Genomic DNA, 144,179 nt, shown 5'->3' on the forward strand with positions numbered 1-144,179 from the left:
TCTAACTATCTATTTCTTGATCAGTTTAATGCGATAATTTCCATTGACTACAAAGTGGTTCTTCACGTCATAACCGACCCTGGTCTCAGCACTAATAGCACTAAACGCTGCAACGAGCCGCTGTGACGAATCACTATTATCTCTCATCGAGTCTGATAATAACGGTGCAGCCAGCCTCAATAATAAAACCATAATTTTTCTCTGACTTTCGCACTATTTGCTCAAAACGCGCAAAACGCACTCCTTCCAATCTTGTGCGAGATAACAAATTACTCGCTGCGGTGAACTTCTGAAATGTATGGATTGCTGGACTTTTTGTCCATTATTTTTCTTTGTTCCCTGTTCCAGGACATATTGCCATAGAAACCCTCAAGCAAACACACAATTTATACACCCACACAAACACACAATAGACATCATACCCTTTGAGTTCAACCTCGACAAAGCAAACATCATCTTGAAAAGGCTCACATCTCGTTAGCCATTATGTTTACGTTTAGATAGACAACGACATCTCAGTATTCATACACTATAGTTGTATTATAACCTTGACATGTCGAGCAACAACCAGGACCCTATATCCCAAACCCAGTCTCGGTGTCACATTAAACGCCGATTACGTTCATTTCCCATTTCGTGATCATGGTAAGATTCAACGTAAAATTTCTGGGAACATCAAAATCATATCTGTTCCGGCTGTCATTAAACGTTTGCCATGCTCATCTGAGTTTAATACGAAGCCATACTTCCGGGAAGTCGACCAATGATTAAAGCCAAGTGAATTTGTACATTTGGGAGGGGGTGGGTGAATAAAGACAACAGTCTCTGCTTTGAACTTTTCCTTTTAACCCTCTGTGTGCAACATTGATTATCTGTCCATAGGTTTGTGTGTAAAATTTGTGCATATTTGACTGATTGACACAGACATACCTGTGCTTTCTAGTTTTGTTTTAATTGTAATCGTTGTTTGTGTGTGATTCATGCAGTGATCTTCATTTCACTTCCCTTCAAGTCACGGAATAACACAACAATAAATTGAAATTATTTCCACAACACAACAAATTCTGTACCTTATACAGTATTGATTAAAACAAATAGTTAATGTGAAATTCGTCTACAGTATCTTTAAGGAAAAAATATTCATTTAAAACATTATTTCCTTCTTGCCAACAAACTGCCGAAATGAGTACATTGCTGTATATACGTTCTGTGACTGACGTAATTTCAATGAAACTCTCATTTAAAGCGCCGCATTTTTTTTTTGTGTAACACTCAGCGTTACACTCAGTAACACTCAGCGTCACAATTGTTTGTGTAAATGTTTACGAGAGAAATATCAAGAAAAAAAAGAGATTATGGTTGAATACTTTGAGTTGTACTATGTTGACATGGAGATGATAAAATAGTCCATGGAGGGCTAAAAAGTTTGGGCAAAAAAAAAACACTCAGCGTTTAATCTCCCTTTATTTTTTATTTATCTCTTTAAAGATAGAGGGAAGGATATCCTGAAAGTGTGCAAATCTAAAGTTGCACAGATGAGATGCATTCAGTCATAAATTATTTGATACATGTTGATACATGAGCAGACATGTCTTCAATTAAGGTCACACATAATACTGTACCATGCATGAACGTGAAATTCCCATGCTGTCGGTATACTATATGCAGTGATACACTGTAGATGTATATCAATGATTTCATTGCGACTGCATGCAGCAAAGTTACAGCACGGAGAAGACAATAAATGCAGCTTTGAAGCACCAAATATCCATTCTATTTCCCCCTTTTTTCACTGTCATCCTAGAAAAGTCACGGCTATTTTCTCTGCAGCCCATTATGCGTCATTAGCCCACGTCATATCCCATTGAAGAATGTCAAACATAATGCGTGCCGTTAGAGTTTAAGGGTAGTCAAAGTGCACCTGTCTGAAAGAACACTGTCTAAGGAGTCGTCCACCCACTTGCATGTAGCCCACTATTCATCAAGAATTCATGATGCATTGCTAAATAGCGGAGTGGGAGAACCTCAACACAAATCTACCAGATTCGGCTAAAATTCATGCATCTTACTCAACAACAATCCTTTTGATGTAGACTTCAATTATTTATATATCATTTCTTCTTTTTTTCACTTTTTAACGTATTTTCCACATCACGCTTAAATCGATACAACTACATTCATGCCACATAATACTTTTTCTATTGTTACTGATACTCGTGACGTAGAAAAATGCTTCTTTGTAAACGGCATCCAAGACGAAACCGTGTAGTTTGTGATAGATGCGTATCTAGGCAACAAAAGGCTTAATGTTGTTTCAGAGTGTGGGTTTTAGTAGCTGGTGGTGCGCAGAGCTCGTTTGCCGGGGGAGTAAATACGCAAATGACGTTTATCGTGCTTGTTGGAGATACAGAATCGTGTTTCTTGCTTCGCGCGATGTTTGCACCGACTATCTCGATCCGCATCATATCTACTTCTTTTATTTGCCATCCTGTCGGCGATGTTCAACAGAACTGCGAGGCTAGCATAGCTGTGTCGTCGTTGACAGACGAACGATGAAATTCATCAAAGAATGAACGAAAAAAAAGCAAAGGTACAAATTTCTCATCAGATTATGTAATATCCCCTTGGTCATCGAGATTTCAGCAAGTTGAAACGTGTTCCCTCAATATTGAGAGTATTGATTTTTATTTCCTACTTTCATAAGCTTAGTCAAGGTAGTCCTAAACACCTTTAACGTATCTCTTTCTCACTATATACTACCTCCCCCCCCCCCTCCCCCACCACACCTCATTGTCCTTGTTACCCTTTTCACCCCTCGGTATATGAAGAATGTTTGTCAATCGACTATATCAAGAAAGTTTTGATTGAGTAAGCTTCGTGAATTTCCTTTATTTTGGGGGTAGTTTTCCCAAGCATGCATCATCTGCATTCACCGTGTTGTTCTCAAGAGAAAAATCAGGATAATTATTTTAATGTAGAACTTTGTGATTTACGAATACGTTTTCCACAAGCAAGAGATAAACAATATTCCTTGGTGAAATAAGGTTTTCATGAATATATTCAACACAGAATAGGTTTTTTTTTTCAATATTACATCTCAGGATCAATATGAGACGGAAAGTATAGAAATGTAATTGTTTAATACCATGATTAGCAAGGGCTGGTTAGATTTAGAAAAAAAGTTATGAGTTGTACGTCGTATCTTTTGTCTATTACTAGTTACTAGAGTTTGCTCGATGCATAATACAATTACAATCTGTTTGTATGCACACACATACACACACACACACACACACACACACATTTAACATCCACGTTGAATACATGTTCTAAATTCTCAAACATATTCTTAAAGATGACTACAATATAGTAACATTTTTACTATACATTTTACAGAATGCTTAGAAAAGAAAAGCGTTTTGTGAGGGGTGGGGAGAGCACTGCTTTTATTTTCATATTGGTCCCTATCTACATGATAATGTAATCCATTATACGAAGTCATCAGAAATTGATGATCACGAAAAATAGTATACTCCGCAGCGTATGTGACTTGTTTAATCACTGCACCGACATTGCCATGCGGAGTTGGATATCCCTTCGCCGAATAGGGACAAGCATTTTGGAAAACAAAAACAGTACTGGAAGAAAAAGGGAGAGAGGGAAGGGAGAGAGAGAGAGAGGGAGGGGGGTGATACAAGAGACAGATCGCTATCATCACGGCAACGAGAAACGAAAATGAGACTTCACTGCGCCGACTCTCAAAAACAAGGGTAGCATGCGCGTATGCGAGTGCGTTCTCAAATATGCCCTAAATGTCAATATAGTAGCGATGCCTTTAGAGAAGTACTAACTGCTTGTCAAAAAAAAAAACCAACAGCTGAGATGTTCCATAAATTCTTTGAAAGCACCATAAAGGCTTACCAACTACTTCAGAAGGTGGTGAATCTTATGAAGTAATGGATTGAGATGAAGGACGCTGCCCCTATTCCCGGAAACACTACGCTTCCGTTTATGTTTTCTCAGCACGTGAGATATCTGGAACTCATTTTTAGAATAGTGAGGTAGAAGCCAAAGTTAAAATGAATTAATGACACTATGTAAGATTCTTATCTTACATTGGATGATAGTCTGCTATTATGCTCTTCTTGAAATGTCTCTGTTTCAAAGGTCTTTAACGATTTCCTTTGATATATTACCGTAGAAACGCCAATACTAATGTATCATTCTCCTTATACAATTGGTCGTGAAGCAAGTAACATCAACTTAAAGATATCCCTATTACATAACGTCGAATCATTTTTTTTAATCATTTAAAGTGTAGGTACGAGGTGCAAAGATAATTGTTTTGAAAAGAACAAGATCTCACTCAGATATTTTGTAATGCCGCTGTCGTAGTTTATCAGGGAGGTATTATAGGTTGTATCAAATGAGCCTTAATTAGAGCTTTATATATTAGTGGATAGCCTGTCGGTCAGAATCATTTTCACACATCACATACAGGCTGTCTCGAATTATGTGCGTGTTAGCCATGTCATAACACAGGGCTCGACACTAACGGTGGCCCGGTGGCCCGGTGGCCCGGGGCCACCAAAATTGAAAGTCGGGCCACCAAATTTCAAAAAAAGGGCAAATTTGGTGGCCCGCCTCGGGCCACCAATTTTTTTTTTTTTGAAAAGTACGTCAATTAATTCGTAACTTTTTGCGCCGGAAATTAGCAGTTATATTTGTTTAAAGGATGAATGAAAAGGACTGAATGAGTGCCTGAGAGTGAATGTTGCGAGTTTGTTGAGGTTTATTTATGAGTAGATGTATGTCCTACTTCCAATTCTTACTTTGACTGGATAAAACTTAGATATTTGACTCATTAAAAAAAAAAGGACTTTTAATGTTTTTTTATTGTTTTTTTTTTTGCGGGGCCACCAAATTTTTCTCTCGGGCCACCAAAAATTTGAAATTGAGGATTTTGGTGGCCCCATCGGGCCACCAAACAAAAAAGTTAGTGTCGAGCCCTGCATAACATGACCTTATCTGAGTCACAGTTTGGATCACTCCATCCATTTGAATTAGATCATTGCTAAGTGGGTTCGCTTTCTAACCATGACGGTGTTTATGATGTGTAGAATGTCTGGCTCTGCCAAAGAGAAAATAAACCCCATGCGTTCATTAGTTGAAGACAAAGTGAACAGAAAGTGATCATAAAGTTAAGTCTTCCTCAGCCGAGCACGCCAAGCGTGATAAAAACAATAGAAACAAATCAAGGGCGCCACAACCAACCAGTCCCCTCCCGCTTCGTAATCACAATCACCTTCTCCCCGCGTAAACGTTGCTGACAGCTGATAAGGTTATCGGGCGCAGTCGCTGACTGCAGCTTTTCATTCGATGTTGTCCGGGTGGATAATGAAATCAGACTACCCAGACTACCTCGAGAATGTCGAAACAAACACAAACAATCAGCGCTCGAAATTGATCGTCTCTTGATACGACCTTAAATACATTCCTTATTTCGCATGCGTCCAGAGAAAGATGTTGACTAAAGCATGACATAACTGTGCTACGCAAGCCTGCTTCTGTTTTTGTAAGGAATTCCCGACCTTGATCGTTTCCGCTGGCTGAAGGCACAGTTGGTTCATAAAAATGATATGTCACTTCAGAGTGATATCCACAGGTTGTTCTACTTTCCTCATTTTCAAACTGATTAACAATCATTGTCTTCTTTTGTGCGTGGCCTAGATCTCAGAATGGAGCCATGGTCATGAACCAATTAGCTCTCAGACTCACAAGTTTAATTTTCCAGAAGAAACGGTAAAAAGTACTATTCATATTGCAATCATGTATATAAAATCATATCATGTCATCATATTCACCAGGCCTTTCACAATAGCGGTATAGACGCAAAAGTTGCGGCTTCGGTAAATAAAATGTGTGCAAAAGTGGAACGAAGAACAGAGGAAGCAAGGCGAAGACGACAGAAATAACTGGATTTAACTAAACATAAGACGTATGTTTCTGAAAGGTATGTTCATTTTATTCAATTTTGTCTTTCGTTAAGTTGATATATTTAATCTATTAAGTTTTCTAAACAAATTACATTTGTAACAAATACATCTACAGATCAAGAAACAGTAACAAATATTTGAAAACTCATAGTGTACAGACTGAACTTTAAAAGATATGGAATGGATTCAAATCATCATTCCAGAGTAAGTCACATTCAAATTGTAAACTTAAGAAAAGTGCAGGGGAATCTACAGAAAAGCAGAGAAAACCCGTATATCAAGCATATGCACAGATGCATAAATACATTTATCATGTTTATATAGATATGATAGTGACACATGTTTTTAACTCATTACCCTATTCTACTCATTACGACTTTACTTTTATTGGTGATTTCATTCCGTTCGCTGTATTAAATGAAGACATAATTTTGTGAATGAATTTGCTATGTCTTGAAGCACGCTGATACTATTAATTTCTGTGCCTTCTAATTTTGTCAAATACGAAAAACCCTGATAGATTTGCATGTGGATGTATACAGAATAGTGTCATTATATGCACATAAATCATGTTTATTTATTATTTATATATGCAATAGCTATAGGGAATACAGTATCTACCACCTCCTTGGCATCACTCAGATCTCCTGACAAAGGCCAAGTGGCCAGAAGCTCAAGAAGAATATAAGACCAATAAAAGTTATATATATATATATATATAGGCCCTATATATATATATATATATATATATATATATATATATATGTGTGTGTGTGTGTGTGTGTAAAGTGAGATAATGAGAGAAAGAAATAGAGGGAGAGACAGAGGATGTGATGTAAACCATTCAGATAGTTGTATCATTATCCACATATACACATATGTATGTTCGGTCATGTTATATGTTTCCAATCTCCCTCTATGTCTACATGGTTATATGGTGTATATTCTCTTTTTCAAAATCAATTTGGATGATTCTCCATTACTTTCTCGTCCATTCTGGCGCGCGTACGCAAAGAGACACACCTACACAAACACACACTGCAATGAAGAGTGTGTTTAAAGACGTTGATGAAGTGACAATCTGTCACGCCGCTTCTCTGGAGACAAATACTTATTAGGTCTCATGTCACTCTCGATTCAGAGCATCGGATCTTCTGTGATTGCAATTTCCCTCAGATATCTTGTGCTTCGGAACCTTCAAAGAGTTACCTTATAGCGGCTGCAGATTTATTTCCCTTCTATCATCAATGGGTCGACGGAGAAAACACTCAACTTGAAATGCGGCCACAGAACAATTCGATTTTTTTTTCTTAAGAAAGGTTCCAAACTTAAAACTTGCATCGCGATACTGATGACTAGAACAAAATATATTATACGAATACAAATGCGTACAAGCATCTACACAAACAAGATATTTGGGGTTAAATTCTGTTGCATAGTTTGCCTGTGTTGCATTTGTTGCTCTACCCACTCGTACCACGAAAGATATTTTGCAAACGTTTTCTCGAGATTGGTCTGGTACAATATGGTCACACGTTTACATGCTTTTTGTCCATAATGATTGCCATGACAATGAAATCTTCGTTCTTGATCATTGGTCATAAATATGAAATGATCAAAATGATTCGCTTGACTATTTGTCACCGTGTGACAAGGAGATAAACATAGAAAGTAAAATGTTAATCTATCATTCGTTTTTTTTAAAGGTCTTCTGAGCAGACTGTATACTTGCAATTCAGAACACTACTGCAATCACTATCTGAGACGAGCACGACGAGTGCGAGATACTTCAAAGCTTATCTCCCGTGGTTTGTAGCGGGTTAGAGGCCACTAATGTCTTTGCCGCTGTCAGGTGTTAGCACCTACCGTGGGAGAGATTGATGGCTCACCTTTAATCAGGCGCAGATTAAAAGAGAAGAAAGGACATCTGTCAATCCGGCACGCTGATTAGGTGGAGCATAAAACATGACAAAATGAAACCAAAAAGGACATTAAAAACCCCGACACTATTCCAAGGCGAGGAAAAACTCGACATGTTAGGTTTCTCAGGAGTCGTCCACGAACTTAACAACGGAACTGAGAGATTGGACAGTGAGTCTTAACCCGATCCATGAAAATATCCAAAAAGCTCAAAAGTTGATGCTGCGTTGAAAGTTTCATTTAGTTAGCTTCTTGCTATAGGCTAAATTGAGATCATTATGTAAAATATGAATGCGTATGGCATCTTATAGCTCCTTCCAGGTGGAACACAAGATTCCCATCAGAGGGTACGATATCTTAGTACAAATTCTAGGGTAAATGAACCGAAGTTCATCATGATCTGGTTTAAATTGATAAAGATATGACCGTTTTTCACATGGCCTTTAATCAGGGGCGTCACCAGCTTTTTTTCAAGGGGGGTGCGATTTGACACTAAATGTACTTGTGAGATTCTTTCTTTTTTATTTGATTTATTGGTGCCTGTATCATCATGTACATTTACATAATACACTGTACATATTATTATACATGTATAATTACATACATTGTTATGTATTCATAAGCATAAGTTAAACATAGTGGAAAATAACTGTAAAGGACTATACGGGGGTAGTGACGGTGTGAGATCCTCGGCGAGGGAGCGAAGCGACCGAATGGGGGAGAGTGTGGGAGGGGGGATACCCCCTACCACAATAGGGACTTTTTGTAAAAACAGAGTATAATAGTCGCGTTTATTGGGCATTTTAAGTCAAAATTCTAGGGAATTAAAAGTCACTGTGAGGCGCTATGATTATAACATGCGAAGGTACATTATGTGACGGTGTGAGATCCTCGGCGAGGGAGTGAAGCGAGGCAATTACTGGCAGCAACATCAGGAGAATTGCATAACAATTATATGCGAGCGAGCGAAGCGAGTGAGCTTGAAAATTTTGACATTTTACAGTCCAAAACTGCCGTTTAGCTATATCTTTTCGCTATTGAAATTAAGGGGGGTGGGGGAGGGGGCGTACCAGGCGCAACTGCTGGCAATTACTGGCATCAACATCAGGAGAATTGCATGTTGATAAATGCGAGCTTGCGGAGCGAGCGAGCTAGAATATTTTGACATTTTACAGTAAAAAAACTGCCGTTTAGCTATATCTTTTCGCTATTGAAATTAAGGGTGGTGGGGGAGGGGGGCGTACGAGGCGCAACTGCTGGCAATTACTGGCAGCAACATCAGGAGAATTGCATAACAATTATATGCGAGCGAGCGAAGCGAGCGAGCTTGAAAATTTTGACATTTTACTGTCCAAAAACTGCCGTTTAGTTATATCTTTTCGCTATTGAAATTAAGGGGGGAGGGGGCGTACCAGGCGCAACTGCTGGCAATTACTAGCATCAACATCAGATGAATTGCATATTGATTAAATGCGAGCTTGCGGAGCGAGCAAGCTAGAAAATTTTGACATTTTACAGTAAAAAAACTGCCGTTTAGCTATATCTTTTCGCTATTGAAATTAAGGGGGGATGGGGTGGGGGCGTACCAGGCGCAACTGCTGGCAATTACTGGCATCAACATCAGGAGAATTGCATATTGATTAAATGCGAGCTAGCGGAGCGAGCGAGCTAGAAAATTTTGACATTTTACAGTCCACAAATTGCTGTTTGTATAGCTATATTGTTTCACTGTGGAAATTAAGGGGGACGCACCGGGCGCAACTGCTGGCAGTTACTGGCATCAACATCAGGAGAATGGCATAGCGATTAAAATGGGAGCGAGCGAAGCGAGCGAGCTTGAAAATTTTGACATTTTACAGTCAAAAAAAAAAAAAAAACGCTGTTTGTATAGCTATATTTTTTCGCTATGGAAGTTAAGGGGGAGGTGAACCGGGCGCAACTGCTGGCAATTACTGGCAGCAACATGAGGAGAATGGCATAACGATTTGCGAGCGAACGGAGCGAGCGAGCTTGAAAATTTAGACTTTTTACAGTCAAAAAACTGCTGTTTGTAGCTATATTTTTGTCGCTGTGGAAATTACGGGGGACGCACCGGGCGCAACTGCTGGCAATTACTGGCATCAACATCAGGAGAATGGCATAACGATTAAATGCGAGAGAGCGAAGCGAGCGAGCTTGAAAATTTTGATGTTAAATTTTACAGTCCCAAAACTGCCGTTTGTAGCTCTTTATTTCGCTTTGAAAATCAAGGGGGGGGGGCGCACCAGGCGCAACTGCTGGCAGTTACTGGCAGTAACATCAGGAGAATGACATATAGCGATTAAATGAGAGCGAGCGGAGCGAGCGAGCTTGAAAATCTTGACATTTTAAAGTCCCAAAACTGCTGTTTGTAGCTAGCATATTTTTTTCGCTTTGGAAGTTAAGGGGACGCACCGGGCGCAACTGCTGGCAATTACTGGCAGCAACATCAGGAGTATGGTATCACGATTAAATGCGAGAGCAAGCGAAGCGAACGTGCTTAAAAATTTTGACATTTTATAGTCCAAAAAAAAAACTGCCGTTTGTAGCTGTATTTTTTCGCTTTGGAAATTAACGCGGGGCGCGCCTGCTGGCAATTACTGGCAGTAACATCATTAGAATGGCATGGCAATTAAATGCGAGAGAGCTAGCGGAGTAAGCGAGCTTGACATTTTACAGTCCAAAAACTGCCGTTTGTAGCTATATTTTTTCACTTTGGAAATTAAGACGGGGGGGGGGGGGGGGTGGCGCCCGATGCGTCCCCTCTGGAACCGCCACTGGCAGTCAAGGGTGTCGGTTTACGTTCATGATTAGGGGAGGTATGACCAGCGAGAGGGCGTCGAAGTGACCAAGCGGGGGAAGGATGTCCAAATCTGCACTTTAGAGCATCCCCTAATTGTTTGTGTTTGTGTGTTTGTGTGTTTTATATACATGGAAAATTAACGAAATAGGCCAGGTCAAGTCTTATTATTGGAAATGCAAGGCATTTTAATATAAGACTTATATGTAAAGCACAACTGCAAAATCAAGGATCTAGCTTTGATAGCGAAGCGTTAGGTACAAAGGCGTACATTCTATATCACATTGCGGGGGGAGGGGGAAGGCAAAATTATAATACGCTTGCCCCTCCAACAATATTTTATAATGCTAAGGCTCGCACTTGGTTTCGCATTTTCAATTTGGATTGGTCAGAAATAAAGTGCAGTACGTAGACACTACTTCTTGCAGTACACGCAAACGTGAACGTGCTCCGTACCGTACGATATGTAGGGCCTACTGTACGGTCGATAAATAGTGAACACTGCAAGATTAAATCAGTGCTGCCAGAGCCCGGGGTGCGTTTTTTTTCCCCACGAATTTCTTGTCCCTGATGTAAAATAAAAATAATAAAAAGAAATAAAAAAACAAGAAAATTATTTAGCGTCCGGCGTTGAGGTCGCTCGCAGACTGATTTTTTTTTTTTTTTTTTTTTTTGGTCTGAAGGGGGGTGCGTTCGCACCCAACGCACCCCCCCTGGTGACGCCCATGTTAATCATTATTTTGTTGCCACGAAATGGCCAACAGTTGGTATATTTGTGGTTCGTTGGTTTATTCGTCGAGAATAGCGCGTCGTGGGGAGAGTCTGCGAGCTAACTAATTAAGTCCTTGATCATCCGCCTCTAAGATGCTGAGATTTTAGCATCTCATTCGATGCAATATAGAGCTGTGAGCTCTTATTGCGTCTGTGTGTGTATATGTGTGTGTGTGCGTGTTTGTGTGTGTGGATGTGTGTGTGTGGGGGGGGGGGGGAGGGGAATGGAGGGGTGGTGATGAAGAAATAATATGAGATAACCAATGTGAGTTTTACCAGAACTGACAGTTTCAGCGGTGGATCTAGATATTAGAAGTGATCTATGCAACGGCATTTCGCGGGATTACATTCCACTGCTCTTAGTAAGTGCACTTTCTAATCTGTTTCTCTCGATTTCTTTTTGAACAGTGAGTTGATGAAAATTTTACTGGATTTACAATGGCCGATGTTATATACGCATCCACACTTAAACCAAGTGCGAGAGACCACAAACACACACACACACACACACACACACACACACACACGCACACAACTGAAACACAGGAGCAATGGCAAAATTTTTCAGATAATAAGGTTCATCATCATAGAGTACACAGATTCAATAAGAACCGGTTTTTTTTTTTTCTGCAGAATTATCATTATCCTTCCCCTCAAATGCTTGGATTCACAATGGTCGATGTTACATACGCATCCACACTTAAACCAAGTGCAAGAGACCACACACACACACACACACACACACACACACGCACACACTATGTATGTATGTTCTATAGATTTCTACGGATATTCATAATGAAGCTTGCATAATGATAATTTCCATGAATAACATTGTCATTAAATAATTAATTCACACTTCATTTTTAAGACAGCGCGCACTTTTTAACAACACACAGAAGTACACTACTTCTATGGGATTACCATTGGGATAATGCACACACACACACACACACACAAACACACACACACACACAAACACACACGCACAGACGCACACATACACACAGTCAGCTCTTCCACATTCAATACTCACTGTGTCGCTGTCTTCACTCGCTCTAGAGGTACGAGTAGAATTATGGAAAATTGATTATATTTGACGAGTGGGTATTTAGGAATCTTGAGTATCAGTATTCAAGGACTTTTGAAATGATTTCGATTTTTTTTATGTAACAGTTCAACTATATGATGTGTACACCCTGCAGACACAGCACGCACACCCAAAAACACTGCGAGACAAAACAACAGGGCTAAATATTTGTCCTCTATACAGTTATTATTGATACTAATGTAATGATTATTATATTGTATGATAATTTCATTGGTAATAATAACGATTATAATGGAAATAATCATTATAACAGTCATAAGTGATGATGATGACGATGATGATTATCATTATTAATATTACTACTACTTTTACTATTATTATTATCATCATCATCATCGTCGTCGTCATCATTACTATTACTGTTAATTCTATTTTTATCATTATCATGTTATTGATAACATTACATTAAATTTCGTTATAGGCACAAACGGTAACACAACAGTTCTCATTGAATAAGACGCCAACTTTTGACAACCCACAACAACCGATATCACTTGCTTTCTGGAATGCGTCATCAGGAAGAGTTATGATTTGTATGATGAAAAATACGTTTGGAAAATCCTCTAGATTTAAGCACATCAACAACTCTGTAATGCATCGGAAAGGCACATTATCATTAAAACAAAATAATCCTTGTAATCAGTTCATGAAGGCTGCATTTCCATGTTTTGACACTTGTTTTGCAAATTTCTATAATGATGGGGTCTTCTTTGAGAAATCGCATTGCAGCATTACGAAAAATGTCACATCGGTCAATGCCAGTTTCATAAGGTTCGAGTAATAACCACACAATAATGACTGCATAATTTTTCTCTTTGTGTAAAAATATCGTTTAATCTCTTTTACGACAAAAAGAAAAACCAGAACAAACAAAATACAGGTTAAGTGTACAATGCCGAAGACTTTTCACAGATTTCACGATCAAGAAGAGGAAGTTGTCACGCAACTCTCTTTTCCTGAAACATTGTCTAACATTGTGTTTACAAAACAAGCTCATCGTAAACTTAGATAATCCATTTCCTTGGCTATCCAGGGACCCTACGCCCACTTCGTATTTTCTGATAAGCATATTCGACGACCTATAGCAAACTATAAGTGTCGGATGGATTCGGGGAAAAATCACTTCTGTTTCATTGAACCGCCGAACGAAATGTAGATTCCACGTCTATACCTCAGGGTGAAGCAGAACACGCCAGTTTGCTGACTAACTTATGGCGACCCATCATCGATTTTACTAAATAATGGACTATAAGACAGAGTATGCCTCCTGGGTCACATGACTTTAAAATCCATCATTGGACTCCATGTACTAAAATTATTCATGCCGTTTAAAGTGAACATAATTATCTAGATGTGGACAGGATTGGGTGATGTTATTTCTTCATGACACAATGCATTTCCTTTTTGTTTTCAGGAGCCTTTTTCTTTAAAAACAAAAGTCTTCAGTCTCAGAGAGAGAGCGTGTTTCCACAGATATGGCTGTTGTCCTTATACACTTGTACATTAATCTGCGTCCTCTTCTGTATCTGACAGTTGTCTATACTGCGTTTCCTGTGTTTGAGTGTGTATGTGTGTGTGTGCGTGTGTGCATGGTGTGTGTTTAGTGTGTGTGTGTGTGTGTGTGTGCGTGTGTGTGTGTGTGTTTGCTTCCTCGTTCAGACATCATGACTTATCAAACATATTTAAAGGACATTCAGAAGTTATCGAATTCTGAAATACGATTCGAATAATGACCGCTCATAATTCTAGATAGAACTGCACATTAAAAGATACGTCATTTCAACAATAAGGTGTATATCTATTTCAACTAGAAACCGAAGAAGAATAAATTCAAAATACGATCGCCGATCCCTCGTTCAGCATATCGAAGAAAGACGTACATTGGGTCCATATCCATCTCAGTGTGAATTCTACCTGGGCTCGTTATTGCCCCTGAGGTCATCAAAAGCTTGTTCTAGTTTCTGGCGATCGGTCTTCCGATAGAAGATGGTCTCCAGCTCGTGGATCTTCTCGTTAATGATAGAGATCTCTTTGGACAGCTCCGATCGCTCAAAAGCCAGCTGGTTGGATCGGCTGATCGATTGTCGCATGTCCTCATAATCCCGCTCCAGCTCAGCTTTTTCCTTTTCGCGGGCAATCAAGTCGTGCTCGTTCAACTTGAGACTTTTGTTTAATGACTTCAGCTTCTTGTGGAGAATTTCAACGTCCTTGCGCACCCCTAGAATGTTATCAAGGTCCTTAGAGAGGTCTGTCACGTTTTTGTTGGCAAAGAGGACACGTTTTCGCTCTAGAACCTCCTGCTCGCTGTGGACTTTCTCCTGGCTGATGCCGCGGTGGAGGCTCGTGAGTTTATGGATTTCTTGATCAAGCTGTTTCATGCGTTCGCGGATCTCTCGCGTGCGTACTCGTAGTCGCTTCTCAACAATAGTACTCAAAATGTTCCCGTGCTCAAGCTCGATTGTGTTGTATTCTTCCTGTTTGAGTCTTTGCAAACGCTTTGTTTTGATCAGTCTAAATTGAATATCCTCAAGATAGATCTGATCATTGGCACGCCATCTTCCGAGAAGATGGAAGACGAAGTAGAATTTCTGAAAGAGATCTGGGAATAGTCTTAGCACCGGGAATCGCTTGGAGTCCAGCGTTTCTGCCACTTCCAGAGAGAATTTGTCCGTGCTGAACAACTTGATGTTGACACCAGGGTGAGCGTCGGCCAGCAATTGGTCGATAGCGTCAAGAGTCGACTTCAGTTCAATGTTGGTGGTTCGGGCCCACTTGAGGTCGAACTCACCCTCTAATGACTGGTAGTTCCTGCAAAACGTCTGGACCACGCTATACAAGTCACGTACTTCATCTAGGAGCTCTCCAAGTGACTTCACGCTCCTGGTGAAGGCTGTGGCAAATGTTTGGATGTCTTTGGTGAAGCCCGCGTCGCGGACGCCCCCGGGGCGTCGCACCTCCATGCAGGTCCTGATGAAGAGGTCCAGTTCCTGCATGCCGGCGATCCTGGGGATCATGCTCTTGATCCGTTTCACCCTCTGCTTGCTCTTGAAGATCTCCTCGAGGTGAATGAGAAATTGGATCGGGTCGATGCCACCGTAGAAAAACTTTTCAATCTTCGTGGCCAGCTTTGTCTTTATCATCTTCAGCTCGCGGTCGACGTAATCGTAGACGTCCTGGATGGTTAGCGGGGGATCGTCCCCCGTCCAGCCGTGAGCCGGCATGGTGATCAACTAGGGAAAGGCTTGGTCTCCCCTCGTTAATATTCTCATTGGATCCTCCACGATAACAGCGAAGTCTGCCAGGCTCGGTAGAGTCGCTTCACAATCCTACTGCTGCAATGCAATAAAGAAGGACAATATTTAATAAAAGTACGCTTTCTGGAATTGTTTTATGATAAATAAGATTTACATACTGCACACGGGTGTTTCAAGTGCATAGATACAGAACTAAAAAGTTCAATTAAGATACGGAATATGATAAATAACATCCTGATATTCATACAGCAAAGGAAAATTTGTTGTATTGCAATAACGTCAATCGCGACTAATTTCACTAATACAAGTATAGCGCACGTTTATTTCTTCCAGTTGTTTAACATGAGAGGTGTAATACATTGTAGTAGGCCTACATAATAATCCAGTGGTCGCGCGGGGGGGGGGGGGGGGGTTATGACGTTATTATTATTTTTTTTTTGTAGTTTGCATTTTTCTGATATTGAATTTGTTCTTTTTTTTATCCAAAGCGTCTATGTGTGTAATCGTGTGATATACTGCATGTTTGTGTGATTGTGGAGAGAGGGCGACGTCATACAAATAGAATACGTCATTGTATACGTGGAGTAAAGAAGAAAGTAAGAGGTGACATGTTTTGGTGACGTATAGGCGATCGCGGTTCTCCGAGTTTCTGCCATCCTCTTTATACTAACTGCACTGCATGTCGCTGGCACTATCCTTGCCTGTATACTATACCATTACGGCTTCCTCCAATAACCGCTTCCACAGTCTTAACACATGACAGTTACTGCTTTCCCTATCATAAGAGTTATAACAGATGCTGTGATAAGTGGTATCCTACTGTTACTATCAATGTTATGTCAAGGGAAGTTCAAAACCAACAGGAATAATTCACATAATGATATGACTCTACTTAGTTTTGCAGCTTTCTGCATGAGTTTATCTGACATGTTTCTGCAGGTATTTTTGTTTTTAAAAAAAAGGAAATACTCAATCTATGCCTGTATCAATGTAAATTATTCCAATATAGAATACTGCCTCATTTACACCAATATTGATTCGGTATAATCATAAAAGTCACATTATTAAATGTACTTTAGTTCAAAGTATTTTTTCTGTGTTACAATTGTGTCCTGCAATTTTACGTTAGCATTATGTAAATGTGTCGTTAAAAATGAAAATAATTAAATGAATTGAATTGATTAGGATGAAAATGCAATTGCTATCGATTTTCATACGTTTATACGTGAAAAGTTGTTATAAAGCAATCTCAATCATGAATAGACTGACATGTTTAAAAAGGTGAGATTCATATGTATCTGGTGATGTGTTTTGAACTGCCTTTCGATTTAGAAAAAGCATCGCACCATAAAGAGAATGATGAAATGAGTACGGCAATGATCTTTTTTTTCCCTCGAGACATATTACTATTTATGATGACACTTATGATATTTCTGAGAGTCCCTTTCTAATGTCCTTGGATTCCAGAACCATGCGTTCTTTTATGTTGTATTCCTTAAGGCCAAAGCTCATTTTGACTACTAACAGTCTTTGTCGGGATCTAAAACTAACACTTTACAATAAGCCTAAAGGTGACACATTCGATATCGTTTTTTCAGTTAGAATGCAGTTTGTATAGCTGTGACCATTTCTACATATTCATTTTTGCTTGGCTGTACATGCCATTTTGTCGTAAGTCCACTCCCAGAAAAGAAATAAAGAATACATGCTTACAAACACATTTGTCAAATTTACCTTTAATCTACCGACAGTACTCACCGTTTACAGTAGGCTGCTTTCCCACAAGACACTTCTTCTTATACTTAGCAAGTTTCAGTCAAGTTCAGGAAAACACGAGTTTTATCCTGTCCTGTAAGGTTGCACTTAATTCATCTTGACTTTGTAAGGAGCAACCATGGTAGCAATGTGGAATATATGGCTTGAAATATTAAGTTTCACTTCTTATCCACGCAGTTATGACATCACACAAATGATAAGCGGGCTCTAGCTATGCCACAACCTTGTGGTAAAGTGCCATTCAAAACTGAAATGTCTATTGTTGGTTTTTTGTTGTGGATACGCAATACACATTTGGGACCCTTGCGCTCATGCTATACCGCTATAATAAAATTAGGTCCAGGTCCATACTCAATGGTTATTTCTTCCGCCATAGCTGGAGAGTTTTGGGTCAGTCCATTACCAAAAAAGGGGTCTCAATAATGTCATATCAAGGATAATCAACCACAAGATGATAATACCGACGTCACAAAATTTAACTTGTGCTGGTATGACAAAGTTGTAGAAACATCATCTTTTCATTTTTTAGCTAATCCAATGAAATCTTAGTCTTTTTCAGGTAAAACCCCGTTGCTTCTCAACCAATGACCCCGTTTTAAATGAATTTGTCCACAGTTCTAACCAATCGATCACCTCGAGAAAGGGGGCCGGTGAAGATCAATATTTGGGAAGTCTTGCCCCCTAAAGTATTTTACAGCACGCATTACATCTCTGTAAGCCCCCAGTCCGTGACTGGGACATATTGATCCATCCACTTCGGGTGAGAAAATAGCCACAAAGCGATGTTAAGCCTGCCTTTGCAGGCCCACTTGGAGATGAGACTTCATATTGATGCAGCTTTCGCCGCACCAGGATCTGTGCTTTCGCATCAGCGTACACTTAAACATAACATTTTTGGCCTTTATGATTAGTGCAGCTGATTTAGGTTATAGGCAAGATTTACGGCAAGACATTGGACAGGCAAATTCTCTTTCTAACAGAGCAAGGAATTTCTTCATATCACATTTTCTTCATATCACATTTTCTTGATAGTGACGTGAAATAAATAAATCGAGCACTGAATTAAATTGAACTGAAGTGAAGTGAATTGAATTGAACTGAATCAAATTTATTTGAATTTAATTGAACTGAATTAAATTGAGATGCACTTGATTATATATAATTGAATTTAACTAAATTGAAACATATCGCATCACCCGCGAATGAAATCTGTATAAATAGAAACTCAGAAAGAATTCATTTGAATTCATACTTTCTATAATATTAAACATTTAAAGACCAAAGAGCAATCAGGTTTAACATTCTGCTAAGTACTTGAAATGTTTTTGAGCAGACATTAATTTTGCTCAATTATTTGCTTGCTTTCCTCTGTCAGAATTTGTGATGCTTCACGACAAAAACTTTGAAGAAGTGAGTACGGCTTTTCAGACTGTTCGCCAATACGGACATCTATTCTTTCATCTAATATACTATTTCATTTGTTTGTTTGTACGTTCATCTACATAGTGTTTTTCATATCATGATTTTTTTCTTTTCTTTATTATTCATCTATTTATCCATATACTTTTGTTCTTAATTGACTAATTACTCACCGTATCTATAATCTCAATTTGATTAAATTTGAATTTAAATCATTTAAATTTGACAACTTTCGGTAGAACCTTCTTGATGGTGATAACTTTGAACAGCGCTCTACGAAAAGTGAACACAAATACATTCGAAGACACGGACATGAACACACTGAAGATATGCATGTCATTATAAAAAGCGACCCATTTAGTTTTGAGAACCGCAGCTATATCGAACTCTTTGTCATGTGATCTGTTAGTCATGAGCATCACGATAAATCAAGACATATCGTTAGCATCACCATGTGTATTATATACTTCCATATGTGTTCCTTCTCACCCGAATATAGAGAAAGAGAACAAGACAGAATCGACGAGCAAACGTGCTCTGTTCGCAAGCAACCTGGTTGTTGTTCAAAAACTGGATTAAAGTTGTGTCGATAACATCACCCTGTCAATTAAAGAAGTGTTGAGAAGATTGTTGTTTAATCATGACTTTATTCAAGTTCAAGAAAGTGTGAGAATAACAAGTATACAAAAGAACCAGGTTCACCGTTTCATTCAAAACGAATGGCAGGTTTAGACACGTACATGAGGGTACAAAACAACAATATTAGAGTTTACATTATTGCAACCCATATCACACATAAAATATCAAATATTACCGATGATCAATCGATAAAAAATCAATGCATATTAACTATTTCTGCGTTACAACAACAACAGTGATATAATTATCTTCCACAGTATTAATACAATAATCCGCATCAAAATATAATATAATAAATTATACAAATATACATACATACGTATATATATATATATATATATATATATATATATACGCATATACATATACATTAAAGGAAACCAAAACCCAATGAGAAATGTGGATTGAGTGAAAGCAGTAACATTAGTAGAGCACATCAGTGAAAGTTTGAGGAAAATCGGACAATCGATGCAAAAGTTATGAATTTCAAAAGTTTTGGTGTTGAAACCACTGGATAAGGAGACTACTTGAGTTTATGACATTTTATGTGGACAATGATATAAAGAAAGTATATACAAAATTCAACATGCTTTTACGTTTTTAGCGTAATGAAAGACCACTTCAATAACCGCTTTCAGAAAGCAGGGGGAATAATTACTATAACCCTTAACATAATATGTCAGTATCAAGTTGATGGAATGTGTAATTTTCATGAAAGATGATTTTTTTTTGTGGTGTTCTCTTTATGTTTTCTTGATATTGTTTTCCACAGATAACGTCATAAACTCTATTAGTCTCTTTATCCAGTCATTGCAACACCAAAGCTTTAAAAATCATAACTTTTGCATCGATTGTCCGATTTTCCTCAAATTTTCACTGATGTGTTCTACTAATGCTGCTGCTTTCACTCCATCCACATTGCTCTTTGGGTTTGGGTTTCCGTTAAATATGACATGAAAATGATATGAAAACATCAGTGCAACGCAGTTTTCATGGTTTGGGGAGAACGAAGATAACAAAGAGAAAGATATAATTCACATTCGTTATCTGCGTACAACCTCTGGAAGATGGTGACACAGATTACACGATCCAATGATGTGTGTACCATGTATACGGTATTCAATTCGTGAATTTTCGGAAAATAACCGTTACAGGCAGATTCCAAATGAAACAACTATATGACTCCATGTATAATATATATATATATATATATATATATGTATATATATATATATATATATATATATATATATATATATATAAATATATGTATAAGTATGTATATATATATATTTTTTTCTTTTTATTTGCTAGAGCTGCATGTGCCGTTTCTGTTGAGCTGCAAATGTGATTGAATAACTCTGTGTTATATATCACATCATAGGTGTTGTGTGGGTGTGTTTAAAGTGTGCGTGAGCGTCTGTGTGTCTGTCAGTATGTAGACCTACGCACGTAATGCTTATGTAGTTGCCCTTGTCTGAGTAGGTCATTCGATTTCAGTAACGTCTTGTCCTTTCTAGAGTCATTGGAATTGCTGCAGTTTGTCTATTTCCAACGTTCATCACTGAAGATTACAAAGAATCGCCGTTACATTGTCTCGTTGTTGCCATGACAACTGGTATGAAATCTACGTGAGTGGCTGTGAAGGAGGTACTTCGCGGGAAGTAACTAGTCTCATTTCAGATCGACTCCTCCAGAATGAATACAAAAAGAGAGGTATATGTCTCAAAAAAGCTATATCATTGATTCTCAAGAGTGTGAAAACGATTCCCTGACGCCAGATCTGCAAAAGGGGAACTGCCTCCAGACTGCGAATGAGTGCAATAAGATGCGATCTTTTAACCAGTGAAGTGTTGAATGCGAACATAAAGATGTATCCCTCTCTCTCTCCCTCCCTCTTTTTATCTGTACTTCTCTTCCATGTTCCTCAATTTCCAATCTCTCTCTCTCATTCTCACTCTCTCTCTCTCTCTCTCTCTCTATCTTTTCATCAGCAATGTTTGCCTCTCCTTCTTAAGAAAGTGACACATTAGAATTGAATTGTTTCGGCGAAGGTGCGATGTTGTTATCACGTTACCATCGGCGTACGTTCGTGGACTTCAGTTCGTGTATCGGCTTGGCAGCTGGCAGCCATCACCTGCGAAACAACATCCACACCCTTCATACAAGGGGAAAATATGATATACTTATATTATGCATATACATACATATCATAGATAAGTAGAAATAGCAATAAAAATGTCACAATAGAGGAATGCATTAAATGCCAATTGCCTTGATTTTGATTCAAAATCCGAATTTTCGGGGGCCTCCCCCTTCGTCAGGGATGAAAGTATAAATCAAAATCAAGGCACAGACGTTATTATTGTTATTTCTAGTACTGCCAATACGCGGAGCTAATACAATGTTTGGAATAGATAAGTGGATAGATAGATACATAGATAGATGGATGGATGGATAGATAGATAGATAGATAGATAGATAGATATAGTCCTACACACATACGTTTAAACATACATACATACATACATACATAATATATATATATATGTATATATATATATATATATATATATATATATATACACACATATATATATATATATACATACATGATTATTATCATTATCATCATTGCTCAGCAACACGGGCTCACTCGTGTGGTTGATGATAATTATTGAGTGATTATATTCATGGTGGCCATGGAACATCCTCTCCTCAAAGACCTGATAACATTTGAAATTCGCGTTCAACAGTCAGAGAAAAGTGAAAACGAAAGTATATTAATCTCCGTCATGGACACTGGACATTTTCATGAACATGTCGGTTTACGGAAGATATCAGACCTAATTACGAATCCGTGCTAAAAAAAATAGAATAAGATGAAATAAGGGCGGGGTGCTCCCATGAAATAGAGGGTTAGTTTTCCATCTGCTACTGTTTTTCCGAAAGGCTCAGATTCTTGACTGTTGAACATGGCTGGGTTCCAGCTTTAGGCGTGGGTATCTTTTTCTCTCTTTTTTTTTTTTTGAAAATCAATATTCTGAAGAAAAAAGGATACACGAAGCCTAAATCAGAGTAAAAACTGTCAGATTTTGTTAACCTGTAGTTACCCTATGATACTCTCACTCAAGATCCCTCCAATCAACAGTGAAGAGGTGTTTGTCTATTAAAAAACAACATACAGAAAGAAAGAAATCAAGAAAGGAAGGAAAAACTATACATTCATTGCTACACTTAAAGTGACTACCTACTCATTGGCAAGCTTTTCAGTATAAGGGAAAAAAGAGAAAGAGAAATATAAGGGAGAAAGGAAATTATAGTATTTCATAAGTTACAATTTTTGCAGCGGTGTCATTAATATTTGCTTGACATAATCTCACGCATCAATCATACAAAGGAAACGGGTAACAGGCATTTTCTGGGAATAAATGCGAATGACTCAAAATTTACTGGCAAATTAACGCAATGAAATATGAATATGGCATGCAAGGACGCTTACCGCAATTCGCAGCCGCTTATTTTTAAGGTACTGGTTACGGAACATCGAAACGCTGCGGATTAGGCTACTTTGAAAAGTGCAACATTATATCCCGAGGTCAAACTCTGCCCGGGCTCGTACATCGCTCGGACGAAATCTCTGTCCAGAGGATACTGGAGACCTCACGGCTTTAACCCACAACGTTCCTCATTTTAACCTAGGTGTGAAAATGGTTGTAATGATATATAAAGCCCACTTGGCAATGCTGCGGTTGGCATAATTATAATGGCAATATTGTCAGTGTCAACACAGAGAAAATTTCAATAGGGAAATTACTATATGCCGTCAGTATATGGTTATGATTATGTTTAATAATTATTATGTTTCTGATTACTATCATTCTTGTCACTACTACTAGTATAATAATAATCATCATCATCGCCATTATCACAGATTTAATTAAAACAACAACAACAACAACAAACCTTTATTAATGCTATAAGCTACTTCTACAGTCATTTTTCGTCTACAAGATTGTGTGTAGATCTGTCTTTCGGGAAAGAATAAGGACAAAATGTATAGTTCTTTCTGAGAGAAGCATCTGTAGACTGAATCTAAATCTAATGTCGACACCATCTTCCCCAGTCTTCGTCTTTCATCGTTAAAGATATGAATCCCGTCCCCACGAGGGATGGGGTTGATATTCCATATCGGGTGAAAAATGAGCCCCTTGGAGTTTTTTCCCCTTGTCTTCTCCTTTCATTCTATTGGTTTACTAAACGCCGCTGTCCTCTCTCCTTGAGGTCACTCCAGTCGTGACGTAATGAGATGACGTCACTCACGCGTTGCCCTGGAAACCGAGCACGGCTTCATTATATTCACTGTCCATCGGCGAGTAGTCTGCGTTTCGGGGCAATTCATCGAAAACGAATGTCGAACGATAAATGACCATACTCAATTGAGCAAACGTTTTGCATCGGCTGGAACGCCTTTGGCAAGTTAATAGAGGCAGGGGATTTGAAAGAAAGAAAATAAAGGTCAACAACAACAAAACCCTTGAAAACAATAATTTCCAGGGGCCCTCTAGCATGTAAGGTTATACCCCACTTACATTTGTAAACAGGTCCACTTCGCCATACTTCACTAAGATTGATAATATTCTGCTCTTGAGGGATAAGCACCACGTTCTGCAATGTGTTATCTTTGTTTGTTTGTTTGTTTGTTTGTTTGTTTGTTTGTTTATTTATTTTTTTCCATGAGCGAACTCTTTATATGAAACTATTAGCCTAATAAAATGAGAGATTGGCTTATAACTCTGGGAGCAAACAAGATAAAAGTTTCTAAATGTATGGCTGTTGCAGTGTTGGGACTGTCAGAATTCTCGACTGTCTCATGATGTCTGTTCCAAGAACACATTCGTGATCAGACCCTGGTCATATAGCTGTCACATCGTTAGACTGTCCCCTTCTCATTTAAACAGAAGTAAAAACCTTAGAAGTTGATGACACCGAGTAAGCTAGCTTTAAAAGCAAAGGACACAGATAGGACCTATATGCTAGGGTTTAAATCTCAGACTTTGTAAATCTTGGGCCCTGTTTCATACAGCTGTTCGTAGAGTTACGCATGACTTTACGAACGACTGGAATATGAAGTGCCAATATGTGTGCCCATTTTTTCTTTACGTTTTAACAAAGTACGATTGTATGTCAATATTTCATCTGCATTGGGGCAAAAATACACTTTCAACTAAAGACGTGTGTGAAAAATAAGAATTTATCACGATCATCTGCAAATTTCAACTTTAACTATTGAATTTAACAATGATTAGGAAACCCACTTGGCTTGCATATTTAAGTCGTTCGTAGATTCGTGCGTAACTTTACGAACAGCTTTATGGAAACAGGGCCCAGGATCATCAAAGACATAATGAGGGAATTAAGAGTTGAAAAAAACATGGCTTTTCAGCTGCGTGAAGTTTTAACAATAAGATTACGTGGAAGCACATACATTTTAAATGAAACTACAAATACGAGCTTCCATGTGCGATCAAAAACTAAGGTCGTTTAGTCGATGAATATGGCCGGATAGTCTATGAAAATTAGGTAATGATTGTATATCGTATATTGTGTCGAAATAAGTATTTCTTGGTACGCGATGGATCGCAACTGAAATCAGAATGATCATCCGGTGAAAAGAATCATGAAAGTCACTTGACAAGTAGTACATGTATACTCCTAATGATAAATGCACTCCTTTTTGGCTGTTTATGCAGAAGTTTGATAGTCTTACGTCATTCATCTTGACCTTCAAGTCTAATAATAATCATTTGAACTAATACGCCGTTACTAATCGTTACGTGTGGTTAAACTTCAGTTCCAACAGGTGTCATTAACAGGCAAACACGTTCGACATTGAATTCAGAAAATGAGCCAAGTTTTGATTCATTTGTATGGATGGGCAAGCTTCCTCGTGTATAAACCCTAGCAACTCTGTAATGAGAAACGGAATTTATCTTTAGAAAAAATCCATTAACAGCAATGAATCTATGTTGAGTCTAATATACCGTCATGACATGCCATGTTTTATGTATTTATTTCTTGCTTTCTGTTGTTTGTCATTCTTTGTAAAAGTTTGTATGAAAGATTTTGCAGTAGGCCAAAATAAATGAGATCAAATTTGAAATTTGTCATTTTAGAATGAACTGTAATGATATTAAGGTGATATAAGGGATTGACCACAGTTACTGCAATGGCGGATCCAGACGGGGGCACAGGGGGCATCCCCCCCCCCTTATTTTTTGTTAAAACAAACAAAATAAAAAGAAACTGGGGGGGGGGGGGGGCGTGTGCACCCCCTTTAATTTTGTAAAGGTGCCCCCCCTTGCAGAATTCCTGGATCCACCCACGTACTGCTCACTTTGCTCATAGTGAACATTACATTGACGACAACAACAACAACAACAACAAACACAACAACAACAACAACAACAAACACAAAGAACCACAGCTATGTTGGTATATAGGTGGAATGATGCCGTTTATTGTTGTGTATCGCCCCAAGAATGATACTGACATGCACAAGAGTCAAGATTTATTCACCATCTTTTGTTCAGACTACTACTCCAAAGAAAACAACCAAACACACAAACAAGATATCTGCCTTTTAAACAGTACACGTCTTTGCAAGATCCACGTGCCTGACACATATGATACATTACACTTCATTGTTCCATACTAAACCATTCATTACAACATTAAAATGTGGGTATTATTTGTTTGCTGGCTCTTGTAATGTTTCTTGCAATATCATCGTTTTGTTTGTAGGCTATACTCTGATGAACATTTAACACCAAAACAATATATATACTGCTTCACTTGACATTCAAAATATGCAGTAATGAATACAAAATCTGGGAATTTCAAAAGGCACAGATGATTATTTCAATAGTTCTTATCATTTCCAAGTGTTGCAATGCATGAAGTAATTTAAAGGAAAGAACCACACTGGACATACACTAAATCAAAGAGGTATAGCAGACGAATTCATTGATATCTACAAAACCATGATGCATCATTTCATGGTGAAAGACACCTGGCTGTACTTTAAAGACAAATAATGTTAAAAAAGAAAGAAAGATTGGATGCGATACAAACCAAAGGGCCTGAAAATGTGATTTGTTTTTGTGCAGTACTGCTCAAATCTATAACTTGTTCCTGGACAGTTGATTTGAAGGCGCATTGGAAGAGACGTCACTGCCTGTGGGTCAAAAGGTCATAAAATCTGGCCTGCAAAATTCCAAGGCAAATGCTTCCCCTCTTACAAAATGCCCTTTTGCTGTCAATATGCTCACATTATGGAAATACTTTTCTTGAAATGACAAAGCATCAGCTGTGCGAAGCAAACAGCTCTAAACAAAATGACATTAAATTGTACATTTCTCATCACAGTTTGTTTTTCCTCTGTGATATCTATATTAACCCTAATCAGGCTGGGGGGGGGGGCAGAATCTGCCCCCCCTCGACGTTTCGCGCAATATCTTCGCAGCACGATAAGCTCCCGCCTCCATGTTTCATGACTTTTTTCTTTCAAGTATCGCGCAACTTTTGAGACCAAAGTTGTTGCGCCCGCGCGTACCGTTTTGACGCGACGCCCGTTCAAAAAAAATTTGTCAACCCCAAAATTGCTCCAAAACGTGATTTTGTGTACAAATCCAATGCAAATTGTGTTTTTTCAATTAATTCACATAAAAATTCATATCTTGACTTAGAATGGACGAAATGAATTTATTTTAGCATAATAAAGCTTCGAAAAATGTCTGTGACAAATTTTGGCCAAAAAACAAACAAAAACAAAAGGTCGAAAAACAGAGAAATACACAAGAAATTAAAAAAACAATCAAATACATAAGAAATTAATTTCGATACAGATTTTTTTTTAACCTATGTCTCGGGAGAATGATACAAAACACATTTTAAAAAAGAAATTAGCTTAATCAGAGCATTAATAAGTGATTTAGAGCCCAAAACTGATTTTATGCATAAAAGAACATTAGCGCCCTCGTCGTCGTCGGAAGGATTGTATCCATTCTGGTCGTCAAAAATCTACAGAAAATACATTTTTCGTGATTTTCTACGAGGATTGATCTGCTCATACCAACGAATTTGGCTACTCAAGGTTTGAGTTCAATAAACTGAAAGACAAAAACAACGGGGAAGGTGTCATGAGAGAGTAAGTACATCATAGGAGTGCATAGCGACTTGAAGTAGCGTGCGACGAACTGTTTGCCCCTTGGCCCCACGTACTTCAACTTATGTTGGCGGTTGTGATACTCGTATGACATGGCTATGGCTATGGCAGCAGATGGTGAGGAGGATGTTGTTGATGTTGTCGATGCTGATAGTGATAGAGGCCAGAATACTTCTGAACCAGTCATTATAAATGAACTGCTTTGTTTCATTCAAAATCATCTGAAACGCACAACCAGGGCAAAGATTGCCGAGTGTGTGGCGAGAGGTTTCAGCCCAGACGAAATCGTTAAAGCAAGAGACATTCTATCGAATGATGTGAACCAAAAGAGAATAACGAAACTGAAGAACAGGCGTAAAGCCAACAAGAGTGAGCAGACAGCTGATGATATTGTTGGAGCAATGATTGAGCTTGACCAGATGGGTATAGAGACTAATTTTGTTGCCAAGAATCTGTTTGTAATTCCTAAGTGTGATCCCAAGGAATTAGATCCCTTTGCCACCCTGCAGAGACTGATTGAGCTGGAGGAGAGAATGACGACAATGGGGGCCTCTGTCAGAGCACATGATGAGGCTATCAGGCATCTACAAAAGGGAGAAAAGGAAAGTGTGGTGGTAAAGAACTATTCTCCCTCGTATGCCGAGCTTGCAAAGAAGAATGCAAATGGAAGACAAGCTTCTGTGAAAGGGACCGATGTACAAGTATCATTGACGAACAAGAAACCTGCCGTGCAGATGAACACAAGGACTGCCAGTTCGTCGCAGGTGCAGGCCACACTGTCATCTGTGCCTGTACTGGAGAAGGTGTCCAGCGTCAAGTCTGATGGAGGTACCGACAATGCAACAGGGCCATGGCGCACAGTTCAGCACTCGAAGCAGCGGTCAGCAGGAAACCAGTCCAGAGAGGTAAACAGCAGTCAGCGTCAGAAGCGTAGGATTCATGGGACCGTCAAGGGAGATGTCATATATGGTGCACCTCTGCCTAAGCGAGATTTTTTCATTTCACGCGTAGCGAAAACAACCTCTGATGATCAAATGCTGAGATACATAAAGAGCAAAGGTATTGACACAGCTGAAATAGTTTGTAAGTCAAATATGGAGGCAGTTTTCAAGTCATACAAGCTGTCAGTTTCTGTGGATGAAAAGGACAAAGTCATGGAGGAAAGTATATGGCCCTATGGTATCTGCGTACAGAGATGGAGAGAAAGGGCAAGAGAGAGACCTGGGTGAACATCATCGAAAATGGAAGTGAATCACAAACTGTCACTTATCACCTATAATTGCCAATGTGCAAATGACTCCAAACTTCCTTTTTTAAAGGAGATTTTTAAGCGTAGTGATTTTCTTCTATTACAGGAACATGGTTTGTATGAATCACAGTTTCCCTGGTTTGATAAAATAGACGATGAAAATGGTGTAGGGAAACATGGGGTTAGTGCAATGAATGAAGAAATTTTGTTGTCGGGAAGACCTCATGGAGGAACAGCTATAATCTGGAAACAAAGTAATAAGTTGAAAGTGGAACCTGTAAGATTGGATTCAGTTAGTAAGAGAATGGCTGCAGTTATTATAACCTTTGAAGATATGAAGAGAATGTTATTATTCAATGTATACATGCCGTGTGATGATAGGTCACAGTACGGTTCAGTTCAGCCTGATTAGGGTTAAAACATCAAAATTCATGTCGAGAAAAATACATAAGCTATAATTCTTTCCACCGAATTGACATTTGTAATACTTGTGATGCATTTGTTCTTTCTTTTTCAATATTGCTACAAAATTTGGTTATAACAGAATCATACAAATGAATACGTCACATGGTAGTACACAATTTTGCATTGTGCACGGCTGGACGGCAAAGTGGACGGCTAATAGATCACCTCAAGGTAACAGCAGTCAATTTTTGCATAAAATCAAGGTGTGGTACAATGGACGGTCGTCGCATCAAGGGAATCATAAATCCCAAGAGAATTTGATTATACACTCCAATGGCATAATGCATGCATTTTTTTATTTTTCATCTTAAGGCACTCAACTACATGTATTGTTTGTTTCACTGATGCTCCTAGCGAGTTTTTGAAGTGGAAGCGTTAAGAGGGAAAGGCTCATCATGATGGTGGTTTTATCACCTTCTCTACCTTACATCTGGTACTGGTAATAGGCATCCACTGAATTGATCAAATGCTTGTATGCCTAATATCCCAGGCATCCCTTTGTGCATGCATAACGGTTGATATCAATAATTAATATATGCCAGGATATATGGATATACTAGACAGTACCAAAATGCACATTTGTTAAACAAAGATCACATAGACAATCGATGACAGATTTGCAGCGATAAATGCATATATATGTGTACATCATAACTATCAAAGAATACAGATATGAAATAGAATAGACGTAATCGCCAAGATATACATATTTCTCCAATTATAATAGACTCTGGTATCTGAGTAAAAATCAAAAAGTGCAATATATATTACATGCAATTTCCACAAGAACCCACTGAGACAACAATAAAGAACAAAAGAATCATGAGCCAATAGATTAATCAGAATGGATGGAAATTAGATGAAGCACACATACCAGTTAACATCCATCAAAATAATCACATACACACACACACACACACATACACAAAACAAAGCAATAAAATTAGTCAGAATCAGCAGAATGAAAATACTTTATGGCAACTTCTGAAAACTGTGTGCCTCCTTCACACCTACTACAGATATCACTGAAACCAATATATATATTGGAGCTTCAAATAAACAAAAACAAAGACTCGTATCAAGACCCAGATATGTGTGACAGCTTAAGGTCAGAATGAGATAAGAGATGATAGTCATCATTTTGACATATCGTCGCTGGGGTGACAAGACCTTGTATCTCAAATTTTGGTGAAAATTACTTTTTTTTAAATTAATGGTCAGATAATCAGTTAAGTGATATCCTGTCCAAATCTTCAGTCTTACCCCCGAAATGAAGCCACCATAGCATGTCAAAGGAGAGGCTCTCCAATTTGATATACAGCTTAGCTGTCAATGCTTTTTGTTTTGTTTTGTTTTTGCTCTCCTGAACACTTGACATTTTGTAGATATGAGGTCTTGTTGCCCAAGAGACGATAGTTGAGTAGATCAGAAATCAAAGTATGACCCCAAACTTTACCCATCAAATTTATATAAATGCATACAGAATACCGTAAGGCTCCTGCATTTTGTGACTACATTTGAACCCAATCTGATTACAGTCAATGAAAAACATGGGAACTGCCCATGCATTCATACAAATTTTCTACAGTAGTACTATTGTATAAGTGGTTTCTTTCGCGGTGGCTTTATTTTCGCGCTTTTCGCGCTTTGAGGTTGAACCGCGAATTTAACATCACACGAAAATGTTTTGAACTCGTAGCTTGTTACAATGCTATCATTACCGACCGCGAATTTAAACACACGCGAAAAAGTCGGCACCGATGGAAACCGCAAAAGTTTCTGTACGCGAAAGAAACCACTTTTACAGTATACCCTGCAGGTAAGAAGGATACCAATTTCTGTATCAAAATAGAGTTAATTGGGTTGTAGACAAGAGATGAGTGATGGTGAAGTATTGTGGAATACAGCCTTCTCCTTGTCCCAGTCCCCCCAAACCTCTCTCGCTTGCCTCCGGAATCATAAAACCATGGAATGATGTGCTAATTGAGCAAATTTCACATCCTCTAGAGAAATTGTCCATGTGCCTACACACTTCCTACCCATGATTGTACATGTGCAGAAAAGTTATGTATTACCATTTCTGTGAATAATGAGTGCACTTTCCTCCAATACGACTGATACAAAATTTGAATCTTAATCACAGGAAAGTATTGAGAATGAGTAATGAATGGAATAACTGAATGCCCTTCAAATTACAATAAAGATGCCACAAAAGCAATGAATCATATTACAACTTGAAAGCTGAACAGGCCTATTGCTCCAATTGAACAATTGTAAGTATCAGTGTAAGGAAATTGGACATTCACTGACCATTATCTTGTTTGAGAGCGAAAAAAAAAAATGTGATGATCACAGGTATGTGCACAGTCTCATCATGCACACACACACTGCATCCCCGCCCTTTACATACATATTTTGATGACAAAAAAACAAAAAAATCAGTTCTGCTACAAGCTTTGCCTAGTCAGTCCTATATCTACATTACAGTGACAGTCATTGTGTAGACCACGAATCAGGTGCATCTATATCCTCTTAGAACTTGTATATATTCTACTTTATATACTCTAGAATTCATATATCTCTCACACAGAGTGAACATATAATTCAATTTCAATTTTTGTTCTTGCAAGAAACATTAATACCTCGTATTCAGGCTAACATGAAAATATTACAGTGATTTTGTTCCAGTGCCAAACAAATTGCACCAGGTCAACACGTACACAAATAAAGAAGACAGGATGAGCCAAGTACCAACATGTAGATCCAGCTGAGTTCAAATATACAGAATTTGAATTTGTCATCCAACACCAGTTTGGGTGAGAAGCTTGCCTAAACACGGCTCTTGCAGACATGTTATGCCAGGAGAAATATATATAACTAGATACAACACCACTTTGTTATTAAAGACATAGCAGCAAAATGCACATATTGGCTTGCAGACATTGTATTGCCAACTAATGAAAAGACAGGACAAGCAGACAGCACAAATCTGATAGAAATTGGTCTCGATTTTTGTTCTCACTCGCCGATCTCCTCCTCATCCAAGGCTCTCCAATCCAGGAGTAGACTCTCTCTCTGTCTCCAATTGCCATGACAACGGAAAGGACAGGTTAGCACACTACTATTCAGGTCTCTACTGAAGCTGTCTTCTCCTAGCATGGAGCTCTTGTGGCAGCCTGACGTCTGAAATGCACCACCTGTCGATGATTGTTGGGGTGAAGTAGTGATGGCTTGGAGACGGTGCTAGATGATCTCCTCCTCCTACTTGCCCTTAGGCCTGGCTGAGCTGGGTCTGTTGGGGGGAGGCTTACCACCCGTAATCTTGGCCTCCACCACCTCTATGGGGCCCATGATGTCCTGAAAAAGGGAAGGCAACATTATCAAAGAGTTGAAAATAAGCACAGAAACTCACTTCCCACACTTTATTCTTCCCACACCTTATTCTTCCCACACCTTATTCAATGATCTATGACCAGAACTCATACTTGTCTGATGCTCAACACTTTATTGACTGTGGGTTACAGCTGATTGATGAACTGGGACATTGTGGACATTACTGTCCAATGATCATATTTATGTATGCTCTGGGTCAGTTTCTCTATTATTCCCATTGACAACTACACTGCATAACACTTGAAAATCATATATGAGATACTAAAATTTCAAACATAGAACATGCACAGCATTGGTCATTTATTTACCAGATACTTTGATTTTTTTTTTTCAAAGTCCATTAGTGGCAGTTTCTAAACTAGAAATGTCGCTATGGCGACTGGTATGCCTCCGCCATAATGCATGATTCTCCTAATAGGTCCAGATAGTACATGATGTGGACAATGTGTGATTACATTTTCACAAAATTGGCAAAATATTAAAACGATAAGTTTGTCACAAATGTGTTAAATGTTCACCTTCTTTGACCTAGGTTTAATTGGATAAATAGGAGAGTTAAGGACTTTAACTTGACTTTGACCCGTTCATATGTTTATGCATTGAGTTATTTTCAAGGTACGGAGAAAAAGTGAATTTCTGCATTGAATAGTAAATTGTTACCATTTTCATCTGGCCTTTGACCCTAAAATTCATAAAATAATCACTGTCAGGCAGAACATGCATAAATATGTAGTACGTTTCAAGATAACTTGAGCCACTTCCGAGATATGGAGGAAAAGCTTAGTTCAGCACTTTCACTTGATCTTTGACCTTTTGACCTTTGAGGCAAAAACAAAAGAAAAAAAAACTTTCCAAAGAATCTCTATTAGGTTATGCATGCATACACCAAGTGTAAAAAAAAATAATCCTGCCAGCATCGCATAATCATGACGGAAAAAGTAAAATTTTGAAGTGTTTCCCTTGACCTTTGACCCCTGACCTTTGACCCCATGAACCCTAAATTTTCTAGATAATCACTGCCAATCAGTACATGTATATATACTATATTCCATGAAGATACCTCGAACAATTTCCAAGGTACAGAGAAAAAAGGTGAAGTTTTAATATCTTTACTTGACGTTTTGACCTTTGACCTTCGACCTCATGACCCAAACTTTCACCAGAGAATCTTAATTGGGTAATACATGTATACACTAAGTTTCAAGAAAATATCTTCAGGCATTGCATAGATATGGTGGAAATAGTGAAATTTTACGTATTTGACCTTGACCTTTTGACCTTTGACCTTGAGTGTGTGCCAACCCAAAAGTTGATAGGCACAACTTCACCCCCTAATACACATACATGCCAAGTTTCATTAGGATACCTCAAAAGGTTTTGATAGTTACCCTGTCCACAAAATTCATTACAGACGGACAGAAGGACGGACGGACGGACAGACGGAAGGACGGACGGACAGACGGACGGAAGGACGGACGGACGGACAACCCGAAAACATAATGCCTCCAGCACCACTTCGTGGCGGAGGCATAAAAAAGTCTACCATGGTATGAGTTTTTGATAGCATAGCAGTCCCATCATTCTGTCTAAGTAGTACACTGACATGTAATTGAACACAAAAGATTCTATGCACTAGAGAAATTTTACCTTTTTAAAAAAAATAGAAATATTCTATAAAAATAATCTAAGAACAGTGGGGCCCTTGATTACAAAAGAAGAAGTAAGCAATGTTATGGTCTGGGTTCAATGTATATTGCTTTTCAACTTAGCAAAGGGCAAAGCTGCATCCAGTTAATAGAGAGACAGAAGTGAAAATAGTGTGAGAATGAAGAAATAAGCAACAATAACAACAACAAAGAATGAAGAAGATGAAATCAGAACGACAGATGGATGAGAAAAGCGTGTAGAGCAGAAAATGGATTGATACGTACCTACTGAATACGCCAGGAGGCTAGAGACACGATTCATATTGTTTGCCGTCACTATGATTAATGTTTCCCATGACAATCCTATAGTTTCTAAAATAAATCCATCCAGTAGACTTGTCTATTGCAGCAACAAGTGATAAACACTCAGAATTCTAGCCACCAAAATGCAATTATCGAATGTCAAAGCTGATTGGAATGCTTTGATGCTATGTGGTCGGATTTAAAAACACAGATCTGAATTATACATCACAATATTCATGCACTCAGTGTCCTACAGCACAACCAACTACAATTCTCCCTATCACATATAGCCGATATCAAGCGATATCACCTCGCGATACCGATGCCTGATCGATCGTTCTTGGGACGTACACTTCCGGTTTTGCGGTTTTACCCACGTCACATTCTTCATCTATGGATATTTTCCATAATTTTGTTGTTTTGCATCATCGGCCCAGCAAAGGGCCGCTTCACAGACGAATCTCATTCATCAAATGTAAAGTTACAGATTAGAAAATAACTCTATTATTCGACAGATTATAAGACAGAATTTGATACGATCTGTGAATATTAGTACTTCGGCGTTCAATGTGTATAAAAGCGTACATTTACACATCGTGTGTTCATAACCGGAAGTTTATTTCCGAAGAATTAAAGGTAAAAAAATTAGAGCACCACATGCGTTCAGATTCGGAGAGCTATATGCGACAGGGAGAATTGATTGTATGCAACCTCCTCCTACCTCATTAGATGCGTATTTGACCTTGACCTCCTTGATAATGTCCTTGATTTTAGCACTGGCCTTCATGTCCTCCAAGATGTCCTCTGCATCACACAGACAAAATGGAAATTACTGTAAAACACAATATTTTCGCGGCATGACATTTTGGCGAATTGGAGCCGACGGACTTTTTCGTGGCATGAAATTTTCGCGAGTTGCCTCTAACATTCAATGTGTATAGTGTAGACAAGAACTTTCACATGCACTTTAATTTCGTGAATTGGATCTTGCAAAATTCGCGAAATTAAAGTGCACGCCAACATTCCTCGTTTTGTAGTAGATGAACACCACTGTCAATGGCATTGCTGTCACATGTATGATGCAAGTTGTACAAATGCATGAAATGTGTATGCATCTACTTATGCATGTTTTCAAGCACAACAAGGATTTTCTGTTTTCTAAAAATAGTACACAGTAACAGTTTGGGTTGCATAGTGTTACCATGAATATGTGAAGTTGCTTGCAGAGAGACACTGGGGGTAGTTTCAGCTTTGGGTTCTCAAACAACAGTAACATAAAAAGACAGGAAAAAAAAAAACAACCTGAAGTTTGAAATTGCCACACCAATATATTGGTTTCTGCCTTTGTCTGATCTCTTCATTACTGCATATTGCCATCATAAACCTCATCCAATATGTAACAATTACAAGGACAATGAAAGAAAGAAATAACATCAGGGCTGCCAACCACTGCAGATATTAAGATATACTAATGCACAGTAAAGACACGTTTTGAAGGCAAAATTATAATTCTGTTTAAAAAATGAAAAATTGTTAGCAAAATATACTATACATGACATGAGAGAAAAATCTATCTTTCACTTAAAAAAATCTTACTTCTGACAGAGGAAAAACTTCTACATTTTGTAAAAACATACAAGTTAGTAGCTCTGTAGCATAAATCAAATATTATCTATTCAATAGTTTCAGTTTCACACAATCATTCTGAAACCAAGACTAACTGGAGGTTCACCCTTGCAGGCAGACAATGGTACAATCTTTGTTTGTCCTAAACTAGTCTACGCTCACCAGTCTCTGAGAGGTCCATGAAGAAGGAGCACACGTACTCCACCACATCCGGATTGCCCTTGTGGACCTCGTAGCCGCTGGCCACGATGTTGATGCCGTCCGAGTTGTGTGCCAGGTACGCGCTCTCCTCAGACTCGGCCACCAGACTGGACAGTGCCATGCAGGCATTCTTGACCACGTCAGCATGCTGTGTGGGGAACAAAGGGTGATGTCCATAGTAGGGCAGGTCAGATGTGGCAACAAGTGTGATAACGCTTAACTGTGCATTAATGGTACTCTCCAATCTAATGGAAGTCTACCGCTTCTTTTTTTATGAAAACGTAAAACACAACATCAGCACTGAGACAAGATCCTTTCATGACGGGTTACAAAGCAATCTCATACTCCAGTGATAGGTGTACATTTACAGTACATAACATGAATTTACTGCAACAAGACACATATACTGTAAACAGTAAAGAGTAAAAGTTTCAACTTAACAACTGCAACAAATGTGACCACCCATCTCAAACCTACAAAAAGTCACAGATTATGATCCTCTGCAATGGATCAAAAAAAATGTCATTTGGGTTGACCAATTCAAAGTTTGTATAGTTCGTCTTGCCTAAGAGAGTATCTTTTCTCTACCTACTGTCAAAATCGATGGCTTAACATAAAACAGAAATCGAGAAATCAGCTTTTTTTCTCCACCATATTTCTTCCAACAGGTTCAGCTTTCCGTGGGAAATAGAACATGTTTCCATTGATACTTCTGCACAGCACACATGAGTGACCCTAGTCTTTAAACCCTCTTTCCTCTCTTTTCTATAAAACTGCACCCCCTAACTCTCACTTATTTCAATCATGTTTTGAATGGGATATGGTGGTACAATATTAACAAGTTATATCTCATTTTAAAGCTTTAAGCCAACTCTTTTAATCTACGTAGGGAAGCAGAAATTCATTTTTGCCTACATTCTGTGGGTTTTGAACTAGGTGGTCACATTTAATCACACAGGGATCTTCTTGAAAATATTGAACTCCTTTACATGACATCAATCACTTTTAAGGAAGACAATTTCCCTTCATTGGATTGGGGAACACAGGAGAAAGCCAGTCTCCTATTTTCTTGGCCAAGTAGAAGAAAATAAAATGTTATTTTTCGTTGTCCATCTCATCATGGGCATTATCATTTGATATAAGATGATGAAATCCGATGATATCTCTCGGGGCAACATCCCTAGCTTATTGTCATTGAGGACCACTGGTAAACTCACCTTTTTGTGATCTGTGATTGCCTTGAGAAGCAGCTTGGCCAGACTCCTGGCTGCCATCATCTCTACATTCTCATCTACAGTGTGTTAACAAAAACAATAACCAAAACAAGAAAGCTTAGTACAGTACATCATCTGTTGCATCCCTTCATACACTCACTACAACATCATCATCCTCTAGCATCACTTAACTACTATATCGTTGCTGGGTGATAAGACCTTGTATCAGCAATTTTTAATGAAAATGAGTTTTTTGGATTAATGGTCAAATAATGGCTTAAGTGATGTCCTGTTCAAATCCCAACTGTCTTACTCCAAAAATGAAGCCACCACGGCATGTCAAAGGAAAGGCTATCCCATTCGCCATAGTGCTTTGGTCGCCATAGTGCTTTGGCCGCCATGTTTTTTGGCTCTCCTGAACATTTGACATTTTGTAGATACGAGGTCTTATCGCCCCAGCGACGATATGCAAAATATACCTCCTTAACGAATAGTCATTCCGAATAAGGCAAAACCGCATGCACATATTATATGGTTTAATTTTCGACATTATTTCACATTGACAGCTGGGGTTAGCTATGTGGCACAGCATGTCATTCTTCTCACCATACAAACCACAATCTATGATAACCAAGGGAGTGATGAACACTTGCATCTGTTTAAGGCACCACAGACTAAAGCTTAGACTCCGCAACAATGGAGATTGCATAACCATACTATGTTCCAATTAACTTTCATGAGCAACTCGTACTGAGGGATTCCCAATTGTTTATTAGCTCTTGCATCATGGAGTGCTTCATGGGATTTTTTTTTTCTTTAAATACTTCAGAAATCTGACCTTTGACCTTCACGTTGCCACTGTTAAAGGCATTTACCATTTGCAGATGAAACAAAAACCCAGCATTAGTGCTTCAAAATAGTTCTAAAATGTGAGTTAGAGATAGAAGCAACCAATGTAAAAATTTGCACCAGTATAATTGATGTTAAATATTGTTAAATATACAAAATGTGAATAGTTTTATCAAAAATGTCGCCAGATTACACTGTATACAGCTATGGTTTATCAAGAAAAATAGTGATGTCTCTTTGAATTTCAGGCTTTATTGTAAAACTTTTATATGTTAGGATGTTTTGTGATACAACTGACCTACACATATGCATGAAATAAGATATCTTAAACATTTTTTTAATCACTGCTCCCAAAGGTAAACAGGACCTTTAAGTCTAACGTACGTAGGGTCTTACCTTCCAATGACAGGCCCCAGAGTGCTGAACAGGTGAAGTCCATGACGGAAGGATTCGTCTCGTGTGTTTCCATGGCATTGATCAGGTCTACCACCCCTTTCTCCTCTCGCATGATGTCAAGGTTCTTATCTGTGGTACAAAAAAATAGATGTATGTCAACGAAACTGACTCAAGAATGGACTCAAAACTGTACACGCCAAATATTTAGTGAGGTTTTTATTTTCAAGAATTTCGCAAGTCGGGTGCTATTCGTGAATTTAAAACATATGAAAAATATCCACTCTGATCTAGACATGACTGTACATGAATGCATACATTTCTCTGTCCAGTATTGTACTCCACAATCGCGAATCTAACCGATCACAAAATTGTCTGGATGTTCTGATTTGCGAAAAATTAGACTCGCTAAATATATTGTGTATACAGTAATCTTGTACCAAGAGTTTTTCTGGTATCAGTAGCTGAATGTGCCAATAAAAATACTGTGGTATAATACACCAACATAACTACAGAATAGTCTTCTACCCAGTATGTGCATGACAGACACACAGCTCAGGTCAGCTCTGTAGGAATTAATGTACATTTAACACTAAATTCTTGAAGTTAGTCAAAGAATAAAACCTCCTGCTCTTTTTGCACGTACATGCTAATGGTTGTTTGTATGTGCTTGCAGGTGGACAACAATCAACTTAAAAATAATATTCCAATAGTTATTACAAAATCTTTTGATTATGAAGTGTATTAAGAAAGGCAGAAGCTGTGCATTGCAATCTACATAAATTTGTGTCAGTTTTGTTTTCTTCCTTGCCTCGCTACCTTACCCGTTTCAACTTTGCCCAATTTTAGCCAAATTTTCTATTTACAACCACTGCATGCTTTATGAAAATCTCTCTCTTCAGTTATGTGTCACACGAAATTTAAAATACAAAGGAAACATTGACCATGTCATCTAAACAAAGTAGTCCATCAAGATGTATCTACATTGCACGCAGGTCTGATTCACTTCTCAACACGACAGAGATTTTTCTCAGATTGTAATTCATGCATCACTTTTTACAAGCATTGAATTGACATGGCAGATGATGACAGTAGCATTTCTATGATGGAGCTTTCAGTCCCAAGGCAACACACAGTTACACCCCGCATTCATACTGGGTCCTATGTCACAGGGAACATCCCATACTGCAGGACTTTACCCTTCAAAACCATAATGAGGATTTAGGGGGAATTTTTCAGGTGTCCCTGCAAAAGTTTTCAGGTCTGCCGACAAAGTTTGCAAGGGAGAGTGACCTTGGGCCTGTAATTGATAGCGGCCAGCTGCACTCATCAAATGTGCGCACAAGTGAACTCTTGTTAAAAGGCAGGACCTGAGCCTGAAACTGATTGTCTCTGCAGCTTGGGACAGAAGTGTGGACGGTCAGTCATACATAGACACACTCTCTCCAGACTGTCCCAGAGACGTGGGACCTAGTGTAAATGCAGGACAGTTGCAGATTCCATATTAGTTTGGTCCAACCTCTGCCAGAGGAAGACATATCGCAATGACAGTCGCTGCTTACCGTTGATGGTGAGGTAGGAGAGAGCGCTGCAGCAGTTGGCACAGACTTCAGCGTCCGATGGATGAGTTCGGAGAGCCGAGAGGATATCCTGGATTCCACCCAGCTTGCCAATCAGTCCTGCAGCATGCTCTGAGAATCGTACAGGAGGGAAAGTTATCTTTAAGCTCGAGGTATACAGTATCCTACCAATCTTTGGGCTGTGTGCAAGCTTACCTAAATATACGTCTCCAGATAGTAATATGTGCTTGAATCATGTATCAAACTCATTCTATGGCACTGATACTGTACACAATATAATGAATGAGGCCTTGAATTTTACTATAAATGTATTCTACACTAATATACAATTTCTAAAATCAAATGCTTGCATTCAAACAGCAAAAATTTGTACTATTTTTACTCAAGTATGAATTGAAAATGCTGAAAGTTACTTTGTTGATTCCATTTCTACAAAACAAATGAATGCAACACAAAGATAAGTAGGGAAGACACAAGGCTAGAATCTCTATTAAAATGCAGCATCAAGGACAGCCTGAAAAAAAGACGGAAATTATGAAGTAAATTCTTTGCAAGTGATGTTTAGCTACACTCTTCAGAATGCAATGATTTGACCTCCCTCAATCATACACAAACAACTGCAGGGCAGGGAGATTACACTGAGGTGACAACAATTGACCTAAAATACCTTTTACGAGTCCCAAAAGGTTTTGCTTGAACTACAATGTATGATTTGGGCTTATTTAGTGCTACTATGAGTGTCCCATCATCTTACCACTTAGAGCAATGGTCTTGAGCAGAGAGCAGGCTATATTCTGGAAATCCCTCGAAGATGGATGTGCCTGTAACAAAGGACAAATCATATTTAACCTATTGAAGCCCATTTGCTTTCCACTCCAGACATCAAATATTAGCTAAATACATACCTGACTAATGTGATCATTCTGATTACAAAAGAGGAAAAAACAAAAATCCTACAATACACAGCAAAGTGTGACAAAAAATAAGATTGAGGCTTTAATAACAATACAAAGAAACCTCTTCACTGTACTATGAAAGAGAAATTACAAAAACGAAAGATATCTCAAATAAAATGATAAACCCACATTTACTCAGAGTCAGTCCAGAATGGCTCAATGCAGAAGTGTTTGCGGACTAAGTTAGTTCTCCATATACAGCTACATTGCCAAATCATTAGCAGGGCTGCACACTAACCCATTTTTTCTACTGGTCCAACCTGTCCCTTTTGGTTCAGTAGGTACCCAGTTCCCCCCCCCCCCCATTTTTTACTGGTCCATTCCTGAAAAAGTTTCGGGTCCGACAGTGATTTTTACTGGTCTGGACCATTGGCCCAGTGCCAGTGTGCAGCATTGTCGTTAGACATAACAGATTGACTTCTGAACCAGCAGCCCTTGCACAGGTATCTCTAAAGATACTAATGGAAATTGCAGCTAACGATCACTTCAAAGACATTGTGCAGTATTGCTCTTTCCTTGAAGTTAAAGAGAATGAAATTGATTGATCAACAATAACAGAAGTCTCTGAGACTATGGCAGCAATAGTGCCTGGGAGAGGTACCATTTTCTCCTCACTGTTTCAGTCCCAACTTACCTTCATAGCAAGTGTGACAGCTCGAATCACTTCTTCTGAAAAGAGGTAATCATCGGCATCCGATTCAGCATCAGCTGTGTCAGAAGAGGGAAAACAGATACAATAATAAGGGGGATAGTTTGCAAATCTACCAATATTTTCAAAATTTACCCATTTACAAAGACACTGCCTCCCATAACACAAGCATGATGCATACTGAATCCAGGGTCGGAAATCGCTATCTTCTTCTCCTGAAACGGTAGAATACTTCTTTCATCAAAGTGGTTCACAATCACAAATTTAACTTATTACAAAATGGTTTTACAAATTCCAATATACGAAATATTATACTCTTGAAATATTTGGCATGTACAGGAACTCTTGCAGAAAAAAAGTATGGGAGAAAAATCAGTAATTGACATCTTTATGGTGTGTGCACACATGGACCAGTGAGCGATAATCTAATAACTTGTTCCAGAAGGTTGAAAGCAATATCCTCTATCTTGGTATCACTGCAGGAGAGGATAATGCATTCACATCAACTTGTGGACTGGGAATGGAAGGAAAAAAAAGAACATGAAGAGGATAGAAGGGCAAAGCGAAAAAAGATGAGAAAGTATAGAGGATGGTACTGTAAAATAACCAAGAGAATTTTCTTACCCGCAGCTGTAAGAGTAAGCAGCAGTCGACAAGCCTCCATTTGTAAGGCAAGCTCAGAAACATTTGTCTTCATGCAGCCAATGACAATGACCTTCTTACCAGCCTCATCGATCTGTGGAGCTACAGAAAATAAAATGAAGTGATATATCAAATTCAATCAAATTCAATTTATTCATTTCATGAAATCACATTCAAAATATTTACCTAGATAGGTGAGTCAAAGGACGAAATCATGCAAAAGCCAGGGCTTGGAAATGGAGATTTCCTTTACAATATAGTTTAAAATCACATATAAGATAAAACAGTATGACATAAAATAAACAGATATGAAAAAAAGTACATATGAATTTGGCAATGGTGTATTCACCAGCGTTACGGAAACAACAGCGATTAGTTATTGTGTAGCTGACGATGGAAATAAAGAGAGTTGTCACTTGACTGCAGAATATAGCATTTTCTGAAAGATTAACTGACTGGATGTTATAAAGTTGCTAGTTGTCAGATTTTGAAGTTCCATACGTTTCATGGTTATGTATGTTTGTTAAGCAGATGGTTCCCTGGATTGGACAGACCATGAATTGGTTGTGGTTGCATATTATAGGCTGTACCCCCAATTTGAGACTTGATTGCTGTTAGAAATAGTGTAACCTTGTCACATGCAAATATGGTAATAGAAAGGAATGTAACGTAGTCATACTTGGAATAAAACTCAATACTGGTTGGGACATAATTCTACATGGACAAAGTGAAAAACAGAAATAACATTTTTTTTTCCCCGTTTTTTTCCTCTCTTTTTTAAAAGATCACATGTCTAAATTCCTTTTAAGATGAGAATGTAATGCAGGGGAACTGATAGAGTAATGAAGCTGTCGGGGGTCCCAGTCAGTTCGGTCATTAAATCCAGTTTATCATTGTGTATACACACCCACCAATACCAGGTCAAATCCTGATGACACCAACACAGAACTTGTTAATTCTGAACTGACCCCATAAAATGGTAAAGTACATAAAAATATCCAAGATGGTTTGCATAGGTCCAACTGTACGTGAATATGACACAAAGATATGTACATCATAAAGTGTGCGTGGCTTAGCTTTATGGAGGGGGTAGTAGATGTCTGCTGTGGGCTCATTGGTGTCTGACATAGTTATGCCTGTCTGAACTCACACTGACCACGGGAATAGAATACCAAGCAACATAAAATCCTCATTCTCTTCATTTGTTTGTTTGCTTGTTTTTTTACAAATTTAAAAAGAGAGGGAGAAAGAATTGTACAGCAAGCTCCCCACAGACCATCCATCCACTGCATGGTAAAAACGGAGCACATGGCAAAAACAGAATGTTACAAAAACAGAAGACTTTTGTCCTCAAAAAGTGTGTCTCAATGTCAGTGATGGGCAAAGCACATGTTGTGCTGTGTCATCTTCTGGCACACATTAGCCAGCAAACTTTAAAAGAAACAATACGGACATCAAGTACAACGTTCATGCCAAGTGTGGCATCTCTGTCGCCTCTTGCCCACCAGAATGTGGACATCCTCTCATCACATCATCATCACTTACCTGTCAATGTGTTGAGGTACTTCAGGGCCCTAGTAACAGAAATCTCATTATCCTTGTTCTCATTGATGAATGCTGGAAAGCAATGAATACAAACCAATGATAAGCTATGATATAGTGGATACAAGCCTAGTTATATCATCATTTCAATATGGTAAATACAGGAACAAAAGAAAACATATTTAAGTTTACAGTGTTTTGACAATAACACTGTGTACATTGAATATTCCAGCTCTTTTTCAAACATATTTCATCACTCTTTCTATATGCATGAAAAACAGTGTAAACTTTAAGACACCTAGATGACCTTGCAGGGAACCTGGTTAAAGGATGGACAAAAAGAAAAAAAAAAGAGTACTGATATTCACACACATAGAGAAACATACACAAATGCACATGCACACATGCATGTACATACATGTAAACAATACATATACTTTTATACCTACCTACCTACCTACACACACACACACACACACACACACACATACAGATGTACAATGCATACATACTCACACACATATAAACATGTACCAGGTATACTTAGAAGCATTTTACTCACCCATGACACCTGGAACTCCTTTATCAGTTGGACAATCCTCTGAAAACACAAAACACATAGATGCATTTAATACTATAAAATTGATCTTTTGAAACGACACCACAAGGCTTGTTTTGGCTGTATGCAAGACATGTACATACCATGAACTGTACGGATTTCCCCTAAAAAAAAAGGCAAATGTAACAGTTTGGTGTGAGTGCATTAGGCTCTGGCTTGTTTTGAGAAGGGAGGATAACCTTGGATAAATCAATAGAGACTGGGGGGAAAAACACCTGCCCATCAGTAATTTCACACTGTAGCTGTTGGGTACATTTCATGGAGAGGTGTGATGTATAGTGTAGTCTCTCCTGGCAAACAGACAACAGGCAAGGTCAGTCAGATGTGATTGTTAAGTTGACATCACAGTATCTGTGGTTACTGTGACTTATAAATATTGGGACAACTCTTAAATAAAATGGGTTCCTGGAATGAGCTCTGACCAAACTTTTGGAAACAGCCTCCCATGCTTTACTGTCAGAAGGCTGTATATCTAAGCAGTGACTTCAAAGCCTTTATTATGTATGTCCCAACTGAAGTTACTGCGGTAGAAAGAATCACACTTTTGTACACTAGAGCCGTGCTTCTCAACCTTTTCAACCCGAGGTCCACTTTGGCTCCTACAAATGTTTTCAGAGCCCATAGTAAAATCAAATATGAATCATTTAATTATATTCTGGTCGACATTGCAGCCAACCTGCAAGAGCTAAGCAGCCCACCTGTTGAGAAGCACAGCACTACAGGGTATTCAAAGAGAATACTACTGCTGCCTAGTCAATACTAAAGACAAATAATTCGTACTTGCAGCCTTCTGCTTCTCCTTCTTCTTCCCTGATAGTGCTGAGTTGCTAAGAGCAAGACAGGCCTTAATGTATGGCAATTCCACCAGTTCTCTGTCGGTAAAGGGGAAAATTTGCAACAGTAACACAATAAGAACACAGAAGTAATCATACTTGCATGAATGCAGTAAATTTCTTGAACAAGCATCACTCTTGACACGTAAATGGCAACTCGATACTGAAGTCGTTCAGCTGCAAATTGTTCACAAACATATCAAAGAATTCAAATTGATGAATTCTCGCACTGAGTTGTTCTCTTGCAACTGATTAACAATTTTATTAACATGACTACTACTAAAATAGTGATATAATCAGTGCTTATTTACGTCAATGAAAGGAAATTTGTCAATCACTTGCACCAGATCAAGTTCATAATGCAGTTTATACAGCATCTGTGAATCAATGAAAGAGAGTCTGGCAGCCCCGCCCTGGGGTACTCACATGGCTGTGGGTCGCTGCTGAAAGTTCCTTCTCAGCATTGTCCGTATAACTTGGCTAAGGTCTGGTGAATAAGTCTAGTGGAAAGGGTGGAGACAGAGAGATATATGGGGAACAAATAACATGAAAATAATCTACATATGAATATGATATAAAGGTTGCATTTCACTGAAGGTAGAGCTATGTAGTTGCCATTCAATGGAGTGAGCGACAGTGTCTGACAAAATTACAGGCTACAGAATATTAATTTGGCCCACTACTGTCAGAATCAAACATAGTACACAGACTACATCCCATGGTGTAACACCTTAGATTACTATGTATCAATAGAGAACCTGTTTCTTAGGTCATCAAAACTTATCCTCCCATGCTTCGTACACAAAAATGAAGTGTAACTTTGACTTTGATATATGGCTATAAATAAAAGGAAATAAAAGGATAAGGGGAAAATTGTTTCTACAATACCAAAAGAGACAGGACAATGCATCAACACAACTGTGAAATTATGTCCAGTGGGAAGGATACCATAGAAGAAAGAGAAGACTGCACAATCTGAAAGGAGGTCCATTGTCAGTAAATGAAGAGTCAGCCACATTTATGTCATAATGCTACTGGTCAACCAGCAGCACAAACTTGAGAAGTCATGCACCAGATTCGATCCTACCTTTGAGACTGTTTCCAAGACTTCTTCCAGTCTGGCTGGGTCTTGTTTGATCTCCATCAAGACTTGAGTCACAGATTGGGTCTGCACAATCAATGAGAGACAATGATCACAATGAATTTTTGGGGGAAAAAAACCATGGAAGCCTAATTTTTCTTCAGGGGCCCAATGGGCTTATTGTGGACCTGCCACTCAAGAACAGTCACGTTTCCCTTGTGTGGGTATCTACACACAGCACTGCTACAACAAACTATATACTTGCTCTGGAGATTCCCCCCCCCCCCTTTCTTTCTATAATCAAAACTTTGGACCTTCAGGGCCCTGCTTTGGGACCTTGCTTTTTGGTCCACATGCAAAAAATACATATGCACTCAATAAGTTTGCATACTCCAACCCCTACACACTTTCCACACATCTACAGCATTTTAATACAAATTGTAGAAATATTCAAATCCAAAAATATTCGTTTTTTTGTATTTGTTTATCAAAGTAAAGCAATGACAAGATCAACAGTATCTATCAAACAGATTCAAGAACAACTTTTGCACATAAACATGAAAGTGCTCTTAAACTGCTCAAACTATGTCAATAATCTACTCCACAAGATATATTCTAATATGTACTCACCACGGCTATGCAATGTCTGCATAAACGCACATATACCAAAACACATACAAAATATTCCCCGCATACATATGTATAAGATGTACACCTCAAGGTCATTACATAATATGCGCATAAAAATCAGTTATTAAACAACAGAAGTTCTGAACTTGTTCACTCTAGCAAGGTTAGCAATGGACCAACCACACTCCGACCCCAAGGTTCCAGTGTTGGGGGTATGATAACACATAGATACTTTAAAACCAGGAACATTTGAAACATATACTGTAAAACAAGGAATGTTCGCGTGCATTTTAATTTCGTGAATTTCGCGAGCCCCAAGATTTGCGAAATTAAAATGCACGCGAAATTTCTTATCTACACTATATGCTTTGAACGCCAGTGGCAATTCGCGAAAATTTCATGCCACGAAAAAGGCCGTCGGCTCAAATTCGCGAAAATTTCGTGCCGCAAATATATCATGTTTTACAGTAACTTTCGCAAATTGGAGCCAATGACCTTTTTCATAGCACAAAATTTTCGCACATTGCCGACCACGAAAAGATTATGAGCATACTACATGTTCTGAGTTGTGCAGACAAAAACATTTGTGTGCATTTCATTTTCCGGAAGCGCGGCTTTTCATGAACTTCCGGAAAATTTCATGCATGCCAAAATTTCTGGTTTTACATTAGCTTTCAAGGTAAGATCTTAGTGGCTTGGTGTGGAGAGGGTTAAAGGACAAGTTCACCTTCATAGACATGTGGATCGAGTGAATGCAGCTATATTAATAGAACACATCAGCAAGAGTTTGAGGAAAATTGGACAATCCGTTTAAAAGTTATGAATTTTTGAAGTTTCTGCTCAGTCACTGCTGGATGAGAAGACTAGTACAGCTTGTGATGTCACATGTGTACAACTATATGTGACACTGCACCTCAAAACAAACAAAAAGTCGCCAGACATGAATTTTTAGTTAAGACTATATTCTGAAAGAACAGACTTTAAGCTTTAAAATGATGTATAACTCAAATCAAATGGACTCTCCTAACCTATCTAAATATTGGAAAGAAAGCACAAACTCAGGAAAAGTATGAACTGAGAATAGAGGCTCTGAAGTACAGTGTCTATTCAAGCGCTTAATCTTTACCAAACCGTGCTGGCTGTGCAATGAATAGGACAAAAAACAGGAAGTAAACCACCAGAGTAACAACAATGAAGGGATTATCAGATTAAACTGAAATTAAGCATGCCTCATTAACACATTCTGTCCATAATCAATGCCAACTTTCAAAGCAGTAGCACTATCCTTTCAAAAGTTATTAGAGTTGAAAGTGAAGAGTGTTGACGAGGTTTTTCAGAAATGAAAAAGGGATTCTAAAGACACACCTAATCACACTATTCTACCAAAAATGTTCGAGATAAACTGCTAAAAAACACACTTTCCTGCCCGTTTTATGATACCAAATTTTAGCATGATGTAAAAGAAGACCCTCTCTTTCAGAAAATATGAAAAAGTCAAGTTCGGCTAGGTTGACCCACTTCACTTATTTTCAGTCCTCACGCAAAATCAGTGTGTGCGACTTTATGTTCGTTTTGAGGTGCACGGTCACAAAAGAAAGTATAAGGAAAATTCAAGATATTTTCACTTTTCTCGTATAATAAAAGAACACTTGACTTCCCTCTTTCAGAAGGCAAGGGGAATAATATTACCCTAAACATACGTCAGTGATGAGTCGAGGAATTGTGCACTTTTTTCAAAAAGTAACATTTTGCGAAATTCTCTTTATATTTTCGTTATAACGTTGTACGCATGTGACATCATGCACTCTAGTAGTCTTCTCATCCAGCAGTGACTGTGCAGATACTTGAACGAATTGTCCGATTTTCCCCAAACTCTCACTGATGTGTTCTACAAATATTGCTGCATTCACTCAATCTACATGTATATGAAGGTGGACTTGTCCTTTAAATACTCACATCCAGGAAGCCACAGGTAGCCATCTCTAGGATGATACAGCCCAGGGACCAGACATCACTACGCTCATCGTACGGCTTCTCCAGCACCTCTGGGGCCATCCAGTTGATGGAGCCTGGGGGGATGAAGAGGAAGGTGGGGTCAAATTCACTCAACTTGGTCAATCTTAAAGGAATGAGTTTGGTGGCTCAGCCTGGCAGCTTATTTGATTCAACAGGTTTAGATTTTCATCTCTTCAAAATAGGGTAGTAATACTTCTCAGAATAATCCCCTGTCTAGGAAACTGCAATGTCCCTAAAGAACTTTGACATAAAACAGCTGTTAGCTGATCATTGTAATCGTGTATAAATATGTTCAAATAAATAAATGAATAAAAAATATGGAACCCCCACATCACATGTGAATGTAAAATCTAGAGTAAAGTCAATAATTAAATGTATGTGCGTGCACAGGCAAGTCTTAACCCTAACTAGGCCGGGCTATTTAGGTAGTTGATAGAGCCAGGGGGGAGGGGGCCTCCCAGGCCCCCCCTCCAGATCTCGGCCATCGACTGCGCGATCGCGACAAAAATTGGCACACACATTGCCTATGATGTAATCTAAAATACCATAAAGTTAATTTTTCGAAAAAATTATCAATTATGCTAAATTATGCTAATTTATGCATAATGATGCATGAAATCAGACTATTTGGTATAAATCACAAAATAAAGCTTAAAACAGGCACATTTTTTGTGTAAACATTGTTTTTAGTGTCCTTAGCAAATATTGTAAAAAAAATTGTGCTATCTGAAAAAATTCTTAAGCATTTTATTGTTTTTGCAATTTCTTATGTATTTCTTTGTTTTTCGACTTTATGTTTTTTTTAGTTTTTTCGATGAAATATGCCCGTGACATCGCTCCGAACAAGAAAATATGTTATTCAGTGATTTTAATCAATAAAACACCAAAAAAATCATGCTTTTATGAAATTTGCCTGTAAGCACAGTTTGCATTGAAATTGTACACGAATTCACGTTTTTGAGCAGGTTTTGGTCTGACATGCATGTACATATTTATGCGTAACTTCGGAACCGCGCGCCCGGGCATCGCAAATTTGGTGTCAAAAGATGCGGGAGACTCGAAAGAAAAAAGTCATGAAACGTCGCGGCGATAGCTTTTTGCAATTGCGATACATCGCGCGGAACGTCGAAGGGGGGCCTCGGAGGCCCCCCCCCCGGCCTAGTTAGGGTTAAAGGGCCTACATCCTCTTCATTAATGCTGCCCCTTTAAATGCTGTACATACCAACAGTGGTCCTGGCTTTGGTACGGGCATCGTCCATGATGGTAGCCACACCAAAGTCACCCAGAGACAGCGTCAGGTCGTCTGTCAGAAAGATGTTACTTGGTTTCAGGTCCCTGTCCAGGAATACGATTGGAGGAAATATGGAGGATTAGGAGAACACAACAAATCAGAGATCTTCATACGAGTTTAAATCTTACTTCTATCATAACCATCACAAATACAGGCACACACACACAAAAACAAACAAACAAACAAACAACAAACAAACACAGAATTACATTAGTTTATGATGCATAATAATACCTATACAGATTAAAATGTCAAAATATCATGCTGTTGTGGCCGATAATTGAAAGTTGTCCAAAGAGAAGGTTATCAAGAACTGAAGTAAGAGACACAAATTCCACATCGTAATAAAAATTTGAATGAAATGATACAAATCCTATGGCAATCACACATCTCCTTGAATAACAGTCCTATCAGCAGATCATTGACTGTGTCCAATGGACAGCTCAAAACTGTAAATGGGCACAGCATCTTTGTTTCATGGTGGTCTTTGTTTTGTTCATGAAATGACACCACAAATTTTAAGTTATCTCCAGAACATTAACTTTATGAATCTGCCGATGGTATATTCCGTTTCATACTCCCATCCCTCTTTCACAACAAAACAAGTAAACATAAAATACACCTAATTTGGCAGACATGAAAACCGAGCACAGGACAGGAGATGTATAATTAAGCCAAATAATCCTAAAGACTCCTTTGTCTGTTGCATACAAAGTTTGATGAAAAAGTGACCCGACCATCAGCTTTCCCGTTTCATTTGGTCCAGTTTATTCTAATTTTCACTGACCAAATGCTCTAATATGTTGCATTTACTTTAAAACAGGAAGTAGATTCTCCCTTACATATTGTCTGTGGTTATCAGAGTTCGATCATATGATATTCATTCTGCCTCCTAAACAATTATCCATTACTATATGTGACCTGCTACAACAAAATGATCCTAAAGTCGGGCGATGTCGATTATTTGTAAATTGCATGACACCATTCCCTAATCTTTCTGCTTTAAATTGATATATAACACGTCTTATAAAAATAATTGGTTGCGGATATATCGATGTTTAAAAGAGAGCATGTCAAGACGTCTGGGAAATCACTGTTTCGAGAAAAGCGCCCTAAAAGTTCTCCTTGCGACGTAATCACAATCAAGAGACACACAAGTCTGTATTCACCTCCGGACAATAGAAGTTAAGCCCTAGCAACCCCCGAACTGCTCATTCAAACACAGCGTCGGCGGTCTCCTCACCGACCAATCAGTGAGCAGGATGTCAGGAGAAGCGGCTAGGCATAGCGCAACCCGCCCGCACGCACCAGTCGACTGGGCAGTGTGCGAGCTTCACGCTTCAGTTAGCGGCAAGCAGCAAACTGACCAATGAGATCACTCTGGTCGTTGTTAGGGGCGGAGCCTATGTGTGGCGCTCAATCCAAATGTTCGAACCAGTTTCTGCTTCGTTGAAACGCCAAAAAAACATGGCCCAGAAAAATGCTATTTTTTGGTCTTTCCTTTCATCATTTTGCTTCAAAATTTCGACAGATGATAGAAGACATATCAGACTCTAATAATATGTCAAATTCAGAAAATCGTAAGTTTTGACCAATTTTGATGCTCTAACTTCAAACTCGATTTTCACGGCTTCGACTGTGCGCGAATTTAGGACCATTTTGTTGTAGCGGGTCACATATGTACTCTCCTTTAATTTGAATGCAATGAAATAACGAAAAAACAATATGTATACAGTACAGGCACAAATGATACAACACCTGTTTGTGGTATATCAGTTATGAACCTACATGCGACTAACAATTTACAGTGTGGAATCTGTGATATAACACGCAGGCACTTTTGGTAACAAAGAGTTACCCTCTTAACTAGTAATACACAAGAGTTAAATATGTTGGGCCACCTTACCTGTGAATGACTTTTCTGTTGTGTACAAATGCCAGGGCCTCAATCATCTGTCCACACCACTTCTTCAGGATCTGGGCAAAGAGAAAGAATTTTACATAATATTGAAAGCCAAATATAAATTCTACTCATAAACGCATTAATCCTAATCCAAATCCTAATCTTCACATCAAACTAAATCTACAACCATATCATTACACTAACCCTAAGTAAACCCTAAGTCCTTGGGGAAAATATGATCGGAGCGATTGTTGCCCGAAAAATGTTGTGTCAACAATAATGACAGGGAGACATGTACGTATAGCATCAGGTCCATCACAGACCTACCAAGTCTCATGCTTCAGTGACCCAACTCGCGTTCATCTGCAAAGCAATAATTTTCTCACACCTCCTAAGATATCGGCTAGAGGATACATTACATGGTTGTTTCTTGCAAATTACAGCTACATTTGCTATTCCAGATAGTCTATATAATCAAGAGGTCTCTACAAACATAATCAAAAAAAAAAAGTAATGCAGCTATACATTCTACAATTTTAACAAGTTGAGGACAAGTTCCGAGTATACTAAGGCAGGAGTCTTTGGGAAATGTGTGTTGTAGCAAAATCAGTCCATCCTCTAAGGATGGACGCACTCATCCTTGAAGAAAATTTGGGAAAATTGCTCAAAATGATGTGTTTCAGAACTATTGTCCACACATTGTATCACAAACAGGTGAGAATTATGCAAGTTAGATTGCATTGTAGGTATGCACCATCCTAATTCCAAAGTGGAAATGCTCCCTACCGTGGAAGGGGGACACCCTCTCTGGAACACCACCCCCACCCCCCCATCACGTCATGTCACACTCTCGTAGTTACTCTCTCAGCCAAGAGAGAAACTTGGCATCTCTGCCATCAAGCGACCTCAGATGAGCTCCTCTTAAATTTGGATTCAACATTTCTAAGAGCAGTTGTATGTACTAGTCATGGGAGATCACAGTTGATTAGAGCAGAATGGAAAATCTCACCAGTTCCTCAATGGCTTCGTTCTTCTTGCGCTTCTTCTTCAGCAGTCTGTCAAGGTCGCCCATCTTGTAGTATTCCATCACAATACACACAATGATGGCAGCTTCCTGAACATTCAACAGACAGACAATAAAGAACAAAACAAAACAATCATGAACATGGCATCAGCTAAACCCAATTCATGGGGAAAACGAAAATCATGGTTGCAAGATAATGTGCTGTTTACCATGCATCTGGTTTTCAAACCAAATGGGTCCTAAAGCTACACGGTAATTTACAACTTCAAAGAAAATCTTTCTCTCTCAAAACAGTCAAACAAACAAACAAACAACCCCCCCCCCCCCAAAAAAAAAAAAAAAAAAAGAAGACTGCACTCAAATATTCATTAAATCTCGACAGAATTTCTGCAGTAAATGGTGAACTCATTCATATCAGAACAAAACTGTACTGTACATAAATATAATTCATACCTCCTTGTCATCTCTATCATATGCTAACCCCCCCCCCCCCCATCTAATGTAGACAAATACACACAAACAAATTTTGCCTACTGAACTATTATACAGAGTTTTTTTAATTTGATTCTCTCAAGAGCAACTTTTGTTGTTGTTGTTGTTGTTGGTTTTTATTCATTCATTTATTTATTTATTTATTTATTTATTTACCATCATTTTTTTTGTATACTGGTATAACAATCATTAAGGGCAAATAAAGGTGATTACACTGTATGTATCAACTTAAAATCCTCCCCAGAACTTAGTTAATGTTAACCGCTCCTGATACCACTTTTCTTTTCTCCCATGATTGGATAGAAGAAGGAGAAGAAAAAAAAAGCTATGAAGTGTAGATTTGGGAATCCCCCCACAGTGCACCAGTGCATGCTCTTCACTGTGAAATCCATACATTTGTACTAACAGCATTGTGCAGAGACTGGATCGATACAAGGTCAGCAGTGAATCAGAAAAAGCAGCCTGTCTTGGCACAACAGAGCCCTTTGCTATCAGCTCAATTTCTTTGACCAGCCCCCTTGGTAGTCACAAAAGACTGTCTTTAGAATCATAAACACTTTTCCTGGTGAACCAAAGGGTTCCTTTGTTCTGGGGAGACAAGAGTAGGTACATGTAAGTCTTTGATGCCAGGTTATTGTCAGCTTCAGCCCTGGAGGCAAAGCCAGAGGGGGCCATGATAACCCAGCATTTAAAAGGCTTTGTCTGCATTGACAATGGCTGAAGGGGATGGTTTCGCAACTTATAACAATAATCACTTTAGTGTGGTGAAAGATTAGGAAGAGTAAGATGTGTTCTATTGTATTCCATCAAACAAGTTTGAGGTGACTAGATTTCCCCTTGCCTAGGCAGGGCTCTATAAACTTGTACTTCAAATTACTTGCATGTTTTGTTAAGCCATATTCATAATTCAATCAGTGGTTTCTAGGTCTGAACTGTATGCTCGCTCGAAAATTTATGAGAAAAATTGCTCTTGAGCTGTGTTGGTGAATCAATTTACTGTGAGTACATCTTTGCCAAGTAAGTTTTATATTTGAAGAATAGGAATACTCCAAGAAGGAATTAAACATAGGAAATATTTCCACAAGGCATACAAATTGTGGTCAATGCAGAATTGCTTAATCTCCATGTGGAATGCAATAATTAACTAATCACAAAAACTGATTTTGTCGACAATAATCTTCACAATATTTCCAAGTACATTATTTGTGGGTACCGTACCCAAAACTCAAGTCACAATCAATTGAAAGTACATAATTATACATAAATACTAATATTCACTTGTGCAAAAAATTGAAATCATTTAAGGAAATGATCCTGAAACTCACTTAAGCAAGTGCAGAAGAAACTGTTCCTCTTGGGATATCAGCTTATTCAGAAGAAAAGCATGGCTTGTTTTTTTCAAGGTCATTTGAGATTCACATAACATGTGCAATGTCATGTGTCATTTGACAAAGAAAGAGTGAGAAACAGAGTATGAGAGAGAGGGAAAAAGGTACCAATGTTTGTTTTTCCCACCACATACCTCCTTGTCCCAGGTGACAAAGAAATCCTTGTAGCCACAGATGTATTCATGGCGCAGGTCCTGGAGGGCCATGGCCTAACATGGATAAAATAGACAAGAGCCCCAGATGACATATTAACGTCATGATAAAGTAAGATTCACATTGATATGAATTAGCAAATCTCGAGATTTGTATTGTGGAAATAATACTTTTACATCATGTAAAAATCTCAGTGCCATCCAAATCAAAAGATATCTTGCGATTATTTTGGAATTATCATGATTATATCGGTATCATCATGACAATTAGAGAAATAACACCACACTTTTCAACATGGTGAGTGCATCAACAAGCGAGAAAAAAAAATTGAGATTTTTTTATCCCAACATTCAAAACCCACACCACACTAGCACACAAATACAGGGTTAAGGGTCACCATTTCGACAGATTTGCTCTGTAGTACCATGTGCAGTTTGGTTGATAAGTTATTGCAAACAATTGGCATTTAGTGGGATAATTCTGTACATCTGAATGGCTGCAAAAAATCATGGTCTTTGGTTCACCATAGACATCCTGCTTCAAATGTACTTTATCTTAGACCCCGTTTACAGTGAGTGAAAAGGCCGGGCTCGGCCGTGGCCGAGCCCGGCCTTCATTTCACTGCCTTCATTTCACTGCGCAAAAGGCCAAATGCGGTTGGTACCAAAATCGGCCATGCATTTGGCCAAGCTCTGGAGCCCGGCCTTTTCTCACTGTAAACGCAAACTGGGCCAAATGCAGTACCAAATTGCGACCGGTGCGCTCCCAATAATAGTCGTTTTGTTCACAAGCAGAGCGCCACCACGACAAAATATTGAAAGGTTTGAATTAAAAGCCCGGGCTGAGCCCTCCACTGTAAACGGACAAAATTGCGGGGCCGAGTACCGCAATTGAGGCCGGGCTCGGCCCAGCCCTGCACTGTAAACGGGGTCTATGTGACAGTATTGTTTAGTGTTGCATATTGTATTTTTTCAATGATTTAATCATCAATGATAGTTGGGTTTTCATTTGAGATTCAGAAGTACAAGTACCAACTTTAATGATGAGAATCAATGTGATGATTTCTGGAGTAGAACACCCCAGAGACTTGATGGGTAAAAGAACACAAACATCATAGGTCTAAAATTTATTTATAAGCACTAGTAAAACTTTAGTCTTTTGTGACAACATATCATGATGCTTTAAAGAAGACAAAAAAAAAACATAGTTGGTAAACTGCTAGTGTACATACATTTGACTACTGAAATCTCAAAGAGTAGACTGTATTTACACAACCCCTTGTTGTGTAAAACCCTACAAGAGTTGCACTGGTTGATTTTACATAATAAGTAAACCTGAAAATCTGTTCTGATTTTGGGAATATTCTGACAAAACAATCCTTCCTTCATTTAAATCTGAAAACTGGAAAAGAAAATCATATGAAAGCAGTGTGTTTTGTAGACCAATGTGACTTTGTACGACATCTTTTTTTTTTTCAATATTCAGTATACACATGTTGTATGAGGTGTAAAAGTCTAGTTCATAAGAACCAACGTAAGAGAACACTGGAGTTCTAGCCACAATGATTGAGACTCCATTGCTACTTCAAAAAGCATAAAGTATGTGTTTAGCATGTCTGGAAGTGTACAATAATTTTTGGTTCATGTTTTGTGCACATGTTTCCACCATACCACGCAGCTTTAACAAGAGGTTGGTAACTGACACTGTAAAAAGACCTTGAGCACGAAAATAAGTTTTAAAGACATGATACAGGTGTACCGTATGCATCATGAGTTTATGTGTGGAAGCAACTGAAATGAACACCCAGATACAAAGTTGTATAAATTAGCGTTTAAACTATTCATAAGTCTTCTCCTCTTTATTTTGTTTCCCTATAATATTCAATTTTCCTCCACTTGAAATTTTCTGTAGTGTAAAAATACAGAGTACTAATCGGTACAGAGAATTACCTGACTCAAACCAAAATCTAGCCTTTTGACAGTGCCTAGTGGCTGTCGAATGAGACTGACTCATCACAACGAGCACTGCGAGAAACGGGTGAACGCGAGACCGAGTGGTGCAGCAAGGAGGTGCTTCCCACCTCCCTGGGTGCAGCAATGAGGCCTTTTGAAACCTTCTTTTTTATCCCCCTGCTCTCTCACGATGTAGGTGAGTATGAATTATTCATGGTTCATGAGTCAAACCACAGTTGGCATGCTAATGTGGCTTGTCAACCCTGGCAATGCAGGCAGCTCCCACAGGCAGGTAGGGCAGGCTGGATACAGATGAGCAAGCTGCGGACATGCATATCATGCATATTCATCAGATGCGAGATCATTGCGAGCACTACAGTCGCTGATTGGCCACTACCTTTTTGGTAGCAGAATCGACCAGAAACAAGGCTCAAAATAAGAAATTCATGTCAGGTTTCAAAAGGCCTCATGACTGTGCCTCTCGGTCTTGCATTCACCCAGTTCTCTCGCAGTTAGTCTCTTTTTCAGCCACGAGGTCTTGCCAAAAGGCTAACCAAAATCAGGATAAGTTCTGTTTACATGCATACCATTGACATTAATAGTAAACTATTTGAAAAGTATGCAAAATCTCCAGTGATATGTATTTCAGAGGCTCTTCGTATTAAGAGTTGGAGAGTCTTGAATCAAAGTCTAGTTAGGAGGTACTGTATACTCTGCACTACATACACACATACACTGTAACTTGTTTGACCTATGTAGGCTTTAGTAAACAGTTCTATGCAAACTCTGATATTCACTGCATTCATGAATGGCAAATACTCAGAAATCATTTACAAGCCTTGCAATGTAAACACACTTATCACTCCAGCATACTGGTATACTTCGATCAGCAAAAGAGCAAAAGCCGGATGTGGTTCACATTAACATTAAAACATAGCAGAGCTACAAAATGAACAAATCCTTGCACATTTTTGTTTGAATCTTGGGTTGCAAAATGCAATTCAGAACATTAGAAGTAGGATATTTTGTGTGTGTGCGCGCGCATTCTCCTAAAAGGCAAGCATGCTTGGTTCAACAACAGAATGCACATTTAATACACAGCTTGAAGTGTCTATAACTTAAAACCATCTCATCAATCAATCATCATGCTTTGAGGATTAAACAGAGTAGAATACAAAGAATCATATTATCATACTCTGTAAGTACAATTTATCCCTTTTATATTGACCAACTTGATATTTTCCTCTTTTTTTTGGGAGGGGGGGGGGTGGGGGGGGGGGGTGTGGTGTTCAAGGGATTTGTACATTTGTAATTAGAGCCCAACAGGAATGTTGTACACTGTAGATTACATTGAGTTGGAGCCCTGTAAACAAATGCAGGGAGGTGGCATAGCTTTGTGTCATTGCATTTCAACCCACATTCAAAATGAACGATCAGCTTCAATAGAACGATGAGAAAAGAACATTGTCCCAGACAACAATGTTGTTATATTTGCACCTGGTCTGGTGGGGGCTGTGTCAACACAATTAATATCACACCAGTTGAAGTGAGGATGCCATAAATGGTCTGAAAGCAGGAGAGGAAGGAATGGACTAAGGTGGGCTCAAAGACTGGCTAATACTAGACAATGCACACATGGGCCCGCAGTGCTGGTACAATAATGTAAGCTTTGTACGAACACTGGGATCATTTCCTGCCTACAAAGGTCCACTGTGGAATCACTTCAGATGATTTCAGCCATAGCCTCAGCTCATCAGAAACGGAAATTTAAAACTGCATTTAATTAAAGAGTACATATTGTGCTTCTTTGTTAAGTTCCATAAAGCGTTTTCTATTTTTTGGGTGTGTGTTTTTTTTTTTGGTTCTCTCTAGGCATGTGCTACACTATATCTTCCATCTATAAACCATCATGTCTGTTTTTAAATAAAAGACACAATAATGCAACAAAATGACAAATACAGAAAGCATAATAATGTCAATGTGTAAATGTTCCCTATTTATACAATTTTCTGACTTGTACATCATCGGTAGATAGACAAAAAGATAGAGAGATAGCTAGACAGATAGATAGAAGGATATTCAATGCATAGAAATACATACACATGTACATTGCACAGAAATACAATAGATATGGTAGATCAGACAGATGAATGGATAGATATGAGAAATCAATATCAAAAGTGCAATGTTTAATCTTTTCCTTGTGATTTTTTTTTTCTTTCTCTTTCCTATTCCAATTATCTCCAGTGTGGATACATCCAACAACGCATAACCTTCACATTTATATCAAAACCATCCGCTGCATAACGGAACGTGCCTGGCACACCCTCCCCGATCAGAGAGAGCAGACATCGTTACTGGTTGCTGGGGAGAGATATGGGGGCTGCCTTGGCAACTGCAGAATGCTCATGTGATAATTCAAATATCCGACGCAAAAATTAACCAGGATTCGCCTGCCCGTGCTCTCTCTCTCTCTCTCTCTCTGCTAACTGTCTGCACACTGAATGACTGTTTATCTGTGAATGCCTAGCTACAATGTATTTGTCACAATACAATTCTGCCTCCTTGTTTACATATACTTAGCAATAAACTGACAATGTGCTATTTAGTAGAGATCACATAATGGCTATCACTTTTCACATATATGACAGAGCAGCAACAATTTGACATGAATCATCTTGCATAGATTAGATGGTATCATAAACTCTGACTTTGAACATTCACATAACACATACCACAGATAATGCAATAGTGTTTGTATGTTTTGGAAAGCAAAGGCATTGAGATTGAATTTGTTTGAGATGTATAAAAATGAATTCAGATCTTTCCAATTTTATAAGTTAAACTGGTGATTTTCCTGTTTAGCTTCAGTATAATACACTTTGTCTTACTATCATAATCTGTTTTCAATGAATACAACTGAAATTGATCTAAAAATAATGTCTCCAAAGACTTTTAAAAGCCATTTTCAAATTTGATTTTTGCAAACTTGACTTCAGTCTTAATGATACAATGCTCAACATTGTGACCAGAACCATTCATTTTCTATTCACTCAAGGTACACTATTAAGCTGTTTCATGTCCCAGAGATTGTACTTTTGTATTTGTATGATAGGCAAGGAAATATTGCATTGGCATAGATACTCTATCCTTTGATATTATCTGTAACTAAAAATATAACAAATATCATCCTTTTGAATCCAGAAAATTCTGAAGAGGAATTTTTTCAAAATGAGTCTATTTTCTCTCATCCTGTGCATCATATATCTAGAGCATAGCAACTACAATAGTTTGTAATTTAAGCATTCATCAGGATTAATGTTTTGTAATCTATCATGCACTAGCCACAACCTATTTCATAATAATAAGACCCAATGGAAATAATTTTTGTAGTTCCCTCACGTCAGTCTCTAAATGTCATGTACATGTACACTGTATTTCAAAATCCAAACTGCTTAGACCAGCCCTGCAGTAATGCTGAATTGTGTACATGTATAAATGACTGAGCATGAATTGTGGCATCATGAACAAAAATAATCCATGAAATTTCCCTGCAAAATCTATATCCCCCCCCCCTTTTATCACATATTCATCCTTTTCTTTTATGAGTTTCAGAGGATGGATTTAAGCTTTGTCTTGTGTGAGACACATGAAAAATAAAAGGTTGACCCAATATTATCTACATGTATAACTTATGTGTTTGTTTTAGAAAAATTCTTCCCTCTTTAAAAATATCATTGCCAGGACTCACAAACGTATTCACTGGTGTAATGTCTGAAGAAAAGTTTTCAACAATATTCTCTGCTTCTTTAAAACTATATCACAAAGAGACACAAATACACATACAAAAAAGTCAAGAAATTCTTACCTCCTTAAATGCCTTGGTGGCCTCTGTCTCATCTGTGCATTCAACCTATTGGAGTAAATCAATCAATTATGCAAATTAAATGAAATATTCAATGCAAATTACAATGCACAAAGTAATTACAAGTTCAGAAAGAAGTTTCATTCCTTCACACAAATACAACACCATCTACTGTACAAGCTGAAATTTTTGCGAACAGATGTTTTCGCGAATTGCTACTTGGAGGACATTTTCGCGTGTTTTTTAATTTCGCGGTTGCGAGGGTCTAACTGAACTTAGTTATTCGCGCGTTGTTATTTTCGCGTTTCAAAGGCGATTCGCGAAATTTGCGAAAATTTCAGCTTGTACAGTATCATTTCTCAAAGCATATCTTACATTTTTAGCAACACTGCACACTGGCACTGGTCCGACAGCCCCTGACCAGTAAAAATCACTGTCTGACCAATAACTGTTTAAGGATTGGACCAGTAAAAAATGGAAAAACTGGGCACCTGCTGCTCTTAAAGACAGGTAGGACCAGTTAGAAAAAAAATGGGTTAGTGTGCAGCCATGTCTTTTGCATGTTCAAGGTGACTAAAACAAAGTCAAATCAGGAAAACGAAGTGGTTGACATCTTTGTAGAATCATACTTGCACATGAAAAAAAGATTATGGAATTGTAAATGAAAATATCAAAATTAATGGAATTAAAATATCTATGATTTCATCTAAAAGCAAGTACATACCCTAACTGTGGCTTCATCATCTCACAGTTCTACTGGTTTATTCCATCAAATATTTTTACAATTCATGTTTATGGCTGATGATTTAGCAGCTAACACCTACGGTAAACGTATTAACCCTCAAAAGTCACTGTTCTGTTCTTAATCGTACGCCTAATGATTATGTTGTGGAGGACATCATCTATTCTTATTGCTTTGACATTGTCAATACCAAAAGGAAGCTCATTGAGGATGTAGCCTGTACAGATCAATGGGAAACTTGTGAAGTGATGACATTATTTCAACCATGACTGTGGTTATTGTTACCAGTACTGCTAAAATGATGTGTTTACCATGAATTCTCTTTAGAAGTCATCTGATATTCTATCTAGGAACAGTGCAAATGCTTATAAATCGTCGCTGGGGTGACAAGACCTTGTATCTGCAATTTTGGTGGAAATGACTTTTTTGCATTTATGGTCAAATAATCAGTTAAGTGATATCCTGCCCAAATCCTAGCTGTATTACCCCAAAAATGAAGCCACAATGGCAAGTCAAAGGAACGGCTGTCCTATTCCGTATAGTGCTTTGGCCGCCATGTTTTTTGGCTCTCCTGAACATTTGACATTTTGTAGATCAATAAACGAGGTCTTGTCGCCCCAGCGACGTTATGTTGCTCTGTATTGATTTGTCATACCCTGATCATCACTTGTGTGGCCAAAGGAATATCTACATTATCAATATTATGCAATACATTTCATAATGATATTTTTGTTATTTTTCTTCAGATTACTTGGATACGTCCACACTAAAACTTTCCAAACCAGGATTTTGCCAGTGACATCATCTGTCAATCATTGCTAAAGTACTAATTATCAATATGATCTTAAAACAAAATATGTTGGCATGCACCTTCCTCTAGGCCAAGCCGAACTTGCATGTTTTCCTGCAGCATGATGTTAATAATTAACTTGTTGAAAACTAGTCCCAAGTATATCCGGGCAGGTGTCTATTAGAAATGGCAGGTTATAGCAATATCAGTCCATCCTCAATGGGTTAGTAACATGGAAACACGTGTATGTGTGGCATTTCCGTATTATATGCAGTGTGACAATTTCTTAGAAAGATAACACTTATAACAGAATTAAAGCACCATGTTCATCTCCCTACTGTTTTTTTCCACTGTAAACTATAGAAAGAACCATAGAGACACCCCAACACTGTGGATTCCTGACATTTTTTTCATTATTGCTGATGACGAAAACAAGTCAAAGATACAATTACTCATAGGAAAGATGATGACAGCCATATGTAATGGACTACAGCTGTATGCAACATCATTGCCATGGATACATGTGGTCGCCTTGCAAAAATTGTGAAGCTCCTTGCTTGAATTATGTAGCACTGTGATCACCACACTGCAAACACATAAATGTGACAAGAATTATGCAGCCCTCTCCAGCTCTAGAGAAACAGTCCAGGTTTCTGGATATTTTGTATGCCCCCCCCCCAAAAAAAAACTTATTTTGCTATACCACTCTACACTATCCTTCACTTTTAACGCACTGTCCCCACCACTTGCCAAATGTGCGTGTGTGCATGCATCTGACGCATCTGTGCACGTAAGCCATTATTATTAGGGGAGACTGGTACGAGGTTTACTACGTGGTAGTGAAGAGCAGTAGGTACAAAGTACAGTGTAAATTTAGGGACGGGGTGGGGGACGTACTGTACACGCCATATATTGCGCGAGTCTAAATTTTCGCGAATCGGGAATTCCTGATGATTTCGCGAGTGGTTTAAAAATTCACGATTGTGGAGTCCTGTACTGAACGGAAAAGTGTAAATCCATACATCACATTCACATCGGGATCAGAGTCAATATTTTTGCGTGTCTTTAATTTCGCAAATAGCACCTGACTCGCGAAATTCGAGAAAATAAAAATCTTGCAAAATATTCGGCGTATACAGTACATAAAGAAGTTTTTTCTATATTTCATACACTTGCATTCCGGATTAAATCAGAAGCAGGCAGTGCTGTGAAAACAAAACGAACCCTTTCTTTTAACAATCTGCAAGATCTCCATATATGGCAGGTCAGAGACAAATCTTAGGGCCATGTTGAATTTGCGTGATTCACAATGTAGAACATCTAAATAAATACAAACTGTCATTAAAATCAGTATAATTCTAACTTCTTCTTTTGCAGTAGGCTACTGCCATAATGTTCCAAATGGAACCAAACAGGCAGATATGTTATTAGTAGTTTAGTGCACAGATCAAATGTTATTGGCACAGGAGAGAAGAACTTATTGATCTTTCGATGTTACACTGAGTTAGGGCATTTAACAACATACACAACGAATCTCAGTCACTCTGTAATCTGGGCCCTGTTTCATAAAAGATGTTAGGATGGCAACTCTTGCTTGAAGTTAACTTGAATGGCAGCTTCCATACAGAATCCAATAGCAACAGCCAGTCAGGAAGCTGGATTCTTGTCGTTACCATGTCAATTGCCATTCCAGCAAGAGATGACATCGTATCAACCTTTTATGAAATGGGACCCTGGAGTCTAATAAAAGATATTTTCTTTGCATAGAAATCTAGATACTTGTTAGGCCTAACGTTAATTAGAATCTAACGTTAGGATGGGGGGGGGGGGGGGGTTGGGTGTCCGGACACCTAAGACTCTCGCGTACTGACTTGCTTATTTTACTTTGAATACGCATTTACGCACAGCTCCTCACTGCAATGTTTATGTAGCTATTGTAGGCACGTCATTGTCAAACCAGACGCACTTTACAGTACGCGTCCGGTCCCACAACCTGTCCGGACACCCAATGACTGGGTATACATTGTATTCGTGTTAAATGTAAAGTTCATGATGATGCATGGTTCTCAAAACACAACGTGACAATTTAAAATCAATACAATTAATTTAGGTGCCTACTGAAGAAAAAAGGGAATGTAATAAATCAATCTAGAACCTATTTGGTTCGGAAGTTATGTTATGATGATCAAAAAGGTCAAACCACAAGGTCACGCAATAATACAAGCTGTCAAAGAGGCTAACGCCGCCGCGCCGGCCGACAAGGGTGGACTGCACTTCCCCTACACTTGACAGCTGATGGTGCATGACATCCCCCTTACCTTTTTCAGCACATACGTCTTTCCATCATCCTTGTTCTTCGCCAGGAATACCTGCCCCTGGGCACCTTTGCCCAGTCGGCTGTTTTCGAGCTGTATAAGAAATGACAGGAGTAAATGACATTGAGAAGCAAAATGTACAACTCTGTTAGACAGAATTCGACCGATATCAAAACATAATTTCGTTTGGTACAGCAGAACACACGATTTCAAAGTAAGTTTCTTATCCCGGATCTACGAAACTCACCACATAGTTCTCCATCTTTCTTAGCTGTGCTTTTCCAGTGGCAACGCCAAACTACTTGCCGTGCGCATGCGTCAAATTGTGGGGACGGGAACAGCGAGATTTCATTTTGTACAACACCATGAGACTAACCGAGTCATATCAATCTTTGCATAATGAATCATCTTTCAATTTAGAAAACAAACACATATCACACACATGTATTTCAGTGAGATAACCTTTCTGGTCAATTTTGTATTCAGTCAAGCACTCATTAATCGTGTACACTCAACGAATTTTTAAAGGCTTTTTATTGATGAGCAATTAAATTAGAACACTCGTCTCATTTAAATGAATAAACTTAATTCAAGATATGCAGGAGTTATTTACAAACTAAAATTGTTTTTCTTCGAATAAAATATCATTGGTGTTATAACATTATTCAACTTTAACATTACCACTTTGTATTATTGAGATTACGAAATACTTGCGTGGGAAATCTCAGCCAGGATCAATATTGATAACGGATAACCGAAAAGAGAGTTTCAAGGCGATCCGTTTAGAATGTAAGCTCTAATATTCTCATTTTTGTGTGTGTGTGTTATTTAACTTACCCACAGGGCAATTTGTCACCGATTACCACTATTACCCGATATTACCGGTAATAACTCCCCGAAATTTGACTAAGACCAAATATTACCGTCATTACCATGTTATTACCCAAATGATATTACCTGTTACTGTTATCACCCTGATGAAACCGCATTTTACAGAGTTACAACAGGGTGATGAGGGGTAATATGGGTATGTTGAAAGGTTTCATTTGGTTATAACCCTGCAAACTTGAGTAATAACAGTAATCTTACAGCAATCCCAACGACATTTTCAAGTCCAAAAAAATACTATTATCACCCCGATCATAAGCAGACATTTTACTGAGTTACAACAGGGTGATGAGAGGTAATATGGGTAATGTTGAATGGTTTCGATTGCCTATAACATTGCAAACTTGCGTAATAACGGTTTACAGCAATCCCAGCGAATTTTTTTCAAGTCCAAAAAATTATTGTTATCACCGTGTTGAAACCAACATTTTACCAAGTTACAACAGGGTGATGAGGGGCAGTATAGATAATCTTGAATAACATTGCAAACTTGAGTAATAAAGCTGTAATCTCGTAGCAATCCCAGCAAAATTTTCAAGTTTCACAAATTACTGTTATCACCGTGTTGAAGCCAACATCTTACCGAGTTACAACAGGGTGATAAGGGTGATGTTGAATGGCTTTAAAAAAAAAAAGATAAAATGTGTGACCTAATTTCAGTAACCATGTCTTCACGCATTACAACTTTTTGGGGGTACTGAGTATACAATGTATAAGCCCTATGCACAGAATGAAATAGAGTATAGGTTTAGATGGTAGGACATTATAGGAACAGGTTAGGTTAGGATATTATATGATTAGGATTAGGATATCTAGGAGTAGGGCATATTAATCCCAAAATTGTGCCTAACATAATCTCATAACTAATTATTATGCCCAATTTAACCCTTAATCTTTATTTTTAATTATATAGTATGGTATATAATAACATGGGAATGTGGGTAATATCGGTTACATCATATTGGGTCTTGGGGAAATGGAGTGATAATGGGTGGTAATAACGTGGAAATACTGGAAATATCGATTACATACTGTCATCATACCAGGTAATATTTGGTAAATGCAGTAATATCATGGTAATATTGGGTAAATGCAGTAATATCAGGTGGTAATAACGTGGAAATACTGGAAATATCGGTGACATCATACCGGGTATAGAAAATGGAGTAATATCGGGTTTGGGTAATAACGGGGAAAGATTGGTCTACTATTTCCCCGTTATTACCCATTGGTGTTACCGTGGTAATAACAACGTTATTACCTGTTATTACCCGGGTAATAACGGGTAAAATACCCAGTGGGTATAGGAGTTTTATGCACAGCAATTGTGAAATGCCTAAAGTTTTAGAGTCTTATTTCAGAAAAATAATGGCATACGTAAATATATCATCCAGATAAAATGACATACACCAAAATGCCAACACACAAGACGACGAATGCGTTTGTACAGTATATACAATACTTTTATTCATAATGGCCCCAAAATTTGGCATTCCTAAAATACTGAAATAAAACGAACTCGCGCTGATTATAGGCCTATGCATTAAAAACGTGTAGGCTTAAAAGCAAATTGTCAGCATAAATTGATAGATGATTTGAAATCTGTTTGACGTGGTTAATTGTTGAACAGGTCCATACGGGCTCGTCTTCAATTTCTTATTTTTCAGTGGATTATTTTCATTTCAAGTCTCGCAGCTACACTGAATTTTTAAATGTCTGTTACACTTTATACTACACTGAACTGCAGAGTGTATGTTACAAATATAATTTGTGTGGAAATTTGATAAATGAAATGAAATTGAATTCATTATCAAATAATTGTCGTGGTCATATGATAATTCAAATGATACACAGCATAGATACCGTCCTTTCTTTCTTTTCTTTATTTTTCTTTTAAAACAGACTGAAGAGTATCTAGGCTTCCTGCAAACGATATAACTCATAACAACAAGTAAAACAACGAAAATAATATAGAAGGAAACGAGAGCCTTAAGAATACACTAGCTCTCTTTTCACGAAGATAGCTCGAGACATGAAGAAAATCTCTGAGTCATCTACGTGTGTTTTAATGATATAGGATGTAAAGTGTGATTACTTTGGGGAGTCATGCAGAATTGAAGCCACTCACCAAGACTGCTTTGGTTGTTGTTATTTCTGTATATCAACGTGCGCCTCAGCGCTCTAGCATCATGCAAAGATGAAAAGACAATGAGTGTGACAAGGAATTTACTCACACTCAAAGATTCCGAGCCCAGTAGGCTGTTGTTTCTCCAGGAATCCGGTGAGGAATTAATTAACTCTAACATGAATAGGACAATTCGCCGTCCTAAAAGTTTATCATTATACTCACAAAATGTTATGTGCACACAGGTGATTAGTCTTATTTTGTCCTTATGTAGTGCGTGTTGATATAGAGAGATAATAGCGGAGAGAAAACAGACCCATTACAGTTTAATAGAATTTAACTCAAAACAAAACTGAAAAGATAAAATGAACTATCCCTGCAATGTGCCGCACCCGTCTGGAGCAGGTTTGACTGGATATGGTGGGATACAAAATTTTGTATATTATAGTCTTTCTGAACAGAAGGTTAGTACTGCCAAACGTGAATCGTCGATTCAGTCTGTCCATAGACCCTGTACTAGCAGCGGATCATTCATTCCCTTTAACAGCTGTTTCAGAGTCTAATCGTGGTAATACCTAGCTAGCTAGATAGGATAGATAACAAAATAGGTAACAACAATAATTACCAGAGAATGCACTGCTAGTCAAGCTTCCTTTGTTTTCCTCGATCTGTCATCAAAATATGGCCCATATGAACCAACCGTCCTTGTCCCTTGAACGGACTAAAGGTAATCCATCAATGCCTCTTTTGTATGCGTACTAATTGAGTCTGTGTAGCCTAAGTTGGAGCTGGGTTGAGTACAATGTGCGAGTTTTAGCGTAGGGAGTGTATAGTCCCACGCGTTCGTTATTGAGTAGTGTAATGAAAGTATCGAGCAAGTTGCGTTAATTTACTAACAATAGAAACATTTAAAGAGTCTAGATCTAAAGTCTTACTTTCCTGTATTTAGTTAATAACGTTAATTAGCTACAGAGCAGAGTTACTAAGGACAACTAGTTTTAGAGATGTGCAATAGATTAATGTTGTTACCACAGTCTATGTTGTATGGTCTATTCATCTTTGTTGACTTTGAGCCACAGCACAGGCCACAGCCGTTCCTGCTACTTATACTTAACGTTAGTACTAAATTTAAGTGCTAGAGAGTAGAGTGGTCAGGCTACAATACAAATTTTCATTATGCCCACAATGAAATATTAATGTGAATGTGAACATATTGAGTATTGTGCAAGCAAACACCGTGTGTTTATACCGGAAGATGGACATAAGTCATAACAGTCAACTTGTCTGAAACATTGAGACTTCTCTCTCTGTAACTTTACTGTATGCTTCCTCTCTTCCCCCACAGTTCTTCATTTAGCCTATCTTAAATATTATTCTTAAGGAAGAAAAATTCATTGTTCACTGACTAAAATAACTTCAGTACTGTAAAAGTGGAAATTTTTGCAGTGTTGAAATTTTCGCGCCTTTCGCGCAACCAGAGACCAGCGTGAAAATAAAAGCATGCAGATATTTTTGCCTGCCATATGTTCCAGTACGTGTAGTTGATGTCTTGATTCCACAGAATTTAAAACACGTATGTGAAACTCTTCTTACCCCACTGAGCGTGAAAAAGTTAGTCGTGCAAAAAAACCGGTATCCACTTTTACAGTACTTGTAGTTGTACCTCTTCTCCTGAATCTTCTCTCTTCTAACTCACCCTACCTGCCTTTCCCCCAAATATAGGGCTGGTATAGTTTTGGTTGAGATGGGATTTCATGCTTCCAATGTTTTTTATGATAACTTTTTGAGATAATGAGAAACCTCTTATGCAGGAACTGTACAAGTGGATATTTTCGCGCGACTGATTTTTTTGCACTTGTGCGGGTAAGAAGAGTTTTGCGTGTTTTTAATTCCGCGGAATCAAGACATCCACCACTGGAACACACATGTATGGCACGCAAAAATATTCGCGTGCTTTTATTTTCACGCTAGCTTCTGGTTGTGGGAAATGCGCGAAAATTTCAACACCGCTGAAATTTCCACCTTTACAGTATATATGAAATGGCATATGAATTATAATTCTAAGAAGCATTCAGAGTTTATTTGATGAAAATTGGTTTTGAAATGGCTGGGATATCCACAACAAATCAAACCTTTTTTTAAACATTTCTTCCCAATCATTGGCTCTTTAACCATTCAGTGAATTTTAGATTTCAAAATATATTTTGTTTTTTTCCCAATCTGTTTGTATTATAAATCCATATTCTACAGGGTTCATACAGGTCATGGAAAGCCTGGAAAGTCATGGACTTTGGCTTAGTCTTTTTCCAGGCCTTGAAAGGCATGGAAAACTGATATTTTCCTGAAAAGGTCATGGAAAGTCATGGAATTGCAAATATAGAAGTTTATGTGTTGTTTGTGTGAGATGTGTATAATCAATGCCCTTCGCTTCCCTTTGATTTGAGATCAAATTTTCAGTGTAACATGTTAAAAAAAAAATTATAATAGTCATGGAAAAGTCATGGAATTCTGGCAAGAAAGGTCATGGAAAGTCATGGAATTTAATGAATGAAAAAGAGTATGAACCCTGTTCTATGATCACAGAGAGTAACCTCCCTGACTCTCCTAACAATGCATCTGTGTCCACCTCGCAGCTGCCTTGAAGGATGTTCTGGAGGCCTTCGCCGCTCCTGAGAACAAGGCCCTGATGGACAAGCAGAAGGAGACAGCAGGCAATGACATGATGCACATGATGCACTTGGTGTTCCCTGTCTCCACTCAGATCCAGATGGAGGCGATCCAGAAGTACGGCTTCAGTCCGGATGGGGAAGGTGTGGACACACTTTGTCCTTTTTCATACACTATACAATGTACAGTTTAAAGGAAACCCAAACCCAAAGAGAAATGTGGATTGAGTGAAAGCAGCAATATTGATAGAACATATCAGTGAAAGTTTGAGGAAAATCAGACAATCGATGCAAAAGTTATGAATTTTTAAAGTTTTGGTGTTGGAACCTCTGGATGAGGAGACTATTACAGGTTATGACGTATGTGTGGACAATGATATAAAGAAAATATAAAGGGAATTCCACAAAAATTCACTTTTCTACCATAATGAAAGAGCACTTGACTAACCGCTTTCAGAAAGCAGGGGGAATAATTGCTACCCTTAATACATGTATATGCCAGTATCAAGTTGATGGAATGTGTAACTTTCATGAATTTCAGGAATTTGCATTGATTGTCCGATTTTCCTCAAACTTTCACGGATCTGTTCTACTAATGTTGCTGCTTTCACTCAATCCACATTGCTCTTTGGGTTTGGGTTCTCTTTAAGTTGACCTCACATACATGTAGTTGAATAATCGCCTAAGTCGAAGGTCTTTTGGAGTCCTATTCTCTGTGATATAGTCCATCATAAGTCAAATTTTGAAAGTTGAAGCTATTTCTTTAGTCTAAATAGATTGGACTTAAGCGAGGTTGACTGTACTTTATCTGTGCTGTCTTGACTGTATGTGTATTTGACAGCTTCTTGTCTTCAACATTTCTGCAGTCTTGCTACATTTTTGATTGGATAAGAGTTGTGCTATGGTTCACTTTTCCATGGCAGAAATATTGCCTTGCTACTCAAATGTGTACAGTCATGTATGTATATTTAATTTGGATGAAAAAAATTATGGATACTAGTTGTTCCTCTTCAATCCATAAGCAATTCTTGTTCTGATAATGAAGTCTTTGAGACCAGCAGTTTCTTTTTTTCTTTCAGTATATCAAAAAAAAATTTTATACAGCTGTAGCTGGACAATAAAGCATACAAAGATAATGTGGACAATCATTTTAGGACCTAAATTTGTACTTCATTGTAACAAGTGTTTTGTCATAATCTTGTTCGTTATAATGGGAGAGCACTGTACCATTACATTGAATGAATGTTGGACCTTACTCGAATATTGTTAGTTTCTCCGTACAGTGAAGGATGAATAGACCAAGCAAAGAACCTTGGATCATTTTGTCAGAACAAGAGGGTTTTGTGGTAATACAGTCATTGTTTCATTGTTTACTCTGTCCATGTTAATGAGATTCTGTTATAACAAGAACATCTTGCGGTCCCAATCATCTTGTTGTCGTGGGTTCACCTATACTTGCAATACTGTCCACACTGAAAGATAAAAGCACTTTGTATTCTTTGTTGTATTTATTTTGCAGGTGCGATCAAATTTGCCCAGACGGTGCGACAGTATGAGGCAGCGGATAATGAGATAGCAGAGATGGCCTCCAGACTCAAGTCCATGTTCTTGCCACCTCTACCAGCCATGGCCCCGCCCCAGTCACAGGGTCCCATGGGGGCATCATGACACCCTCTATTGACCCTTGTCCAGTCAGTGTCCATCATATGCCCACACTTCAATCATTACCTTTAATAGGAACTGTGAACTGAATGAGGGGCATGGTGCACTACCACCTCCACCTGCTAACACCCTCTCCAAGTTGAGAACTGGCATTGATGCATGTAATTATGTGGTCCACAAGGAATTGTTAGCATGTTCTTGTATTATGCCAAAACTTGTATGAGACATCTTAACAACAACAAGAAAGAGAGAGAGAGAGAGAGAGAGAGAGAGAGAGATTTTAAATGCCATGTCAAACGGGAAAACAAATATTGCAACATACTGAAATAATAAACATACAAATGAGGATCAAATGTCTCCACAAGCTTACTAAAATTATGGCGAAAGATTTGATATTCAGATTACAGCTCATTTATCATCGTCACATGTTTTTAATTTTGTGCACAATGTCAGAGATGTGTTTGCATATATATGTGACATGTTAGAAATCAATGCTGTGGAGCTTTTGTGTGCATTTTTTTTTATTTTTTTTTATTTTTTTTGGGGGGGAGGTATTGAGTTTACACTTCTTTATGCAGCTATATTTGTGAAATGCTGTTCATGATTTCAACATGCCCCAAGGTTGGACCACAAAGCTCTTTTAGGTGGACCAAGATGCGGGCCAAAAATGAATTTAAAAATGTTTGTATTCTATCTCACTTGGCCTCAAAAAAATTCATAGAAGCCAAAGTGGACCGCAGGTTAAAGAGGGTTGCAAAGCGTTGCATTAAAGTTTAAGAATGAGTAGTGCAGACAATGCAATTGTACATAGAAATGTTGGCAGTGAATAAATCAAACCAGGCAATGAAGACTAAAATCATATCTAGCAGAGATGAAGAGCGGTCACTTTTTAGATGGTTTGATTTCAACTCTTCTGAAAGCAACTAGCGGTTCATTTAAAGCTGTAAGGAAGGTACAATGTAGGTAAATATCTGTTCGATTATGCTTTTGGTAAAAATCAGTTTGTTTTACTGGATACCCTCCTTTCCCTGCATTATGCAATACTTCTGTAAAGCTCATATTCAACTAGTGTTTACGTGAGAATCAATTTCCGGTAACGTACTGTACTTCCATGTCAACAGTCAAATCTTGGGTAAAGGTTTGAAAAGGCAAATTTGCTCTGTAAAGATGAAAAAACAAATCTGAATATGCCATGCAGAGAAAGCTTAAGGGAAGACCTCTGGGTTGTGTATATTTTTGATGTAGACAAAACTGATATGAATTCCAAATAACGTCATCCCATGGTCTTTGTCTGGTCAAAAGAATAGCTATAATAATTATAATAATAAAATGTTTAAAACAATATGAATAAACATATCTGAAGTTCATATCACTGGAAAGATGAGATCATGCTCTGCAACTTTCCTATGAACATTTTTTTTCGATGAATAGATTGAAAAAAAGACAGTAGCCGCCAACTTTATGGTGTTTCTGCACTCTGCTCATTTGGTGTCCACAGGACTCCACAACTTCACTGCACACACATGAATGGGTTAATGTAAGAGTGATTAGGATCGGTGGATCTACTAAGATTCCAAAAATTGTAACACTGAATCTTTGTCACCGATGTTTGTTGGGAGTATATGGACTGAAAATTTATGTCCAGACATGTCAAAAGTCTGATAGATGATGATACATACATGTATGTATATTTGTTTATCAAGCTGTCACACTTAAAATTGATTTCAATGTATTCAATGTACACTCTATTTATTCATGGAAATTGTTTTGTATTTTGAGCACATTGTTTTAAGTGAATGAAAGTGAGTGAAGACATACTCCTGTATTCAGTATCTATGCTCAGTGATGAAAAGTTAATGTATGGCAATGTACGTGCATTTTTTTATTGGTCTTTTTTTCCCCAAGTGAGTGATGAGCAGGATGTATTATTCCTTATTATTTTGTACATATATACGTTGTATTTAACTCTGATGGCTGTACATGATGCACACAAGCAGCAGTTCATGTTGATAATCAGGAAACCCTGAAATGACGAGTCGCCCGATTTTGTGTCGTTATAGCGGGTACCTCGTTATATCCGGTACGGTACGGTACGCGTATTTTTTATACTGGTACAGTGCACTCCTGTTATAACGAACACGGTTATAACAAAATTCCAGTTAAAACGAAATAAAAATTAAGGGCTCAATATTATCGGTTCTTTGTCTTTTATTGTTTACTTGTTTGGTTATAACGAAATTTCAATAAAACAGAAGAAAACTGCCGGTCCTGAGGAGTTCGTTATAACGGGAATCAACTGTACCTCGTTCTAAACGTACTGAAATAGAGACGAGCTCGATACAGCACTAATAATGGAAAATCGGAAATGTCGAATCCGCCTCGTTAAAGGCGGTAGGCATATTTCTTTGTAAGCGAGCTCATTATAACGGAGTTGCCTGTATAGGAGCCAGTGAAGCTCTTGCCAGTTAGTGTTCTTGATTAATGGGACGTCATTCTCCGCAGAGCCATTGGTTGCAATGACTGCTACTCACTTCACTTCTTTCTCACTCGTAATCAGCGCTCAAGAGCTACTTGTATGAACTTTAAACTTGTGCATGTCCCACATTAATGTGATATTTATGAGAAACTGTTACATTAATAAAAAGCAGCCTCCAAAAAATGGCCTGACGAGTTTTTTCTTGCCTTGTGAGTAGTTTTTTTTTTTTTTTTAATGCTGTAGCGTCCCATACATTATGATATTGATATCCTTGCTATTTGACGCTGAGTTAGGCTACTAATATGCAAACACATTTACTTTCTCACTTTACACACTCTGCGGCGCCACCGCGTCGCTTTATGTGTGCTCGATGATGATGGCAGGTTAAATCCTTGTTGTCGGGATCAAGTGACCACAATGTAGCCACAAAATAAAGGATTATCCTCCGCGAAGCCTCCAGTGATTCTGTAAATACAACAGGTTGTGAATAGTGATGGCAGTTTCAATACACCTGTTGGTAGGCCTTATCCGTCGCTGAAAAGGGACTTTGACACCAAGTATTCATTGAGTTTGGTCGAGGGTTGAAGTTTAAAAGACTGGAATTGACAATGGATAATGAGTAAGAGCAGTGCCGCGGTTAATTGTCGAGGCTTTCTGCCAGTATCCGCGCAAAAAAGGAAATACAAGAGTCATGCCCTATGTATACACTAAGCACACACAGAGAGCAAGGCTCAAATTGCGCCTCTCTTGTAATTTAGTATACTTGAAATGTGAGACCTAATGCACACCTCACACAAACACTGCTGGTTGACAAGATGAGCTCTGTTCATGCATGAATGTCCTCTATACACTCTAAGAAAAAAAGGTTCTCAAATGGTTCTCGTCGGCTCCAAAATGGTTCTCATCAGATGGTTCTCGCAAAATGGTTCCGATGAGCACCTATAAATGGTTCCCAATCGAAATGGTTCCGTTCGTCACCATTTGCTAGTATGCGACCCAGTCCCCGAGTGTTATTTGTGGTACTCCTGCAAGTCAAACAATATCTTTAGGTCCACTTTCATTTTTCCCCTTGCTGTATATTCGAATGCCAGATGTAAGAATCACCAAAAATGTGGTATTGGTACAAAAATATTGTATTTGCTTCTACTGCTGTGATAATAAAAAGTACATATTGTTTCTATCGTAGACTAATGACTTCTCTTGGCTGCGTGCCAACTGACAGCTGCCACCATCCAATTTAGCGCTCGATCAGATATGCGTACGCGTAAACGCACACATACTAGTACTGCACTGTTGCACCACCGCATTGGAATCTTGTGTATGTAACCATCGCGCGCCGCGGCTATGTAGCCCTGTGCTGCCTGCCTAGCGCCTGCCTAGCTAGCTATGCAAACCTACCACCACGCTGCGGGCAGAGTGCCAATGTAATACCATGCATGCAGTCAACCAGCAGTAGACGGCTAGAGTGGACACACATTATTATACGTACAGTATATATGCATCACAGGCACCCATAACGAACGGCACCCGGTAACGTTAGACATTATTTTGTCAAAGTGGACTGGAAACGTGTCACTGTCAATTCCATTTTCGCCATGGCAGTGATCACAATTTAGGAGAATAGGTAAGATTTTTAGTTTTAATGTGGTTTCATCTCATTTTTAGATGACATTCGTTGGTACAAAATCAAGTTAGATTCATCACTCAGTTTTCGTTTTCAGTCAGGCTCAGTGATTAACCTGTGGCGATAACGGTTAGATCCTAATGTTAGATCTAATTTGATCGAAGCTGCTATCTTGTGTAATGTTTACCAGGTACAGTTGATGAAGATCTAACAATAACATGTTAGGCCTAACGTTAACACTTTACAATTAGAAATTTGGCATAGCAATGGTCTGAACAGTCCGCCAGCCCGAACAGACGCCGTGTTTATGCGGAGCATGGCTGCACGTTTTTATAGCGACTGGGCCGGGCTAAGTTACTTAGTTAGGCCTGCATGTATAACGTTTATGCCTATTAAAAGTAGAGTCGACTCCGAAACACAACCCGAACGCCGAACGCAAAGATATAACTGTGTATAATAAGGAGCCGAGCGGCCCGGGGTAAGGCCTATACCGGTACATGCAATAAGGAAATTTGTTCTATAAAAATTATAACTGTTGTTAGTGTTAACGTTCGGAGCCAATACTAGAGGTCTGTCTACAGCCCAGTAGGCCTAGGTCAAAATCTCTTCAGTATGTTTTCAGGCTTGTTCTTAAGGAGTCACGTCATGTAATGCTGTGTTCTGTTTATCGAATTATAGCAATGACTTTGTTTTATTAACACGGTGTAGGTCTATTGTATCTTTCAATTCATGTGTCAGGGAAGTGCACGGACACACCAACATGCACAGAAACCAGGGAACAAGTAACTCCGGCCGGGACGATAACCAGTACGGACGTGTTTGGGTCGCTGGTGCGGTTAGGGAACAAGGTAGACTCTACATTGATCAGAGAGACAGCCCGTGACAGACCGTTGACAACATCCATGACATCGGCCAGAACCGTAGGCTTAACACTAGCCAAGAATGAGCTGGGCGGCCACAAGAATTCATCGATCAGAATAAGAGCCCGGGATAGCCCATCCACAGCATCAGCCAGAACCGGTGGGCTAGTTGAGAATGAGCTGTGTGGCTAAGACAATACATCGATCAGAACGACAGCCCGTGATAGCCCGTCGACAGCATCAGACAGAACCCTGGGCTAGTCAAGAATGAGCTGGGTGCCCAAAAGAATACATCGATCAGAATGACAATTTTAGCCCGGATAAACCGTTGACAGCATCGACCAGAAACCTACGCTAGCCAAGAATGAGCTGAGTTAAAGAGAAAACACTGATGCTGCCAGAGAAAACCTTTTAGAAATATGTAGATAGGGTAGGAAAGTCCGTTTGCATTGACTTCTATAGTGTATTTTATAGCTGCTCTTTCAGAATCTGCCGTCAACCAAAAATTCATGTCTGGCGACTTTTTGTTGGTTTATGTGATGGAGGGTCACATATGTTTTGTTATGATCCCAATACAGTATTTGCAACTTACAATGTACCAGTGATAATGTTTCACTATAATTCGCATTTAACAACTTTGAATCAACTGTATTGGGGGGGGGGGGGGGGGGGGGGGGAGGGGAGGGGGTAGACGTAATGAAATCAGACCGGATGCCAATCTGAAAAGTGGAGTCATTCATAGTTTTAAACTTTAAAAGCACAAATGGAAAATGCTCTTTATACTTCTCCAGTCACTGTGTGGTCGATTTCTGCACACTTTTAAAGTTTGCACCTAGACTGGTAAAACTTATTGCATTTATACCCACGCAGGAATAACGTATTGTGTAGAGAATTGAATATTATGTAATTTATTTCAAAGCACTGATGCACCTCTTGTCACCAGTTTATATTGTTTTTGCAGGAATACAAAATGTACATGTACATGTACGTGGTGGTGGTGTTTAAAAGACTGATTGCCAAATTGCTAACAACATATTATTGTCATAGGCAGGTGATAGGACAGCAAATTCAAACCTCAGCTTTCGGCCTGCATTGTATATAGTTTACTCTAATGAATTTATGGCTCTGCTTTTAAAAAAGTGTAAATTTCTATTGATTCCCAATGTTATATATTTTAGATCATGGTTGAGGAATTTGTTCATTCATGCTTGTGAAACTATGTGGGTGTGGTATCCTAGCTCTTTTCCCCTTGGGATTCTTATTGTCCTTCACATTATAAAACAATGTGTTCTTTTGTGTGTGTGTCTGTGTGTGTTTTTTTATTTTCGTAGGACATGCTGTAAATTGTCAGAGGTCATGATTAACCCGAATTGATACTCTTCTTGTATTTGCAGTCGTATAGATGTGTCTATGGTGCTTTCAAATTGCAGAACAAAAAAAAAGGCACTCGTATACAAACAAAGATAAGTTAATTAAAGTACTCGACGTTATAAATGTGAAGTGAAGTCGAGAAGTGTAAAGCTTATCCTCTCCCACGTATCATACCAGCAATATAATGTATGTTTTCTGTGACAATACCAAAGGTCCTGTTTAATGAAATTGTTCTCCTGCCCTTTGTAGTTGCTTTTAGGACAAATATGCTTTAAAAGAAACCAAAAAACCAACAACAACAACACCAAACAAACTCGCAAATATGTGGAAAAAGTTCCTCATACTACTTAAGTAACGTACTTGACTTCTGCCTATCTTAAGACTGACACAATTACTGTATCTCATCCATGCAGGAATTATTTCACAGAGAATTAGAAATTTTGTTATGTATTTCAAAAGCCTGATGCACCTCTTGCTATTTCATATCATCTGTACAGAGATGTGTGATGGTGTTTCAAGAACTGCTTGGTACACAAATGACACATATTGTGGAAAAAAAAATTAGTGAACAAATGAAAATATTTTGTTAAGAATATTTGACAGATTATAACATGAGTATACAAACCTCACCTTTAGATTGTAAAAATTAAGGTGAATAAATACACTATTTCTGTGAATTTGTGAAAGAGCAAATTTCTATGGTTTTCAGTTATTGAGTGATATTTCATGAAAAAATATTGATGAATTTCTTGTACATGTGAAAGTTTGTTTGCCAAATCCGATAAGTCCATTTTTGAAGATTTTGAAGAACGGTCTCTGTCATAAAGTACAAAATAATACATGTACCATTTAAATGATATATTGGTCACTGCATATAAAGGTACATTTTTGAAGTTATGGTCAAAAGAAGCAAAAATTTTCTTATTATTCTCTTTATTTTTCTTGACCTTTGATCGCAAATATCTCCATTTGGCAAATATGGACTTATCGGTTTTTGCGAACAAACTCTTCATGTACACATTTGTATTCATGCTTGTGAAACTGTGTGCATGGGTGTGTTATCCTTGCTTTTTTTCCCCAGTGTCAACGATAATGTATGACATGCTTATGTATTGCTAATATGTAGGTTTTGTACGAATGTTTGACTGATGAGATGAAATTCAGTTCAATTCATTTCATTTCAAATGAGTTTGTGATGCACATTTTCAATGCAGATATGTACAAATGTACCTTTAAGAATGGTGCCAGTGAAGCAACTTACCAGCACTGCGTGTGAAACACACAGAAAATACACAGACATCAATTCACATACTACATTCTAAGAAAAAAAAAAGGTTCTTTTGAGCACCATTAAATGGTTCTCAGCACTGTCACAATAGCGACACCTTTTTTGGAGCCTGTGAGAACCTTTTTAAATGGTGCCTGTCAGCACCTTTTAACATTGGTGCCCATTAGAACCTTTTCCAATGAAATGGTTCTCATGAGCACCTTTTGAAAAGAGTCAAAAAGGTGCCCATCTTTAGTCAAAAAGGTGCCCATGGGCACCTTTCAAATGGTACCCACGAGCACCATTTCATCGGGAAAAAGGTTCTAATGGGCACCTTTTGCAAAAGGTGCCGACAAGCACCATTTAAAAAAGGTTCTCACGAGCACCAAAAAGGGTGTCGCTATTGTGACAGTGCTGAGAACCATTTAATGGTGCTCAAAAGAACCTTTTTTTCTAAGAGTGTAGGACATTATAGTACTATATGATACTAGTCATTCTCACTCGAACGCTTTGACACATTTTTGCTCAAAAAATCACATCACTAAAAGAAGCAAATGGTTGAATTTAACTTACTTCCATTTATTCAAGCATTAGGAATGACAAGAATCCAGCTTCCTGATTGGCTGTTGCTATTGGAAAGTGCCATTCCAGCAAGAGTTGTTATTCTACCATCTTTTATGAAATGGTGCCCCAGATCGTTGAATTTTAATTCTGACAAGGCAATAACAATATCAAATATTGCATGCAGAAAGTGCGGAAATAAAGCCCTTCCGTAATAAGAAAGCAAACACACACACACACACACACACACACACACACACACACACACAAGTAACAGTCTCAAGTAACCATCCAACAGTGGCAGAAAAGTGACCTTTATAGACAGGTAGTCGTTATGGCGTTATAGACTGGCCGATGGCCATTTCATTTCTACAGTAAATGTACGTCTCATGGCCGGCGAAACCAGGGGGCCAGGGGTTGAAGAAACCCGGAAGTGGAAGGAGAAAGATGAGCTGAAGACCTTTTTTGAAACCCGGAAGTGGAAGGGAAGAGATGAGCTGAAGACCATTTTTTTTGTTTTTGTTTTTGTTAGCTTATGAAACCCGGAAGTGCCCCCCCCCCCCACACTTTTGAAAACGCTCCGCCGGCCCTGTGTCTAGACATGTAAACATGTATTGAGGTATGATATATGAATGTGTCTATGTACGGATTAGTATCAACAGTTTGCATTCAACAAATCAGGTGATGGTGAAATCATGCATTTCTGTTGTCAATGCGTTGTTTTTTCTTTCTTTTTTTATCTGTTGTTCTCTAACTGGCCATGAAATGCCGCTATATGCAATTAAATAGCGGTCACGAGAGACACATTTTATGGCTGCTGACCATGTTTGACAAGAAGCCGCCGTAGTAATTACGTAGAGTCGTAAAACGATATTTTCGGGGGGGGGGGGGGGGGTAAGTGACTGCCTAAAGCAGGTTACCTCTACAGACAGGTGGCCGCTAAGACAGGTTTGGTGCCTGTGTATCTCACACACACATGTATGTGTGTTTATGTGTGTTTGTGTGTGTGTGTGTGTGTGTATGTATAGGTGGGAAGAGAACCACCTCCCTGGTGTGGTAAAGGTGTTCGTGCGTGTATCTTGAATGTTGTAAATTAATATACTGAGTATATATATATATATATATATATATATATATATATATATATTGTAGCCTTCTCTCCTTCTGTCGCTAGTGTATATGTTGTTATACGCTGTGTGCCATCCGGCCCCGGCAACTAGCTGGAGAAGGGTCAGGATGGTCCGAGCTAGGCTGGGGTCCGTTTGGTTGAAATATACAACCAGGCGTGGAGAACGGCGTTGAAATGTACCATATTGCTGGGTTACTTACTACCAATCTATTCCCATTACTTGCTTACTACCAGAATACTACCAGTCACAATTCATCCAACGAAGATACCAGTACCAGAGCAGCTCATCCACTCGCAGATACCAATACCAGCGCAGCTCATCCAACGCAGATACCAATATCAGATACCACCAGTTCACTCGCATATTAGTTAAGCAGCACCGTAATTGCATTGTACTACTCACCGATACTTATGTTATACTGCAGCATCTAGCAGACTTCAAAGGAAACGGTCCAGGCAGTAGTGTCCACTTCAATCAACGCTTTATTAACACTCAACAACACTAATCATCCTCACTTTGGCCCGTACCCGGGCCCACCCAGCTGTTTGGATACGTATTCGACCTCTTATTATTCTCCGACCGCTATATTTCCGAAACAGTTACGCATTTTACTTACTGACCTTTTCCTCACATACTAACGCTTATTAACCTTCCTCATCATACGGAAATGATTAGATAACGAAGCAATAATTGTATGAAAGATTATTACTGAACATAATCGCATCTCCAACAATTATTACCCCTCTAAAATTCCTAACAAAACAATCCATAAACGTCAGTTTCCTTGAAACTGATCGATTCATGATCGATTATTCAAACAATCGATTGATTATGTAATCTATCACGGAACTTCCAATATTGGGCTAATTTTCACCCGTTTTCTTACTAATACATTAATCTACCAATTCTTCATTGGTTACAATATATATATATATATTTTTTTTTTATTGTTGTGCACGTACATAATGAAATCTTGAAGCACAGATGTAAAAAAACAAAAAAAAACAAAATAAAAACCACCCTTGTGCAGAGTGAAGAGGAAGTATGATAAATCAGATTTATATTTGGCAAGTCTCAGATACAATAATAGCTTAGATCTGCGACGCGAACGCTAGGACAATGCAGACCCCCGGCTTGGGCAATTTAATCAAGAAACAACAAGAAACCACCATTTATTCAGCCCCAGACTCTCTATGAACTTTTCCATTTTTGCGTAATTATAGCGTCGTCTTATATAGCGTTTACGTCGCAGACTTGAAGCTTACTATAGTGTCATGTTTGCGTGTCAGACTGTTTGTGTGTCAGACTGTGCGTCAAACTCCTATAACAGTTTTGACGGAAATACTGAAACCTTGCGGCATCGATGTGAAAAACAAAACGAGGCAAAACAAAACCACTCTTGTGCACAGAGTGGACGTGAATGTGATAAATCAGATATTTTGTTTGTTTCATTCCCATCTGAGAAGATGGCTGGGAAGCCCATAATCAGCTGCAATAGTTGGTCTTACATGGGGTCCAGTTGGATGTAAGGCGGGACCACTTCACCGAGTTAAACATCCTGTTCTTTGGGATGAATAAATGAAGCGGGATCTTTTACGTGCGTGAGTTAAGACTCTCTCACACACGGGACCTCCATTTTATGTCCTATCCGAGGGACATAGTGTTTGCCTCTTACTAGAGGGGACCTGGATACAATGCCGTCACTAATGCTTCCTGTGGTTGTGCAGTGGATTCTTGACCGGGGTAATTTGCGATATTGATATAATATGCAAACAGATCATAGAATCATGCAAATGAACTCAACCTATTCTGTGGTACAAAATCCACGAGAAAAGTCTCACTCACATATCAACCTTCAGGAGCCAGATCCATGGAAGTGTGTGAGAAATTTGTACCCTTTAAAATAATTATATGGCAAGCACTTTTTGGTAAACTTGTACTAAAATATCATCTGAATGGAACCCTGTGATGATAGAAAGACGAATGATCAGCTCCGGTTCAACGGAGCTGTGATGTGTTAACCTTCTGTATGCCAGGTTTGTGCGTAAAATTAGTGCACATTTGATTCTTTGGCACAGAAGAGGTTAAAGGGGAATTAATCCCAAATATACAAAGTCATGTACATTGAGTGCATGCAGCAATATTAGCAAAACACATCAGTGAAAGTTTGAGGAAAATTGGACAATCCGTTCAAAAGTTATGAATTTTTGAAATTTGTTGGCGAGACAGCTGGATCAAAAGACTACCACAGATATGTACTGCGATTTAAAGAAAACGTAAAGAAAGTTTCACAAAATATAATAATTTCATATGAAAATTGCGCATTCCCTGGACTTGTTACTGACATTGTGTCAAGGGTATAAAATATCATTCTCCTGCAGATTTCTGCAAGGGGTAAGTCTAGAGATCTTTCTTTGTTACAAAAGTGAAAAAAAAGTTGAATTTTCTTCATATTTTTTTTTTTGTTGATTTATGGCAGTACATGTAATGTCATGATCCGTAGTAGTCTTCTGATTCAGCGGTCTCATCACCAAAATTATAAAAAAAAAAATCATAACTTTAACAAATTATTCGATTTTCCTCAAACTTTCACTGGTGCATTCTACTAATATGAATCTATTCACTCAATCAACATATATTTGGGGGATTTCATTCTCCTTAAATAACAAATAAGGCTTATTGTGATTTGCATATCAAGGTGAGTAGCTGATCACTAAGATTCTTCACATGCGATCCCCCAGGATGAACGTTGTCCGGTATAAGTTGGGCGCTGGACATGTCCCAAGCGTCAATGAAAGCAACATTCGCCTTTCTCAACGTGTGCTGTCTTAATATCTGGTCTAGATCTCTCCCTAGCCAGTCCGAATGGTAAATGAGTTGATTGACATCAACATGCTCTCGCGTGTTGGCGCTCTTCACTATAACAAAAGTGGACGGACTACGTTCGAGCAGACGATCGATCGCCGACGTGATTGCACGGACGCGGTTCTCGTAGAACCACCTCGGTTGTTGAGTGAAATGCGCCCAGACTGAGATGACAACAACAGTTCGGTTGTCAGCCACAATGTCGTCCAATTCGTTAGCTATGTAGTGAATATCTTTCACCGTCGCCCAAGCATTCCTGCCTATAGGAAACCCGTGGAAGCGGAAGACCATGCTGGTGTTGAACTGCGCGTCTCGTGCCCGCGTGGGCCCGACATGCCAGACGGGCTCTGGTTCGTTGGAGGTCTTCTGCATGGTTGGGGAAAGTTTAGCCAGGTAGTATTCGAAGAGTTGTCGAATGGTCGAATCACCGAGGAAGTGTAGTGTCTTCCCTGCTAAACAAGCCTTCGTCTCACTCAAAGACAGACGATTTATCGTGCAGCGAGGGTTGTTCCATAGGTCGTTCAGATAATAGCCGGCTTCTAGTGCTGCGTCGGTGTAGCTGCGGATAGTACATGGCGGAAGCATAGCCTTTTTCGTTTCCGAAAGCTGGTCTGGTTCTTGTGGAACATCAATATCTGCACAACGGCAAAGAGAATGCGTTATAGTGCTTTTTTGTTTGTTTGTTGTTTTTTTTGTTAATCTACACTTGAAGACAGTGTGCAATTTAACAAGCTGTAACACATACAAACTGTGATTTAAGCACTTAACGTCATGAACGTATACTTAGTAATAAAAACAGTAAATGTTTGATCTATTTTATTCGAATCATGAGTGATGTGCGATAAGAATGGTATTCAATATGATAAATACATATTCATATAATCGCTAAAATTCCTTAATTCAATTGTATTCCACTGAATTTGTCTAAAAACAGCTGTTTTGGCCGAGCAAAATAACATGAATAAGGTAGACCTATCATAATACGCTAGAGCTCTGCTTCCGCGTCAACTTTTGTTGAGCTTGTGATGCAGTAGTTTCTTTAAGTGTTCCTCTGTTGTTTCTTGAAGATGGAAAAAACTGATTTAGAGTTTAAACACTCAAATAGGTCCGAAAAAATTAAGCTTTAATTATTCTTATTATTAATTAAGTTTATAATAATTTGTGTCGTTCCCATGGCGAACGATATACATTTTAATAACTGGACAATGACATCTTATGCTATCGTGACCATGCTTCTATGTATAATCAGATGCTATGTGTGCATTATAAATACGTTTTTAATGAAGCGCTTCAACCCCCTCAACTCGTCCAAATCAAATTATGAACAAGGAAACATAAAAAAGAAAACCCTCATAATTCAGCCATCAATTTTATAAATTCTTCCAGAAACTATATGATTAAAAGAAGCTCTTTGAACAAAATGTTTTCTCATCGGTATGTGCTGGGATTTAAAGTTTCCTTACCTTCCACTTGAACAAGCTGTACATCTCCTGAAATGTGATGCTTGGGGCTGCATGTGAAAAAAATGGAAAAGGTGTGACCGTATGTTCATAAATTAACATAACTCGTAAACCATTGTTCACTGGCATATCATAAGAAAAACAAGATTCAAATACCGAGCTTCGAGAAAGACTGAAAGACTCTCTTTTCTTCAGTTCTTTCTTTTTTCTTCCATCCTTTTTTACGAAAAGCATGAAAGTTCAAGGAAGTGGTCTGGGCTTTGAAACGTTTCTCATATTCCATCACGTATTATTTAAAGAAGATTGGTTAAGTATTTTGGAAATGATGCTCGTTAGATTTCATCTGAGGTTAACAACAGGTACAGCGGAGAAATATGATATGACAGTATACATGTAGTCACTTGCTCGCCGTGCTTCAGTGTTGGTTGCTTGGTGTAATATTAGTGTGTTTGTGTGCAGGCATGTCTAATGTTGCAATAACTTTATATCTTGGGGCACCAGTTGAAACATGAATAATGTAATTCATCCATCTAATAAGTTATATGATATTTCTTCCTGTTAACCAGTCAGTAAGTCTTTACATATCAGGCCGCGAATTTGGGCAGTACTTTATGCTCCGTGTCGAGAAAGAGGATGTAAACCATTATGTATTGATTGTATACATACATATAATTATAATTTACATGAAAACTTGGAGTCAAATTTTGTCAGCTGGTTGAAAATAAGATATCGGGGTAGCGATGTCAAAAGGAAATTTCAGAGATGGACAAAATGGGAAACATTCCCAGAAGCACTGACAGTCTTTGGATTAAACATCAGTCTTTAACGAAAATCTATTATTTCATTTTAAAATACAGTGGTGGATTCTAACTATAGGGATCTAGTGTGTCGTGTGAATTCAGAGGTATTCTGCTATCTGCAGCCATATCTATTGTTTTTATACATTAAGACTGATGATCGCACTTTTCCTTATTTGTATACATTGTCACGCATTGGAACATTTTATATTGCAACCTTTGAGAATGCGCTTCAAAGAAGCTGATAAACTTTCAGTTTTAAAGTGTACTTCATTAAATCTACCTTTTATAGCGGTCATGAAAGAATTCGAATTGATGAATGGGATGATGGAAGAAGAGGAAGGACAGAATGATGAGTTGGCAAAAGAATTAGTTGAATGGAAAGATGTGTAGCAGGCCTCTAGTAAAGTGCGTAACATCACTGAACAAAAGCAGTGACATATGGATGCAGGCCACACACCTCTTATCGAAATATTTTACGCCTCATACACCGGTGTATATCTTTCACCAATGGCTGTGCCTGACATTCAGACAAACCATCCAATATAAGAGTCACAAAACAATGTACTGAAACTGGATTCAAGTATTGAAGGGCATAAAAGAAACACGTAATTGAATGACCTCCTATATCCCATCCACGCGCACAATTTGGGTTATGCTTGTCAGCTTTGTGGCAGATTATTTACTGTGGCATGCCTACTATTGTTTTCCATCATCTACCTCAATCTACTTTCTCATAACCATGTAAGCATAAAGTTTAATTAAGCTGTGGAATTATTCACTGATGTAGAAGAATAGAATCGATAGTGATTGTATCCGCAAAAATGTATATACATGTATCAAATTCGGCAATATCTGACGCAACAATCAAAGGATGGAAAAATTGTATACATGGCTGAAACTGTACTATGAATTTTGTATATCATAAACATAATATATTCCTACATTTTGTTTGATGGAACTAGAGTGTAATTGATTTGAAATTGAATTGAAATTGAATAGAAAATAGGAACGATTCACGGTTTGAATGTGTATGCCTGTTTGTTTGATGGAACTAAAGTATAACTGAATTGAAATTGAATTGAAAATTGGAACGATTCACCGTTTGAATGTGTATGCCTGTTTGTTTGATGGAACTAGAGTATAACTGAATTGATATTGAATTGAAATTTGAAACGATTCACCGTCGGGCACGTTAATGCAACAATTATACGTTTCCCTTCAGGAAACGTCCTTACATGATGGTGAGTTTCTCAATTGGTGGCATCGTGGGGATTTCTGTGCGGTATGCTGCGCCGGTGTCACATCGACTCTGCCGCCAGTCCGCGCAGCTCAGGGCCGGAGAGGACGGTCTTTGGCAGAACCACGGGGATCCTGATCGAGAATCAGTCAAGTTGCAGACAGCTTTCTGTGGTGAAAAAAAAAACAACAAGAACATGACGCAGAAAATCAAGTCATGTGACTTGATTCTTTGCTATTTTGGTGCTTTCCTTTTGCTCTGTGCATGAGACATCCCGCACTTTTGTGTATAACAGTGGGACAAACAGAAGGAAGATACGATGCTGATCGGATATACTCATTAGCTGCCTATACTTGTGATATTAAAAAGCCAAAGTTATGTGAGTTTAAAGAGAGGTGTTTTTTTTTTGCCAACTGTTATATTTTGTAAACTTCAATTTAAATTCACTGAATCTCCTTTTCATAACTGTTATCATAATAGCAAAATCTAACACAACGGCAGTGCTGTTATAGGAAATGCTGGAACCGTCGAATGGAGCTGACATTCGACTTTTGGCCTGTGTTTTTTAAAGGAAAATATGTTAATATGTTGGCATCTTATCATGGATATGAATACTTTAACAAGAACATAATAATTGTTAAGTAAAAATGTGTTGCTTTACATAAAATGAAGGCAGATAAATATTGTCTAACCAATGTCTATATCGTTACGCTTTTTGTAAAGGGGTGTCGGTGATGCAGGCCAACATGTAGATGCAGAACATGCAGTATTGCACTAATTGGTGAACGCTTTTACCTCTTGATTCGGGAGGACCAAGTTACAAAATGTTTCCTCTCGCCGAGACCCGTCGGGCGATACAAAGTTTCCGCGGTAAACGTAGCGAGCTGGTACCGCATCCCGGAACCGTCGAATGGAGCTGACCGCCTCACTTGAGTGAATCAGCGTCACCGTGACGCTCACCGTTCCCGCCCACTTGAGTGTGAAAAAGGCGCTGTACGTTCCGTTCCCGTGGTCTATCACTTCCCCGTCCGTCGACGAGCCAGCGTTAAACTGAGCTGATTTCGTGAAAACCTTGGCCCGGAAGTAGTCCCCACCGTACGATTTATCCTCCGCCCGACCGTTACGCGCCTGTATTCTCAACTCGAGTTGGTCGCACACGCGGTAAGACGGACGCAGGTTCACTACAGTAAAATAACTGTGCACGTGACTAGTGATGTCTGCAACGCGAGTCCATGTCGGGTTTTGCGGCTGATCCAGGGGTGGGAGATTTTCGACTGACCATCCTGCTCGCATTTCTGGCTTACGGGGACAGAAGGAAGGAGGCATGGGTTCAGGTTCGACTTTCATGGGATGTTCAGTTTCCATGCCACGGGTAGCGTTTCCTGCAGTCTGGAAATGGAGCATATTTAAAGTGCCTTGAATATGACGTGAAACTGGGATGGATCATTAGGGGAATGTTCACAATGTTCAAAGTCGTCATGGCTGAGTCTAAGTAACCCTTATGAACAATTCATATATTGGGGGTGGTGAAACCCGATACAAGTGTGCTTCAGAAGTCAGCCAGTGGTGACAGGCAGACTAATAAGGGTACACAGAGGGCACACTCGTTTCCCGCATTTGGCGCTGTCGCATTACCCTTTATACGGCACTGCCGCAGGGTTCACTATATAATACAGTCTATTATCATCTGCGCATGCGGAATATCGATAGGCCCTACCCTATGTCACGAGAAGGACATCCACTTACTAGTACATCACACAGGGCACACTTTAAGAGAAGAGATGAAACCATGATTCATTTAATTTGGTTTACTTTGATTCATTTCATTCATATTATGTAACTTTATTTCACCATTTAGGGAGGGCACAAGTATAACAAAAAGTGCCATTCGTTATCCATTCCTGCATAAGCGCGGTTCAGGGCAACGTTATAGTCTGGGCGCCAGAGGCTGAACCTTGTTTTACCGTCCACCCAATGTTTTTTTGATGGTTTTACCCTATTTCGAGGGTGCTGAATCCGAATCTGGATGATGCAACTCTTGCATCCTTGAGGGTTTTGAGATATTCAAAATGGCCGCAAAAATGGCCGCCAAAACCGAAAATTCCCACGTATTTCCTTCTAAATGGTGTGAAATTGAAAATAATTGATGATTCTCCCTATTAAGAAGGAGCTGAATCCGAATCTGGATGATGCAACTCATGCATCCATGAAGTTTTTGAGTAATTCAAGATGGCCGCCAAAATGGCCGCCAATTAAAACTGGAAATTCCCATGTATTTCCTTCTAAATGTTGAGAAATCAAAAACAATTGATGGTTTTACCCTATTTCGAGGGTGCTGAATCCGAATCTGGATGATGCAACTCTTGCATCCATGAAATTTTTGAGATATTCAAGATGGCCGCCAAAATGGTCGCCAATTAAAACCGGAAATTCCCACGTATTTCCTTCTAAATGGTGAGATGTTGAAAACAATGATGATTTTACCCTATATTTCGAGGGTGCTGAATCCGAATCTGGATGATGCAACTCTTGCATCTTTGAGGATTTTGAGATATTCAAGCTGGCCGCCAAAATGGCCACCAAAACCGAAAATTCCCTCGTATTTCCTTCTAAATGGTGAGAAATTGAAAACAATTGATGGTTTTACCCTATTTCGAGGGTGCTGAATCAGAATCTAGATGGTGCAACTCCTGCATTGTTGAAGATTTTGAGATATTCAATATGGCCGTTAAAATGGCCGCCCAAATCGGAAGTTCCCATGTATTTCCTTCTAAATGGTGACAATTTGAACGCAATTGGTAGTTTTTATCTTATTTTGAGTGTGCTGAATCCGAAGCTCAGGATACAGCTCTTGCATCCTTAAGGGTTTTGAGATAATAAAGATGGCCGCCAGAATGGCCCCTAAATGGCCGTCAAAAACGAAAATTTCCATGTAAGCCCTATATTACCTTCTAAATGGTGTAAAATTGAAAACAATTGGCGGTTTTACTCTATTTCGAGGGTGCTGAATCCGGACATGGTTGATGCAACTTTCGTGTTCTTTTTTAAGGGTTTTGAGATGTCCAAGATGACCGCCAAAATAACTGTCAAAAATTTGTAAATTTTAGGCCATATTCAGCACCCTCGAAACTTGGTTGTTGAAATTCGTCCATTCTTTAGGGTTTTTAGACTTCCAAGATGACAGCCAAAATAAGTGGCAGAAATTCCAATGTTAATATATTTTTTCTTAATGGTACAAATTTTAAAATGACTTGATGGTCTTACCCTATTTCGAGGGTGCTGAAGGTCTTTGAAGGTTTTCGGACATCTATAAATGTCCTGTATGAACGGAAACATTTTCTTATACTGAAATGATGAAGTACTAGTATTGTGCTCTAACGCGAAGCGGGGGATTAAACCCATGCAGGGTGAAAAGCATTAATTCGTATTCTTAAATTCAACTCAGTTGAGCGAATTTGTCAAATCAGCCAAACGTTATGACTGTCACAATGGCATTGTAATATACTGAGATATTCCGATATGTCTCAAACGGAACTTTAACACGTACTGGAAAAAAAAAGAAGTGATATTGACATCATACTGAAACGTACAAACACAAAGAAAGATACGACTGAAAATGTCTTTATGCATAATTGTTATAAAATAATTCTTGTGGTCGCCAATAATATGGCTCCACAGATGTGAAGTTAATCCTTTTCGGCTATCAATAGAGTGAAATTAAATTATGGCATGTTGGTATTTGGTGTTGAAACTTGTCTTGTATTCTGACGAGTCTCGCCTCGTATTCTTATGAAACTTGTCGCATATTCTGATTTGGTCATTGGAAATGGTTGCATCCATGACCACCATAGTAGATATCAATAAGGGTAATTTCAAAAGCACTCTGCGCGATTATGATATTCGTAAGTACTGGATTATCAACTATTACCTTCCATGTTGTCGTTTGCTTTTTTTATTTTTTTTTCACGGCGCGTTACCTGTGATTTGTCCGTCCCCTGGTGTGTGTTTGTAATAGATTATATATATATATATATATATATATATATATATATATATATACACATATATATACATACATAATGTTACATCATATTGAAGAAAAAATTGAATCACAACTATAAAAATGTCCCACTCGTGTCTTCAACAATGTCATCAAGACCACCAATATAAACCAAATAACCAATTTGAGTGTTCATGGATGAAGATTTTAAAACTGCTCATGGATTAAGACAGGTAATGTTGGGTAATTTCAGTACACTTCTCTACATCACTATCACAATATGATTTAGATGAACATGTCTTGTCCATTAATTGTTAGTGTTCAAAACTTATCCATTATATGTAGAGGAGACAGTGTAATCTTGCAATTATTCAACCGCATCTGTAGTCTTGAAGGGTTCATTGCTGGCACACTTGTATCGTACCAACTCAAAGATATCCGGTAGAGCTGGTTTCACTGTATATACAGCAAGTTCAAACTGTGCCACTGACGAAAACCTGAAATCTTTCAGTCAAAAAAAAAAATGAGGTAAAGCCATCAATTGTTATCAATTTCTCACCATTTATGAGAAGGAAATACATTAGAGTTTCCGTTTCGGCGGCCATTTTGGCGGCCATCTTGACTATCTCGAGGTGCATCATCCAGATTCGGATACAGCACCCTCGAAATAGGGTAAAACCATCAATTGTTTTCTATTCCTCACCATTTAAAAGCTAATACATAGAAATTTCCGGTTTTAATTGGCGACCATTTTGGCGGCCATTTTGGCGGCCATCTTGAATATCTCAATACCCTCAGGGATGCAAGGTTTGCGTCATCCAGACTCGGATTCAACACCCTAGAAATAGGGTAGACCCATCAATTGTTTTCAATTTCTCACCATTTAGAAGGAAATACATGGGAATTTCCGGTTTTAATTGGCGGCCATTTTGGCGGCCATCATTTTGGCGGCCATCTCAAAAACCTCATGGATGCATGAGTTGCATCATCCAGATTCGGATTCAGCACCTTCCAAATAGGGAGAATCATCAATTATTTTCAATTTCACACCATTTAGAAGGAAATACGTGGGAATTTTCGGTTTTGGAGGCCATTTTGGCGGCCATCTTGAATATCTCAAAACCCTCAAGGATGCAAGAGTTGCATCATCCAGATTCGGATTCAGCACCCTCGAAATAGGGTAAAACCATCAATTGTTTTCAATATCTCACCAGTTAGAAGGAAATACGTGGGAATTTTTCGGTTTTGGGGGCCATTTTGGCGGCCATCTTGAATATCTCAAAAACTTCATGGGTGCATAAGTTGCATCATCCAGATTCGGATTCAGCACCTTCCAAATAGGGAGAATCATCAATTATTTTCATTTTCTCACCATTTAGAAGGAAATACATGGGAATTTCCGGTTTTAATTGACGGCCATTTTGGCGGCCATTTTGGCGGCCATCATTTTGGCGGCCATCTCAAAAACTTCATGGATGCATGACTTGTATCATCCAGATTCGGATTCAGCACCTTCCAAATAGGGAGAATCGTCAATTATTTTCAATTTCACACTATTTAGAAGGAAATACGAGGGAATTTTCGGTTTTTGGGGCCATTTTGGCGGCCATCTTGAATATCTCAAAACCCTCAAGGATGCAAGAGTTGCATCAATCCAGATTCGGATTCAGCACCCTCGAAATAGGGTAAAACCATCAATTGTTTTCAATATCTCACCAGTTAGAAGGAAATACGTGGGAATTTGTCGGTTTTGGGGGCCATTTTGGCGGCCATCTTGAATATCTCAAAAACTTCATGATGCATGAGTTGCATCATCCAGATCCGGATTCAGCACCTTCCAAATAGGGAGAATCATCAATTATTTTCAATTTCACACCGTTTAGAAGGAAATACGTGGGAACTTTCGGTTTCGGGGGCCATTTTGGCGGCCATCTTGAATATCTCAAAACCCTCAAGGATGCAAGAGTTGCATCAATCCAGATTCGGATTCAGCACCCTCGAAATAGGTTAAAACCATCAATTGTTTTCAATATCTCACCAGTTAGAAGGAAATACGTGGGAATTTTTCGGTTTCGGGGGCCATTTTGGCGGCCATCTTGAATATCTCAAAACCCTCAAGGATGCAAGAGTTGCATCATCCAGATTCGGATTTAACACCCCTGAAATAGGGTAAATCCAACAAAAAACATTGGGTGGACGGTAAAACAAGGTTAGGCCCAAAAAGTGGCTTTGGCACCCGGAATATTAGTGTTGTGCTCTGTTGTGGTAATCACTGAACTGCTTTCATTGTCACAACACTTTCATGTGGACTCAACGTCACAACTTTGACATTTTTCAGTGCAATGAGATCTTTATTGTTTAAGTCGACACACACACACACACACATACAAACACACACACACACACACACAAATACACACAATATGATCTCAAAATGCAAAGGAAGAAGAGGAAAAGAAAAGACTAGCGAAAGAAGGAGGAAAAGAAAAAGAATGGGAAATAGGGATAAGCCTCAAAAAGAAAACCGAAGAACGGGAAGGGGAAAAGGAAGATGGTATATCGAACGTGACGGAGAGAAGGGAGTGGGCGTGTGATGGGCAAGAAGGAGCTTGTGATTGTTTAATTCCATCAACTCTTTTTCATTCCGATATTGAACTTCGATTTCAAGGTCAGTTTTGCACTTACTATGAGAATCGGAGGGGCACTTTTCAGTGCTGACATTCCGGTCGGGGTCCAGCTTACCCACAATGCACCGGTGACCAGCACGAGTACCAGGAGCGTGTTGAAGACTAGAACAGCCCTTTTCGTACCAGGTGTCATGACGGCTGAATAAAAGGGAAAAGAAAAATCAGTGAGATCTGTTGAAAGTCACCTGCAGCCATCCTACATGGAGCTGAGTATGTCCTACTATTACGCTTTTCATGTTTATGGCTGATAAAAAAAATCGCTGATGTAGGCCTAGAATAAATTTAAGGCTGCATTCATGTGGGGGCTCTGTGGCATAGCGTACAAGACTCGGGTCGGAGGACCCGAGTTCGAATCCCACCCATTGCTTACGTCCTTGGACAAGATGTTTTTACCCACTATGTCCCTCTCGACCCAGGTGTATAAATGGATACCTGGCAATGCTAGGGTAATAATGATAGCAGGGCCCTCTGGTAGAGCAGTGGCAACACTGAAGAGGCTACCCTGTGTAAATAAGACCTTATAATTGTTTATCATTATTGTTATTATTATTATTATTATTATTATTATTATTATTATTATTATTATTATCATTATCATTATCATTAATCATTGCACTTTCAAATTAAAGTTCGTTGGTAAATTTAAACCAAAACCCAAAGAATGACATTTGCTGAAGTGCCAAAGGGAACTGACAGACAATTCCGAAGCTAAAATAAAATCTACGACCCGTGAGATGATTCGGTAATAAGAGAACAAGGAACCTCTTTCTTGTGTGCTTTATACCTATTCTATCATTAAAAAGGGTCACTTATGGGAAACCAGCATGGCCTGTTAACTTCCGTGAGCGCTGGTGGTTGTCATAGTCTCTAATTACTGAATCCCACGGATATTTATTCCGAACTGTCTGACAATGCCAAAATTCTACACGTGAGCATGTGTCATTACTTGGCTGTCGGATCTCTTTCTAAAAACGGAGAGCCTTGATAATTTTTTGTAACTCTTTCTATGCCAAAGAGTCGAATGTGCACAACTCTTACACACAAACCTATGAGCAGGTGATATAATGTGCCATGCAGATATAGTGTAAATTGACAAGATTGCATATGACATCCAGGTCGTTGTACAGTACTCTCCGCATAATCGGGTAGGCTCGGGCAGAGCGTTTCTTACCCGATTAAGCGGAGTACCCGATTAACAGAAGAGCACGTCGCATTCACAATTGACACACACTATGTGTATCAATGTATGCATTATACACTGCACCAAACACCTACACTGTATGCTTAACACGAGTGCTTGCACGGCACATTATACTACATACCTTACACTTGCTCAGTCATGAGCAATAATTTACACTCTTTTTATGGACAAATATGTCTTCAGAAAACTTTGCTGTTTGACTATAAACTCGATCCTCGCTAACACGCAGGCGTTTTCTGAAATGAACACATCTCTTTCCGTGCACTATAGACACGTAGAACGTCGGGTTACTTTTCGAGAAGCGACTAGGGGAAAGCAAAATTATGGAGATGTTGCATGGCCTGATTTTCGTTGAAAACTTCTCGTACATTTGTATTGTGAATGTTGCAGCGGAGGAAGGGAGGAGCGCAAGTGTGTTCAACCCCTGTCTATGCACCTGTGAGTGTCAGCTACATGTGTAATGTTCGTTTACATGTGGCAAGTCGGTACTCCCCTGGTACATGATTGTGTTTTCATGTTTAATCACTCCCCAAATGATCGGTCTCTTTTGCAAATTAGGCAGAGAATGCGATTAGCTGAGTAAATTTGACATTCATGATTCCTTAAAGTGTTATAACTGCGATAAAATGAGGGTAGAATAGATTAAAAGAAAATTATTTACCCATTTATGCTGAGAGGCAACCCGATTATCAGGTAATTTTAATGTGCATTGGAACTGATTTTGACATTACTACCCAATTAAACGGAGTACCCGTTTAAGCGATACCCGATTACGCGGAGAGTGCTGTATTACCAACAAGCATACGGCGTTATTCGCAAAAGCCACAGCAAGAGCTTGTAAATGAAAAGCAGAAAAATATAGACAATAAGAAAAGTCAGAAATCCCTGAAACACAGACAGAAACACATCCAATGAATAAGAAATACAATGATGATTATATCAACTTGATTGCACGCATTACAAACCTCCATGAAAGCACAGGAAAAGAAGCTAAGATATCACCATTAATTTGTTGTATAAAAAGTTACTCAACGAACAGAATCCTTCTCTTGCGTCTCATGATAGTCAATCGTGGTGCTTTTGACAAGCAGCGAGTTCCACTTGAATTTCACTCGAACTCTATGGCCCGAATTCACGAAGGTGGTACAAATGAAACCATGGTTTAAACCATGGACAAAAATCATGGAGCGCCAAGTGTCGCATGGAATATCTCGTTACGAAATCAGTCATTTCGTCGATGAAATGATTATTTTGTAACGAAATGACAATATTTTGTAACTAAATAGAAATTTCGTCCACGAAATGATAATTTCGTCAGCGAAACGGTCACTTTGTTGACGAAATGACTAATTTCGTAACGAAATATTCCGTGCGACTCTTGGCAACTGCTTGGCGCTCCATGGTTTTTGTCTATGGTTTAAACCATGGTTTCATTTGTACCACCTTCGTGAATTCGGGCCTAATGTTTTAACCATCGATTCCCCAGACGAAACATTAATTCAATACTCACACCGTGACAACTAAACTAAACTAAACTAGGAAATACGAGTACTGAAAAGGCATTCGTTTGAAAGTAAAGGCCGTGTCACACCTTTCCGGACAAGCCTCGCGTGCGACTTGCGAAGAACAATTCTTACCACCCGGAGGTCCCCGTTGATGACCCGCACATGACAGTACCTAGCACGTATCTCACCCATGGTCGCCCGGAGGTGCGCACGAAAATCCTTTACCCGCAACCATGTATAGGCCCTGTCAAACTTTTCCGGGCACGCTACGCAGGATTGTTGCGTGTGGGGATTTTCCAGCATACCGGACAATTTCTGAGGGCTGACAAGGATTTGGGCGAGTCTTACTTGCTGGATGTGTTCTACTTAAGCTCTACTTGCGGGTATTTTGTGTGACCTGCGTGCCAGGCGGGTGGGGGCTGACAACTCAGTGAAGGAATTCCCCTGAAGAAATGGCAGAAGTCCCACAGAATGTCATTACCTTGGCTGCATACGGGGACTGCGAAGTACCTGTCTGGGAGTTGCCTGCGAGGTGCTGCTGCTAAGGGCCTCCTACTGGCGTTCTGCGTGGACCGCTGCGGGCAATCCCCGCGACTCACTCGGAAAAAGTTTCGGTCATGCTCAAATTTGCTTGACCTCCGGGCAACTACGGGGTGAGATACGCGCTAGGTACTGTCAGGTGCGGACCAACTGCGGCAAGCTACGGGTAGCAAATTTTCTTCCCCGCAAGTCAATCCGCAAAACTTCCCCAGATACAGTATGACAAGGCCTTGAGCATGCTCAAAACTTGTTCCGAGTGAGTCACGGGAGATTGCCCGCAGAGGTACACGCAGAACACCAGTAGGAGACTCTTATCGGCAGCAACTCGCAGGCAACTCCAACGCAGGTACTTCGCAGTACCTGTAAGTCGCTCGTAACAGAAAGCAGATCGGTTTCAAAGCTCTCACGCAGGTCACACGGACTACACGCAAGTAGAAGGTAAATAGCACTCGTCTAGTAGGTAAGGCACAAGTTTGATTTGATTTGATTTGATTTGATTTATTGGTTCCTGCATTATATCATTGCTTATGCAGATGCATACACACATATCATATACATTGTTGGTACCATACATATAAATGGATATACATAAACATTAAGTGCTAACAAGGTAAGTTTCTTCATTACCTTTAGAATGTACAGCAATACAGTTTCTTAATTGCCTTTACAATGTACAACAGAACATATCAGTGATGCAATGAATAACGCAGAAGGGCTACAGCTTAAGCATTGCTTGATTTGCATGCAGCCCTCGTACATAATACATAACATATAGGAAAATAAGGGGAGGGATGACTTGCATAGAGATAGGATAGGAGAAAGGAGAGAGGAGAGGTCTGTCTGCTTTCACTAATACACAAAGTTAGATCACCTGGATCACTGAATAGTAAAGCATAGCAAAGTATTTTCTCACCGAGGTACAGGTGAACACTTACAGGTCATGGTCGGTTACATAACATTACGCAATAAATTCTGAACGGCGATAATTCAACAAGGGAATTTCATATACGATACAATTGCAATGACATTATAAGATCACTGATATCCAGAAAGCAGCATTGTCTTTACAGCTTTCTTGAAAGAATACATAGACTTTAAAATTCGAATTTCTGAAGGAAGAGAGTTCCAAATATCAGGTCCAGTGTGTCTGATAGATTTCAGAGCCATCACCGTTTTAGGATTTTGTAGATGAAATTTATCAGATTGCCTTGTGGGATAAGAATGTATATCCTTGTTTAACTGAAATAATGAGAGGAAAGAAGATGGCAAGTGACCGTTGTACAAACGAAACATAAAAAGTGAATTTTGCAGAAAATTAATATCATTTACCTTTAGTGTTTTTAATTCTACGAACAAAGGATCCGAATGGTCCCGATGGCCTGAATTGGTACATATACGTATAGCTTTCTTTTGTAGAAGCAATATACTGTCAATGTGACTTTTCGCAGTTGCCCAAACAATGTTACAATATGAGATAGTCGACAATATCAACGAATCATAAAGCATAAATAAAATATTCTTTGGGACATAATACTTAAGCTTACAGAGTATACCAACGTTACGAGACACTTTATCTGAGATGTATTGCACATGAGCATTCCATTTCATATTTTCACTGATATATATTCCAAGGAATTTGACACTTTCTTTTTGCTCCAATGATATACCATCCACCATTATATTCAAGTGGCGCATTTCATTTTTATTCTTCCTATTATGAAAATAAATAAAATTTGTCTTTTTTAAGTTGAGTGACAATTTATTGCTCTTAAACCATGTAGATAATTTCGGCAATTCAGTATTAAGAGTTCTTAAAAGCGACTGAAAATCAGAATTGGAACAAAATATGTTGGTGTCATCGGCGAACAGTATATATTGCAGTAACTTAGAGGAATTTGTAATATCATTTATATACGCTAGAAATAGTAGTGGTCCCAATATGGATCCTTGTGGGACGCCACAATGTATGGGTAAAACTTCAGAGTTTACCGATTCATAGTATACGTATTGCTGTCTATTTGATAAATAATCTTCAAACCATTCCAGTGGAATGCCACGAACTCCATAACAATGTAATTTGCGTAAAAGGATAGTGTGGTCAAGAGTGTCGAATGCCTTGCTTAGGTCCATGAACACACTAATGACATGTTTTTGTTCAGCTAGGGCAGTCGACACTCTGTCATGCAACTGGGCTAGTGCCATATCAGTAGAGTGAAATTTCCTGAAACCATATTGGTCTTGGTTCAGTATATCATTTTGTAACAAAAAATCATACAGTCTGTTATAAACAAGTCTTTCTATGACTTAAGAAAGACTAGGAAGAATAGAGATAGGTCGGTAATTCGAAACAAAAGAAGAGTCATCTTTTTGTATATTGGAATAACTTTTGCAATTTTACATGCGTTCGGAAATACACCAGTTGACAACGACAAATTACAAATATGTACTAAAGGTGTCAATATACTCCCAACAATCTGTTTTAAAAAAGACGAGCTCATTTCATCATGACCACATGTATGACTAAATTTTATAGAATGCACAATATCAAGGATCTCATTAAAATCTGTTGGTTTGAAGAATAATGAATTATCGTTTGACGTGCCCAAGTACTGCGAGAAATCTGTCTGTGTATGATCAATCTTAGAAGCTTGACTAGGACCTACATTAACAAAGTACTCATTAAAACAACATGCTACATCTTTAGGATCACAAAACGTTTGTCCATTATTCGTAATTTGAGATGTTGACACTTTCTTTTGCTTACCAATGACGTCATTAATAACCTTCCAAGTGGCTGACATATCTCCAGTAGCATTTTCAAAAGCTTCCGTAAAAATACATTCTGCGGGAAAGCAAGTGCGAAACTCGCCCGCAGAAAATTCTCCAGCGTGCTGGAAAATCCTTACTCGCAATTAGCCCGCGTAGTTTGCCCGGAAAGGTGTGACACGGCCTATACGTCAGGGTAAAATACACACGCGTACTGTATCAGTGCGCTTTGAATGTATCACACCGCGAGAGGTCATATATAAACTCAGAATAGAATCAAACAGATATCATTCATTCATTCATTCATTCATTCATCCCTTTATTCCTTCCTTCCTTCCTTCATTCATTTTATTTATTCACGAAAATAACATCAGCCAGAGGCTTCAGCAAGTCCGTGTCATAGAAACTCATCATCATCGTAGATACAAGATACGAAATGATGCCATAAAACTGCTAATATCTTCAAGTTCACAAAATATTCCTAAAAGATGCATAATCAAAATGACTGATATATCATAAACAAAGGTATTTATCATAAGTACTATTGCATAATTGATTGTTAAGAAATAAAATGTGTTCATATTTATCCCTTAGAAGTGAGAATACATCAAATAATTAAGTTTGGATTATTATACAAAAGCATATCTTAGCGGTTACAATATTACACACTACATTTTCAAGAAATTAAGAAGAAAATGGACAGTCAGAAAAAAAACGAACAGTTGAGAACATCTGGATTATAAGAGACACGGTGACCTCGTGATGCCAGCTATGAGCTCGCATGAGAGGGACGACGGTGACGGAGATCTTATCCGATGCCTCCTGGAGTGTCTCATTCATTTATCTATTGATTGATTGAATAATTGATTAATTAATTGATTGATTTCTTTCTCTGTTTACGTATTTATTTATCTGTTTAGTTATATATTTATGTATGTATGTACGTATGTATGTATGTATGAATTTATTTATTTATTCATTCGTTCATTCATAATATATCTGTTTATGTATCTATTTATCTTATTTATTTATTTATTCATTTATTTATTTATTTATTTATGTATGTATGTATGTATGTATGTATGTATGTATGTATGTATTCATTTATTCATTCATTCATTCCTTCATTCATTCATTCATCCATCCATTCATTCATTCATTCATTCATTCATTCATTCATTCAGCTAGTGGCACAGCATTGTTGTCATTTAGAATTTGTTCTAGAGATTCATTCGCAAAGACATCTTCCGAATCAGTAAAATGCTCTTCATCTCGAACTACTATTGCAGTGGCGCCGCGCCACGGCGGCCACATTACCGCTACCAAGGTGCCTGTATCCATCAAGTCCCTACAAGCGGACTGTCTTCCAATGAGCCATCGTGCGATCATACCCGTCAACGAAGCGTCTGATGAACCATGATCATTTTTCTCTCTCAGCGGTAACCACTGAGTGCAGCGGTGTCCAACGATGTCCAATATAGGCATCTTCTCTCGTCAGAAGAGCCAAGAGGCATGGCTTTCCTTACAAAAGTTTGCAAAGCTTATGAATGAAAATCAGAAAAACAAAGCCAAAAGAAAAGCTAAAAAGCCCTTATGTATAAGCAGACATGCAGAAGCACACTTTCCATGAATTATCAGTTGTACAGTGATGGTCGTATCAACTTGCACACAATACAACCCTCCATGAAAGCATCAGCAAATACCTATAACACAAATTTATTGCACTAGAAAGTTACTAAGGTACAAAATGCATATTCCTCTATCATGATAAACACGGTGCTCGTGACAAGAAGAGTTGCGATTCCACTCGATGTCTTTATATAAATCATAGTTTCCCTGGATGAAACATACAACTAAACTAGGAAATACGAGTAGACAAAAAACATTCGTCTAAAATAGAACTCCTTAAAATATTGGCGAGTAAATAATTTATATGAGACAACGACATGACTCTGTCGGTCGCCATCGCCATGAAAGTGCTTATAGTGTCTGGGTCTTGACTAACATGACTAATGACCGCTTATAACCAATTTATCATTGAGGTGGGCAAAATAAATGTTTAGTCGCGTGTATACGCTCTCAACCAGTCATTAATTGTATGGATCTGCTTCATTAAATTTCTTTTTTTTTTACGTGGTATAATTCCATCTATATAGTCTAAATGTTTTTCATTCATTCTCCCTTTTTCAGTCTCAACCACCTATCATTCGGGGCTTACACACAGCCACACAAGCTTGCTTTTATGTAGGTCCTGTCATAGCTCTCTAATAATATTGTACAACCTGAACCATAAATTCTATATTGACCAATCATCGTTAAATATAGATATACAGTCGACAAAGTACAATAAGAAAAAGTATAATTTGTGCTTATATTATAGGCTTTCCCGGCCAATTTCGCACCTTTTTCAGTCCAATTCCTAATTGCTGCATTCAGTTTAGCACAATTTAGCCTAGATGGCATGTTCGGTATTTCAGTTTTATAATCTTTTCATTCAAATTCATTTTAGAGCATTCAAATTACCTTTAACATCATTCGAATCAGCACTTTTTCAGTTCAAATTCGTAAGACAAGCACCATTTCGCAAATCGTTCATTCAGTTTAGCATGATATAGTCACGTGATCAGGTATACGCTGCGCTCGTTCATTCGAATTCATTCTTAGGCATCCAGTTTCGCATTTACTGCATTCAATTTAACAGACACGTTTATGCTTTTATTCCTTATTTCTATTTGCATTCATCATAAGTATTGTTTGCAAGCATCTTAACATTTCATATTTTCGTATTCATTCTCTATTCTGATATCACCTTTTGCAACAGTATTTTCAAAATATGTATATGTGTTTATAATGTTCGATAGCATTATTTCATTCACAGATACATTAATCTTAAGTTTGTTTTGACATTAATTGGGAGAAGGAGGATTCAATTTACATCGTGATTATTTCTTTCATCTGCATGCTTCATTATTTTCATTTGGTGGGTGCTATATTGCGTTAATCATCATTAGGAATAAAGTTCTTGGATCAGCTCTAGCCATCAATTTGTCACAGTTATTACCCTCAAATGCCTCTATGATTCTTTCCCTGTCTTCTTGAGAAATACGCCTGTATCTAACTCGTGCTGTTATGACTGGACATAAGAAAGTGAAGTGAATCTATGGTACTGGTGCATGTATAGTTCTGATAACGTGTATGAAAGAAGAGGGACGTTACAGAACAACAAACTTGAGTTATTTAAGGGTCAAAGATACCTTTACTATATATTTAACAGTGTGTGGATGAAACAAAAATTCACATTTAAATACGTATAAATCATAGTTCTCGCCTTTTCAAAATAGAAATAACATTACGCCAATTTGAATGAACATGTTTGGAATTTGACTGCCCATACGCGAAATTGAACGACTGAAATACCACTTTCCGCCGGTGCTGGCGAATTTGAATGGCTGAAGAGCACGTATACCAATTTGAATGCCCGTTTTACGAATTCGAAAGGTACATGTGCGAATTTCATTGATCGAAATGCTAAATTGAACGAACAAGTTGCAAGTTTGAATGACAGAATGTGCAGTGACGAGGATTTTCGCTAAATTGAATGAACCTTTTATCAAATGGACTGACAAAAGTGCGAAATTGGCCGGGAAAACCTATATTTACAATGTAAAGACGGACATATAATGTAACGCACTGAATTAAATTGAAATGAATTAAATTGAACTGCACTAAATAATTACCCACACTCGTTACCTTCGAAACAGTCCAAACACCCTCACCCTTCTGGCGTGTATCTTGAGTGGGGAATTCTTACTATTGAAAAAGCTCACAGATGTGTACTTTTATCACTCCATCCAACACGTCCCTGCATGGTCAGAGGCCGCATTCACTACCCGAAGTGAAGAGAACCAAGCCAATGCGTACTAGGGCCAAACTGTATCCAAACTGTATCAAGTTGGAACGGTTTCACGTTATGTAAATTATGGTTTACTGTCTGAAAGATGACATGGAGAATGCCTCCGAGAATATCAAGGGGGACCTTTCCTTATGCTTACAACATCTTTTGAAAGCTTGTTTAACTTACACAAAAAAGATACCATTATCACTTACAATGATAGGGTATATGATGTGGTGTTCCACTAATGACTTTTTATTCGTTAAATCATAGGTCTTCAGATAAGATATGATTTTTCCGATTAAAGTGGTTAAATCATAAATTTCCGTAGTTTATAGACAATCTTCTATTACTTTCTCAATGTGAAAAAAGACGTTTTTGCCCATAGCACATTACGTCATTTTCAACATTATGATATGGTGACGGATTATGATTCCATCACCTCGAATACAGTGAATATTGATTTCTCATTACACACGATGAAAAGGGGCCAAACTTGTAACACTGTACCATGACTGTACTCATTTTGTAAATGATATGTGTTGATATAATATGTGAAAGACATGGCGCATTAAAACACTCCACTATTATCATTATTATTATTATTATTATTATTATTAATCATTATCATTGTTATCATTATTATCATTATTATTATTATTATTATTATTATTATTATTATTATTATTACCATTATTATTATTAATATGACCTTACTCTTCTTTGCACCTTTACCGCACACACTAAGAAAAAAAGGTTCAATAAGGGAGCTAGAAGGGTTCGAAGTCGCGGAAATGGGTGCAAATTACACGATTTGCGAAAATGGTGGAACTTTGCTTCTTATATGGTTCATTTGGGGTTCGATCTTGCCACGGTCATTGACGGTGCAGTATTGCGCCCCAAACTAGTCTCAAAACAAAGACCTCCTATGGTGTTGCTCGACACTAAAATGCAATATTACATATCCTTGTGCTGATATTGTGAACATATATTTTTTGATATCAGGAAACTTAATTTTCGTTCTTATTCTATAATCATTCATCGAGAGTATATTTTCAAATTAAGTTGTGTCCATGATGAAAGGGGTCTACTACAAAGAAACTAACGTAGAATACCTGATTGCTTGTCTGGTATTGACCAATCACATTGTACACATAACCTAGGAAGTTTAACAGATGAAGTTCCAACTGGCTGTAATTATTCAAATAGTCGTCAGATTTCTATTGCTGTACAAAACAATTCCACAGGTGCATTTGTGCCTTCGCTGATCGGGATTCGATGCCGCCGTCTCGCTGAGCAATCTGAAGATTCATTTTGGACGTTAACATAATTTTGGCTATATTTTGCTTGTTTATCTGTTAAATGGAATGAAATCCTATACCTTAAGATAAAAACATATAAAGCAAAAGTCAATTCTGAACAGAAATATTATTGTGCAAAAGTGTTAATCTTAATCAGAGCTGTTTCATGTGAAAGTGTTTAAACTGTACCCTGGATAGCCGGTTTATTTTATCACTTTTCCTCATGATTCTGACAAAGCAAACTGATATGAATCTTCAAATATAATTCTTTATCAATATATACATCAGATTACAGCCCAGGCATGCCTATTAGAATAATGTTCGTTTTATCTCATTTTTTTTTTGTGCAATTTCTATTCGTGTATCCCCGTGTCTTTAACATTCACCTAACCTATCTCTTATTGGTTGGGATGTCGAAACGTAATTACCATTACAAAGACATATCTTCCTGTTTGTGGTTCAATCTTGCTAAGGTGCAATATTGAGCCCATAACTAGTCTCAAAGAAAGACCTATATGGTGTTGACTGACACTTGAATACACTATTGCATACCGTCGTGGTGCTACTATGTACATGTTTTTTTTAAAGACATCATAAAACTTGATATTCTCCCATAATTTCATAATCATTCATCGGAGCATCTTTAAATGAAATTGAGTCTTTGATGAAAGGGTCTGCGAACAAGCTATCGAAGAATACCTGACTGCTCGTCTGGTATTGACCAATCAAAATGGAATATGTCACAGCATTCCCTGCATGCTTTCACTGTGCGATGATAGAGTCAAACCCTACTACACGCTAAAGATTTTCGTTGCGATTCGATCTCGGGACAGCAAAAAAAAAAAAAAAAAATCAATATTTTTTCAAAGCCCTCAAAACTGGAATTCCACCCACTCTGATGTGAAATGTAAGAAAACGGTACAAAGTTTTAAGAAAGCTTTCAAGCGTATTTTACTTGAAAGGTTTTCTGGAAGTTACCAATATCATTTTACAAATTTATAAGAGACTAGCAAGATAGGGTGTGTTTGTGAAAATGACATCTTGCGTATTGTTAATGTGCGCTGGTCCATGTTTTTGTCTGTGTATGTGTGTGTGTATGTGTGAGTGTGTGTGTGTATGTGTGTGTGTGTGTGTGCCAATGTTTTTCTCTGTATATACAATATATTTACTTTTCCGGGATTAGTTTTGAATAAGGCCAATTGCCTTCTCACTCACCCCTTCACTTGATATCTTTTGCTGTTTGTTTGCTTTGTTTGTTTGTTTGTCACATTGTCATTCTATACTTGTCACACCATTGTCACATTTTATGTATGCATATTTTATTAAGTGAAAATAAATGAAATGATAAAATAAAATCGTTTAGAGAGCAAAATCGCGGATATATAAGGATACAAACTACACGATTTATTTTTAAGGGTTGCTTTTTTCCCCTTTTTTTCATGGATTCATGCACGGTAAAGCCTAAGGGTAAAATGCATGCCCATGAAAAATGTAAGCACATGTTTCCATGTGCTTGCAAACACCACATTTTAGAATGAATAAAGACTAGCTGTGATAGTGGAATTTCTCATGAATGAATAACAAAGCATTCAAACCCTGGCCATTGTTCAACACCATTGTCAGGGTGTTAACCACATACTCCATTACACACCCATTGACCCCTGTGCAAAGTGAAAGTTTTGTACAGAGGGTTGGAAATAGCGCAAAATCTGTAACCTAACTATGAAATTGATAATGGATTTCATGAAACTGATTTATGTTTTAAACCACCTCCAACAAAATTGTGCACTATACAACTATCACCCATATCAATGACAGTGTTATCTGATATATGTAGTTACTGAATTATTAAGAATCAAAAGTGGAAAATGTTTTTTTAAAACGCCTATTAATCCATAGAATACATTCGATGCAAAATAATGACATGGATGTTTCCTTAGTAAAGTGTCAATTCACGGACCCAGTCGTTTGGTCACCTGGCGTGGGCATGTTCATTCTTTTCTTGAACATGATTTAGGAATTCAATGAATTGTTGAGTCGTGCGAACTTATGTGCACGTAAGTTGACTCCCAGATGGCTCATTGTACAGCTCGTGCATGCGTGTTGAGCATCCAGCCCAAATTCCATTTCCACAGCAGATCAGCTCTTCTGAGGCCTTTCAGCGGCTTACTGCAACTCTGACTTCAACATTATTTCGTCCACTTCATAATATCAAGACCCCGCAGATTCTTACTACGTGGAAAATGGTGAGTTAAAATATCATCGTAAAGCATGATTTGAAATATCTACAATGTTCTCGACCAAGGCCTCACTCTCGATATTACCCTTCATCAAATTTCTTGTATCTATGGATGTTTTTGGTTGTGTAGCCTTGTCTTATAATGTAGGCTTGTAGGCAGTAATATTAAAATGTTCATTTTATAGAGTTCTGTTAAAATTGGCTAGTTTTATGCGTGCTTTTTTCTGTTTTATTTTGCTTTGTTTCGTAACCATTCTGTGGAATTAGATCAGCTTTAACGATAAAATGTCTTGCTAAAGACGTCATGGCATTCCGATTTCAGATTTCAGATTTCAGATTTCAGATTCATTTATTGTTCATTTAGGAAATTCTTTTTGTTGGTATATGGGCGTGCACATAGGAATATCTACATACTGTACATGCATAAACTTACATATATTCATGTACATGTACACATTATAAATGATACAATTTTCATTACATACACAATTATATACAAGCATAATTTATACTCACAATACAGTGAACACATACATCATGACAAATTTCAAATAATTCTTTATATTTACCGATCAACAACAAAACAAAATAGTTCAGTTCAGTTCAGTTCAGTTTTTATTTCTGCATTTCAAAATCAATACAAATCAACAAATCAACAAAATACTTACATAGTCATTTACACAGCTAATATTCGTAACGTTTGGATCTTACATACATTTTCTTTTTCTTTTTTTTTCAAGAACGAATATCATATATGAAAGGAAGCAATAGGAAATGATAAAAATGAAATGCAGGGGACCATCATCATAAGCTAAGCTTGACGAGGATGATGGCCCCAGGTAAAGAGATACATAAAGAAAATCTTGCCACTCACTGAGTGGGGGGTAATTGTGCAATGGGCTCAACGAAGAGATACATAAAGAAAATCTTGCCACTCACTGAGTGGGAAGTAATTGTGCGAAGGGCGTGCGGTGCAGTGCGGTGTGCATTGTGTTGGGATGAATCTTGGTTTGTACGTTGAGTGTTATTTTGTGTATCAGTGTGATGAGGTGAATGTTACTTCAGTTATGGCCGTGAACTCATTGTTTAGGGTGTTTGTTGACCAGGTGGTATGAATATTTATGTGTCAGAAATATACTGGATTATGAGGATGTTTTTTAGTTCTCGTTTGAAAATGTTCAACGACGTACGTTGTTTTAAATTAGGGGGTAAAGAATTCCAAATATCTGGTCCATTGTGCTTTAATGATTTTTGAGCTAAAATGATTCTGGGGTTTTCGAGATGGTAATCGGACGACTGACGTGTTGGATATGAATGAACGGTGAAATTTGGAGTGAAGAAGCCATCAAAAATTTTTGGAAGACAATTAAATGTATATTTATACATAAAAACAGCAGTTTGAAAGGTGTGAAGATCCTCAATTTTCAATGTTTTTAGTTGACGAAATAGGGGATTGGATGGGGATAAGTAACGGGAATTGGTAATCAAACGTACAGCACGTTTTTGGAGAGTAAAAATTGGATTAATTTTAGTTGAGCCACAGTTTCCCCAAGCGATATTGCAGTATGTGATATGTGGTAAGATCAATGCATTGTATAGAATAGTCAGGGAATTTTGAGAAATGAAGTTTTTCAGTCGATATAAAATTCCTACAGTTCTTGAGACAGACGTGTGGATATTATGAATGTGATCGTTCCAAGTTAAACTCGAGTCAATTGTGATTCCTAAGAATTTAGTAAATCTTACTTCAGTTAAAGATAATCCATCAATATTGATATTATAACTGCTGTTAATGTTCTGTGAAGCAGTAGGTTTGAAACGTATAAAATTTGTTTTAGAGACATTAAGGGATAATTTATTACATATAAACCATCGGGAGACTTTGTCTATTTCCGTGTTCAGAGTATTAAACAGTGTTTCAAGGTTCTCATGGGAGTAAAAAATATTAGTATCATCCGCAAAAAGTATAAATTTAAGAGTTTTTGATGTATTTATTATATCATTAATATATACAAGGAACAGTAGGGGGCCAAGAATTGATCCCTGGGGAACACCACATACAATATTAAAATTCGGAGATTTAGATGACTTAAATAATACATATTGCTTTCTGTTGGATAAATAATCAATAATCCAAGAAAGTGCTAAACCACGAATACCATATCTTTTTAATTTGTAAATTAATATATCATGATCTATGGTATCAAAAGCCTTTGATAAATCCATGAAAATTCCTATAAAATGTTTTTTATTTGCAAAAGATTCAGTAATCTTATCTAACAATTGAATTATAGCTAAATCGGTGGAATGGCCCTTTCTAAATCCAAACTGATTAGGTATAAGTAGGTCATTTACATGAAGAAAAATGTACAGGCGTTTATGAATAATTTTTTCCAGAATTTTAGAAATACTAGGTAATAACGATATTGGTCTATAATTTGTTAAAAGAGAAGGGTCGTCTTTTCTTTTGAAAATTGGAACTACTTTCGCAATTTTTAATGAGTTTGGGCATATTCCAGAAGACAGTGAAAGATTGAAAATGTAAGATAAAGGTGTGGTTATTTGTTTGATGATTTTCTTCAGTATATAAACACTTATTTCATCATGGCCACTAGATCTACTTGGCTTTAATCTGTTAACAATCTCCAGTATTTCTTCCTCATCTGTTGGGGTAAAGAAAAGGGATTTGTCGCAGTTTGGTGGAAGAAATTCAGTAAAGTTTGAATGAACATGTTTGTTTTTTATTTTTGAAGCTAATTGGGGGCCAATATTTACGAAGTATGAGTTAAAAGCATCAGATATTTCATCAGGGTTTATGAGTTCTTTGTTGTCATTATAAAAAACGGACGATGTTTCCTTATTATTTTTACCTGTTATTTCATATATAGTTTCCCATAAACCATTTACGTTATCCTTTTGATTATCAAACTTATCAGAATAATACATTTTACGAGAAATACGAATCAAATTACTGAGTATATTTCTATACTTTTTGTAATCTGTAAAATGTTTTGTATTGTGGGTAGTAATCGCCAGTTTATACAATTTATTACGGGTTTTTATTGAATTGATGATTCCCTTTGTAATCCAGGGATGTTTGTTCTTTCTGCGTGTTTTTTTCTTAACTAAAGGAATGTTTTTTCGATAATAATATAAAAGTTTATCTAGGAAAATATCATAAGCTTTATCGGCGTTATTTTGAAGATACACTTCTTGCCATTCTTCCTTCACTAAATCAAGATTAAGTAATTCAATATTCTCGTCTGATTCTTTTCTGTACATTATCGGCCTGGGTTTTGAAATACTTTTGACGTTTTCAGAATAACGAAGAATAATGAATATCGGTAAATGATCAGATATATCATAATATAAAATACCATTAATGAATTTATTTACAGAAAAGTTATTAGAAAAAATATTATCCAACAAGGTTTTAGATGTTTGGGATATTCTTGTTGGGTTATCAATATGGGAATGGAAAGCATATGAAAAAAGAATAGTTTTTAATTTTACCGCTAAAGTATCTATTTTCGTCATGTCAATATTATAGTCGCCCATAATATAAATTTCCTTATTTTCTTGTGTAATCGTGTTGAGGCATTCATCAAAATTTTCTAAAAACATTTCGGTTTTATAATTTGGTGGCCTGTATATAACACCAATTATCTTATTTTTCATTTTATCATTAATGATTTCCACAAACAGGCTTTCACAACCTTCAATATCAATATCAGTTCTTATTTTTACTCGCAATTCGTTATATATATATAGGGCTACCCCTCCCCCTCTACCTCTCTTACGATCAGAGCGAAATATTTTATATCTATCAAGGCTAAACAAATTTGGAGACGTGTGCCCTAGCCAAGTTTCAGTTATACCGATTGCGGAAAAGGGAAAATTTTGTAAAGAAAGAAGAAGTAATTCAAATGAATCAAAATTTTTGTTTAAGCTTCTAGCATTCCAGTGGAATAAGCTAAAATCTTTAATGGGGTTATAATTAGTGTCATCATTCCTATTTGTGGAATTACTACGGGAATTATTAACATGACTTGCAGTGGAATCAAGGGAATATTTGAACATATTATTGAAATCCGAAATAGTGTAGTATTTACTGTGATTACTTATGATACCCTGGTCAGGATGATCGTTGTTATGAGTCATGAGGATTTGAGTGCAAAGTTGAGAATGGTTGTTCTGGGGCCATGTATTTTGTGTAGTACGTTGCAATGTCTGTGCGTGAATGTAAATGTGAGTGTGTGCATGTGTGGGGGTGTGCAGTGCATGTGCGTTGATAATAACAATAATGATACTGATACATTTTTACGTTATACAATAGAACAAATGTTACATCATATAGTCTCGCTAAATTTATGTCTACAAAAGTAAATGGAATCCTCCTACACTTAACGTTGGTGAGGTAAATTCGTATGCGTAATATGAAATAACAATGATTATAAAAGAAGACAAGGCGCTTCTATGGTAATAACAGAAATATAATAACTCCAATAATAGCATACGAACGAGGTGTTCTAACAGTTAAGGTAAAAAAATTAGATTGGTTGTTTTACAGAGTCATGCTGACAAGCCCCTTCGAACGTCTATGCATTTACGTAGAGATAGTTTGTGAAGGTGAGACATGAAAGAGGAATGTACATCTGGAGAAAAATTCTTGTGTCAAACTACAATGAAAGGGTTCACAAGTTTACAAGAGTGCAAACGGGACATTCTTGAGTGATTTATAACTGTGCACGGACACAGTCTTGACAAAAATAAAAAATTTTTATGTTATACAATAGAATAAATTTTACATCATATAGTCTCGCTAAATTTATGTCTACAAAAGTAAATGGAATCCTCCTACACTTAACGTTGGTGAGGTAAATTCGTATGCGTAATATGAAATAACAATGATTATAAAAGAAGACAAGGCGCTTATATGGTAATAACAGAAATATAATTACTCCAATAATAGCATACGAACGAGGTGTTCTAACAGTTAAGGTAAAAAAATTGATTGGTTGTTTAACAGAGTCATGCTGACAAGCCCCTTCGAACGTCTATGCATTTACGTAGAGATAGTTTGTGAAGGTGAGACATGAAGGAGGAATGTACATCTGGAGGAAAATTCTTGCGTCAAACTACAATGAAAGGGTTCACAAGTTTACAAGAGTGCAAACGGGACATTCTTCAGTGATTTATAACTGTGCACGGACACTGTCTTGACAAAAATAAAAAAAAAATAATTCTGTATACATTATCTACTGGTAGCTTAGGAAAATCCAGACCAATTGAATTTGTCCCGATCGTCAAAAACATCAGCCGTTTGTTTATCTTATACAAAATTTTTAGAATCTGATTTAAATGTAAGCTGGTATGTTGTTTGATTCGTCAGAAGCGGAAATAAATGATACTCTGCTGATCAATAGTGCTCTATGGGGAAGAAGTTCAGTTTAAACAAAAACAAAAAACAAAAACAAAACAAAACAAAACAAAACAAAACAAAACAAACCAAGATGCGGCCAACTGATGTCATTGTCAATATCAAGGTTGAAAGGTAAGTGCAGCTTAGGTATAATCAGATATGCACGTAAATAGAAAGTCTTTCCGGTAATGCAGCGGCGCCGGCAGGGCCCGGCATTCGGACGAAAGGGTCATAACAAGATAAAAAAAAGAATATCTCAGTTGCTATTACTGAGTCATGCTGCTTAACCCCTGCTAACGACTGTGCACTAGCGGAGAGAAACTTTGTGCAAAGTTCATGCATTCTAAGTAGTAATATGACAATAATAAAATTATATTTCATTAAATCCAAATGGAATGATGTGGTGGGTGTAAATCCACGAAGACCTCTTTAAGAAAGAGAAAAGAAATGTGTTAATTTTGGTTTAACCCCTTTGACTTTGATTTGTTTTACGGGGGGGGGGGGGGAGAACAAAGCAACGATAAAAGAAAGCTCTTCCACATAATAAAGACATTCGTCGTGGATTTGTGCTCAAACATGCGACAAATGATATAAAACGTTGTTCGTTGTACATGATTTTCTGCGTATTTCGTTGGTATACTGTACTCCCTTTGGCTATGTCATTTTAATGGCATTCCAAGATATAAGTGCATAATGTATCTATATAAATATACACAATAAGATTTGTATTATATTGGTACATTGCTGGAGAACACAGTAAGATTTGTTTGTGTTTATATATTGCAGATGTATCAACATGATTACAACGTCATACTGTGTTGGGGAGGTCAATAAATTAATGTATACGGCAATTTTGAGTGTATACCTCGCTTTTTAACAGTATTGAGTACAGGCATAATCATACAGTAATCTACAAGAGTTACAGGGAGTTCTGCCACAATAACAAAAAAAAAAAAGCAGTATGCACGTTTTGACAAAATGGGTCCTATGTATTGGGCAGGACAATAGCATCCTTTACAATAATATCATTGTCTATTAAGGTAAAGTTTATCACATCAATTGACCAGATCATACAGTACGATCTAATTTAAAGTCATTACAGCATTTTGGTAACTATACACAATGATCTATACATATGTTGAGCTTTTTTATCGTAGTGAAATTGTAGGGTGTGTTAGTTGTCTTATATAAATGCACATTTAAATAATAATTACGATTGTTTTCAGTCTTCGGTCTTATATCACGAAAATACATCGTAGTATAGGCATATATGAATGTCACAAGTGAATGTATCAATTGCAGTTTGAAACTGATGCATTATTGGGTTTCAATAAAGAGTTTACTACAAGTACTATCAATCTGTATATATCAAACAAATCAATCTGTATATGTATTATGTCAAACAGTAAATAATGTCATAAATTTCCACTGACCATGTTCACTCGATGATCAGGGAGTGAATGAGGGAACATGTGTAACTACTCACTTGAAGTTGAAGGGAATGCCTCCATGTTGGCGCCATTTCCCGGCATAAAAACTCAGTTTGGTCCCTTTTTTGTACATTTCTTGGACTTGATCCCTCCATTTTCGTTTTTCCTCCAGGTCACTCTGGGTGAGGTCGTCGACGACGAAGCATCGCTCATCCTTTAAGGCCTCCCGGGCACGACGCATCACATCTCCCTTTTCTCGGTATGAGAGAAATCTAACTAGGATGTGCCTTGGACGGCCTTCAACCTTACGACCATCACGATGGGCTCGTTCCAGTTTCGTTTCCATCTCGAACTTGGATCGAAGTAAGCCTTCAACAGCTTCAACGCAATCTTCCCTCTGGTCCTGTGGTGGTTCCGGGACTCCAACGATGCGAACGTTGTTCCGCCTGGAGATTCTTTCGCTTTTGTTCGCCGCAATTTTATTTTTCGTTACCTCAGAACGGAGCTCGGCGACTTCCTTTTCCATCATTTTCATTTTGCTTTCCATTAACTTTTGATTTTCCTCAATAGCGTCGACACGCTTCCTAGTTCAGAAAACGTGGAATCGGATATTCCTATAGGAAGTGTATCCTTTACATAACCTTTACGCCCCTCCCCCCCCCCAACACACACATCCTCAAGGATAATACATCGCGTCGTGCCATACCACACTTGATTAATAACGAATACAAGGAACGAAAGTTGATGAATAAGTGTTGATAAACTTATGGATAAATAGACCAGTGTACTAACTAAACTTATAATGGCAAACATTGCACGCTCATTTTTATGCTGGGATAATTCTCTGTAGTCAGGTAGTGTTAGTGGTGGACTTACGTACACCCTGTATGCAACAAGGCAGTGCATAAGAATTGAACTATACATTAAGCTGCCATGGAGAGAGTTATGTAGTCACATTTACATAAGTCAGCTCTTCTGCAAAATTATTACACACGCATGATCAGTGGCCTTGAACTCATGACACTTGATTTTCCTTTTCAGGCATTCAAGCAAGATACAATATGATGAAGTTGCGCGCATTCTCCTGATCACGTAAACTTCTATGCAATTCTGAAGGACAGAGTGATTCCTCAACAGAATATGTAAGTTTCATGAATGGATTAATCCGTAATATATGTATTTTCAGGTTATTGATTCATCTAGATTTTCAGCATGTGATATCCGTTAAGTTAAAGCTTATCATTACACATGAACGCAGTTTTATCAGTTACTATAACGTAGCCACCGTTTAGTGGGTTGCGGAAAATTTGATAAGACTATAATAGTGCAATTTTTGATACCATCTATAATCGAGAGATATGTTACTCAAGTGGACCTTTGCGATCATTCATTCTTGCCTTTTGCGTTCTACGTCTTCTCAGTTTTTTGGATTTTTTTCTTGAAAACTCCATGATGGATTGTCACTCATATATACAGGCAGCATCTCTACCCCGCAAGAATCTTCAAATGCCCTGAATAGCCATTTTTTTATTTATTTGGGGGGGGGGGGGGTGAGGGGTAATCTCCTTTTCTGTAACCAGTATTATTAAAGTAAATCAAATCAATATTGTGAATAAGTAGAGGGGGCTATATTTTCACTTTTTTGTGTGTGGTAACAGGATTAGAGGTGTCAACCATAATGGGCATCATTACACCCATTACCATGGCCAGCACCCGGACCATCATCTGTGGCAAGCTCAGCAACGGGAGAATGGCTGAGGTCAATTAGTCTTACTCCTTTCCTAACTGTGTAAATATACAGCAAACTGATGTTAAATTGGCATGTAATATGATGGTGTCTTACTTTGTTATTTTATGTTATGAAGACTTTGAGTTGGTTCGGAAAAATGTGGGAATATTTAAATATGCCCTATGTCATAAATGTATGCAGGCCTACATAAAAGGTGTGTATTTTCATCTCAGTCCAAATTCGCCACATTTTTTTTCAACATGACTTTACTCAGGCTATTCCACATCTATTCTTCTTCTTTTTTTCAGCTCTAACTTAGTGATGTCTGCATGCTGTCTCCTAATTCCCCGCTTGCTTGGAGAGGACATGCTGTATGTCTGTGACAAAGTAAGTGCTGCATTTTTATTTTTTTATGGGAGACGGGAATTCCATCTGCTTTGTGACTAGAAATATAAGAGGAAAATTTCTTTGCAACATTATCATGTTTTACTTATATGACAAAGAGCTGAAATAAATCTATCCGACCGGATTTGTTTAGAAACCAATATCAAAGCTTAAAGGGATGGTATAGTAATGGTGGAGGTGAGGATTTGGGCTTTTAACTTTTTGTGATATACCAAGGCCCTACTTATGAAATGATAGAGAGTATGCCATTCTAAGAGGAATTCTAAAGATTATTTGATGAAAATTGGTTTTGAAATGGATGAGGCATCCAAAAACAAAGTAAAACGCAGCGATCGTGATAAAAAGTGGGTCCTACATTATATTATTATTGCTCTGTTTTGGATATCGTAGCTATTTCAAAACCATTTCTCATTATCTCAGCAAAAGATGTTAGAAACCTGAAGTAGATCTCAACAAAAACTATACAATCAATTTAATTTTCCATTTTCTGGTCAATGGTCATAGTTGCAACCTGTTAGTTTATGTAAGCAACAAAATAGTGTAAACGACCTATTTCCTTCGAAATTTTATTCAGTCATTATTTATTCATGCCAAAATCTCTTTCAGAACCTGGCAGGACTAAATCCCACAATCTTCACTGTGAATGCTGCGCACTAGTGACATCACTATTTGGCTGGATGGTTGTGAAATCTGCCCGAATTCCTGTATACAATCGTGTCTTCCTTCGCTACAATGTTTGCGGCCTTCTGTGCTATGTGGCTTTGAGTATCCCAAACAAGGCAGAAACACTCGATGCATTCTTCAGCAGTACATTGCAATGCTTGATCTGAACAGGCAACTATCACGAAAAAAACCTACGGCATTTCATTAACAATATTGTTCAATAATTGTCTTGATATAGTTTACCAGCCAAAAGTTTTCATGGTGTATACTTTTACAAGGAATTGTCACCAGAGAAATGATGTTGTTCAGGTTGTCCCTCCGTTCGTTCATCTGTCTGTAATCGATTATGGCAACGTTGAATCACGAAGGGAAATGAAACGAAAATTACAAGTGGACAAGTTAATGCAGGGAGATTACTTTAGCAGTTGAACACATCCTGACAAATTGAGGAATATCGGAAAATCCGTTGAAGAGCTATATTTAGAGTTTCAGCGCCGCCATTACGAGATGAGAAAGCTACATCTTTGACGTCAACCATGGAAAATTATATAAAGAAATGTAAAGAAAATAGGCATAGTTTCACCTTTCTAGCATTACAAAAGGAGCACTTGATTTACTTCTTCCAGAAGGGGGGGGGGGGGCTAATATTACCCTTAACATTATGGCAACGACAAATAAGTGGAGGCAACTTGTACTTTTCATTTAGAATCAGATTCTATGGAATTCCCTTGATATTTTCTTCATATACGTTCCCATACATGAAAGTGACACTGAAACGTTAAAAAATGCATAACTTCCACTGGATCATACGATTTTCCACGTTCACTTATATGTTCTTATGATATTGCTCCAATCCACGGGTACATATGGGTTTCATTCCCCTTTTATACTGTTTGAGGTATCCAAATGAAACTTTGCATATGTATGTAAGATTGGACGAAGTTACTTCTACCACCTTGTGGGTGCCAGCGTTCAAGGTCAAATATTGTAGGTCATTGCCAAATTCTACAATGTCATTTCGTGCTCTTTCTTTGTATCTCACCTGGTAAGCACTGTCGACATAGTATTGTGGTGTTCTTTTAATAACTTTCAACACTTTTGAGCTATATGACCACCAAATTCACTCCTCAGATTATCTAAAGATGGCTGTCAAGTGTTGATATTGGGGAAGTCTGACTCCGTCAACAGTCAAAAAGTGAATGTCAATGAGCTTATAATTTGAAAGTCAGTGTAATCACAAATTCGATATGTGGGCAAGACATCACTTCGCTTTTACCTTGTTAGATGGTGAATATTTGTGAAGCTTCCGTTTCTAATTCATACAGCATCAGCATACCTCATGTCTGAGAATAGTGGTAAAGAAGATTAGAGACTTTGGCAACAGCGTGTAAAATTCGCAAAATTTTATTTTGTGCCTTATTTGCTGAACAAACGTCGTAGGCGTACTACAACCTGTTAGGCAATAATTATAGGGGAACAATAACTCTATTATTAGCGTTATAGAATAAATGACAACGATGTAGTTCTGAAGCATACTTTTCATTAGATACATGTACTTTTGCAATGACTCCATGTGTACTTTTAATCGAACTAGATAGGTATATAATCACCAATGACTTGTACTTGAACAACGACAGAATGATTCGGTGAGGAAAGTTTTCTGTCGCGTCATTAGGAAGAAGGGAACGTGTCAATATCATGCTATTTGTTCCATAGTTATTTCTGAAGTGGTTAAATGTATTTTCCTAAAACTTTTTTCATTTTATATATACCTACGTTGCATCCAGATGCCTATTCGTTGAAAAATGTGGGCAATGTATTCAAAGGTCAAAGATCATACGTTAATGGGCCTAGGGTATACAACATTTCAGTAGTTGTTGTTGTTGTTGCTGTTGTTTTGTTTTTGTTTTTTGTTTGTTTGTTTGTTTGTTTGTTTGTTTTTTTTTTTGGGGGGGGGGGACTCGGTTCAAAGTGTCCTGAAACCTTGTATGATACATGTATTTAGTTATGTATGATGCCAAACTGTTCCCACTCATGCAAATGCAGCCGTTTCAAGGAAATAACATAAGATTATTCTTATACTCCGTGATTTGGTAATGCTTAAGTGGTTCATAAGAGTCCAGTGAAACTGTGTATAGAACAAAAAGTGGATTTGACAATGGTATACGATATCCGCAATTTAATCTTTGACGGGGTCTATCATCCGATTAATATGTATAAGCACGGTAGTCCCCTATTCGGAAACTACAAGTTAGATAAGCTGCATTCATTTTGCACGCGACCATGGCGTTATAGCCAGGTGATCTGCAAATCACTGTGTGCCTATCACAGAGGATTGGAAAACGTAACAACTTTCTGTGTATAGAACAACGAAACAGAGACTGTATGGTGCATGTATTATTCTCGGTCACTTTGTTAGTCATTATGATGATTTGCTCATTGCAGTTCCGGAATCTCAGCTCGAGGGACTCGAATTGATCCCAAATCAGTCGGAATGCGTGTATCACCCAAAACAAAATCTGAATACATAACTGTGATTCTGCCTAGTCTCCACTGGTAGCCCATAAGGGCTGGTATCAAGTTCGATTTTCATATTATAATCATACCTTGTATTTAGATGTTTTCATCGAAATGCCCGTATACCTGTATACGGTATGCGTATGTCAATTAAGTATCTAAACCATAATAAATTGTAGTCGTAATCAAGTGCCAAGAATCTCATGATTTAAATAATTGTGAACCCCAAGACATGTCGTGATAAGGACTTTAAGACAATTGGCATCGTCATTATAAAACAAACTCCTAATTGTAAGACATGTTTTAGATTTTAGATAAATTCATGTCTATGCTGGAAACATATCTTTTTGATGATTCATGATGACGTCACTGTTACATGAATATTGTACGCATGGAAATATGTAGGCCTATTCGTTTAAACGCATACAACAACTTGTTAAATCCTCTTACATCTTTTTTTTTTATAGATATGGTGCATACTTTAGAAATGTAAGTAGCATGCTCTTGTTTTTGAGGCTTTGTGTACTGGTAAGAAGCATATCTTATTCCTATAGATTATGTGAATAAGTACGTATTCAAGTACGTTTTGAATAAAACGTATCCAGACAAATGTATATCATATTTTTACCTCTTCCTTCATGCAGATGTATACTCTTGCCTACTCTTGCCTAGAGGGTTTGATGATAGATACTGATAGTGCTCACCTTATTGGAAAGGTAATTGGGTAAATATTTGGTTTTAGTGTGTCATTCAAACACAACTATAAGTTAACTTGTACATTAACATTTCAAAACTCACAAATTCCACACACACATTTCATGATTCACAGGATCCAAATAAGACCCATATTAAACCAATCCTATTTACTTTGCAGAGTGCAATAACAGCATAAGTTTGATATACTGAGCAAACAGGCTTGCATTAGTTCGCACTATTCAAGGTTTAAAGTAGTTAAGTAACCAAATTGTACCTGGTTATGTGATGCTAAGTATATACCTTATAGGTATAATGTTGCAAATAATACATGGTGCTTATTTCATCCATAACTGCTGCAAAATTGTTTCTTTAAAGGAGCCGATCAGTGTCACTGCCTGTTCCTCTAGAGACGCAATATTGCCCAGTAATCTCAAGGTGCACTTGAGGTTACTGGGCAACATTGCGCCTCTAAAGGCGTAGATAGTGACACTGACTGGCTCCTTTAAAGAAGCAATTTTGCAGCAGTCATGGATCAAATAAGCACCACATACTTTTAGGTGCAACATTATACCTATATATATGGCACAAAATTGCACCCTCAAGAGAGGCTACAATCTTGGAACTGTGGGTGCTTCTTTGCACCCTCACGAAAGGTGTAAAGTTGCACCAAAAGTAGAGGTAAGAAAGGGTGCAAAGTTGCGCCGAAAATTAAAGGGAGAAAGATCACACCCTCAAGAAAGGTGCAACTCGGCACCAATTAGTGTGGGTGGAAAGATGCACCCTCAAGAAAAGGGTGAAACTTAGCACCACTTAGTGTGGGTGGAAATATGCACCCAAGGGAAGGAATTCGCACCCTCAATAAAGGGTGCAATGTTGCATCCTCTATGGAGGTGCAAAGGTGCACCCACAGGGTGCAAAATTATACCATTGCACCATGGTGCAACTTTTGCACCAATTTCTTGAGGGTGCAAGATAACACCCATAGGGAGCCACCAGTGTGACATCACTTTGCACCCTTAAAAGGTGCAAGAGTGAACCATTTTTTCTTAGTGTGTACATCAATTTTAATAGCATGCCAAGTCAATGCGCGCCTCAGTTCGCTCTGACATCGTTGCGTTCAGTAATTAACGTGGTATCCGGTTTGCCCTGGCACTGCCTGGCGTGGTCTTGAACCACATCGCGATAGTCGCACGTGACTGGACTCATCCGTAGGCTAATGTTACACGTGTATGATAGGATAGTAATGGTATAGAAATTGTGATTGTCATTGTCACTTAATACACCCATGACCCAGACTATATGTCATAAAGTTGTTTGCAATCATTGTAATTTGGAATAGGTGCAGATATTGCAGAACCAACACAAAAATAACAACAAAGTAACGAGCAGGTTACTTTATTTATGGCCAAAGTAGATCCTATATACCTAGGTCCTATACAGCTGTAGCTCGGTGCTTACAAACGCAGAAAATCTCTTTGAGATTTCATTGAAATAAATTCAATGAATCAGAGGTAGTCTGGTATTATAAATGCACAAGCAATGAGGAAAATATACCTTTAAGATAGTTTCAATAATCTCGATCATTTTTCCTATAATCATTATAATAATACTAAGTTTGACACTGGCCATGGCCGTATACACACTAAGAAAAAATGGTTCACTCTTGCACCTTTTAAGGGTGCAAAGTGATGTCACACTGGTGGCTCCCTATGGGTGTTATCTTGCACCCTCAAGAAATTGGTGCAAAAGTTGCACCATGGTGAAATGGTATAATTTTGAACCCTGTGGGCGCACCTTTGCACCTCCATAGAGGATGCAACATTGCACCCTTTATTGAGGGTGCGAAGTTCTTCCCTTGGGTGCATATTTCCACCCACACTAAGTGGTGCTAAGTTTCACCCTTTCCTTGAGGGTGCATCTTTCCACCCACACTAATTGGTGCCGAGTTGCACCTTTCTTGAGGGTGTGATCTTTCTCCCTTTAATTTTCGGCGCAACTTTGCACCCTTTCTTGCCTCTACTTTTGGTGCAACTTTACACCTTTCGTGAGGGTGCAAAGAAGCACCCAAAGTTCCAAGATTGTAGCCTCTCTTGAGGGTGCGATTTTGTGACATATATATAGGTATAATGTTGCACCTAAAAGTATGTGGTGCTTATTTGATCCATGACTGCTGCAAAATTGCTTCTTTAAAGGAGCCAGTCAGTGTCAATGTCTACGCCTTTAGAGGCGCAATGTTGCCCAGTAACCTCAAGTGCACCTTGAGATTACTGGGCAATATTGCGTCTCTAAAGGAACAGGCAGTGACACTGATTGGCTCCTTTAAAGAAGCAATATTGCAGCAGTTATGGATCAAATAAGCACCACATTTTTGCAACATTATACCTATAAGGTATGTACTTAGCATCACATAACCGGGTACAATTTGGTTACTTAACTACTTTAAACCTTGAATAGTGCGAACTAATGCAAGCCTGTTTGCTCAGTATATCAAACTTATGCTGTTGTTGCACTCTGCAAAGTAAATAAGATCGGTGTAATTTGGATCCTGTGAATCATGAAATGTGTGTGTGGAATTTGTGAGTTTTGAAATGTTAATGTAGAAGTTAACTTATAGTTGTGTTTGAATGACACACTAAAACCAAATATTTACCCAATGACCTTTCCAATAAGGTGAGCACTATCAGTATCTATCAAACAAACCCTCTAGGCAAGAGTATACATCTGCATGAAGGAAGAGGTAAAAATATGATATACATTTGTCTAGATACATTTTATTCAAAACGTACTTGAATACGTACTTATTCACATAATCTATAAGAGTAAGATATGCTTCTTACCAGTACACAAAGCCTCAAAAACAAGAGCATGCTACTTACATTTCTAAAGTATGCACCATATCTAAAAAAAAAAATGTAAGAGGATTTAACAAGTTGTTTGTATGCATTTAAACGAATAGGCTTACATATTTCCATGCGTACAATATTCATGTAACAGTGACGTCATCATGAATCATCAAAAAGATATGTTTCCAGCATAGACATGAATTTATCTAAAATCTAAAACATGTCTTACAAATATAGGAGTTTGTTTTATAATGACGATGCCAATTGTCTTAAAGTCCTTATCACGACATGTCTTGGGGTTCACACTTATTTAAATCATGAGATTCTTGGCACTTAGATTACGACTATACAATTTATTATGGTTTAGATACTTAATTGACATACGCATACCGTATACAGGTATACGGGCATTTCGATGAAAACATCTAAATACAAGGTATGATTATAATATGAAAATCGAACTTGATACCAGCCCTTATGGGCTACCAATGGAGACTATAGGCAGAATCGCAGTTATGTATTCAGATTTTGTTTTGGGTGATACACGCATTCCGACTGATTTGGGATCAATTCGAGTCCCTCGAGCTGAGATTCCGGAACTGCAATGAGCAAATCATCATAATGGCTAACAAAGTGACTGAGAATAATACATGCACCAGTTTCTGTTTCGTTGTTCTATACACAGAAAGTTGTTACATTTTCCAATCCTCTGTAGGCACACAGTGATTTGCAGATCACCTTTGGCTATAACGCCATGGTCGCGTGCAAAATGAATGCAGCTTATCTAACTTGCAGTTTCCGAATAGGGGACTACCGTGCTAATACGTATTAATCGGATGATAGACCCCGTCAAAGATTAAATTGCGGATATCGTATACCATTGTCAAATCCACTTTTTCTTCTATACACAGTTTCACTAGACTCTTATGAACCACTTAAGCATTACCAAATCATGGAGTATAAGAATAATCTTATGTTATTTCCTTGAAACGGCTGCATTTGTATGAGCGGGAACAGTTTGGCATCATACATAACTAAATACATGTATTATACAAGGTTTCAGGACACTTTGAACCGTGCCCCCCCCCCCCCACAAAACAAAACAAAACAAAACAAAACAACAACAACAACAACAACTACTACTGAAATGTTGTATACCCTAGGCCCATTAACGTATGATCTTTGACCTTTGAATACATTGCCCACATTTTTCAACGAATAGTCATCTGGACGCAACGTAGGTATATATAAAATGAAAAATGTTTTAGGAAAATACATTTAACCACTTCAGAAATAACTATGGAACAAATAGCATAATATTGACACGTTCCCTTCTTCCTAATGACGCGACAGAAAACTTTCCTCACCGAATCATTCTGTCGTTATTCAAGTACAAGTCATTGGTGATTATATACCTAGTTCGATTTATGGAGTCATTGCAAAAGTATCTAATGAAAAGTATGCCTCAGAACTACATCATTGTCATTTATTCTATAACGCTAATAATAGAGTTATTGTTCCGCTATATTGCCTAACAGGTTGTAGTACTCCTACGACGTTTATTCAGCAAATAAGGCACAAAATAAAATTTTGCGAATTTTACACGCTGTTGCCAAAGTCTCTAATCTTCTTTACCACTATTCTCAGACATGAGGTATGCTGATGCTGTATGAATTAGAAACGGAAGCTTCACAAATATTCACCATCAAACAAGGTAAAAGCGAAGTGATGTCTTGCCCACATATCGAATTTGTGATTACACTGATTTTCAAATTTAAGCTCATTGACATTCACTTTTTGACTGTTGACGGAGTCGGACTTCCCCAATATCAACACTTGACAGCCATCTTTAGATGATCTGAGGAGTGAATTTGGTGGTCTTATAGCTCAAAAGTGTTGAAAGTTATTAAAAGAACACCACAATACTATGTCGACAGTGCTTACCAGGTGAGATACAAAGAAAGAGCACGAAATGACATTGTAGAATTTGACAATGATCTGCAATATTTGACCTTGAACGCTGGCACCCACAAGGTGGTAGAAGTAACTTCGTCCAATCGTACATACATATGCAAAGTTTCATTTGGATACCTCAAACAGTATAAAAGGGGAATGAAACCCATATGTACCCGTGGATTGGAGCAATATCATAAGAACACATAAGTGAACATGGAAAATCGTACGATCCAGTGGAAGTTATGCATTTTTTAACGTTTCAGTGTCACTTTCATGTATGGAAACGTATATGAAGAAAATATCAAGGGAATTCCATAAAATCTGATTCTAAATGAAAAGTACAAATTGCCTCCACTTCTTTGTCGTTGCCATAATGTTAAGGGTAATATTAGCCCCCCCCCCCCCTTCTGGAAGAAGTAAATCAAGTGCTCCTTTTGTAATGCTAGAAAGGTGAAACTATGCCTATTTTCTTTACATTTCTTTATATAATTTTCCATGGTTGACGTCAAAGATGTAGCTTTCTCATCTCGTAATGGCGGCACTGAAACTCTAAATATATATGTGATAGCTCTTCAACGGATTTTCCGATATTCCTCAATTTGTCACAATGTGTTCAACTGCTAAAGTAATCTCCCTGCATTAACTTGTCCACTTGTACTTTTCATTTCATTTCCCTTCGTGATTCAACGTTGCCATAATCGATTACAGACAGATGTACGAACGGAGGGACAACCTGAACAACATAATTTCTCTGGTGACAATTCCTTGTAAAAGTATACACCATAAAAACTTTAGGCTGGTAAACTATATCAAGACAATTATTGAACAATATTGTTAATGAAATGCCGTAGGTTTTTTTCGTGATAGTTGCCTGTTCAGATCAAGCATTGCAATGTACTGCTGAAGAATGCATCGAGTGTTTCTGCCTTGTTTGGGATACTCAAAGCCACAGAAGGCCGCAAACATCGTAGCGAAGGAATACACGATTGTATACAGGAATTCGGGCAGATTTCACAACCATCCAGCCAAATAGTGATGTCACTAGTGCGCAGCATTCACAGTGAAGATTGTGGGATTTCTGATAGTCCTGCCAGGTTCTGAAAGAGATTTTGGCATGAATAAATAATGACTGAATAAAATTTCGAAGGAAATAGGTCGTTTACACTAATTTGTTGCTTACATAAACTAACAGGTTGCAACTATGACCATTGACCAGAAAATGGAAAATTAAATTAATTGTATAGTTTTTGTTGAGATCTACTTCAGGTTTCAAACATCTTTTGCTGAGATAATGAGAAATGGCTTTGAAATAGCTGCGATATCCAAAACAGAGCAATAATAATATAATGTAGGACCCACTTTTTATCACGATCGCTGCGTTTTACTTTGTTTTTGGATGCCTCCTCCATTTCAAAACCAATTTCTATCAAAATATTTAGAATTCCTCTTAGAATGGCATACTCTCTATTATTTCATTAGTAGGTTCTTGGTATATCACAAAAAGTTAAAAGCCCAAATCCTCACCTCCACCAATACTATACCATCCCTTTAAGTTTTGATATTGGTTTCTAAACAAATCCGGTCGGATCGATTTATTTCAGCTCTTTGTCATATAAGTAAAACATAATAATAATGCAAAGAAATATTCCTCTTATATTTCTAGTCACAAAGCAGATGGAATTCCCGTCTCCCATAAAAAAAAAAAATGCAGCACTTACTTTGTCACAGACATACAGCATGTCCTCTCAAAGCAGGCGGGGAACTAGGAGACAGCATGCAGACATCACTAAGTTAGAGCTGAAGAAAAAAATAGATGTGGAATAGCCTGAGTAAAGTCATGTTGAAAAAAAAAATGTGGCGAATTTGGACTGAGATGAAAATGCACACCTTTTATGTAGGCCTGCATACATTTATGACATAGGGCATATTCACATATTCCCACATTTTTCCTAACCAACTCAAAGTCTTCATAACATAAAATAACAAAGTAAGACAACATCATATTACATGCCAATTTAACATCAGTTTGCTGTATATTTTACACAGTTAGGAAAGGAGTAAGACTTATAGACCTCAGCCATTCACCCGTTGCTGAGCTTGCCACAGATGATGGTCCGGGTGCTGGCCATGGTAATGGGTGTAATGATGCCCATTATGGATGACACCTCTAATCCTGTTACCACACACAAAAAAGTGAAAATATAGCCCCCTCTACTTATTCACAACATTGATTTGATTTACTTTAATAATACTGGTTACAGAAAAGGAGATTACCTCCCCCCCCCCCCCCAAAAAAAAAGAAGCTATTCAGGGCATTTGAAGATTCTTGCGGGGTAGAGATGCTGCCTGTATATGAGTGACAATCCATCATGGAGTTTTCAAGAAAAAATCCAAAAAACTGAGAAGACGTAGAACGCAAAAGTCAAGAATGAATGATCGCAATGGTCCACTTGAGGAATTCTCTCGATTATAGATGGTATCAAAAATTGCACTATAGTCTTATCAAATTTTCCGCAACCCACTAAACGGTGGCTACGTTATAGTAACTGATAAAACTGCGTTCATGTGTAATGATAAACTTTGATATAATATACTTCACGGATATCACATGCTGAAAATCTAGATGAATCAATAACCTGAAAATACACATATTACGGATTAATCCATTAATGAAACTTACATATTCTGTTGAGGAATCACTCTGTCCTTCAGAATTGCATATAAGTTTACGTGATCAGGAGAATGCGCGCAACTTCATCATATTGTATCTTGCTTGGATACCTGAAAAGGAAAATCAAGTGTCATGAGTTCAAGGCCACTGCTCATGCGTGTGTAATAATTTTGCAGAAGAGCTAATTTATGTAAATGTGACTACATAACTCTCTCCATGGCAGCTTAATGTATAGTTCAATTCTTATGCACTGCCTTGCTGCATACAGGGTGTACTTAAGTCCACCACTAACACTACCTGACTACAGAGAATTATCCCAGCATAAAAATGAGCATGCAATGTTTGCCATTATAAGTTTAGTTAGTGCACTGGTCTATTTATCCATAAGTTTATCAACAATTATTCATCAACCTTCGTTCCTTTTATTCGTTATTAATCAAGTGTGGTATGGCACGACGCGATGTATTATCCTTGGGGATGTTTGTGTGTGTGTGTGGGGGGGGGAGGGGAGGGGGCGTAAAGGTTATGTAAAGGATACACTTCCTATAGGAATATCCGATTCCACGTTTTCTGAACTATTTTGTTTTGTTGTTGATCGATAAATCTAAAGAATTATTTGAAATTTGTGATGATGTATGTGTTCACTGTATTGTGAGTATAAATCATGCTTCTATAATTGTGTATGTAGTGAAAATTGTATCATTTGTAATGTGTACATGTACATGAATATAATATGTAAGTTTATGCATGTATGTAGATATTCCTATGTGCACGACCATATACCAACAAAAAGAATTTCCTAAATGAACAATAAATGAATCGGAAATCGGAAATCGGAAATCGGGAAATCGGAATGCCATGAGTCCGGCATGACGTCTGTAGCAAGACATTTTATCATTAAAGCTGATCTAATTCCACAGAATGGTTACGAAACAAAACAAAATAAAACAGAAAAAGCACGCATAAAACTAGCCAATTTTAACAGAACTCTAAAATGAACATTTCAATATTACTGCCTACAAGCCTACATTATAAGACAAGGCTATACAACCAAAAACATGACAGATACAAGAAATTTGATGAAGGGTAATATCGAGAGTAAGTCCTTGGTCGAGAATATTGTGGATATTTCAAATCACGCTTTACGATGATATTTTAACTCACCATTTTCCACGAAGTAAGAAGCTGCGGGGTCTTGATATTATGAAGTGGACAGAATAATGTTGAAGTCAGAGTTGCAGTAAGCCGCTACGAAAAGCCTCAGAAGAGTTGATCTGCTGTGGAAATGGAATTTGCGCTGGATGCTCAGCTCAAACACGCATGCACGAGCTGTACAATGAGCCATCTGGGAGTCAACTTATGTGCACATAAGTTCGCACGACTCAACAATTCATTGAATTCCTAAATCATGTTCAAGAAAAGAATGAACATGCCCACGCCAGGTGACCAAACGACTGGGTCCGTGAATTGTCACTTAAGGAAACATCCATGTCATTATTTTGCATCGAATGTATTCTATGGATTAATAGGCGTTTAAAAAAAACATTTTCCACTTTTGATTCTTAATAATTCAGTAACTATATATCAGATAACACTGTCATTGATATGGGTGATAGTTGTATAGTGTACAATTTTGTTGGAGGTGGTTTAAAACATAAATCAGTTTCATGAAACCCATGATCAATTTCACAGTTAGGTTACAGATTTTGCTCTATTTCCAACCCTCTGTACAAAACTTTCACTTTGCACAGGGGTCAATGGGTGTGTATGGGAGTATGTGGTTAACACCCTGACAATGGTGTTAAACAACGGCCAGGGTTTGAATGCTTTATTATTTATTCATGAGAAATTCCACTATCACAGCTAGTCTTTATTCATTCTAAAATGTGGTGTTTGCAAGCACATGGAAACATGTGCTTACATTTTTCATGTGCATGCATTTTACCCTTATGCTTTACCGTGCATGAATCTATGAAAAAAAGGAAACAAAAATCAACCCTTAAAAATAAATCGTGTAGTTTGTATCCTTATACATCGGCGATTTTGCTCTCTAAATGATTTTATTTTATCATTTCATTTATTTTCACTTAAAAAGATATGTATACATAAAATGTGACAATGGTATGACAAGTATAAAATGACAATGTGACAAACAAACAAACAAAGCAAACAAACAGCAAAAGATATCAAGTGAAGGGGTGAGTGAGAAGGCAATTGGCCTTATTCAAAACTAATCCCGGAAAAGTAAATATATTGTATATACAGAGAAAAACATTGGCACACACACACACACACACACTCACACATACACACACATGCATACACAGACAAACACATGGAACAGCGCACATTAACAATACGCAAGATGTCATTTTCACAAACACACCCTATCTTGCTAGTCTCTTATAAATTCGTAAAATGATATTGGTAACTTCCAGAAAACCTTTCAAGTAAAATACGCTTGAAAGCTTTCTTAAAACTTTGTACCGTTTCCTTACATTTCACATCAGAGTGGATGGAATTCCAGATTTGAGGGCCTTGAAAAAATATTGACTTTATTTTTGCTGTCCCGAGATGGAGTCGCAACGAAAATCTTTAGCGTGTAGTAGGGTTTGACTCCATCATCGCACAGTAAGCATGCAGGGAATGCTGTGACATATTCCATTTTGATTGGTGATCAATACCAGACGAGCAGTCAGGTATTCTTCGTTAGCTTGTTCGCAGACCCTTTCATCTTAGACTCAACTTCATTTAAAAATGCTCCGATGACTGATTATGAAATTATGGGAGAACATCAAGTTTTATGATGTCTTAAAAAAACATGTACATAGTAGCACCACTACGGTATGCAATATTATATTCAAGTGTCGATCAACACCATATAGGTCTTTCTTTGAGACTAGTTATGGGCTCAATATTGCACCTTAGCTAGAATGAACCACAAACAGGAAGATATGTCTTTGTAATTGTAATTACGTTTCGACATCCCAACTAATAAGTGATAGGTTAGGTGAATGTTAAAGACACGGGGATACACGAATAGAAATTGCGCAAAAAAAAAATGACATAAAACGAACATTATTCTAATAGGCATGCCTGGGCAGTAATCTGATGTATCTATTGATAAAGAATTCTAATTGAAGATTCATATCAGTTTGCTTTGTCAGAATCATGAGGAAAAGTGATAAAATAAACCGGCTATCCAGGGTACAGTTTAAACACTTTCACATGAAACAGCTCTGATTAAGATTAACACTTTTGCACAATAATATTTCTGTTCAGAATTGACTTTTGCTTTATATGTTTTTATCTTAAAGTATAGGATTTCATTTCATTTAATAGATAAACAAGTAAAATATAGCCAAAATTATGTTAACGTCCAAAATGAATCTTCAGATTGCTCAGCGAGACGGCGGCATCGAATCCCGATCAGCGAAGACACAAATGCACCTGTGGAATTGTTTTGTACAGCAACAGAAATCTGACGACTATTTGAATAATTACAGCCAGTTGGAACTTCATATGTTAAACCTGCTAGGTTATGTGTACAATGTGATTGGTCAATACCAGACAAGCAATCAGGTATTCTACGTTAGTTTTTTTTAGTAGACCCTTTTCATCATGGACTCAACTTAATTTGAAAATATACTCTCGATGAATGATTATAGAATATGAAAGATGATTAAGTTTCCTGATATCATAAAATATATGTTCATAATGTCAGCACAAGGATATGTAATATTCCATTTTAGTGTCGAGCAACACCATAGGAGGTCTTTGTTTTGAGACTAGTTTGGGGCGCAATATTGCACCGTCATTGACCGTGGGCAAGATCGAACCCCAAATGAACCATATAAGAAGCAAAGTTCCACCATTTTCGCAAATCGTGTAATTTGCACCCATTTCCGGGACTTCGAACTCTTCTAGCTCCCTTATTGAACCTTTTTTTTTCTTAGTGTGTACGTGTAGATTATGGGCCATAACCCCTGTTTCGTCGTCTTAATACACCAGCTAAAGTTTTGTAATCAACATCAATTTTGTAACCAACATGACCGATAACTAATATATTGATAAGATGGCAGTTAATTGTGCTACTAATAAATCATTTCGGAAGTGGGCTAGATAGAAATCATTCTGAAATTGCCTAGCCCATATTAAGAATCTTGATAACTAATATAGGAAGCTTACAATGTAGTATAGACAAGATGGCATATTTTATTTCTGCTGAAGATAGTTGAGGCTATATCTTAATATCACCTGTGGTTGTTTGTTTGTTTGTTGTGTGTGTGTATATATAAGTGTGTGTTTGCTTCGTTGTTTGCTTGTTTGTCGCATATCGCAAACATAACTTGTGTTACAAAGAATTGGTTGGGGCAAAATACTCAATACATATCATACATATACATATCATACCAGGATGTGCATTGTGAGATCGACACAAGAAAATGAAAGAGATAATCTCAGATATCAATGCCACAACGACGATCAGAAAAATGATACGGATGACGGTATACCAGCACAGTCAATTGTGCCATCAAGCCGTCATGATATTCACAGGAGAATGAAATCCAATTCTTTACTGGTTTAGGTGAAAGCAGCCATATTAGTGGAACACATTCGAGAAGCTAGAGGAGAATAGGACCATCCTATTCCAAAATATTATACTATTCCATTTTTCGATGTTTGCATATCGTTATTTCGTCTTTATCACTTCAGTTCTCATGACAACGTTTTGTTACTCCAAGGTTACATAAATATATTTTTCTCAGTTTACTTTGTTTTGATTATGCAACCTTATTCTCTGTTATCAAAGAAAGTGAAATGTCTATGTTCTTTTCGAAAAATGAAATAAAATTTGAATTGAATGGAATTGAAAAGAATTTTTACAGTTTCGCCAAAGTCATTGCTGGAAAGGAATTAAAGACTATACAACAATTCATGATGTCACACAGCAATATTGGACAGCAATACATAGAAAATATAAAAAGTAACAAAAAATATTTCAGAAGGCAGGGAAAAACCTTCAACATAATGTCAGCAACAAGTGGGAGGAGTACGTCTTTCATATAATATTCAATGTCGTGGAATTTACTATATATTTTTGTGTTTATTGTCGTTCATGTGTGACATCATGAATTGCTCTAATTTTCTTATCCAGCGGTTACCGTGGTTACGGTACCGAAAGTTTAATAATTCATAAATTTTGAACGGATTGCCCAATTTTTCTCAAACTTCACTGATGTGTTCTTTTGTATTACTGCATTCTCAATCTACAAATAAAAATTGGATTTCATTTCCCTTTTAATCAGTGTCTCCAATATCTTTGTAATTTCTTTTGAATCAATACACGTGTTGTTTTACCTCCACGACCACTGCAGTGAATGTTACAATAATCATATCTGATTGTTGGATTGAAAAATGAGGGTTTTTTAGAGCCATTGCCTTGCCCATTTTAGGCCAGTTTGCCACAGATTCGTGTACGCAAGACACTGTACATACTTTGCTACTGATTAACAAATTGCCCTACATCGACCCAAATATAAACACTGAATTGATCAGTATCACAGTAGTGGCCAAGACTGAACCTTGTCCGGTTAGCAATTCTAGTTCGCATATGAGACAGCTGTATCACTTTGACCGTTGTTTTTTTTCCCTGTGAGGACATGTATGATATGGCTATATTCATACACTGCAAAAAGTCCGGTGTTAAATAGTGAACACCGAGCTGGTGTTAAATTTTCGGTGCTTATTTATGGTGTTAAATTAACACCTCCGGGTGTCATTTCCAAATTTTAAACTGTTTTTTGAAGAGTTTCTTAGTAACTGCACTTCTTGTTGACTTTTACATTAAAATACTAGATTTTTGAAAAAATGTGAAAATAAATTTACACTAAAGTAACACCAGCTGGTGTGGTCTCTTATTGAAGCTGGGCTGGTGTTGAACCATTGATATTAACACCAACAAATATCAAATCAACACCATGTGGTGTCATCTTTGAATTAACACCAGTACAGTGTTAAAATAACACCAGGTACAGTGTCAAATTAACACCACGAAGTGTCAGGTGAACACTTTTCAACACCATCACAGTGCATTTTTAACACCTGTGGGTGTGGTCCTTTATTGAAGTTTGATCGGTGTTAGATTTAACACCCGTGGTGTTAAATCTAACACCGATATTTTTACAGTGTACATGTCTTATTTGTCAGCATCCTGCATTGAAAACGAATCCATATCCTCCCGGGTGTGTGGTAAACACTCACAGACAGGTGGAATATTTGTATTAGATAATTTACTGAAAAGGATTTCCTTTTCATCTTCGATGTCTAATCTATTGTGAAAACATCATCCAAGCTCCAATGAAGAATACATTATTGAAGTTATGGCATGATTTTGCTGTTCTCGTATAGCAAAGATTATATTCCCAGTGGACAATGTTTGACTATATACCACTTATACCACTATACCAACAAAACCGATTTGTATATATAAAAAAAGAATGACCAACATGTGAACATAGACATAAAACTGAGCCTTCACGAACATTTCAATTTAGTTTTCAGTATCAATGTATTTCATTAAGTTCATTTAAGTTTCATTACATGTTCAACAGAACGTGAAATAAGTACATTTGTATATGTATTAGTGTAAACATGAAATATCTTCGAATTTTGCGTTCTTATGAACTAGAGAAAAATTCATAATTTGCGAATATGATGCATGTGCATACTAAATTTGAAATTGCATTCAAATAATCTCATCTTATATCATATCATAAAGATAGAAAGTTGAGGGAAATTAAGCAGAGAATAGAATCTATCAATTTTATCTCAAAAATTAACCAACTTCAAAAATCTTATTCTGAGCGGAGTATGATTACAAATAAGAAACTGCATAGTACAATTTCTACTCAATTTATGCTGTGATAATAAACATTGACTAACATAGTCATCTCGTTTTAAACTAGGACCTGCCTTGAAACCCTACGAATCAAACAATGTTTACAGGAGAGAACAATAACGAATGAATATCTAATTAAAAAAAACGCCCAACGCCTGGAATATAGGGTCCACAAAAGCCCCTCCCCCCCTTTATGTCGTAAAAACAAGAAAAAATGAACACGTGATGTTCACAAGAACCTTTTGAATGTAGAGTCAAATGAAATGAGGCACAGTATACTTTTAGCAGTGTTAAGGTATGACCGAGCGCGCTTCACAGTTTGAGAAAAATATATCGAGGTAGAATGACAGTCTGTACAATCAGTGCAAATAGATATTCAGCTTATAGTTAATGTATAGACGCAAGCTATACCCAGTGGTATTGGGAATCATTCATTACGATGAAATATTTAATAAAAAGCCTTACACACTTACTTTTCTAATATAAAACAAATGCGAATGAAGTGACCAAGCTGATAAAACAATATCTTGTATGTCATTCACTTTTCGGTGATCGATTTTCAGATAATTGGATTGACTTGGCAAGTAATCTGAGGTTTTTATTTGATTGATATTTTTGTCTAAAATCGACTGATGTGTATTGTGCTATGTAATAATTCCATAGGGTCACATGCTATGTATTATTCTCTGAATTGATATGAATAATCTGTCCTCCGCTGTACTTAGTAGACCTATATACATATCATATCAATTTGACTTGTATAGACCAACCATGACTGAGGAATGCTCTGCCTTTGTAACCCCCGTCTACAAAGCGGCATGTGCGATACATGTATCATATACGTGCATTATTGTCTCAGCTTGGCACTGTGCTGTGGAACCAGAACTTCACGTTGGAGATGAGCAGTCTACCCCATCATGCCCCAGCCTGTTCCGTCACAGTCCCCTCCCTCAACGAGGAAATCAACTGCGCTTGTTTGTCAAGTAATCAAGGAGCTGTTGAACAATGAAGACTACATCAATATGCTCAACAGTGTAGTCAGCAATGCAGTCGACAAGGCCTTCACTAAACTCAACAGCCGTGTTGAAGTGCTTGAAGGTCAAGTCCATGATCTCCAAAATGAATGCGACAACAAGTCACACCAGATCACAGTTCTCAAGAAGGAGATAAGTCAGCAGTCAGACCGAATCCAAAATCTTGTCCAGGGTCAACTCGACCTCGAGCAGTACTCCAGACGTAACTGCATCCGGATCTTCGGTGTCAGAGAAGCAGCAGGGGAATGCACCGACAACATACTGTGCGACATTGCTCAGAGCAAGCTAGGAATCACCATAAACCCAGCAACAGACATAGACCGGAGCCACCGCACAGGAAGGAAGAAACCTGAATCGGCCTCTCATTCTCCCAGACCAATCATCGTCAAAATGACCTCGTACAAAAAGAAGCATCAAATCCTCACAGCAAGAAGAAAACTGAAAGGAAGCGGTATCTCCATTCATGAAGATCTCACGAAGCACAATGTCGATCTCCTACGCAAAGCAACACACCACCAGAAAGTGAAGAATGCCTGGTCATCAGACGGTCGTATCATAGTCGAAATACCTGCCTCACATGGGAAAACGATCAACAAAGTAATCAGAAGTGAAAGTGATCTGGCCAGATTATGACTTCAACTTCTCAAAGTCCCCCACCTCCATGTATGTATCCTGTAAGTTTTTGTAGTTTTTGTAAGAGACAACGGGCTCAAGATAATATCTGTTATTTTTGTGCAACCTCTAGTTCCAGTCGCCTGAGGGCATTAGAAGAAGATGAAGATGGTGTATCTGTACTTAGTACTGAAACAGAATATTTCATTCCAAGTGAATTTGCCTCTATGATGAATGGTACGTTTTCAGAAATGTTTACGTGTCTGCATTTCAACTGTCGAAGTTTGAAGGGTAACAGTGATAACTTTATATCGTGCATTAATTCCTTGAATACTGAAATATCTATTATTGCTGTATCTGAAACATGGGCACAGGGAAATGAATCCCCTCAGTTTACGTTGCCCCAATATAAATTCCTCGGAAGGGGAAGAACAGATAAGAGAGGTGGAGGTGTTGGTATGTTCATTAATAGAAAATATAATGTTAAACAGAGATGTGATTTAGAGGTTTTTGATCAATGTATTGAGTCAACATTTGCTGAAATTATCAATTTGAAGGATAAAATTGTTATTGGCGTGGTATACAGACCCCCCAATCAATCTCTTCAATCATTTCTTACTGGTCTACAGCCAACGTTACAGAATATATCTCGAGAAGGTAAACATTGTATCCTACTTGGTGATTTTAATGTTGATTTATTGAGTTCCGACAGTTCCACTCACCAATTCTTGGACTTAATTCTTACCTCCTCATACACTCCTACTATTTTTAAACCAACACGTGTAACAAACCACTCTGCAACCTTACTTGATAATGTATTCATTAATCGTCCTGAAAATGTAGTTAAGTCTGGTATATTGATTTCAGATGTGAGTGATCATTTATCACCCTTTGTCATCTATCACCTTGGCCGTCAGCAGGTGAGCACCGAAAAGGAATCATCCACTTATATTTACAAAAGAATGATACATGAAGAGGGTATGACAAATTTTTTTTCATTGCTCCAGTCTTATGAGTGGAGCCACCTGGAAAATATTCCAGACATCAATGAGAAATACTCTGTTTTTATATCTCATTTTATGACCCTGTACGATGAGTGCTTTCCTATAAAGAAACTTGATAAAAAAAAATATGAGAAAAAACAAACTTGGTTTAACAGCCATCTGAAGAAGTTGTGTAAAAAGAAATAAATTTTGTACCGTAAATACATCAAGAATCCTACAATGTACAGAAAAGAGATTTACGTCAAATATAGAAATTTTGTGAATAATGAAATACGACGTGTTAAGCGGGAATATTATCATGGTATTTTTGATAGAGTAAAAAATGACCAAAAAGGTACATGGAAGGCGATTAACGAAGTCTTGAATACATCGAAGTCTAAAACTACATGTGCAAGTATTATGAAAGAAGGTGTTCTGATTGAGGATAAAGAAAACATTGTGAATTTATTCAATGATTATTTTAGTAATATTGGTTCTGAGTTGGTTAGAAATATGCCCCCGTGTTCTATGAATAATGATTTTTCAGAGTATTTAAGACCGAGAGTATTACATACTATGTTTTTTAACCCCATTTCTGAATCTGATTTGATTACAGCTGTATTAAGTATAAAGGATAATAAGAGTTCAGGGCATGATGGCATAGAAGCATTTATTGTCAAAAAATGCATTCATTTGATTGCATCCCCATTATGCCATATTTTCAATACTTCAATTGAAAAAGGTGTTTTCCCAAGTGATATGAAAATCGCAAAAGTTATCCCAATCTTTAAATCTGGGGACAATCGTCTTTGTTCTAATTATAGACCAATTTCTATTTTGTCCATTTTTTCAAAGGTTTTCGAAAAGTTGGTACACAAACGATTGATCTCATTCTTGGAAAAAAATGCAATCCTGTATCAAGGGCAATTTGGTTTCAAACAAGGATATAGCACATTTATGGCCCTTTTAGAATTTGTCAATAATGCTACTTTGGCTTTTGAAGAAAAAAACATTGTTATTGGATTATTCTTAGACTTATCAAAAGCCTTTGATACTATTGATCACAAAATTCTGATAAGTAAAATGTATCATTATGGAATTAGAGGCAATGTGTTAAACTGGTTTGAAAGTTATTTGTTAAACAGAAAACAATATGTGTTTATTGATAATCATACTTCACAATTTCAACATATCAATGTTGGTGTCCCACAAGGATCAGTGTTAGGTCCATTACTCTTTTTGCTTTATGTAAATGACCTGGTTTTTGTAAGTGATGTTTTAAAGCCCATTATATTTGCTGATGACACAAACATCTTTCTGTCAGGCAAGGATATCCATGATATGAATGTTGTATTCAATGCAGAACTTGAAAAGGTGTATTCCTGGTTTTTATCCAACAAACTCACTATTAATTTTGAAAAAACAAATTTTATGATATTTAGACCTCAGCAATTACAGCTAGATACAGCTTTGTTTGATTTATCCATTAATGACCAAAAAATAAGTAATGTTAAAAAAATAAAGTTTCTTGGTGTCATTATTGACGAACATCTCACATGGAAAGATCAAGTGCAAAATATTTCAGGTAAAATAGCAAAAGCAGTGGGTATTTTAAACAGATTGAAGAGCTTGCTTCCTCTTCGAATTATGTTAAATATTTATAATACCTTGGTTTTGCCACATCTTTCATATTGTACTGTTGTATGGGGAAACTGCTCTAAATATCTTTTGGACAGATTGCTTGTTTTGCAGAAACGTGCAGTCCGTTGTGTCTCAAACTCTCACTTTTTAGCTCCAACAAACCCTTTGTTTGAGAAATTGAAGGTTTTAAAGGTCTTAGATTTGTATACATTGCAGGCAGCATGCTTCATGTACAAATTTTCTAGGGATTTACTGCCTGATGTTTTTAAAGAGTATTTTATTTGTAATAACAAAGTTAATTTGTATAGAACTAGAAACTCTGATAAATTGTATGTACCATTTTACCGTCTTAGCCTGTCAAGAAAGTCAATAAGGTATACAGGCCCAAAAATATGGAACTCAATTACCCCCAGTTTGAAATCATGCCCCACCATTTCATCATTCAAAAGACAGTTTAAGTTACAGTTGATTAATGCATACCGGTATTGTTCATAGAACTGTACTGTGTCTATACAGTGCACTGGCTGATTCTCGGCATGTGTTGTTCTGTGTTCTCTGTTCGGGCGCGCCTGCTCGGTGACCTTCACCCCGGCGCGCTGGCGCGGTGCGCGCGCCGGGGTGGGGGTCGCCGGGCGGCCGCCTCGGGTGGAGGATGTAGGGTGGTACAGGTTGGGAATCGCGCGCGTGCCTGTGGTGATTATGATCGGAGCCTTCTACATTCATTGTACAATGTATTACAATTATTCTTTTACACTGTACTCAGTACATGTATCGTAATGGAGAGCTCTGATCATGTTGGAAGTGGTGCGCCCTCAGTGGCGGGGCGCGGCTCACGATATTGCTTGGCATAAATGTACACACTGAAGAATCACGATTATACAGCTGCACACCATATTCAATGATACTCGGTATTATGATGATATGTATTTTTTTTTTGTCTTTGTCGATTCTTATAGAATATTATATGCTCAAACCATATATATATTTCTTAAATTGCATTCAATGATAATTCTTGCCCATTTTTGTCCCACCCTTTTTATGGTTGTTTTTGGTATGTCGTGGTTCCTTCCTTTTGGATGTGCTTTTTTTTTTTTTCTTCTTCTTCTTCTTCTTGCCCCTATTTATTGCAAATCCAGTTCTTTTTTATGCGACTCATGATTTATGTAACAGTGTATAACGACATACAGTTTTAATATTGTATATTTGCTCAGGGGATCAGCCTCGAAAGGCCAATGGCCTACTGCTGATCTCCTCCACCATTTATTTTAATTGTTATGTCAATCTGGAACACACACTTTTTAACTTTTAACTGTGATTATGTATTTATCCAAAATAATTTTTGGTTTGTATGTATGTGTTAGAACTGATTGATTGTGTATTTATATGTTTTTACCTGAACTGTGGAAATAAACTGAATTGAATTGAATTGAATTGAATTGAATTGTAAGTACACACCGTTTCATAAACTTGGTACTTGGACATGAATAGTTTATTGTCGGTTTATATTGCATTAATACTGATTCACATCATCACTGAACTGACTTGGCTTTGAGTCGGGATTTGATGACCTAGTTTGAATGTCAATATTACGATGATCTTTGGCAGTTGCAACATGCACAAAGAAACTAAACTTGCCAAAAGAGACACAGAGCCAGAATAAGATTACTCGCTCTTTAGTATACGTACAGCTGATGTACAGACATGTGCACGCATGATATAATTGTGTGAAGGGGGTGCAGACATGTTTGAGGGAAATGAGAATAAGAATACGCTATTAACAGCATGCATTTAGTGGCAATATGTTATAGTCTTACCTTTGGAAGGCAAAAATCCGACGTGAGCAAAATAGTATTCGCGGTATCTCCTTGCAAACGAGTTTTTGAGGCCTACAAAGCGCAAACTCCGTGCCAACAATTTTCTTCCATTAAAAACAGCATTCAACGCATTAGCTCAGAGTTTCGTGTAGGCTGTAACAGCATTGACGTCCGTTATTCCATTACTTTGCTCTGTATGGAATAATGATAGAGTTAACGTCTGATCGTGGTTCACCTTGTGTTCGCCAACATTTTATAAATATTACTTGTAGCATTTATACGTACTTCCTCTTGCTATACGCTTCAAGCTCCCTCCAACGTTTGCGCCAGGAAATTGTTCATATGAGTCATTACGAATTTCCGCGCAGTCCCCCCCCCCCCCCCCCCCCCCTGCCCTGAGAAGGGTCTCTTTCAAACCTATCGGTATCTTGGGTATTGTATAAACCAACATCTGGACCCATTTCATTAAAAAAAGAATGTTAGGATGGCAACTCTTGCTGGAATGGCAACTTCCAATAGCAACAGCCAATCAGAGAGCTGGATTCTTGTCGTTGCTATGACGTTTTATAAATATTCATTCTCAGTGGTCATATTTCATATACACTACAAGATCAATACCCTTGTCTACGCAGTACAGAATTACGTTTAAACTGACGTCCGTGCTATAGTTAGTACTAATGTTCATGTTTTTTAAAACTGTAATGAACTGAATTAGGCAACGTCTACAAAGGAAACTTGGTAAATTTACACTTGTTTAACCTATTTTTCCCAAAAGGTTTCGTATTCACCCTGCAAGGCCAGTCACAACATTCGTATAATGGCTTGACTGACACGTGACTAGCATATCGATATCCAAAAAAAAAAAAAAAAAATAGTGGTGGAAACAAATGCTCCTTCTAAAGTTAAAATTATCTCTGACGAATTACATAGTTTATGTCACGGATTTCTAGAAGTCGTTAAATCGTTAACATCGTGATACCCTGTGATGGGAGAATTTAGATAACGGAAGAAAGATTCAACAAAAGTAGAATTAAGAAGAAGAAAATAAGGTATAATGCAAAATGGTAGACCTCAATAACACTTGATAATGATACACTTGAAATGAGTCTACAAGCATGCACTCCAAAACTTTCACAATTCTACTTTATCAAATACAATGTAATAGAGATCAGCCTTTTTTATTCTATTATATGATTTTCTAGAAGGGCCTATTGACCTGTGACATTTTTAGCTCTGAAATCTTTGCCTCGGACATTTTAACCGCCGACATTTTTACGTCTGACATTTTAACACCTGACATTAATACCTCTGATTTTTTTTTTTTTTTTTTTTTTTTTACATCTGACACTTTTCTTCTGAAATTTTTACATCTGAAATTTTTACCTCTGGCATTTTAATCTCTGAAATTCTTACCTCTGATATTCTACTTCTAACATTTTTACATCTGAAACTTTAACATCTGAAATTTCTACCTGGCACCGCTCCTCGAATATTTTAACATTTGCCATTTCTGAGAACTTTGTTGGCTCAAAACACATTCATCTACGATGGGCCAAAATATCGGAATTCACTTCACAACAATATTACAACAGCTCAATCTCTGAACTCCTTCAAGAATAAATTAAAATAATTTTTACAGAAATCTTACAACATCCAACCGAGTTAGTCTCGTTTTACCATCTCAGTCAAGTCATCATTTGTTTGAATATGAAACAATTATTATGAACTTTTTTTTTACATAAGTCCTCCTTATAATTGTATTCCTGTCAGTGTTCCGCACATATCGAAGTGTGTATTCTCTCTTTCTCGTGCATTCTTACCAATATAATTATGTACATAAATTTTTGCATTATATTCAATCCAGGTTGTATTTCATCACTTATTTTACATCATGGAATCCAGATTGCTTGCGTCCACGATGGCACGTGCTGTAGTTTTCCCCCTTTTTTCCTTTTTTTTTCTTTTTCCCTTCCCAATTATTTTGATGTCAGTTGTCATCGGTTCGT

General features: G+C 37.9%; 4 protein-coding genes across 4 annotated transcripts; 1 reads left to right on the forward strand and 3 right to left on the reverse strand.

The window, feature by feature from the left end:
- Window positions 1-14,526: 14,526 nt before the first annotated feature.
- LOC139727219 (uncharacterized) lies at window positions 14,527-15,837 on the reverse strand. Its single transcript, XM_071638176.1, has one exon. The coding sequence runs from the start codon at window positions 15,835-15,837 to the stop codon at window positions 14,527-14,529; it is 1,311 nt and encodes a 436-aa protein (XP_071494277.1).
- Window positions 15,838-32,847: 17,010 nt separating this feature from the next.
- Window positions 32,848-66,039, reverse strand: LOC139727204 (serine/threonine kinase-like domain-containing protein STKLD1). Its single transcript, XM_071638162.1, has 22 exons — window positions 65,981-66,039; window positions 65,737-65,826; window positions 61,890-61,934; window positions 56,051-56,125; window positions 54,022-54,126; window positions 53,016-53,086; window positions 51,041-51,153; window positions 49,759-49,871; window positions 47,179-47,259; window positions 46,518-46,591; window positions 46,039-46,130; window positions 45,202-45,240; window positions 44,643-44,714; window positions 43,080-43,199; window positions 42,441-42,514; window positions 41,605-41,671; window positions 40,833-40,961; window positions 39,274-39,402; window positions 38,032-38,105; window positions 36,776-36,962; window positions 35,709-35,791; window positions 32,848-33,002 (listed from the first exon to the last, which is right to left on the reverse strand). Exons 1-22 carry the CDS (start codon window positions 65,993-65,995, stop codon window positions 32,907-32,909), a joined length of 1,944 nt encoding a protein of 647 aa, XP_071494263.1. The 5' UTR covers window positions 65,996-66,039; the 3' UTR covers window positions 32,848-32,906.
- A 3,319-nt stretch (window positions 66,040-69,358) lies between these two features.
- On the forward strand, window positions 69,359-73,099 carry LOC139727205 (protein C10-like). The gene is made up of 3 exons (XM_071638163.1): window positions 69,359-69,473; window positions 71,380-71,556; window positions 72,932-73,099. The coding sequence occupies exons 1-3, from the start codon at window positions 69,428-69,430 to the stop codon at window positions 73,078-73,080; spliced, it is 372 nt and encodes a 123-aa protein (XP_071494264.1). The 5' UTR covers window positions 69,359-69,427; the 3' UTR covers window positions 73,081-73,099.
- An 11,940-nt stretch (window positions 73,100-85,039) lies between these two features.
- Window positions 85,040-95,545, reverse strand: LOC139727182 (NXPE family member 3-like). Its single transcript, XM_071638141.1, has 5 exons — window positions 95,411-95,545; window positions 89,521-90,114; window positions 88,724-88,893; window positions 86,692-86,738; window positions 85,040-85,863 (listed from the first exon to the last, which is right to left on the reverse strand). Exons 1-5 carry the CDS (start codon window positions 95,543-95,545, stop codon window positions 85,040-85,042), a joined length of 1,770 nt encoding a protein of 589 aa, XP_071494242.1.
- Window positions 95,546-144,179: the final 48,634 nt, after the last annotated feature.

Source organism: Diadema antillarum, unplaced genomic scaffold, assembly GCF_040938485.1.
Source record: "Diadema antillarum isolate AM-2024a unplaced genomic scaffold, OU_Dant_1.0 seq00000122_RagTag, whole genome shotgun sequence".
Lineage (NCBI taxonomy): Eukaryota > Metazoa > Echinodermata > Echinoidea > Diadematoida > Diadematidae > Diadema > Diadema antillarum.

Excerpts from the sequence above, each read along its gene's own strand:
- LOC139727219 (XM_071638176.1), bottom strand. The coding sequence starts at position 15,837 with ATGCCGGCTCACGGCTGGACGGGGGACGATCCCCCGCTAACCATCCAG.
- LOC139727204 (XM_071638162.1), bottom strand. Across the intron at positions 56,126-61,889 it reads CCACCAAGGCATTTAAGGAG|GCCATGGCCCTCCAGGACCT; the intron begins GTAAGAATTTCT and ends TATCCATGTTAG. Across the intron at positions 53,087-54,021 it reads ACGAAGCCATTGAGGAACTG|ATCCTGAAGAAGTGGTGTGG; the intron begins GTGAGATTTTCC and ends CTCTTTGCCCAG.
- LOC139727205 (XM_071638163.1), top strand. The coding sequence starts at position 69,428 with ATGGCCCATATGAACCAACCGTCCTTGTCCCTTGAACGGACTAAAG. Across the intron at positions 69,474-71,379 it reads GTCCCTTGAACGGACTAAAG|CTGCCTTGAAGGATGTTCTG; the intron begins GTAATCCATCAA and ends TCCACCTCGCAG. Across the intron at positions 71,557-72,931 it reads CTTCAGTCCGGATGGGGAAG|GTGCGATCAAATTTGCCCAG; the intron begins GTGTGGACACAC and ends TTTATTTTGCAG.
- LOC139727182 (XM_071638141.1), bottom strand. The coding sequence starts at position 95,545 with ATGACACCTGGTACGAAAAGGGCTGTTCTAGTCTTCAACACGCTCCTG. Across the intron at positions 90,115-95,410 it reads GTGCCCCTCCGATTCTCATA|ACTGCAGGAAACGCTACCCG; the intron begins GTAAGTGCAAAA and ends CTCCATTTCCAG. Across the intron at positions 86,739-88,723 it reads ATTGAGAAACTCACCATCAT|CCCCAAGCATCACATTTCAG; the intron begins GTAAGGACGTTT and ends TTTCACATGCAG.